The following is a 143175-nucleotide window of genomic DNA, read 5'->3' on the forward strand; positions in this document are numbered from 1 at the left end:
TGTCGACGCCCCATTCCTCACTGTATTGTCTGACCTTATCAGGGAACAACTGTGACCTGTGTGTGTGGGGGGGGGGGTCGGCAAGTGCACCAAACGCAGGTGCGAATCTGCCGTTGTCAAAAAACTCTCCACGGGAAAAAAAACAAAAAAAAACAAAATCAGCTGCTTCGTTTTGAGCGCTTTCCCGGGACGATCTCAGTTCCAGGCAAAACTCTGGACTTTGCTGCGTTTCCTGAAAAATCTAAATCACGGTTGACTCTCATTCTGCAGCTTTATTTATTCGTTTTTCTAAACTGATTAATTCTTTGGAGCGTTTTTTAAGTTGTTTGCACCTGAACTCAGTATGTGTGCGATTAGAACCCGTGTTGCATTCAGGGACATGTATCACCCACAGGCTCTCAGCCTTATCCACCTTCCTCCTCGCCGTTCGGGGCCGCCAGACGCCTCCAATTCACCAGCCGTAAACCCGGATAAAGAAGCGGCTTCGTGCCCTTTCCTTTCCCTTCCTTCCATTCCAGTCTCCGAAAAGGTTAAAACCTCGCCGCCGAGGGCCGGGGAAGGGAGGGGCGGGGGCACCTGAGGAGGGGCGAGCATTTACCGGCAAAGAAAAGAGGAGGAGAAGAAGAAGAAGACGAAAAAAAAAAGGAAAAGCGGCAGGGTCGGCGTGGAGCGGCGCTGTAGGGCCCTTGGAGAGTTTGTCTTGTAATTGAGTCAATTGTTGACCCCCTGTTCAGCCTGCCTCGGCGCATCTCGGTCAAAAGCCTGCAGAATAATTAATGTCCTCTCTCTCTCTCTCTCTCTCTCTCTCTCTCTTCATCTATCCATCTCCTCCTCCTCTTCACCCCCCCTTCCTCCTCCCTGCTCCTTCTCTCACAGGATAATTGCGCCATGAGTCAAAGGCGAACATTCGGGCGGTGGGGGTTCGAGATTTACTCTCCTTTTCGCCCCGAGTCTCTCTTACACCCCCTCCAAACTCTCTCTCTCTCTCTCTCCTGCAACCCCCCCCCCTCTTTTTCACTCCTCCTTTTGTTTGTGCCGTGGGATGAATGCTAATCACTCCACTGTCCACCTCCAATCACAGTGGACTCCCCTCGAACCCCCCCTCCTTCCCTCTTCCTGGGCTCGCGACCAAAGATTTCCACGGTCGCAGACTACAAGCCGAAAGTCGGAAGGAAGTTTTAGGGGCGCGCTCGCGCTTGACGATACCGTCAAAAGTCTTTCGGTAGTCGTCGCGTCCAGGAAGAGGACGGACGGAACGTGTCACGACCTGTTAACCCTCGTGCGATCTTAACATCGTGTTTACTTCCCTTGTCCCCATAAATGACCCATAAGAAAATCTTTGTACCCTAGTTGTGTACTGCCCACATGGAAACATAAACAAAAAAGAAGTATCACTTTTTCTAATTATGGGGTCTCTTCAGGAAAAGTCATAAAATTTCAAGTTGGAAAAAATTAGGTTAAGGTGTTTTTTTCTACAGCTAAACATGGTAGTGGGTCACTCTTGACGCGCAAGATAACACAAGGGTTAAGCTAAAGCTAGCCGAACACCCGATGACTTTTGAGAAGATTCGGAAAAGCTATCAGCTCACATCAAAACCCTAATTGTTAAGAGTTTTAAGTCTGCAGGGTTTTACGAGACGACAACTAAGCTGTTTCAGCAGTTTCCCCGCCACCATGCGATGTTTTCACTGGGTATCTGCAGAGCTTCTGCTATTTCAGCTCATCTCCTTTTGCGTTTGGTGGGGACGCGTCGGAGAGTCGACATGGTCCGAGCCGAGCCGTTACGCCATCCGCTCCTCTACCCGGACGCTCCAAAATCCACATCCGCTCATCCACACCGCCAACAAATAATGTTTTTGTAGCCAAAATTGTTCTGGAGAATGTTCGTCCGCCAGCTTTCTGGTTTTGTCGGAGCTCATCTATTGATTCTTGATTGTTACGTTACCGTAAAGACCGAAAGACTTGCTATGACGTCGAGCACGTTTGTCACTAGCCAACAAGTTCTCTCTCCAAAGCCGGCTCAGATACCAATTATCATTTTCTGATTTCTCACTTTGAACAGAAAGGTGTGGAAAATACTAACTCTTAGTTAGGTGATGTTCAGATACAGATACAGACATTGCCGTAGACGTGAGGGTCCGGGTTCGGCAAAAAATGCTTCGGTATGTGGCGCTAAGGGAATTCTTGTTGTAATCTCCCTGTCGTGGCAACTGGACTTGAATGTCTTCACTTGAAGACGTTTCACCCCTTATTGTGGGGTTGAAGAAATTCAAATCAAAATTATTCAAATAACTGGGAGTGAGAATGGGTTCGGTAAACCCGGTGACTGATCCAAAACAGCTCAGATTACCTAACGACCGGGTTAACGGGATGGGAGTACCGTAATTTCCGGACTATGAGCCTCTGCACGGTTTGAACACCGCGGCTTAGACGACAATCTGGCTAATTTATGTTTTTTTGGGGGCTAACGAGCTTCACGTCGCCAAAACATGTAGCCTCGTCACATGGGATGATGAAATTACTGTGAAATTCTGAGGCGTTTCAGTTCCGACACTGAAGACGACGACTTTAACGGTTTGAGCGGTTTTAGATAGCGATCAGCTGGAGAAAACGGATGGATTTATTCTTTTGTCAGCCGTGTTACAGGCACTGTTCGAAAAAGAGCATTTCCGGTACATATTTGTTTATGTTACCGGTATGCATTTGATTAAATATCAAATTTATATTTAATTTGATATAAATAGAAATAAAAATATTTTTCAGTGTTACAATGTGGACACCTGTGGCTTATCGACAAGCGCGGCCTATATATGCACACATATATTTATTTCGTTATTCATTTATTTTTAGCCACTGCGGTTTATATTCAGGTGCGCTCAATAGGATGGGATTCATCGTCTGGAACCCATTCTTTTCCACACGTCTTTTCCGAATCTTTTCTCATGTACGGAGACGGTACTAACCAAATCCCCCCAAAACGCCCCCAACCATCGGACTTGAGAACATAAGGCCATAGATACCTTTTGATGAGGAGGCAAGTAGGAGGAAGAAGGGTGTCGGTGTGTGTGTGTGTGTGTGGGGGGGGGTTGTCATTCCGGGGTTGGCGTAGGCCAAATGTTTGCAACGTGGTCGGGGTGGAGGTTGGGGGGGGGGCAAGAATCAGGAAGAAAACAACTTAAAGAGGGCCAGTTTAAGGAGGGGGGTGTCACATTCTGCTGGTGGCGAGCGATCATTTTTAAACGCCTGCTTCATTCAGGGACACTTTGTTTGCACAAAGGCTCTGGTGTTACGCTACCATCGTCGTGGATAATCCCCCCCCCCCGTTGTCATTTTTTGCATCTCCTTTCCTGCTTCAGGGCAGCTCTTTGCATTGGCGTGGCGGCTGAGATAGCCAGAACGGAGGATTGTTCCGGGATGTCCTTGAAGGCAACACGTGAAAGCTTTTCTTTCACTCTGAAGTAAAGAAATTAAAAAAAAAATAGCAGGCGAAGGTTTAGAGGTCAGGAGCCCCTTGACTCCGGGGCCTCGGGTACTTCATAAGGACATCGGGGTGGAAAAAAAAGACACCTGCCCGAAAGGTTTTTCCCAGATTTTCCCAGTGCTAGCATGGACGGTTAGCCGAGTGCGGTGTGAAAGGATCCCCCGTTTCCTCGACGACACGGAAATCGAGTCCAAGCTCCTCTCTCTCCCTTCTCTCTCTCTCCTCGTGGAGTGTTTGTTAGGAAATCCTGAACAAACTGTGGCTGTTTGTCCTCGCTTTGTCGGCGGCGGACGGTTATAGACTCCCGCCATTGACAGCTGTGCCGCTCACACACGCTGGATAACACTGTGCAAATAGGTATGTGTGTGTTGGGGAGTTTGTACAACACACACACACATGCGGGAACCGGCGTCCGTCCTGCGTTTTTTTTTTTTTTTTTTATGATGACTGGGAGAAAAAAAAAAAAAATCAAGATTTCTATCTTTTAACCCTCATATTATGTTAAGGGTCAATTTGACCCATTGGGTCAATGGGTCAAATTGTGTCAAATTGACCCTTAACATAGTGTGAAGGTTAATATGCAGGGATTAAAAATGTAATCTAATATGAGCACAAAGCAAAATTTCTCACACACGCGGAAACACACGGCGTAATCCTGTTCTATCGCCAAGTGTCCAGGCTCTGAGGGACTCTCCACGGATCAATAACCTCCTATTTTATATTTATTGACGATTCAGATGAGAGCTGGATTAACTGCCACAGAACAGGGTTTGTAGATTAGATTAGATTAGATTAGATTAGATTAGATTAGATAGACATGGGTTAAAATAATATTAAAAGACAGACAGTCGGTAACTAGTAGCTCCTCCTAGTGTGTCAAAGTGTTGTTGAGTGAAACAGTTCATCCATGATGGGTTAATTGCAGAGAACGAAATTCCCCACGGGGATTAATAAAGGATAAATTATGATTAAAATACAATTAAAACATAATTGCGTTTAATCCCTCCTCAAACACTCTCCATCTGCGCCCCTTAATCTCAGCCGCGTTGAGCCTAAATTCTGTCAAACGAATCTCGGGTGTCGGGGTTGACCGTCTCCATGGCGATTAATCGGACGGGGTTTTTTGGCACGTAACTGCAATCTCGGCGAACGACCGGGTCTCTGCTGGCAGCGACGTAGATTAACACGAGTAAGGACGAGCACCCACCCACACACACAAAAACACACACACACACACGCCAGGTAACTTGTTGAAATCCAGTTAACTCAACCAGGGGTGTGTGTGTGTGTGTGTGTGTGTGGGGAAGGGGGTTCAACGGATTCCTTGGCGGTGAGTCAGAGAAGAGTGGGCCCTGGAGAACGGAGGGGAAGGGGACGCCTAGCGGGGGGGAGGGGGGGTAAAAGAAGTTGACAAAAACACACACACACACACACACACTGGTGGGGAGTGTGTGTCAATGGAGGAGATCATGGATGCCAGTAGGGGGCTCAGCCTTTACACACAATGGACCCCCAACTGAGCCAAGACCCTTAATACCCATACTCCTATTTCACACATCTTTTAAAAGAACCCCCCTCACACACACACACACACACACACACACACACACCAGCCTTGATACTCTGCAGTCGCAGGCCAATTGACAATGGCGAGAAAGGCCGCGTGTTGCAACCCGGGGGCGGGAGGCTCATACGGGGGTCCATCGCGGGCCATCAGGACACCTTGTCTTTGCGTATTGAGGGACAATGGCGACGACCTCATGGGCGGCTGTAAAAAGGGGCTTCCTGTGTCCCGACGGCGGCGGCGGTGGCGGGCGGGGGGGGGCTGTAAAGGGTGACAGTGGCGCCCGGGCTCGGTGATAAGTGGGTCATTATCATCCTGTGGGGAGGTGTGTGTGTGGGGGTGATAACGAGCCAGTGTGATCGAACCCCGGCGACCTGTCGGAGAACAATCGGGTGTCATCTCCCACCCACGGCGATGGCCACCATTTTGGTGGCCACGTCTCCACCCCCCCAAAAAACCCTGCAGAGATACACCTCGGCATCCCTCTTATGCAGAAGTATCTCCACAGCACCGGCGGGTTAGCAAACTCAGTCGTGACCTAGCTTAGCTCCGCTAGCCTCTCAAACTCGGCTACTGGCCTCCACTCAAGCGGACCCCCCTCCTCCGTTTGCAAGGCCCTTCAGTGGCCGGCTGGTTGCTAGACAATGTGCCTGGTTATGTGGGTTATGTAAAGACCCTCCTGCACACAAAAGCCAATGTGGGCGCCTGTTATGTGCAGCCCTTCAGAGCGGCGGGTCAGTTAGCAGAGGAGCCGCGGCGCTAGCACTCCAAAGTTAAAAACGTTTGCTCTTCAGCGTGTTTACTAAGAGACTCAGGGGCGGGGAGATGGTCCTCCTCGGTGAATTATCTCCCCCCTCCGTTTGCCAATTTTCACTTCCCTCTCGACTTCGGGACCCACTTCAGCTGAGGTTAAGACAACTCCCTCGTTGACCCGCCGGCATGCTTGGCGGTCGCGTCGCCTCGCGGCCCCGCTCGCACACGCCAAGACAAAACCGTGTTTGCGCTCCCCTCGGGTTTTTTTAGCTTTTCAAAGAGCCGCTGCTGCTATTATCTGCTAGCTTTCAGGAGCAGGAATGTTGAGGAGCTTGTTGGTACGGGGAGGGGTCGCGGGATGGGGTGTACAATTTAGTTTTAGGTAATGTGGCTATGCTACGCTAGATAGCGTTCACCCATTCGCTCACAGATGGCGGCAGAGATCTGTGTGCGAGGCATTAACCAGGCCTTCGGGAGGTTCGGCGTCTTGCCCGAGAACACTTCGGCGTGCGGACGGAAGGAGCAGGGAATCAAACCGCCAACTCTTGACTGAACCACGGTAGACTACACCATTTACTTTCACTCATTCATTCAATAATTTATTCAGTATCTACACCACTACTGGGGTGCTCATTCACATCTCTGGACAATTTAGAGTCTCCAGTGAACCTCTTGCATGCTTTCGGATTGTGGTAGGAACCCACGAAGACACGGCGAGAACATGGAGACTCCACCAACCATAGACCTTCTCGCAGTGAGGTGGAAGTGCTAACCTCTGTGCCCCCGGCAGTTTTACGTAACTTAAATTTGCATAAACCAATCAATCCTGCTGGGATTTACGTGAACCGGATCCAAAGCTAGCCTAGTCGGTGATAACACCACTGCCGCCTCCCCTCTCAAGTGGACATACTGTGGGCTCGACGCCATCGGCCCTCCCTGCATCGATGAAAATGTCTGTCCAACTTCCGAAACACGTTAAGACATCATCACATGCTCGGTTAGATACAGGACGGTACATGAGGCAACACCGCTGTGTTTGTAACCATTGTTGTACAAAAATGTGTGCACCTGCAGTCGGATAAATCAGGTGTGTGTGTGTGTGTGTGTGTGTGTGTGTGTGTGTGTGTGTGCGTGCGCAAGGCAGCAGGTGACAAAAGCAAGGGGCCTCCAGGCCATGACAAGGCGGTAAGCCTCACATCACAGAGTCACAGCCGCTGCACTCTGATAGGGAAGACCGACCATCGATGAAAACTAGGGAGTACATGCAAGAGTACAAACCAGAGTAAACACAACTGTACACATAAGAGTACAGACCAGGTTACACACAAGGGTACACATAGTACACATAGGAGTAGACACCATTATACACACTATAGTACACAAAAGAGTACACATCGGAGTACACACAAGAGTACATACAGGGTTACACACAAGAGTACACATAGGAGTACACTCCAGAGTACAAACCAGAGTACACATAGGAGTACACATAGGAGTACACACCAGAGTACACACAAGAGTACACACAAGAGTACACACAAGAGTACACATAGGAGTACACTCTAGAGTACACACCAGAGTATACATAGGAGTACACATAGGAGTACACCTAGGAGTACACATCAGAGTACACATCGGAGTACAGGCCAGAGTACACACAAGAGTACACACAGGGTGCCACACCAGAGTACATATAGGAGTACACTCAAAAGTACACACGGGTCTTGTTGATGTTTGTACACTGTGGACGTTCTCCTGAAACACTGCGTGTGAAAGTTCAGGCGCCAGGAGGGGGCAAGAGTTCTGCCCAAGTGACTCAGGGATATTTGACGGCGTGGTGTTTTTCCGCAGCATCGCTTAATTTGATTGGTTTGTTTTCCGTCGCAACAGGAGATGAGCGATTGTTTTAGTGCTTCTACCCAAAGACAACAATCAGAGAGTCGTCGGCGAACAACGCCAAAAAAAAAAAAAAAAAAAAAAAAGCTGCCTACGGGAAAGGAAAAACTGTATTTCTGAGCGCACACGGTGGCCGCCGAGTGGGAACGCCGCCGACAAGGGCGCACGCGGGCGTCCCGTGCGCGCCCAGACGCCGAAGCACCCTCCCTCCAGCCAGCCCGCAACTCCGCGCCGACAAGCTGCAGCATGCGGGACGGAGCTGGTTGGTCTCAAACAGATATCCTTTTACCCCGAGGCTTGTCTCGATCCCACAGGAAGCAGGAGTGTGAGTGAGGACACACAAGATGAAGGAGGGGTGTTGGAGGACGGGGGTGGGGTGAGGGGATGTGGGGCATGAGGTCTCCGTCAACTGGAACAATCAGAAGACCCCCGACCCCCTCCACTTGTGTTTGTTAGCAGTCATACCGCGCTAACACGTTAGCTGCCGTGGCTCGGGTCGACGTGAATGTTGGACCCAAAACGGCGGGTTTTCCGAATCTCTGACTGGAACGTCTCGTGATCAGACCGCCGCCGGCTCCTTCCCGCTGGAAAGAACGCGCACTGTGAGTCTTTTCGGATGGTAGAACTACATTCCTGCCACTTGCTGAAGATATTTCCACCAATCAAATAATGTCACCAGACGACGGTTCCGGGGAAGCCCCCTTCGACGGCGCTTCGCCGAGTGTCTCTGCTCCGCAGCTGTGCGAGGGGAGTCCATTAATCACCTCTTTGAGAGGGAACCTGCGGGGGTCTTTTTTTCGGGGGCGTGTCGAACCTTTGAACATGTACCGACGCTGCTTTGCAGATATGCTGAGTGGTATCTTCCCGTCACCGCCATTGGAACCGCCTGTCTATCTGTCTGACAGTAGTCCTAATGGACTACAGGTGGCGACTAATGGGGGCCAATAAAGGTTTTGCAGCACAACAACTGCCTGTCTCTTCTAGACCAGGGGGAACGGAAACACCACGGTCGACGCGGCGGTTCCAACTGCCGGGGAAGCGATCAGAGACAACTTGCTGCAGAGTCATCCGGTTTGGCGCCAGGAGATAAACAGATACCTTAGCTTCTTTTGTTTGTAGCCTTAGTCGACTTTGAATCCAAGTACTAGCAGCCGGGGTTTAGGAGACTGTGAGAGTATTCTTCTCTGTTGTTTCTTAGATAGCATCAAATCGCTTGCAAGAAATGAACGGCGTGTACGGGCGGATGGCTCCGCCCCTTAACCTTCGTCAAGGCCGGCATTAGTATTTGAGCGGTGCCAACATCTGCGTACTTCTATGTCCTGCTCACTTCGTCCGTTTTCTGTGCTAGCATTATACGCGTCCTTCTGTACGTTAGAGCTCAGGAATATGTAGTCTAACGCAGAATACACAACCAAAAAGGCAACATGGCGTCGGTATGACCAGGGAGAAGAATTCTCTGACCGCCAGAGGTGACCTCTGAACTCAGCACTGCCCGCTAGTACAGGTATTGCCGAACAGCCACGGAGCCACGGGGACGTAAACCACGTGCGCGAGGTATGTGGGCAGTGGCATTTGACCACGTCTGAAAGAAGCGTACCTATTTACGTACGTAACGTGAGCATGAATGAGCCTTAAAGGACTCATTCACACATGGAGCGACACGGCTGATACTTGTTTACGGTCACGGAATGGTAGCATTAGCCTTACGGAGCTGGGATGGCGTTAGCCTCTCGCAGCAATGAAAAGTAACACGTGCAGCTGTAGCGGGAGAGGTCAAAGGTCAAAGATGGTGGACGGAGTTGCTTTTGGACGCGTTGGCGTCGGATCGGTACCTGGAACTGGCTTAACCTCGAGCCCGAGAATTAGAAGCAGCATTGGGGAAGCAAAGTAAACCGGTTAGCATTTATTGTTTAATTAGCCTCTGAATGGGAGTTTTAATTGCGCGAGAGGAAGTTTAGTGTTCCGTCAGTCGCTCCCCGGGTGAGGAGGCAGGAAAACTACCCTGGCGCAGGTTCCCAGTCCGTCACGCCGCTCTGCTCCGTGAGAAAAGAAAGGCCCGGCATAAATGCCCAGCATGGAACCCCAATCCCCTCCGCGGTCCAAAGACCGAGGAACACTCTCACAGTCCCTTCCTTTCACTGTACCCTGCCCTCGCTCCATCCTCCTCCTCCGCCGCCCCCCCCCCAACCCGCCGCTGGCTGCTCTGTTGTCTCACGCTCCCTTCAGTCTTTTTAGCTAGCAGGTGCACTGCTGCGCCAGCTCCCGTCCCGTCGGGGCTAACCTCGCTCTGCACCCGCAAAGACGGTGGCGAGGAGAGGGGCGGGTGGAGGCGTAGGGGGTCGGTGCCGGGGGGGGGGGGGGGGGGGGGGGGGGGGGGTGACGGCCACCGACCTGAGAAAACAACAGCTGCGACAGTAGCGTCGTCATTCCAGCATTTGCTTCACGCCGGGGTGCGACGGTGGGTCGGCGGCAGTTGCGCTTTGGTCGGATCTGACCGGGGGTCGATTCGACTGAAAATATGCACATGACCCCGAGGGAGGAGGGTGGCTACATGCTAACCGCCACCCCACCAACACAAGGAGCTAAAGCGCGAAAAAAATACATGATTTATTAATTTTCCAGATATTATACCCACGGAACGCTCAATTTCAGGGGAGCCCGTCGATCGCAGAAAGTCACCCTTTCACCCGCGCCTACGTAGGAATCTTTCCTGGACCAGATTTTGGACAGCGGGTGGTAGACGAAGACTTCGGACCCTTTGGGCTCTGCACAAGAACCCGGCTTCCTGCCCCCGACTGAGCTGATGAGTGAGCCAGGCGTCGAAATGACTCCAAAGCGGCGCGTTCGACGTAAAGGAGCATGTACGTCTGCGCCGGATGGCTCCTGGTAACAATCGGCCGTCGGGAAGTGAAAGCGCACCTCGACTTATTAACAATACATGCAACAAGAAGGGGCCGGTCCAGATGCCCCCCCCTCATGGAGCGTGCACGCCGAGGAATCCATTTATTCCAATCACTTACAGAGGGGTCAGCGCCGGTGCCAGGTCCCAGCCCCCGCAGCACCGCCACCACCAGTCCACCATTTTTCTCTCCCTTGTAAATAAGGACTTAATGGTTTACAAGCCTCCCAATAACCATAATACCTTCAGAGTGAATTAGCCCGCCGAGCAGCCAGACGCAGCAGCTGGAGCGGAGCTGGGCGAGGTGGCTGGAAAAGGGAGAACCGAGCGCGTGTGTGGCTCTCCCCGAAAGCCAAGACTGATTTTAAAAAAAAAAAAAAAAGAGAAAATAGTAATAACACAGTTGTTCATTGTAATTACTCAAGGGTGTTTTTTTTTTTTTTTTCTTTCTTTTTGGTTTAAGTTAGCATCTTATGGCTAACGCTCAGGGGAAAATCCCGCTAACGCACTAGTGGGCTACTCACGTCCGGAGTGTGTTTTTGTGATGTCATTCCTCACTGTGCATTCAGGCCGCTGAAGCAGCTTTGCAAAGCTTTTCATTTAAAGTGGGACATGACGTGAGGAAGGACACGGACAGGAAGCGAGGCGTCCCTCCCCTCTGGCGCTTTTCGTTTCTATCCCGAACGCACCTTGGGGTCAGGCCTTCGGGTTGTGGATCGGCCGCCCGAACAAACGCTGGCGGCTGCGCCGAGGAGGGGGCGGGGGGGAACACAAACAGCCATCAGAATGGCATGGAATACGGAGTCCGGCCTTATCTGATTCGGCCCCTGGAGGCTGAGACGCAAACCGCCCACTGCTGTTATGTGGGTGGGGGGGGGGGGGTGAGAGCGAAACTTTGACGCTCGCGGTCTTCAACAGCTTAAAGCAACTTTTTTTTTATGGGCTCCTGCTAACATGTAGCATTGCGAGAAGCGTCATCGAAGACGCCGCCGCCGCCGCCGCCAGCATGGACGGGACCCGGGGGCCTGCAAATGTGTTCCAGCAGGAAAAGAGAGGAGCTGCAGAGCGAGGCCAAGCAGTCTGGAGTCGGCAACTTTCCCCTGCTCCGGCTCGTGCACCGCCCTCCCTGCAGCCCACCCAAGAAGAAGCCCATGGGCATAAATTTGAGAGGCTGACTCGCTGCAGATTTAAAACAATGTGCATCTCTCTCTCTCTCTCTCTCTCTCTCTCTCTCTCTCTCTCTCTCTCCTCCTCTCTCGTCTCACTTGCAGCCGCTATGAAATGTTTCTCCTGTCCACCTTTCGCTCTCTCTCGCCCTTCTTTCCTTTCCAGCAAATTCCACCGCTGATGAAGGAAGAGAGCTAGCGCTCCCCCCCCCCTCTCTCTCTCTATTTTGCTTCATAAATATTGTTTATAAAAAGGGTGGCGTAAAATGTGCTGCGAATGCAAAAAACCCTACGTTTCATCGTGATTCTGAACTACACGCAAGACCGTTTCGTCGTTTTCAAGGGAACATCTTCGACACGTAAATAAACATGGCCGCTGTTCTCATGGCGCCGCTACAGCAGCCGCCGACAATATTAGAATCCACGTCCGTTTGCGCCAGACCAGCTAAGCTAGCTGAGCGACTTAGCACCAGCTCAGGTGGTGATGGTTAGCGGGCGCCTTCGTCGTCACGGCGCCGTTTCCGAGAACGCTCGGCGGATATCGCCGTCTGTGAACGTGTGCCGAGCGCACACTGACGCGCATGCCCGCAAAGCTAGCGTGCTACTTAGCACCGGATCGCGCGGCGTTCGTTAGCCGTCGTCGTCGTAGCGCCGCTTCCGAGAACACTGCGGACGTCGCTGTCCATCGACGTGCACCGACGTGCACATCGGACCCGTTGCGATAAATACAAAGCCGCGTGTCACATGGATGTGGAAGGAAATAAAAATGATAGAAGAAGAACCTTGGCGCTCAGGACTGACCGCGCGACTCTGATTTGATTTAGCTCTGCTGCTCAGTAATCTTGACACATCTGTAATCCAGAAACATCTGTCGTCCTGACGAACGTGCGCTGTGTTCCATCCGCGAGCCGGAAAATCTCGTTCTCTGCGAGGAGCTTACCGAGGAGCGGCGAGGTGCTCAGGAAGCCTACCAACCCTCACCTTATCTCATCTCAGATAAGGCCGTTGTTGTCCCGGAGGTTCATCTCACACACACACACACACACACACACACACACACACACACATACATACGCATATACGCACGCGATGTGCATTTCCCTTAACCTCCCTCCAAATACATTCCGGTTCGGGTTCGTACGCAGGGAAAGAGAGGAGAGAGGATTTCTGCCGTGAGAGGATTCGTTCGTCTGATATTTACCCTGCGTGATGACATCAGAGAAGACGCCGCACAGTGCATGGGTGTGTGTGTGTGTGTGTGTGTGTGTGTGTGTGTGTGAGCCCCCCCCTGTGTCCCAACCACGCTGCTGATGGCAGCAGGTAAATGTACCATGTCTATGGCAACCTGGGGGAAATAATAAACACCGCCTCTGCTTTAACCCTCTGCCTACTTCGGCGGAGTGAGTCATCCACACACACACACACACACACACCGACACCATAGAATGGGTTCACACATGTGTAAGGAAGTGAAGCTACAGGAGAGACTCCTTGCCAGTTTCACACCTTCTATAATTTATCCTTCATTAATCCCCGTGGGGATCTCAGCAATGAACCCATCATGGATGAACCGTGAGCAGGAGGCTGCCGTCCAGCGGCGCCAGGGGAGCAGTTAGGGGTTCGGTGTCTTGCTCAACAACACTTCGACGCACTAGAAGGAACCGGGAATCGAACTGATTCGTCCGCCATCGGCGCGCCGGCTCGTTCCATTTCGCATTCCCCTGTTTCCCGTCACTCGGGGGCGTCTAACGCCTCTGCCCTTTGGTGTCAGCCCACAACTCAGCCCCTTCAATCCTCCACCTCCATTCAAAATGGTGTATTGGGACAGGCGCCGGCGACGGAAGGGCCGGGGTGTGTGTGTGTGTGTGTGTGTGTGGGGGGGGGGGGTATCCTATGGCGACCTCGCAGGGAGGTCATTATCTGCCGGCCATGTTTAAGCACCCCTGCCAGGCCCCTCCCTCTCGGATAGATCACGTGATCGCGTTTGGTTCGGCGGTTAAAAGGCCCTGACGCAACAAAGACCGTGCCGGTGAAAGGAGGGGCGAAGACGAAGAAGAGCACGGAAAAGAAGAAGAAGAAGAAGAAGAAGAAAGCATCCGTCGGGTCGGCTGTTCGCCCCCCCCCGCTCCCTCGCGCTCCGTGGTTCGGTCCAGCACCGGCGCAGACAGACAGCTGCTATTAAACCCTGATTGTTTCAGGTTCACGGGGTGTGAAAGGGTCTGATTGAGGGGCTGTGATCCCAGTGAGGGTGGTCTCCACCCCGCACCCCCTCCCTGGAAGGTGGGAGGTATATGGGAAGAGTTGGAGGAGGTGTGTGTGTGTGTGTGTGTCACGTGATGTATGTTTCTTGCTGAGCGGCCCAAAATGGAATCTGGACAAAAACACTTGTTGCACCCTGAGAGGGAGGGGGGTTGGGGTTTCCCGAGTCATGTGACCGGCGGGCCTGCACAAAAAAAAAAAAATGGACCGAAACAAAACAAGGCACCTTGGCGCCATGGCAACCGAGTCAGACCCTCCTCCTTGGGAAAAGGGGGGGGGGGGGGCTTAAACCGACTTGTGACCTTCTCGCCACCGCCGCCGTTGCACGCCAGTTCGCTCCAGAACCCGCCAACGCGGAGACATCGCCGTCCTCTATTTGTGTAAGAACGTCCCGCCCCGTCCCGCCGCCGCCACCATCACGGGGGCCCTTTGGCCTCCGCACAGCCGGGGGGGGGGGGGGGGGGGCAACTGCCCCTCAGCCTTGGCAGGGACCCCCAGCGTCGAGGAATTCCCACGTATTGCCGCCGCTGCCACTCCAATATCACTATTTGTCAGATTTCAAATCAAATGAATCAATTAATGAATCAATCAAACGAATCAATTAATGAATCAATCAACGAGTTAATGAAGTTCTTCCGAGCCTGTCCCGCACAACCGATGTGTCTGACAGTGAATCCCTGTGTGAAGTGCCTCTGATAAATGTGCTTGTGTGTGTGTGTGTGTGTGTGTGTGTGTGTGCCCGGCAACTCGTCACCGTCACTTTTCTATGTAAACAAGTGTCCGGCCGCTTCTCACCGCTGACGTTTTCCAGGCTGCTGGAGGTAGCTAGGTGAGGATCTGGACGTGCGTGTGTGTGTGTGTGTGTGTGTGTGTGTGTTGATGGGGGTTAACAGATAGATCAATACCAAGCTGACAGTGTGTGTGTGTGGGGGTGGGGGTGTTGTTTTTCTGGTGGGTGTCCTGATGGAAACCCACAGTTGGAGAAGATATTTCAGGTTACAAGGAAACAGCTGTTGCCCCCCCCCACCTCCACGTGACCCCATGCAGGACCCCCAAAGTGCCATAACACCCCCCCCCCCCCAAAAAAAATGACTTAGAAGCAAACCGAGCACCACATCAGCACCAGCGAAGGGAAGGTGGGCGGGAGGAAGTGGATGGATCCCTCCAAAATAAAAGATTTTAAAAGTCATAAAGAGGTAGTGGGGGGGCAGAGGACGCACTTCCTGCCAAATAAAGCCCCTCGCCATCATCATGGGGAGGAAGATGAAAAGGAGGAGGAGGGGAGGGGGGGGGGTGAAGAGTAAAAAAAAAAAAAAAAAAAAAAAAAAAAAAACTTTCCTGCAACTTTTTTTTTTTTTTTTTTTTTAAACGGGAGCGGAACGTACCTCAGGTTATCGCGAGAGTGGCGGGCATGAACGTCGGTTCGGTTCGGGGTCCCAGGTGAGCCCGGCGGGGTCCGGATTGGAGAAAGCGCACGGAGGAGAAGCTTTTTGTGTGTATATGTGTGTGTGTGTGTGTGTGTGTGTGTGTGTGTGTGTCCAGAAGAAGAAGAAAAAAAAAAAGAAGTCCTTCTTCTCTCAAGTTTTTCTTCTCTTTCTCCCTGTGGGATGGAGGAGAGGGGGATTCACGGACGCTCAGGCTTCATCCTGCCTTTCCATTCCTCTCTCTCTCTCTCTTTCTCTCTTTCTCTCTTTCTCTCTCTCTCTCTCTCTCTCTTCCTCACTTTGCGCGCACGGTTGCAGAACTGAACCCCATGTTCGGACGTCGCAGTCCCGCACGGCGCCCCGGAGTTTGGCTGCGCCTCCAATGCGGTGACGCTTCCACCCCCCACCCCCCCCACGCACACACACACACACACACACACACCCCTTCTCCACCACCATCCCTCCTCTTCCTCTCCCTCCTCCCTCTCTCCACAGTCTGTGGACCACCCCGAAACAGGAAGTTCATTTTTTTTTTTGTTTTTCTTGAAAAAAAAAAAAAAAAAAAGACCACGTTGCTGCGCGCAGACTCCGCGCCTCATCCCCCGCTCCAAATGAACGATTCGTTTATTAATTCTTAATTGAGACGCACGCATGCACACGCACGCGTGTTTATTTAACGGGAGAAAAGGTCGTGCACGCCACTACCGGTTGTGAAAGTGTAATAAACCGTTTATTATTGCTGTTTTGTTTTTCTTTACTTGAGGAGTGTAACTTCATCGCGGCGTGTGTGGCTGCGCGTACTCGTGCATGCGTGTATGTGCGTGTGTGTGAGTGTGTGTGTGGATGCTTGCCGATCGCAGGGAGAAAATCTGCCGCAAAACCCGGAGCGGATTTTCTTTTTTTTCTTTTTTTTTTAAATGCGGGCTCCTCGGTGGTGCGTTCAGGGTCACCGTGTAAATCCGACATACTCGAATCCGCAATGAAGAGGGGTCCGATCGGGAATCGATAACTGTATTGATTAAGGATTGGAAATACCGGTTTTGTCAGTTTCCGGTTTAATAGGTCCTGCAAACACACACGGCCCCGCGGACGTGCGGGCGTGTCGTTCGTTTTTCCATGTAGGGCGGCCACTCGGAACGACTGGGTGATTCGTTTGATGAGTCATTGGGCGATTCGTTACCGAGTGATTCGTTCATTTAGTTACCGAATGATTCATTCATTGAGTTAACGAGTGATTCATTCATTGAGTTACCGAGTGATTCGTTCATTTAGTTTCCAAGTGATTCGTTCATTTAGTTACCGAGTGATTCATTCATTGAGTTACCGAGTGATTCGTTCCTTGAGTTACTGAATGAGTCGTTCATTTTGTGATTGCGGAGCACTTCTTTTAGCTGCTGAATGATTTGTTCATTGAGTTACTGATTGAGTCGTTCGTTATCCGAGTGTAAAGGGATTCCCTGAGATACCTACTGAGTCGTTCATTGAGTCAGTGAGTTTTATGAACAGATAGGGTGATTTTTAGCTCTTTTGTGGTCCATTCATTGAATTATTGACTGAGCCGTGGGTTATGCGAGTGGGACGAGATACCGATGAGTTACTGAGTGAGTCATTGGTATTATGAGTGGGAAGGGCGTCCGTGATTCAGTCATTGAGGTACTGACTGAGTCGTTTGTTTTGTGAGTGGGGGACACAACTGTAGTAAGAATAGCAATCACACGATTCGTCCATGACTTGCACATCACTACTCTGACTACTCTATTGCAGGTTTTCGAATATTCCGAGTCAAATAATAATGCGAATAACAATAATAATGATAATAAATAGAAAATCAACTGAATGACGTGTGACGTGTGAAATGTTAAACTCACTTATCCATTGGCTGTCTTCAGGCCGGTTAGCTCAGTTGGTTAGAGCGTGGTGCTAATAACGCCAAGGTCGCGGGTTCGATCCCCGTACGGGCCATCATTCGTTTTCACAAAAAATGTTTTTCTGCATGGAAAAACTACATCTCCAATACTAAGGAGGTGAATTAGGACTTTTTGGAAAATCGGAGAAGACATATACCAACCACCACCCAGGGTGAGGAGTTGGAGATAGTGGACTCCTATAAGTACCTTTGGGTCCACATGATCAATAAACTGGACTGGACACAGAACTCCGATGCTTTCTACAGGCTGGAGGGTTCGACCGGGATGTTTTTCCAGAGGAGAGTGAAGTTGTTTGGCGTCTGTAGCGGCTCATGGAGACCTTCTACCAGTCTATGGTAGACTAACGCACTCCTCGACCACAACCTCACTGCCTCACTCCTTCACATTTCAAGCCCACATCTTGTCATCAATTTCTATCCTTCTTGTTGTTTTCAGCTTTTAGATCCCCTGTTTTATCTCTATTTGTATTCATGTTTCTTATGGTATTATGTTATACAGTGGTCCCTCAAGGTACGAATTTAACCAGTTCCTGAAGAGGGTTCTTATGTTGATTTCTTTCATATCTTAAATTAATTTTCCTCATTCAGAGTTTCTGGACTGCACTTGTCTATAAACCACAGGTGTCACAGAAACTTTTTTTTAAATTTTCTCTTTTAATTAAATTCATACAGGCGGCATCCAGAAATAAGAAGAGATATGCATACTGTACCAACTACCCAAATTTAGAAGATGAAGCGGCGTTTCGGGAGCTTGCTTCGTGCGCACCGAATTTTGATTTTCTCGCTCTTGTATTCATATCGTGAATTTTTTTTTGTATTTCAAGGATGATATTTGCTTCGTATCTTAAAAGATATCGTACATAAAGTGATCCGTATCTTAAGGGGACGCTGGAATCGCTTCATATTTGGTGTTTCGAGGCTACTTGTGAAATTCCACTCTGATTTTGGATGCAACTTTTTTTGACATGAAGTACTTACGTACCGTCCCTGCCTGGAAAGCCTCCGATCGGCTGGGATTATCTGTAAAATTAGGCTTTATAATGGGCAAATTAGCTGATTGGACGATAATGTATCAGAGACGCGACGACAAACCAGCTTTATTTCGCCCGGCTGTCCATCGGGTCCTCAGGCTCCGTTGAGAACGTCCGGATTTTGTCAATGGGCGTCCCGGGCGCATCAGCCGCGGTTTAGCCGCCGCGGCGTCGGGAATGGCGGCGGGCCCGCAGATGCCGGGCCCATATGCTTCGCCCCGGGGCTGTAAGTGGAAGGGATTAAAGGGCGAGGAAGCAAATCCGCCAAGTCACGGCAGCAATCTGGCCCGGCGTCCCCGGACCCCGCGGGACCTGGATCCTCTGCCTGTCTGTGAATCATTTATTTGGTGTTCGGTGGCGAACGAAGATCCCGCAACGAGCGGCGTCCGCTAATTCCCGCTATCCAGTGACAGGATGGGATTGAGTGTTTCTAGAAGTTCTTTGAGTTTTTTTCGCCACAAGGGGGCAGCGGACTGAACCGCACCAGACTCACGAACTAAAATGATAAAGAAATTAGTTTTAAACGTCACCGAGACAGACGTGAAGCGCATTAGCGTGATGCTAATTAACACAGACATCTATGCAGTTAGATTGGTATTACGATAGGTAATGTTAGCGTGAATGGCGGTTAGTTTATTTGGATTTCTGGGGCTGGGGGGATAAGTTTTACATGAAAACGATGTTAATTGCATAGTAACACACAAGTTGTGTAGAACATTATGTGATAGTTGCGTGACCGGTGGCTGGTTTGATCGGATTTTTGGAGGAATAAGAGGAAGGTTGCGGAAAACCGACATGAAAGTGTAAAGTCCATTAATATGACGCTTACTGATGCAGACACCAAAGTTAATTACACAGTAATACATAAGATGTGTAGGACATTTCTGCATGATTGGGGGTTGGTTTATTTGGGTTTATGTTTTTGGATGGAAAAGAAGGTCACATAAAATGGGCATTAAAATGTAAAGCATGCTAGCGTGATGCATGCTAATGTGGCCACCAAGGTTAATGACACCGTAATATCTGAGTTGTATTGGACATTATGTCATTTCTGCATGACGGGCGGTTGGTTTATTTGGATATTTGGAGGAATAAGAAGAAGGTTACATGAAACATAAATGAAGATATAAAACACGCTAATCACATCCTTATGAAAATAACCAGTGATGTAAACTACACGATGATAAAACAAGTTGTAATTTTCAGTCATTTTGTACCATTATAATTTTTCTTTTTTAGCACACGTGCTGCTATGTTGGATTCTCCGCGGACCGAAATCGAAACGTGCAGATATCGCCTCTCTAAACCCCTTAAAGCTGTGAATGAAACCCAGGCCTAAGAGCATTAACGCCAACATTACCTAATCCGTCGCAGCCATCAGATGGCGGCTGGCTTACGTCTATATTTATCAGTCCGATCGATACGAAGGAGTGAAATGATCAATCGATTGGGGTGGGAGTGGGGGGTGGGTCATCCACCTGTCAAGGTGGTGGAGGTCCTCCCGCTCCTCCGGCTGGTCCCGGCAAGTCAGCAGAAGGTCCATCCAGGTGCAGATCGTGCTTCTCTGGCCTCTGAAGGGCGGAGAAGGTGCATGTGAGATGGAAAGGGAGCATCTGTCGCCGCGGCTCAGGGCAGCTGGACGCCGTGATCTTTCACGGGATTTGTTTTTCCGTTGCAGATGGTCCCCCGCACATGCTCCCCTCCCGTTGGGCCAGGGTCCCGGCCCACTGAGAGGCGCGGCGACACATATAAGGCCGCCGCCATGCCGCCGCCAGATCTCACCGCGAGGCCAACAGAAAAGGAGAGTCGGACAGAAATGACGAGAGCCGTCGGCTCCCCAGGTGAGACGCCTGCAAAATAGTGCTCCGTTAGCACTGGGGCTAAAGGTTAGCCGAGAGCTACACGGGTGAATAATAGGATGAGATGTCAGTGAGAGGGTGAATGGTTGAATGTTTTATTTTTTATGTGCAAATGGGAGTGAAATATTGTGGCTCTCGAAGTGACTAGAATGCTTGGACGTTTCTAGATGACTGAGAATGAGTGAGAGACTTAATGGTTGTGTGTTTCGATATGTAGCGCAAATGACAGAGTGAATGATTTTATGAGAGGGCGAATGGTGTGATGTCTCTGAATGACATGTGAATGAAAGGGTGAATGCATGTCTCCATGTGACGTGCAAATGAGAAGTTCTTTGTCTACGTGAATGACAGAGTGAATAGTTTAATGTCTTTATATCTATATGAATGAGAGGGTGAATGACTGTATGTCTATATGTGGCTCTGATTGTTCTTAGAAGGGATCGCCCTGGACATACATCGTCTCCTCAGCTACAGCGGTTTGCCACGGTCCTGCTTCTGCACGCCGCATGTAATAGTGTCCACTCACAATATTTATGGTCGAATTAACTGATTATTATCCACAGGAAACGTGTTTAAAGTAAACTCTTTCTGCTTTTTCTGCTTCTGCCTCTCAACTTCAGACTAGTTTTTATTCCACCTTTGGCCACTAGAGGGCGCCATCGCACAACCTTAGACCGCTCAGTGAAAGTTCTCCGTAGTCCTATTTGTCACCGTTCGTACTTTAAATACCCTCATGTGTTTGTAAATATCTTTACGCTGTTTTCTGTGAGCATTTTGTTCAATAGATTTATAGGTAGATCGATGAAGGCAGCACGGTGGTGCGATAATTAGTGTGAATGAAAGGGTGACTGGCTGAACCGAGTGCAGGATAAAAGCGGTACAGATGCTGAATGAAAGAAGGAATAAATATATATAGAGTTGAAATTCAGAATTGCTGTTAATTAAAATGGCCTAAAATGTCTGTGAGTGCGATGCATCCATTTACATAGCTTTAGCTGTGCAGCAACGACCTCTAACGGCGGCAAGCGGTACAAGGGCCTTTCCAGGCTATATAACGCGAAACTGGAATATAATGTCAAGAAACTTGTAACTCAGGATATATAAAGTCCTCCTCCTTCTTCTCCACCCCCTGCAGCCTCGCCCCTCCACTTCGGTCCCCCTCATCCTCACACAGGTCTTACGTATTTGCACGACAACGGGCGAACGGATGTCTGGCTTCGTGGAGCTGGCGTGCAAAATGACGAGCAGTTTGCCGATGCTGCGCAGTAAAAATAGTATTTGAAGGAAGAGGTTGGCGTTCGGAATCGGCGTCGGACTCGGAAAGGAAAAAAAAAAAAAAAAAAAGAAAGTTAGGCGGTGCCGGCGCAGCTCACGCAGCCTCAGAGTTATTCAAATAAACCGATTATGGCAAGCTCCCATGAAACCTTCTCAGCGGCGTGGATGCCGCTGGCTGCATTTTTTTGCATTTTGTTCTGTTCATTAAAGAGGGGATGTCGGAATCCTAATGAAGCCACGCTTTTTAAGTGTGTGTGTGTGTGTGTGCGTGCGTGTGTGTGTGTGTGCGGTTTGATGGAGGCCGGCCCCGGGGTCGGACCTGGAGTCGGTTCAGGTTATTTTCAACGCTTGCTGTGTGACGGGAGCCGCTGCGCTTCCTCCCGCCTTAACTGGAAACACGCGGTATCCCAGAATGCACCGGGTCACGTGCGAGCGTCGACACGCTCATATGATTTGACTTTATTTTCCTATTTTTTTCACCATCCACAGCCGGCGCCGCCCGCCTGCCTGTCGCCTAGGAGAGTCAGGGTCCATGTGTGACGTGGCACACGGCGACAGGAAGTGAAACACAAAAAAACAACTCCAGGGGAAACAGGAAGTTAACAACCACAACAACAACAATAATTCCAGGGGTTACAGGAAGTAAATCACAATAACAGAATCAAATCCAGGGGCAACAGGAAGTGATTGCAAGCACTTCCAGGGTAACAGGAAGTGAGCAACAGCCACACCAGGAGTACCAGGAAACAAACAACTACAACTGAAGTGGTAACAGGAAGTAAACAACAGCAACAATAACAACAACAACTCCAAGGGTAACAAGAAATGAACAACAATATTAAGCCCAAGACTAACAGGAAATAAGCAACAACTACTACAACTCAAGTGGTAACAGGAAGTAAACAACAGCAAATCCAGGAGTGACAGGAAGTAAACAATAACAACTGAAGTGATGAAAGGAAGTGAACAACAACAATAACAACAATAACAACAACAACAACTCCTCCAGGGGTAACAGAAAGCAAACAACAACTACAACTCAAGAGGTAGTAGGAAGTACACAACAAAATCAACTCAAGGGGTAACAGGAAGTAAACAACAGATACAATTCTAAGGAGACTGGAAGTAAACATCAACAACAAAATCAACAAGCCCAGAGGTAACAGGAAGTAAACAGGAACAACAAATCACGGGTAACAGGAAGTGAATGACAACAAACATTTCTGGGGTAACAGGAAGTGAAGAACAAAAAGACTAGGAGTAAACAATGAGTAAACCACAACAACAACTCCAAGGGTATGGAGTAGGAGGAGGAAGCTTTCTGTCCAGGCCTCAGAAACAGACAAACAAACAAAGAAAAAAGAGAAACTAAAATAGTTAATGCAAGTGGCTGTTGGGTGGCTGTTTTTAACAAGCGGGAACCGTGATGATCGGTGCAAAACAACAAAAAAATACTATCGACTCAGTGGAAACGAGACGTCACAGGGACTACATGCAGAATATTGAGAAGTGGAGCTGCCATATAAGCGCCTGATTAGTCCTCCTGCACGGAATTAGGTCCGTGTGCCGTAAGACCTGGGTGAAGGTGGAACAGCAAAAGAGCGTGACATTAATTCCCTGAGCCGCACTGATGCAAGCTCTCCCTGGATCCCGAAGCCTTTAAATCCAACACCCGCCCCCGCTGGATTCGCGCCGACTCGGTCTTTGGCCATGGCATCCGCCAGGAGAACTTTGGATCCAGGAGGAGGACACGCAAAGATGATGCAGCTCCCGAACGAGTGCTTTCGACAATCTAAAGACGCCTTGGTGGATTTAAAGCAGCTTTTGTTGATTTTTTTTTTTTGGTCGAATAAAACAAACCAATAAAATCCCATCTTGAGACATCCAACCGTTCTCCGGTTCCCTGTCAACGTCCGAAAACATGTAGGAGGTCCATTGGAGACGCTACACTGTCCAGACGTGTGAATGGTTGCATGTCTCTGTAGGTGGCCGTGTAATCTACCGGTCCAGGGTGAACCCCGGCCTTTGCACATTGACTGTGGTTCCAGTTCCCTTTCGACCCTAAGTGTAGGATAAGTGGTACGGACCATGAATGAATGAATGAAAACAATTGGTTTAGTCCCTTTCAGCACTAGCTTGTCTCCTGGCTGTACCTTCCAATACAGTAATATTGTTTAACAACCCAAAAAAACAACAACAAGCAAGGAATTAGTGTTCTGCAATGGTGTTATGGAGCTGACAGCATGATTGTTTGTCCTCCATTTCTGTCAGCGTGGAGAAGCGAAAGCAACCCGGATGTTCTTGCCGCTTTGGACCTCTCCTCTTGTTCAGTCAAAGAAATGTTTGAATGGGATGTGGAGTTTCAGAGTAAACCCACCAGGTGATGACCCAGCTGTTCACTGCTGACATCTAACCAGTGTGTTTTCATTATGGGAACTCTTGTCAGGAACAGTTCTGAGCTTTGATGCCAGAGCGCACAGAAGGACAGTAGATCGTAGAAGCCAACTCGGAACAATGTGGTCTTCCCTTAAGGGTTCACGATGATCTTCCTCCAGTTTTGGCTACGTAGAGTCAGACTTAAGTCTTCAAGGGACAATTCGTCACTGTCTGGGGTTTTGAAGCTGCTTTACCTTCTGTGTCCCTGAATGTTGCAGAGCCAAGAATCTTGAGGGAGGTGCCTGGATTCGCCGTCTGTGGTTCCATCGAACCCAAAACTTCAATTGCCATTTCGGACTTGTTGGAATTCGTCGAGGGTACGTATATTCTAGGGTCAATCGGTCGATGGTTGAAAACCCTGTAAATCATCCCGCTAGCCTCCCTGGTTGACCGATCCTCTTCTGCTGTGTTTTGCCGTACCTTGCCGACACCTTGGGTGTCGTTTGTATCTTTCACCTTCCGATCAACCAAAATGCTGCATTAGCTTAGCAGCTAGCTATCCACAATAACTCTATCCAAGGGCTTTAGTTCCTGTCCTTCAGGCATCCGTATCCTCCGATGCCAGTTGATTAATTGATCTCTCGGGGCACCAAAGTCAGAGTCTCTTCTGGTTTCATCTGGTTTGTAGCCATTGCCAGAGTTGCTAGAGACCTCCTCCAGTTCGTTGCTGTCCTTTTAACCCTGCGGTCTTTGAGTTCTGAGGTCAGAACCACCCATCTGGAGGTTGCACAGTCGTATGAGTCAACACCTTCAAAACAAAATATCACGGTGTCCCGTTCCCATTTGGCATCCACAATGGGCATGTTCTGATAAGTTCACGCATCCCGCCTCTGGCTCAGGGCTCGTCATATTGGTTTTCGGCCTCACAAAGAGATCTGCCACACCGCAGGTACAACGTTACATCGACGACGCCTGTGCGGCGGCCCGACTTCAAAGAGCCCCGAGCTTCGCTTGAACTGGTTGCTTTTCTTAGAAGTGTGCGTGTGTGCGTGTGTGAGACGCACTGTCAAGGCTGCTCCGCAAGGTTGCCCTTTGTTTGTAACTATCTCCATATCTCGGTTACCATCAAGTGCCGCTCCCCCTTTTTTTTGAACGGAATTAAACCTCGTTCTCCAATATCCCTCTGAGGCGACAAGCAGAGACTTGGACACCTGACACTGTGACGCGTGTTGCGTCTTCTCTTTTGCAAACTTTGGCGTGCGTTGCACTTTCCCACCGATATTCCTGTAACTGCTTCTGTTGGTGAACCACAATGGAGCGGAGAGAGCCTGACGTCATGTTCCCCACCCTTCTACGGAAAACAAATACGGGTGGGGACACGTTATTAGGAGCGGAGGGCAAATTTGTCCTGTTCGGGATCCAGTTTCAGAACTTGCTTTGACACCCCCTGGAGTTAAGTCATCTTCGGCTGCTCCAGGTCGCCAGCCACGCGTGGCAGGGGCCAGTTGCCTAATGGGGTTCAAAAGTCCCAACAAAACGCAACTTCAGGCACTGCGAATCAACACGCGAAGTGTGAAGCACAGCAAAGATCTAAAGCCCTTTGCTGTCCAAACTGTGAATAAATGTGGCAGGACTTGGGTGTTGCTAAATTTTTAACATTGATTCATTTATTAACTATACCGCCTGTTCCGCACGCAGGGTCAACGGAGTGCTGTAGCCTATCACGGGTGTGATTGGGCAAGAGGCGGGGTTCACCCTGGCTCAATCTCACATATGGAGACATTCAACTTTTCACCCTCTCATTCACCTGCCTGGGCAATTCAGGGTCTCCGATAAACCTCCTACATGTTTTTTGGACCCCTTTTTTTGGACACAAGGAGAACATGTAATCTCCTCACATGAAGACCGTCTGGCGCAATCCAACCGGGGACTTTCTTGCCTTGACGTGGACGCGCCCACCGCTGTGCCAGTGATACCGCCCTGCGTTTTGAGCATCGAATTTTAATTAGCAATTAGCGTCCTAACCGAGTTGGACCCACGGCCGCCCTCCTCCGAAGGGATTTCTGGCGACCTACGTGGCGAACACAACGCGGTGGACTTAGAACGCGATAAACGTGAGTGAGTTAACTATGGCACTGGAATTAATTTAATTGGATTTTGCTGTGTAGTAACGCAGAGTGTCCACCACCCCGCCCTCACTCCCTCAGAGCGCCGCTATGTGGTCAAACAGTGAAAAGTAAGATGTTGCATAACTTTGGCAGCTAACGTACCCCTTTGCTAGGCCAGGTGACCTGCTCGGGCAAGTCAAAGGTAATATTTTTTCCGATGTTTATATGGTATCGGGCGAGCTCTGACCCACTTGTGCCCGAGTGGACGCCTAGGAGCAGTTGAAGTTCACGTCAAGGATGGAGGACACCGTGCTCCTCTTTCTCCCTGGGCGGCTCTGATGTAACGCATCAGGGTATAAAAAGGAACTGGGTCTGGCGTAATGGGATCATCCCATGGACTTAAAAAGTTACCTCAAGTACTGCATACAGCGGAACATGCAGCCAAGGTGCAGATCCAGGCGAGAGGCGAGGGGCGAAAGGGCTTACGTTCGCACTGTCAGGTCGTGTTGTGACGCAGCGGATCCATGTTGGCGGCAAGGGGAGGACGGGGGGGTTCAGCAATGAAACTTTCAGTATTTGAAAACCATCCGCTTTCAGGAAGGTCGTGACTTACATAACAGGACGCCAAATTGCTCGTGTTCAGGTGTGAAGGTCTGCTGAAGATAGCGAAGGACAAGACCACTGGGGTTTTAGTTCCCTTCCGGAAGCCGGTGGCTGAAATGAAAAGAAAAAAAAAAACATTCCCAGACACATATAAGAAATTTTTGTGCTAATTTCCAGGGGAAAGTCTGTCAATTTTATTTATTTTTTTGTTTTTGCTCCCTTTAAGACGTGATTCATACACTTTGTTCGATTGGTCTTTTGTTATGACTGAACCGGACACTATTCGCCCGTTATACAGTGCCTACCTGGCAAATGTAGCACTTATTTGTTTACTTGGTTTAAGTCTGAACTTGCATACTCAGTATTTGTGCCGAGGGGGATTTAGACAACGTGATAATTGTCTCTGCGTACGTTCCGGTGTTGACAACTCTTGGAGAAAGGGGATCTTGCGATCTAGCGAGGTTGTTCTTGACATCGCGCCACGGGTGTCGGATCTGACCGTTACCTTCACCCTCCCCGGGGGGGATTTGCGGGATTGTGTGGAGTGAAGGATTAGGGCTTTAGATGGCAGCCAGTAAACAGTGGGTCTGTGGGTCAGTGTGTCAGTGTATCAGTGAGTCAGTAGGCTTTTGATTTTTCCCAGAGTAGGTCAGGCTATTTGCTTTCCATCGGCGTGGCCAAAGCTGCGACTTCCTGATTGCGTTCACCTCCTCGCAGGTCGTGCTCACTTGTCCTCCTCCAGGGCTCGGCCTCCTGTGCATTTTGCTCAGGCCATGTAGAGGGCAACAGCACTGAAAACATGTATGCTCCTCTGGTCCCGGCTTGTTGCGCAATGGTGGTGCTTTTGGATTATTTCGTAAGGTGCTTCTTGTTCCCTCAAAGTTTCTAGACCAGATAATAGAGTGCTGACAACTTCTTCCATTCCTGTGAACTGTTTTTTCATGTCGGCATCTCTGATATAAGAGGGGTGAGTTCAAGAGCAAATGAGCACTCTGTATCCCATAATGCTTGGTAGAAGGAACAACAAGTTGGTTGCGGACGGAAACTTGAGAGAATAGAAGGGAAGCACTCCTACATTTATAGGTGAGGAGCAATATTTTGTAGACGATCCCCGCGGGGTGTCTGATTCATGATCCAAGCTGCAGAATTTGGGAGGTACTAGATTTTGTGGCGGGGTTCCTGGGGAGACCAAAAAGAACAGAGCTGCAGTGATCTATCCAGGAGGTGACAAGGCTACGGACAAGAATGGCTGAAGCAGGTGGATTGACAAAGGGGCAGGGTCTATTGATGTGATGCCTGGGGTGATATTAATTAGAAGGTGCTGGAAGAACATGTACCATCTAAGAAGACAGGCAGACTCCCTACCTGAATGAAGGGAAGGATGGAGGAGTTGTCAATTTTGACTGAGAAACAATGAGATTTGTTGACGGTGGAGGCCGTGCCCCCAAGACGAACTTCTGGTTTTGTCGATGTAAAGTTTGAGAGTTGTGAGAGAACCGTTGTCCCTTTTGCACTGTAGGAACTTTTTGAAGTTCCGAGAACCTTTTCAGGAAGTTGGTCATTTTTTGTGCACTGGGACAGTAGAGGAACAAGGGATGGTGGACCTCAGTCCCAGAACCATTTTAGCTCCTACTCGAAGGCAGTCCTCTTACCATTCCATAGGAACTCATATGACTTAAGTACTCGGTAGAAGTCATAAGCTACATGTATTACTTTTTGGGGTTGATAGCCTTTGTCACTCGTCAGCTGTTTTTTTTTTCGCTACTTGCCTAATAATGGACAGTAGCATTGAGAAATGGGGCGATGAAGATGTCCAAGCTCTTCTGGGCTGCTGTGCCTCAGAGAGGGCTCACAAAAGAACACCAAGATTTTGGCCCAAATAAGTGCGAAGTTAGCCAATGGGGTTCTTCACACAGCGAATCACTGCAAGGAGAAGATAAAAATACTTCAACCTATCCTGTAGTCCCTGGTTGGCAGCTTCCACCTCCATGTTGTCTTCCTGTTCTTCTTCTTGCGTTTGAGTGCAGAGTTTAAGGTGCACATCGCAGATGCTTGAAGGACGCCGCTCCTACCGTGGTCCCTTACTGCCTGTGAGAACAAGAAAATGAAAAGTTTCTCTGGAGGAGGCCACTTCCTGGAACCACATTTGAGCCATACAACTTTTGTAACTTTTCTGTCCCAAAGCGGCTCGTGATTTGATCTGAGAAAAGGGGGGAAGATGGAAGAGCAGAATCAAGTTGGAAGGAGATATAGTGCAGGGTGTCGTCCACGTAACAATGAAATGTGGTCTTTTTATGGAATATGTAGCAGAGAGGGGGCATGTGGATGATAAACAGAAGGGGCTCTGGGGCCGAGCCCTGGGGCACGCCGGCATGGGTGGGAAGAGCAGAATTAGAGCTGGATGAGCTGAGGTGATTCTTCAGTTTTATTCCATCTGTTTTTTGGCTCAGGAGATGTCATTCCCCACCGTTGGCTATTCGCACTCAGACGGACTCCAGATGGCCCCGGAGCTCCGGACAAAGTCCAGACCACCTTCAGAAAAACCTTGCAATCACTCAGGGCTGACTTGTTAGTTCTCTCGCCCGTCGGACGGAATTTGGTTCCGTGGCGCGTCATGGAGGAAAGAACTTCCCGTCGGCCGGGAAGCGGTTCTGGACTCACTTCATTGAAGATGCGAAAACATTGTGTTCGTTTCTGTTCTCTGGCTGGAAACGGAGAGTTTAATGCAAATCTGCGGTTCTTCAGTCCAGCGGGTTTCCGAAGAGCGTTTGTGGTTCGAGGCGGGTCTCCAAGATTTCCTGTTTCGGAGATTAATGCACCAATAACAACGGGAGAGGCTGGGATTCCACCGCGCACCTGTTTCCACTTACCAGGAGCCACGGGGGGAACGCTGGCGAAGACCGGAGCTCTCACTGCTCACTTCGGCTTCCAGGTAGAACAAGTTGGTCTTCCAGTATGGAGCTTCCAGGATCTTCAGCCTGGGTTCTCTCTATGTTCTCCAACACAGTACATCTCCATGTTCTCCCCATGGGGTTCCTTCTCTATGTTCTCTCCATGTTCTCTTCCTTGAGTAGATGAGTTGGTGAGCAGGTTGCTTATCTTATCTTATCTTATCTTATCTTATCTTATCTTATCTTATCTCATCTCATCTCATCTCATCTCATCTCATCTCATCTCATCTTATCTTATCTTATCTTATCTCTGTTTTTGGCCCCTGTGATTGACAGGCGACCTGTCCATGTTAAGCCCCGCCCCCTGCCCCTACACCGCACTGGATTGGCTTTGAGGTCGGGAATCGAGGCCCTTTTAAAAGAAAATGGTGAGTTTTAGGAGATAAACCGCACGAGAACTCGACTCAGAACACCAACGGGTAATCAATTGTCACCATTGGAGAACCCGAAAACCGAAGCCTGGTCTCGAAGGCTGATTATAGTCCACTCTGTGTGGTGTAACACCGGCGCTATTTGCCGTGCCGAGCCATCCGGCGTGTTTTGGCAGGAGCTCGGAAAAAAAACCGACATGAAAAAAAAAAAAGATTTTGACCCCAATGGCTATGAAAGTGCAACTCGGGGCTTTTTATCCTTGGAACATTAACCGTGTTGCGGTTTCAAAACACGTCCTGCTTGTTATTTGTCTTACTTAACGTGTCAAAATCCACTGATACAGGGAGGTGCTGCGGTCACGTGGCTCAGCGCAGGTGCAATATTGCTGTAATAACAGTGTAACAGCAGTGTAATAATAGAGTAATAACAGCTAACACGACAGTTTCCACAAAAGCCCAACTTTCGCGCCTCAACGTTTTTCCGTGAGAATTCGCCCCCGCCCCCCCCATCGGGTTTTTTTTGTTTTATTTCGCATTCTGATGACATCCAGACACAAGCGGATGACTCGAAAGTGATCGCGATGCCAAGGGAATGTGACAGCTGTTTACACGTCAAATACAGACGCTCTATAAAGTCACCTCCACTGTTTGTATGAGCAAACTCGCCCTTTGCCTTAGAGACTGAACCAATATGAACAGGACTGTACCAACACACGCGTCCGTCTGTGATGATTTATTTTTAAATCTGCGTTTCATTGGAAAATTGATTTATTCCCCCAAACGCCGCTGAATTTCCCTTTTTCCCTGAATTTCCCAGACGGACGACCAACAAAACCAATCAGCACACTGATTCAAAATATGTATTTATTTAAAAATATACTTTATTCTTATCTTTTTTACGATGACAATTCAATTTCAACACATAAACAAGAGAAATGTTGCGCCACAGGATTTCAGTTAAGAGCTCTGCGTGATACAAAAAAAAAAAAAAAAAAGAAGATAAAGACGCGGTTGCTGCGAATTTCCGGAGGAATTAAAACAGGATTCCAATCCACCGGAAACCTAGAATGGGATATACAAATATACTATTAAAAAAAGAAAGAACTGAAAGACGGACATTACACCACTATTCACCCATTCATTCATATGTTCTATAGAGACACACCATTCACTCCTTCATTTACAAATAATTTCGAGACAAACAACCATTCACCATCTCATTCATGTGCCATATAGAAATGCACTACCATTCACTTGCTCATTTACATGTCATATAGAGATATACAACCATTCACTCATTCATCCATATGTTATATAGACAACCATTCATCCTCTCATTCACGTGACACGAAGACATACAGCTTTTCACTCTTGTATTCACACATCATGTTGACACGCAACCGTTCACCCTCTCGTTCATGTCATATAGAGACAAATTCACTCATTCATACGTACGTAATATAGAGACGTACAATATCACACCCTCATATAGAGCCCAGAGAACGTTCATTCGTTCACTCACACGTTAGGACAACTTAGAGTCACCGGGTTTTTGGACCCGAGCAGAGAACATGGAGGCTCCACGCTGAAAGGTAGGAATCCAACCGGGGACCTTCCGGCTGCGAGGCGGCGGCGCTAACAGCTGTGCCGCCATTGGAAATTAATTGCTTATTTAACAACAAAAAAAAAACAAAAAAAAAGAAGCAAAGTGATAAAGTGCTTATTCAGTTAATGTCACATGACTGCGGCCAGATGAACGCAGACGTTGCTGGACGCTGACATGAGAACTTCGTAGAGGAGACGGACGTCCGGGTGACGGGATCTCCTCGGGGTAATCGACGGGCAGAAGATCCCCTGAACCTTCACCCGCACACCCGATTGCGTTCGGCCGGGAACCTTTTACATCATTCCAGTTTCGACTTTTGCACACCAACGTGCGGCGGCGCACTGCCTGTTGACCCGCCCCCGTCGGAGTGAACCCTCACATCGCCCGGCGCTGAGGCAATAACTAAATGTTTGCTCGGGTCCGCAGGGGGAAGGCGGCTAGGGTTCACGTTCTCCGGCACGTCTGGCACTTTGCGGTTTGGGGAGGGGGGCGGCGGAGAGATTTTAAAACGAAAAAGCGAAAAAATAAACCAAAACGAGTCGAGCTAATGCACTTGGGAGGGGGTGAGGATTTTAAAAAAAATAAAGCGACTGCATGTTAGAACTGAAAATCGTGGAAAAAGACGTCCCGTGTCCTGTCACCTCGGAAGCGGCGATACCACGCCGAATGTAGCCGAAGCTCCGCGCGGAAATCCGGCGTCTATGTGCACCCGCAGGACTCCACGATCATGTCGGGGACGTCGGTCTTGACGATGCTGTGCTGCGAGTTGAAGTACACCATGGAGAGGGGCCGGCGCTCGGTGGGAACGCAGCAGGAGGACGCCGCCGTGTTGATGCCGTTGACCTTCAGCTGGCTGAGCACGGTGGCGTGGAAGGAGGACGCGATGCCCGGCGAGCCGGCCAGGTGGTGCGGACACTGGCCCATGCAGTAGTTCATGTGGTAGCCCTCGGGCGCGATGATCCAGTCGTGCCATTGGATGTCCTTAAACTTGATGTAGAAGTCCCTCTTGCAGCACACCGTCACATCGGCGCCGCAGCGCAGCGAGCGTTTCCGCAGCGCGTGCTTGGACGGGTTGTCGCGGAGACGCACCTGGGCCACCAGGAAGGGCTGGTAGGGGGTGTCCGGCGAGCTGTCCGGCGCACACAGGTTGACCCCGCGCTCGTCGCAGCTGACCTCCAGGCGCAGACGGTGACGCCCGCCGTCCAGGAAGGCCTGCAGGGTGCGCGTGATGGGGAACGTGTGCCAGTTGCTCTCCTGGACCTCCAGCATCTTCTCGATCACCAGGGTGCGGTTGGAGGACGGCCCCGCCGCCGTGAGGAAGACCCGGGCGGGGAGGCGCGGCCCGCCGGGAGGCGACGAGCGCACGTAGATCCAGAGGGCGGACTGCAACACCTGGATGCTCTGGCCGTGCTCCTTCAGGAACTGGAAGGTGAGACCCAGGTCAGCCTTGCCGCTGCTCCAGGTGTCATCTGCAGATGGGGGAAGCGGGGTGGGTTAGAAGACGTAAAGACACTTTTTTTGGCGCGCTTTGCGCACAGATTTGCAAGCCTGTGAAGGGTGGAAGCGGACTCACTGGTGTCAGCGAAGCTCACTATCTCGTAGCCCTGGTCCTTGGCCGGAGGGCTGCTCTCCAGCTCCAGGGTTCCGTCCTGCCGGACGCGGCCGGAGTGCAGTTTGCGCAGCGCGGTGAGGAGCGCGGCCCGCGGCACCGCCTGCGGGATGCTCGGTCTCTCCTTCAGCCGCAGCTTGTCCAGGATCTGCCGCTTGGCGATCTCCACCATCAGGCGCTCCTCCGCGTCCGGGTCCGCCGGCGGTGACGAGCCGCCGCAGGATGCGCAACCCGCGGCGGCGAGACCCCAAAAGAGGAGGAGGAGGAGGACGGGAGCCGGGAGCGGAGCGGGAGATGTCATCCTCGGCGTGCGTAAAAGCGCGGATTCCTGTTTGCGTTCTCGGGTGCGGGTGAGTCGGGGTCGGCTGGTCGTCTCTCCGGAGGTTCCTGCGCGCTGTGCGGGGGGAGCGGAGTGATGCTTCGCTCTCCGAGCCGCGCAGGATATCTGTGGTAATCCACCAAAATTGGTGACACGTCGGAGGGACGCACCAATGAGCGCATCGAGGCGCGGGATGGGGTGGGGTGGGGTGGGGGGAATTAAAGCGCACACACGCACGCACACACGCACACGCTTAAGTGACTCAAGCAAGTGTCACCGAGTGACGCACAAACGCACTCTTCTCCCCCTTTCTCTTTCTCCTGCGTTTCCCCGTTTTCTCCAAGGCGCCGTGAACGCAACATGAGCCTTCCACTCCGGCGCCCTTTGACCCACATTCCGCAACCTGTTGGGGCGTCCACGTGCACGCGCCGTGTCCGCAAGACGCGCCCCTCCGTGTCCGCCAGCGCGTCTCCAGCCTGAACCCGGAAAAAACAAAACAAAACAAATGGGAATCTATAGCATGACGTACCATTTCGGCCATTCGTGGATTTTGTCATGAGCTTTCTAAACAATGAAAATTTCATTTTTATTTATATACATGTTATTGCTTGCAAATCATCCCAACCCTCACTACACTTCCCTTAAGTTGAGTGTGAAGCGTCCTGCTCCAGCTCCAGCAGCGGCATTGCGGTCCTTGGCCGCCTGCATGCGGCCAGTTGCGGGAACTACAACAGACTCGGGAGGCCGGAGGCGGGGCTTAAAGCTGTCAATCACAGGCTCGTCCAATCAGTAACGCTCTTATTCAGTCCTACGGACACCCGCAGGTCTTGGGTGAACCTGGCGAGTGCATCGAACGCTCCATAAGAAACATGATAAACACTTGAGTTGATTTTAATGAAATCAATCATAAGACCTAGGCTTAAAAACGCCCCAAGTTGCAAACAAATCAGCAAGTGAACAGTTTTCCATCAAATTTTGAATCTTCTTCATGCTTCTCCGTGTTCTTTACATCGTCCATCGTTGTGTTCTCCTCTTCTAAGGCTTTTCTCAGTAAGCTAGCCGTCATTGTGGCTCCCAAAAAGTTAACTGTGCGAGTGCTGGTGGTGTTAGGAAGAAGCAAAGAATTCCAGTGGATCTAAAGAAGCATTTAATAGCTACAGCCGAGAGCGGTGTTGGTGTTACAGATCTCGCCGAGCACTACGACACGGCAAAGTCTACCATCTGTACCATCCTGAGGAACAAAGATGCGCTAAAGTTGGCTGATGTGGCTTGAGGGGCAGCAACGCTAACAAAGCAAAGGTCTCAGGTCTGAGAAGAATTAGGAAAGTTATTGTTAGCTTGGATTGATGAAAGACAACCAGCCGGAGATAGTGTTAATGTCAGCGAGAGTCTCATATCCGAGAAGGCTTTACTTTTGCTGATTAAGCGAAGGAAACAGCGAGTACAAGTACTTGGCAAGAAGAGAAAGAACAGCAGAAACACAGCAATATTGAAGGTTAGTTTTAATTCCTTTCTGGAGTAGCTCATCCGAGCTATCTCAGTCTTGACCTCAGCTTGAGGAAATTCTTTTTCACTGCTTATTAAAACCAGATATGGGTTTTTTCGTTTCAAATGCAGTGTCGAGGGGGGGGGGGGGGGGGCACGGGACAACGTCTCCCTGAGCCGGTCTCAAGCCCGGATAAAAGTTGAGGGTTGCGCCAGGAAGGGCATCCAGTGTGAAACTTTTGCCAAAAACCAAACATGCGAATCAAACCGAGTAATCTCATACCGGATGGGTCGAGGCCCGGGTTAACAACAACCGCCATTGGTACCGATGACCTACAGGGTACCAATGGAAACTGGGCTACTGTGGGACAAAGATGGAGAGAGGAGGAAGGTGTGTTCGGAAGCAGAGAGAGAAGAGGAAAGGCAAGAGTCTGGGACTGAGAGTAGGGACTTTGAATATTGGGACTACGACAGGAAAAGGTAGAGAGTTGGTCGACATCAGAGACAGAAGAGAAGGAGGTAGAAAGGTAGTAAGGCTAGGAGCCTAGGAGCAGGCTTTAAGTTGTCCTATCATGGTACTGACAGGAAGAGAAATGGAGTAGGAGTTACCTTGAAGGAGGAGTTTATTATGAATGTTCTGGAGGGGAAAAAAAAAGTCAGATAGACTTATGAGTCTGAAACTGGAAATTGAAGGTGTGATGCTCAATGTTGTTTGTGGTTATGTCCCGCAGGTGGGATGTGACTTTGAGGAGAAGGACAAGTTCCGGAATGAGTTAGATGAAGTGATGCAGAATATCCCCAGAGGTGAGAAAGTAGTAATTGGCGCAGACTTCAATGGGCATGTTGGTGCAGGCAATAGAGGGGATGAAGAAGTGACGGGCAGATTCGGTATATAGGATAGGAGCACACAGAGGGACAGATGGTGGAAGACTTTGCAAAAAGGATGGAAATGGCAAAATGGCAAAACAAAGGGCGTACAATGACTTGTATGCTCAGTTGGACAGTAAGGAGGGAGAGAATGATCTATATAGGTTGGTGAAACAGAGAGCTGAAGACGGAAAGGATGTACAATAGGTCTTGGTGATTAAGAGGAAAGTACAGATGCTAGAAAAGTGATGGAAAGAGTGCTTTGTAGAGCTGATGAATGAGGAAAACGAAAGAGAGGCAAGGGTAGAAAAGGTGACTATCGTTGACCAAAAAATAGCACAGATTACTAACAGGGATGTGAGGAAGGCATTGAAGAGGATGAAGAGTGGAGAGGCAGTTGGTCCTGATGATATGTGTCTAGGAAGTGTCTAGGAAAGGCCGCGGTAGAGCTTCTGACTAGATTATTCAACAGGATCTTAGAGAGTGAGAAGATGCCTGAAGAAGGAATGAATGTTAGTTGCAGCAAGACAGAGTTCATGTGTGGGAATGACAGGAACCCAGGTGGAACGGTGAGGCTACAGGGAGTGGAGATCAAGAAGTTGGAGGATTTCAAGTACTTGGGGTCAACAGTCCAGAGCAGCGGAGAGTGTGGCAAAGAGGTGAAGAGACGGGTTCAAGCAGGTTGGAATGAGTGGAGAAAAGTGATAGGGGCACTATGTGATAGAAGACGATCAGCGAGAATGAAAGGAAAGGTGTGCAAGACAGCGGGATTCTGTATGGCCTAGAAACAGCTACAATGACTAAAGGACAGGAGGCAGAGATAGAAGTTGCAGACATAAAGATGCTGAGGTTCTCTTTGGGAGTGACCAGGATGGATAGGAGTGGGAATGAGTCTATCAGAGGACCAGCACATGCTAGATGTTTTGGAGAAGAGGTCAGAAAAGCCAGACTGAGATGGTTGAGTCATGTATAGAGGAGGGATAGTGAATATATTGGTAGACGGATGTTGGAATTGGAATTGCCAGGCAGGGGGTCGAGAGGAACAGTGAGTCAACTTTCTCCATCTAACTCTATTCTCTGTATCCTCCTCTCTCACACCGACTACCTTCATATCCTCTCTCGTCCATAAATCTTCTCTTTGGTCTTCCTCTAGACCTCCTGCCTGGCAGCTCCGGTTCCAGCATCCGTCTACCAATATATTCACCATCCCTCCTCTGTACATGACCCATCATCTCAGTCTGGCTTCTCTGACCTTCTCTCCAAAACATCTGACATGTGCTTTTCCTTCGATAGACTCATTCCTGATCCTATCCATCCTGGTCCCTCCCAAAGAGAACTTCAACATCTTCATCTGTGCGACCTTCCGCTCTGCTTCCTGTCTTTTCGTCATTGTAACTGTTTCTAGACCATGCAGCATCACTGGTCTCACCACTGTCTTGTCCACCTTTCTTTTCATTCTGGCTGATAGTCTTCTATCTCATTCTACTCCATACTACTCCATAGTACTCCTCCACCCATCCCAACCTACTTGGACCTGTTTCTTTATCTCTTTTCCACACTCTCTGTTTCTCTGGACTGTTGACACCTAACTCCTTGAAATCCTTCAACTTCTTGATCTCCACTCCCTGTAGCCTCACCGTTCCGTCTGGGTTCCTCTCATTCACACACATACACTCTGTCTTGCTGCGACTAACCTTCATTCCTCTCCTTTCCAGAGCATACCTCCACCTCTCTAGCTTTTCCTCAACCTTTTTCTTTTTTTTATTTACATTTTTTTATTTTTGTGTATCCATTCTACATAGCCTTGATACCATACACTGTCTCTGTTTATGTGTATATATACCTTTTATTTGCCTTTTTCTTCCTCTTTTCACCACTTGCATGCTTTTATACCCCGCAATGCTGCCGTGACAATCGAATTTAAGTCTATCTCATCTCATATAAAAACAAACAGCCGCCCTGAAATCAGTATTTACATTACAATTATTGATTAATCATGCAATTACTTGTATTACATTGGGATTCATATACTGAGTGGGCCCAGCCTTTCATCACTTCTATATTCATGTATTGATTACCCAGGTGGATGTGCACCAGCTGAACCTACAATCTAAAAGTCGTCGGTTCGATTCCCGGCTCACATGAGTGGACACCATCTATTTTTGTGTATGATTCTTTCTATATAAATTCCATATATATGTGATTTAATTTTGAGAATAGTCCTCTGCTTTTTCATCGGCGAGTAGGAAAGAAAAAAATTGTGCGTGTGAAATATTACGGAAACTAATAAATATTTATTTCTTCAAAATGTGTGTGTGTGTGTTTGTGAAGAAGCGAGAAAATTGGATGCTTGTCTGCATACAAGGAGAGTTATAAGAAGTAATGTGACGCATTAACGTCACCGGGAAGGCAAAGTACATAAGTCATGGTGCAGTTATACAAGAAAGAGCTATTTGTTTGGAGTACATTTTCAAGTAACAGACCAGCACAACAAGTATTATTTATTGGTGCTTAACATATGGAAAGCAGGGGCAGCTCGGTAGCGCAATGGTTAGCATTTCCACCCAACGGCCAGAAGGTCCCTGCTTGGATTCCCACAGGGGGCATGGTTATCTTTATGATGTGTCAGTGAGAGGGTGAACGGTTATATGCTCACAATCACTTGATACTTCCATACCTCATTGTTTAATGTAACAGTGCACTATACTGTTAATTTTTACTCCGTCCATCCATCCATTTTCTACCGCTTATCCTGCACTCAGGGTCATGGGAGATGCTGGAGCCCATCCCAGCTGTTATTGGGCGAGAGGTGAGGTACACCCTGGACTGGTGGCCAGTAAATTGCAGGGCCACATAAAAAAAATCCAATTTTTTTCCAATTAGCCCGCTGCATGTTTTTGGACTGTGGGAAGAAAACCAGAGAACAACCACGCAGACGCCATGCAAACTCCACATGGAAAGAACCCCTTGTCGGATTCGAACCAATGTCCTTCCTGCCGCGAGGCCGAAGCGTCATCCATTGCGCCATTATAATGATTTCATTAAGCTGAGTTGTGATGTTTTATGTGATGTGAGAATGGCTTAATGTCTTTATATGACGGGTAAATAAGAGAGTGATTGGTGTCAACATGGTGGTGATCAATGAGAGGGTGAACGGCTGTTTGTCTCTGTATGGTGCGTGAATGACGGAGTGAAGGATCGCATGATGTGTACGAGATGTATGAAGTGTGCGACCCGGCAGCCCAGGGGATGAATGAATGAAGGGGTGGAGAAGAGTCTCAGGTGTGGCAAAAGAGTCAGCAAGGGTGAAAGGAAAGGCGACAGAGATGATCCGGGCTGAAGGATGCTGAGGATGCAGGAGGCCTGGAGGAAGAAGAGCGGAGAGGAGATCCATGGACGGGGAGGGGGAGAAGGTGGTGTGAAAGGAGGAGAAGATGCAGAAGAGCAGAGTCTTTTACATGGAGGAAGGTGGTGGTTCTCCTGCAAAGATCTGAATCCCCCCCCACCATACTCATGCACGCGCACACCGGAAGTGAGAAGTAGCGCGCGTTCTTGCACGCGGGGAAGAGTCAGAGAGAGAGAGAGAGAGAGAGAGAGAGAGAGAGAGAGAGAGAGAGAGAGAGAGAGAGAGAGAGAGAGAGAGAGAGCGTTTTGCTTCTTTCCGGGGGCGAGGGAGGGGGGCGTTCTCCTATCATTTCCCCGTCGAGCCGCCGCGGTCCGGCCGGTCACCGCGCCGCCGAACCCCCGCCCCCCTCGCCGAACCCCCGCCTCCTCCTCCGCCTCCTCCCGCCCCCCTCCACCTCCAGCGCGACGCCCCGCCAGGCGCCGTTAGCGCTCGCACCCTCTCGTCCCTCACGCGGCGCTATTTTGACAGTCCCGGGGTCGCCGCCAGCCGCCGCTACCAAGCTAGCGGCTAGCATTAGCACTGGTAAGTCATTCGCGGCGCTAGCTTACCGCACCGGCCAGCGGCGGCTATTTTGAGAGCTGACAGCGCCGGCACGGCGCTCCGAGGAGAGTCGGCCCTCCGCGAAGCCACATCGCGGCCGCGGCGAAGCGACTGCGGGGTGTCGCGCCGGCGTGTCGCTCACGCCGGGTAGCTAATGTACACTGAAAGAAAAGGCTAGCTAGCTGGCTAACGTTAGCTACGCGGCTAGTTGCCGTGTGTGGCTAATTATACGCACCGGAGGAAGCGAGGCTAATGCTCGCAGCTAGCTATTGTTAGCGTGTAAGCAAGCTAATATTTTCAGTGATCCGCACTGCCTCGGCTCTGACTCCACTGCCATCTGTTCTCTCCAGACGCAACTTGACCGGGGTGGGGGGGATTCTCCGCGGAGACTTTCCACATTCAGCGGCTACACGGTGAGCTGAACGCCCGACGTGACTTTTTATTGTCAAATTCAAGTTATCAGTGATCCGTGGTCGGACTTGCAACGTTCTCCACGCGATGGCCATGTTAACATCTAATCTTAGTTAACAGCCGACTGTTCCAATCGGATGAATACGTATATTCTCGTTGTAAAAAAAAAAAAAAAACAGAAACATTGAAGTTTCATTCTCTGGCTGGATGTAAAGAGAAGTCTGATAGGAATCGTGATCGGAGCCTTCCTCGGCTGCTGACAACAATGTGTTATTTTTATCACCGAACCCCTGACATGTGGAATCTAGAGGAAATAAGGTGTTGTAGCAAATGGAGGAAACGACAGAGCCAGGAATTAGTCGGTGTTCAGTGGGTGTCAGGACCGTCTGCAGACTGATCTCAGGGGTGCAGGTTTTCCAGTTTGTGTCCCCAAATTGTCACAACACTCTTTTATGAGTTTGTGGTCATAGCCCTACAGCATGAATGTTCATTTTGTTATCAAGGCATTCACTCATTTTTTCTGCTTTTCTCTTATTTTGAAATCACAAAGCCTATTCTCAGGTCCGTTCCCCAGAATCCCAAGACCTCGGTCTTGGACGGAAGCCCCTTGTCAGCGGTCTTGTCCCCCTAGCAAGGACGATCCTGATAAGAAATGCAGATTATTGTCGAGAAATCTCCTCAGACCGCGCGGCTTCGGTCTGCCCGAGCAAACAACTCTGCGTTTTGACACTCAGGCTGAAAATAGATGGCGAGGCTGTTGTGTCAAACAGAGGTGTGATCACCGGAGCTGTGATTCAAACATCCGCTCTAAGGAAAACGGAGGCAAAAGGAAAAACATAACCGCGAAATTACAAAGATGTTCAATCTAAACGGTACCCAACGGTCATGTGATATTGAGAATTGTCAAACGGACGGCACGGACTTCCAAAATAGCCACATCCAACAGTCTTGAATATGACCAGAGTTGGTCGCTCACTTTATGGCATTTTCTAAATGTGTCCAGGAGTATCCTCATGATTAATCCCAGTATTAACAGACGCCTGCTATGCTGTTTGTCCCTCAGCTGTATGTGGCCCGTCTTGAGCATGACTGCTGGTCTTAAGGCCGGCAGGGTTGAGATTGGCTTTAGCCATAGAAGGATTTGAGTCATTGAATCAACAGTGTGCTGTTGCTAAGGCCAACTTTGAGGAAGATGGAGTGCGTATCTTCCCGGCCGTCGACGCGCTCGAGCGAGTTTCACGTATCACAATTGTGTTTGTTATCATATTGTCAACAGTTGATTCATTGTGCGGTAGTGTGGGGGAGTGTGGGAACTGAGATGAAGGATGAGGAGTTTTCTCAGGTCTGCCTATTCATTTTTTTTCTTGTTTGCTGAATCCATGCCTGCAGTCCTTTTTCACCCCAACAAATGTCAAACATGTGATGTTATCGGTTCCAGTGTCTCCTCGCAGATATTGCAACCGCCTAGATACAAAAGCGTTTTATTTCTTTTTTTTTTTTTCCGCATCGCATCTGACAGATGGACTGTCATGGCAGGACATGATCTGTCTTGGTGTCCGTCAGCCCTGGTATCCATATCTGCTTCAGTTTCTGAGTCTCTTGTTTGCAGCAGAAGCAGAAGAGCTGCTTTTTCTAGAGAGATTTGAAGAGCTATTTATAGCCGAAGCACCATGCGTGGTGCTGTTGCTGCTGCTCTCTCTCTCTCTCTCTCTTACTCTCTCTCTATCTCTATCTCTCTCTCTCTTGCTTCTCTTAACCACTCCTGCTCCTGGTTCTCTGTCGCGCTCCATCTTTATTTGTTCCCTCTCATTTTTTCCCTTCTCTTTCATTTTCATTTTCAACACGCCCTTCCCCTCTGAGGCTATTCCTAAACGGAAGTTTCCGCACCTCGTCTTTCATGGCTCGCTCTGATGTGAATTATTGATCGGAGCAGGAGGGACATAACTGGTTGCCTGGCTTCGAATCTTGCCCCGGATTGGCCAAAGCCTCCCATCTAATTGTAAATGCATTGTTTTTTTTTATTTTTTATTTTTTTATTAGTCATCCCACATGAAAATAGAACTGTCATCAGACTTTGAAGACTAATCTTGAGTAGGTATCTCTCTTTCTTCCGCCTTTTCTTCCATGCAGGTCTTTCGCTCACATTCAGAATCAAGGTCTAACGAGTCAGTATTTTTAGCCTCCGGGTGATTATCGCCAATTAGAAAAGCAACCAGTTGCGTGAAGCCATGGATGTCTTTGCCGGCTGATTCAATGGCAATTTTCTCAGTCTCCTAATGGCTTTACCGCAGGAATATGTGGCGTGTTGTCCGTTCTGAACGGTTTATCTGCGGTATCTTTGGTCACTGATCCTCGCTCAGCTCCTCCCTCCTCCCTAAGCCTTTCACTGCTTCCTTATAGCCTCCTGTGAAACAGCTTACCTGGCTATTCGTGCACCGGAGAAAACTGTCAGACTTTCTCAGAGGCTTACAGATGGCAGACTCTCAGCCAGCATGTTGCACGCTGGAGCCTCTTCAGGCCTTAACTGATTTTTTTTAAAATTTATTTATTTTAATGTCTAATTAATCGAGCAAAGGCCTTTTAGGAAGTAGCTCTGCACAGAGACCGTGAGTGCATTGTTAGTGGCATGCAGTCAACAGAAAATCATGTGTGTGTTGGTGAGTATGGGGCTGGTAATATACAGTAGCTGTGTGTGTCCACTTGTTATTAAGATTGAGTGAATAGTCATTTAAGTGAAACTTAATCCCGCAGTGTGACCTCTACAAGCCATGTCAGGGCAGACAGAATATAACTAGCCACTGCTCAAAAAGGCCACAAAAAGGCAAGCCACCTGTAGAGCCCTCTTAAAATCCAGAGGTTAAAAGGATCTTTGCCAATAAGTGGAGACATGTATTTTTTCATGTTATGCGGGTCAGGATGATCCAGTTCTGTTGTCGCGTTGTCACGAATTAGCCAGCAAATGTCTGTATTCATGTCGTGGGTCACATTGTTAGCATGTAAGCACAAGTGGCGGCTTATTTAAGCCAGTTGGCGCTCTTATCGCCAACTCCAGCCAATGACAGTCTGCAGTCGGTGCAGGGACCGAGCCAGTTTCCACAGATTGCGTCGGTGACAGAGGCTTGCTTCGAGCAATAGAGTCCTGAAAATTATTGCATGTCACGCAAGTGTGCGTGTGCACAATTAGTGCATGACTCCGGTGAAATGGATTCTTCACTTTTCTTAAATGCCCCCATAAATAAACAACTGGACCTCACTGAGGAGCGTTTGTGTGCAGCGGAGTTACAGCCAGCTCCCTCTGTTCGTTTTCACTTTTTGCCAAAGCTCCTTTTATTGACCGGTGACTGAAGCTCCTGGATAGATTACCAGTCGTGTGTTTTGCAAAAAGACTGGATCAAACATTGCACACTTTCAACGCAAAGCAGTCTTCAGATGGATCTTCTTTGTGTTTGGGTATTGCTTAACAGGCCAGGCAAATAGAGGTTTGAGGACGCATTGGAGTTGTTGTCTGTTTGGGACTGGCTGATGGCGGTGAGGTCCGCCGCTCTTGATAGATGAAGGGGTGCGGGATTGTTGGGATGCGGTGAGAGATGAGCATGTGCGGCGAGTGCTTTGCATATCCTAAAAATAAACATCCGCGAGCTCCTTACGACTACCCCGCTTTACCACGGAGAATTGTAAGGCTCGCCAGGGTGTCAATCATATGCAACCATGCGTTGCATCACCCCCCCCCTGCCTAAACAATAAAAATGCTGAACAAGAAAATAAAAATCCAACCTTTTTTTTTTACATTTCCTTATGACCTCTCCGTTAGAATTATCCAATCCAAGAGCTCTGAATCTGTAGACTCCACTGGATGTTGATGTGATTCGGGGCAGGAGAAGGGCTACTCTGAATAATTTAGGGACGGTAACTGACGAGATGAGCTGCCCGGCAACACGTATAAAACGTTACCACAGTGAAACTGACACCCAAGATTTTGGGGTTTGATAAGATAGGTGTGTGTGTGTGTGTGTGTGTGTGTGTGTGTGTGTGTTCTGTGTGAGGGAAGTAAATACTTCAAATTAGCAGTAAGGCTTTTTTCAAAACCAGGAAGTCATCTGCATTTAAAATGGACTGATCTTTGCATCTGTTTACGTGAAAACCTCATTGCGATAGCGAGATCCGACCATGGGTGACGTTCACATCCTGAATTTGCCGAAGAAGCCTTGTCACTAAAATAATTAAATGTAATATTGTGGAGCCTCTTACCACAGGGCATACTTCATTTTGTATCTTTGTTACAGCTTGTATTGTACTATTACTAAAATTGTACTAATAAGTGGAAACTGTCCTCACAAAATATGTCCGCTACCTAATACAAATATAAGGCAATATAACACTGGCTTTTTAAACGTATGGCAGCTCTCTGGAAATAATCTCCTCCCATGGTGTGTATTGTCGTACCGCTCTGCACTGCAGCCCCCTGTGTGCAGAACTTCGTCATGGGCTGAAACCCACCTCGCTTTAATTATAATGTTGTAAGCAAGCAAGACCTAGGAATTTGGTTTAAGGCTTTGCAGCCCGCGTTCACTGTACCAACACAGTTTGGGATTTGGTCATGGGTCGCTCAGCCATCATTGCATGTTTGGTGGTCAGTTGAACAGTACACATCTGTCAATTGGGATGCTTTATTAGAACTACTGAAAAATCAAGGAAACTGGCTCTAATAGATATAAGCCAAAGGACTTCCTGGTTGTAGAATTTGGATTTTGAGGAAAAATGTGGGTATCCAGCTTTCCGAAAGAACGATTACAGGGTTTAACGAGTGTTTCCAGGTTGCTGCGTTTCTACCATCAGCTCGTCTTCCATTCCCTGACGCTGACGTTCACACATCCTTGGCTTGAGCTTGTCCTCGTCCTGTTGAATTGTTCGATCACGATGCCCGCTCACGTGCCGGCAACTGAAACATCTTCATCTGCGACGCAGGCATCCCTGGATAGTTGCCACCTGACTGGGAGTTCCCTGCAGATATTTCCTTTGCTTCCTTTTGATGCTGAACTTTTGACTTCCATTTTTTTTTTCTTTTTTTGTTCACTGGGTCTTTTTAGCCATTGCTTGCAGGGAGGAGGGGCTGGCAGAGGGGCTGTGGGGCTGCAGGGTGAAGATGCAAATATGTCGTCTTTGGGGGATCAAAGAATTTCCCTGCTAATGAGGTGTTTTCATTATTTTTGCCTCACGTCTTACCCCTTCAAAGTGTTTTTCGCCCCTTGCAGCAGTGCTCTCTTCCCGCCAGTAGCTGTCAGTGCTCAATGCTGGTTTGCTTAATCTTGATACGGACGTTCCGATAGCATCCTCACATTTTCAAATTGGAAAGTGACAGACGGTGACTCTTCCGGTTTTCCTCCTTGGAATTTAAAAAAAAATCTTAGCGCAGTCTTGTCTGGTTGTTGTTATGTGGATTAAAATAAAACAAGCGAGGATCTCCTTAAAAAGGAGGCTGGTGGAGGAGAGAGAGAATGATATCAAAAGGGGGGGGGGGGAGTGAGTGAGAGGGAGAGAGAGAGCGAGTGAGAGAGAGAGAGAGAGAACCAGGCAACCAACAATACTTTCTGCTTCCCCGTAGTGCTTGTGCTTCATTCAGAAAAAGACAGGGGGCAGTCATAGTAGCAGTCTTTTTTTTGTGTGTCAATTGTCATAAAAGCCATTAGCATCACGGAGGTGTCGGTACCTGCAGAGAGGAAGGGAGCACAGCTGTGTGGAGGAGGAGGGAAGAATGAGCCGAGGACCGCGACGGAGCTGAACCCGAACTGCGGCGGACTCGAACACCGCAGGAAATGGAAAATATCCAGCTCCGTCGCTTGTCAAGAGTTTGGCCGTCGCTGTTCCCCCTCCCCCCTTCCTCCCCCAACCTCCGCGATAACGTGCTCGTATCTTGGAGGCGCCTGATCTGATTTGGCCGGAGGTTTCGCCGAGCTCAACTCTTTCAACACAGTAAGCACGGGCTTTGTGCAGCGGCAGAATGTCTTTGCGCACTTTGACATACCCATTCCATGTGTTTTGTTTTGAAGGTAAACAAAACGGATCCACCTGTTTTGTTTACCTTCGTAGCAGCAGCGATGCTACGTTATGGAAGCTTGCCGGAAGTTTCTGAAAGCGCACACGTGTTCCAGTGCAGGTGTTGTCACCATCAGAAGAAAAAGCTGTTTCAGCATATTTAGGGCATTGCAGGGTACGAGACTATAATTTGTAGTTACTTGAATGGCATTCATGTGTGTGTGTATGTGCGTGTGCCTGTGCCTGTGCCAAGTGACCAGTGTATGCATATGTATTACGCTGATGTAACAAGGAATTCCCTTCCCCCGTGTCCCTGTTTGGGAGGATAGCGGGGGTGGTCTGGTGGGGGTGGAGAGTCACAAGCGTCACCGCAACGCAGTCGTACTGAAGCGAGAGGAAGACAGGAGGGGGGGACACACGACAACCTGAGCTTACGTAAGGCAGCATATTGGTAGTCGTGGGTTTAATGGACCTTGAAGTTTATCTTCAGTTATCACTGTGGCTTGAAGGTGCTGTCGGCTGCAGTCGCGCTATTTATTTTTCTTGGCGTGTTTTCTAAATGCATCTGTAATAGGAAACACTCTTCTGATCTCTAACGGCGTGCATTTATGCATGTACATGTCAGTGTTTTCTCCATTATATGAGGAGGGAGGGTGGTTTGCAGAAGCAGCAGCATTGAGGGGAATAGAGGAGGTGATAGATAGAGAGAGGTAGCAACACTCTGAGAAAGCACAACAGCAGAGCCCTCTTGAATAAAAAATCTGTTGCTATAAATGGCAGAGCGTCCTCATGGACCGCTTCAGGTTCAGAAGACCTGGCTTTCCCTTCACCGCTCTGATGTTCTCACTCCGTTATGGATTTGGCCGCATATTCTTCACCGAGACTTCTTCCTTTTTATAACATTTTTCAAATTCTCCCAGGCTGGAGAAGATGGCTGTTTATGTAAAGGTGTGTGTGTGTGTGCGCGTGTGTGCATGTGCGTGTGTGTGTGTGCATGTGTGTGTGTGTGTGTGTGTGTGTGTGTGTGTGTGTGTGTGTGTGTGTGTGTGCGTGTGTGTGTGTGTGAAAGCGTGTGCGCGCACGCCCTCTCATATTAAAGCAAATCAAGATGCAGCACAATCTGGAGTGTGGCACTCCCAAGTCAACAGGCTTGATATGAGTTCATAAAATGACAATAAATACCACCCTCTTGTCAACTGGAGATTAAAATGAAAGATAATCCAGAGAAGCTGCTTGCTTTCTGTCCTCTCCCCCGTGTTTTCTTTTCTTGTGCCCGCCGGTTTACCAATTGGCACCCCATCCCAGTGTAAGCCGCAGCCTCACATTGCAAAATGGCACGCATAGAGACTAGTCAATATGTATGGACATGGTTTCGGTCCATTGTTTGAGTTTCACTTAGCACGGACTCCCGTGCAGCCGCTCCTCCGGCATACTGATTGCCTGCGCGTGGGAAAAAAGGCCGACTTGAGGGTGAGGGGGCTCCAGTTAGAGGGGAATGGTGGAAGATTTAATCGTCAGCTCAGGTATTTAACGTCTACTGTAATGGCCTTTACATCAGAGGGTAGAAAAAGACACTTACATCCTTTGCTCGGGCTACTTTTCCTGTTCGTTTTGCCCCAGTCTGGAGGTAAAGGTTCATTTATCGCCTGTATCTGGGTCAGAGTGAAATATTGTGCTTTACCTTTTTGATCAGGCGAGGGAGCAGAATTGTGCTCATGATACGCTTTTCACCCGTGATGTACTTTGACCGGAGACCGGCTAGTGTCGGTTTATCTTGATTCTTTATTAGCACAAAGATCGTAACTGTTGACATGCAAACCCGCCAAAATCACAATATTCTACCCACAGCCCGTCCGGTGGAGTTCTCCCGTCCGATCTGTTACCTGCATCTCCATGCATGGACAAGGAACCTTGATGTTGCCTGTATGCCCAAGAGCTTTCAAAATAGACCTTTCTGTTTTATATCTCAGCCCGAAGCCGGTAAACTGAGTAAAAGTACTACCAAAATGGAATTTGGATTCACAAGTGTTTTTTTGTTGTTTTTTTTGTTTTGTTTGATAATGACTGTGATTGGTGTCGATGGCAACGTATTCACGCTTAAGAGCACACATACACATTTTGCCAAAATACAAAGTTTGCATGTCATCACACAAACCCAGACAAGGAGGGTCCTCGGGTTCGAGCTCTTCCTTTGTGGGCAGCTGTTGGGGAACAATTGTCCCCTTGAGATGCAAATGTGGTAACCTTGGAGTCAGTTGTCCCACACTGGCACTTAAAATAAATGCTATGAAAGAAAAGTTACTTTCATATGCTTAACTTGAGTTCTCTGATGAGCACGAGCTAACTCTCTTAGCAGATGTAGGTTAGCCTATCATACAGTTGAGGGGTCATCCAGACCTCCTGGACTCTTTAGACCTCATTTGTTCAGTGATATGCTGTCATCAGTTCATGCCGCCAAATGGTTGGAATTCATTCTGACACAGCCTCTGTTTCCCTGTGGTTTACACTTGTGTGTTTGTACATAATTTAGAGGAAAAACACAGCTCATTTGACAGAGACTGGTGAGAGGAATTATGCAACCGCGAGAAGACTTTGACTGCAGGGATCCAAAACATCAGACGTTGAGCAGACAGTTGTCATCTCCCAAGTTCTGTTGAATGACAGTGAAGTCAAAGGGCTACATGGCACACGCTCATTTCCCAACACCCCAGATCCGCAGGAAAGCCAACTACTGTCTCCTCGTCCTCAAACGTCAAGTCAGCTGTCAGACAGCGAGGCCTGGGGGGTCGCTGTAAGTCAGGTTTACATTGCTAATTTCGTCATCCAGACCCAAAGCTCTATACATCGGCCAGAGTTTATATTTGACAGGATGTCCAGAGTGCGGGCTCCCAGTCCCGGTCTGATGTCCAAAGTGTGATGTAATGCAAGCTTCTGAAACGGAGTTTGACAAACAAGTTCAATTAGGAGGCCAGTAAAAATCTCTGGCTAATATTTTCAGAGATACTTGTTCCTTAGCTTATGTGGTCACATTGATTTCCATCCTGGCATACTGCAAACTGCTAAACCGTTGCAAAAGCTGTAACTCTTGTCGAATCTGTCTGTCTGTGCAACGTCTCCTATCCGCGTTTGCTTTACCAAGGGTGGAGTTCAGCTCCTTCACGGATACACACCTGGGCTGGCTAACAGGTGACAGCCCAGCAGGTGACGTGAAAAGACTGTCGGGTCAGAGGCAACTCCCCATACCTTAGACTTTGAAAAGGGACTCGTCTGTGCGGACTGACAGCCTAGCAAGACTTCACCGTCATGCTGCTTTAGCTAAACAAACACCGGAGTGTACCTGACTGTATCTCTGCTCTTTGCATACTTTGCCCGAGCGTGTTGATGTCAAAAGTATCCCTCAAAAAGTAGCAGGATATTTGGGAAAAAGAAAGAGAACCACTCAGAGGTGCCAGTGGAACCTGTCTGGGCCCGTTGCAGTTTCCATCGGCTGATTACGTGGGAGAAATTATCCGCCGCTCCCATACCCCTTTTGTGGCTTTTGCTGGCAACCCTGCTGTACCTGCACCTTTAACTTGGAACTTTAAAGGGACAACACCTCGCCCTCCACATTATTGTGGGTCATAACAACTGCAGGCCCTGTGTGCGGGTCACATAGCTTTCTTTAAAATCTTTAACAAGGCTAACATTGGGAGCACATCCAACTGTCATTTCCACTGTTGCTTCATCAACTGGGCATCAGTACCCCCCGAATACCCTACTATATCCGAGTAAAGTTTTGAAAGAAGGTAAAACGGGAGAAAGCACTTGCATCAGGTGTTAGGTCACTCACACTAATCAAGCCTGAATTTAGTCTCTGCAGTTTTGGGAGAAAACAGCTGCAGATGAGACAGGCGGAAACATCCTCTCTGACTTTTACTCCCATCTGAAGGCGCCGTCTCGTAACCCAGTTCTCCGTCGCCACCACGCAGCCTCTTTGCTGTCAGAGAGATTTAGTCTTTCTACCGCTTTGAGTCCTCTCTTTCGTTTGGCCAACAGCCCGGTTCCATGCCTCGGTTTTGCACAACTGGGGGCATCCGGAGGGCATTTTCGCTTCAATATTGGGCTCCATCAGACCTCTTTTTTTTTTTTTTTTTAAACTGCTCTTTATTGTCATCATCCCGAGCAGCTACGCAACTGTCTGGGACCAGACACAGTGAGGGAAGAAGGGCGGTTGGGGAGCAACCAATCTGCACCTCCGATCACTTCGGGTGTCTGATCGTATCTGCACACCGGTGCGCCGATGATCAAACCATCTTGGGTTTCACATGGGTTTTGTTGTGTCTGTGCTGTGAAGCGTTGATCTCCACGCTGAAAGAAGCTCCTGACGCTGCGGGGGTGTTTCCTTTTTTTTTTCATTTAATTCTTTTTTATGGTTACAGTACCCAGTGATGGATACGCTTAGCTTTTTTTTAATTGGGGAAAGGTGGCGCTGGTGCTTGTGGTGGTGGGGAGGGGGGTTACAAGAGAGAGAAATATGGGGGTGTAGAGGAATATGGCTGCTTTTCTCTTGGTGACAGTGCCTGTTGCCATGGATGTGGTTCTCCCATTGGCGGAGGTCTGGTCCAATCACTTAACAGTACAGATTGTTTCATCATTGAGAAGTTTTTCCCCTCTTCCATCCTACTAGCCAGTCATTTCTTCTCTTTCTGTCTCACTTCCTTTTTTTTTCCCTCAAATCTTTCTTAACACCCCCCCCCCCTTTTCCAAGTACAAAGTTGAATCATAGCCTGAGGTTTACAAAGGATGCCGGGGCGGCCCCGTCCCTCCTTTTATTTATTTATCTATTTATTTTTTAAATTTCTTATTTATTTTTTTTTTTTTTTATGAATTACATTTTGCAGCCTAAGTTGAACACCTGCAGAATGAATGATGCTTAGTAGCAGCTACATCATCATCAAGATGTCATTAAAAATTTGCATTCAAATGTTTTAAAAAGCTGGGAGCTTGTCAACATCAGCATTGTAATCACCTAAAAAGGTGATTATTGACTCTTTGCACCCCGGGGTTGTTTAATGCCCGAATTACCTAATTTTGACGGACGGACGGTCGTGGAGTGCCCCTGAAATACAAGGGAACCTTACTGATTGCACGAATTATCGCGGCGGTGAGATGGGCTGAGCCAGGAGACCTGGAGGAACTTCCACCTCCTGGTTTCATCGGAGAACGTTGGTTCACTACTGCCAAATGATGCATATACTACAATTCTGTGAAACATGCAATTCCCATATCATTTTAAAACAGGAAATAACACATCGATATCTCCACACGTCATTCGTGGCGTCCGTAAAATGTCAGGAAATTGATCTAAAAGTAAATTGATCATTGCATCGTTCCCATTTGAATTGAGATTTTTAAGTCACACAGATAGCTTCTTTTTTTGAAAGCTTCTAAGTGTTCATTGAACAAGGTAATTGAAAGGGCAATGCAGCAGTATGACTTAAGGGCACCTCCCAGGAAATTTAAGCAAACATAGAATTATGGTCGTAGATAAGCTTATTTTTGCCGGGCCTTCACTGGATATATCCATGCCGGATCAGTTCATATGTCTGGTGCTTCTAGAGGAGGCAGTTCGGTAATGATGTCGCTCGCCGTTTGCACGGTTCATAGCTCCTAACCACAATTGTCATATTTTATGGTATTTACTTGTTATCTTTGATGCGCAGGCCATTGTTCCCCCTCCCTCACCGCCCTGTAGCACTTAGAACTTCATCAATAATCCATACGGCACCAGGATTCCCCTCCTCTCCGCCAGCCCTTCTTCATTATGCAAAGAGGAAATTTTAGTTTACACGGCTAAACATGTCCGTCGCCGGCCGCGGTTAAGTAGTTTTGTTTCTTCCATACGGGGTCTTTACATGCAGCAGAGCTGCACATACTGTGGACGGCGAGCGGTGAGCGCAGCGGAGGGAGGGCGACTCGAAGAGATCTGCTGAAAGGTGGGTAGGCAGGTAGGAAGGTAAATAGGGAGCGAGGAAAGGAGGGAGAGAATGAGTCATAGCTCGTCCCACAGGACTGAGTGGGCCGGCTGAGTGGAGGAGGATGGCGTCAGCAGCGGGCCTGACAATTTAAGAAGACACGTTAAAGGGAGGAAGGAAAAGAGAGGAAGAGACAGAGAGCAAACACTTAGGTGTGGGCGGACGGCAAGAGCGACGCGAGAGGTGGACGGCGGGGGGGGGGGGGGGGGGGGGGGGGGGGCAGGCTGGGGTATCCTCCACGCACCGGGAGAGCAAGGACAGAGGGGGTGGTAGATGGAAGGACGGAGAGAGAGAGACATAGATGGTAAAAGAGAAATCCTGTCTTCCGTTGCCCCCCCCTCCCTCTCATGGCTTGTCGTATCAGAGCTTTCATTCTGAGGGTCAGTCGGAGTTTAGAAAATCTATATTCTGTTTTGCTGTGGTGTGAATGATCCGGGCTGCAGGGGAACCTGCCCCCCCCCCCCGGTCCGATGCAGAGGGGGGAATCCTCTCTGACATGGTCGAACAGTTGTACACTCACACTGCAAACACTGCTGATATGTGATATGCGCTGGCACTGCGCTCAAACTGCCATTACAACACACGCGCACATCCACACACGCGCATGTCAGCCTCCGCGCTGTAAAGACACAACCTCGACGCCTTTTGTGAAATGGGTTCTCTCTGACGTCAAACGGGTGAGCTGAGCAGCAGAATGCAGATGAGGCAAATCGGGCTGAGCTGCCCGCGTTCCCCCCCTCCTCCCCGCTACCGCTGCCGCCGCCGCCGCCGCCCGTGGGTTTGCACAGGCTCGCTCACGTCTTTTTTTTTTTTTTTTTTTTTTATTTCGCAGCGCTTCCATTCACCTCCCATCTTTTCATTCAGCGTCTGCAGAGACGGGCGGCGAGGCATAACCGGCTGCACACGATCCTCCATATTGAAATACAAACTGCTGTATTGAATGAAAACCAGGGCTGCCCCCTAATGGTCGACAGTGGATCATAAGATTATTTTGTTGTAAAAGTCTGTCCTTTGCTTGAATGCTTCCAGAGACTAATTACTGATAATCACACGGACGGACGATGGGTGTTGCAGTCGTGTGATTATCTGTCCCCAAGTAATGGAGGGGTCCAGATGGAAAGGGTGCGCCAATGGAAAGGCGCCGAGCTTTTGCGACTCAAGGACTTCCGTGCACGAGTGCGGCGGGAGCATTTGCAAATATGAATGGGGGGTTTCCGATGGAGTGCTCACAAGCGCAGATTTTTTTCTTCAAAAGCTGAGAATATCAGGGTTTGTGTGTCATTTCAGATCCTACCACACTCTGGTGGATGGGTTTTGTGCTATCTGATAAGTTGCAACCCCGATGTGGACTATGTCTGCTGCTCTGTTGTAAGGCAGTACCCCCACTCACTTCTCTGCCTTGCTGCTCACCATTGCTCAGACCCTGACCTAGCTTGGCCCGAGGTGGCTAAATCAGACTGTGAGCTCATACCTGCACTAAATATGCAGTTTTTGTGATTGTGTCTGAGGGCACTTCAGAAATGTGGTCTTGCTAAAATCAGCGCGAACCGATCAGTGCTTTCCTTCTTTCGATCTTTCCCCTATCAAACTCTCAATCTTTCAGTTGTCTCTGGCTACCCCTGCATTGCTTTTGCAGACATTCAGCCTGGTAACTCGAACCAGTGGGCAGTGCAGCGTTTGACCTGCCGGTGTCAGCTGGTGGGCTGTCGTCAGGAGGGCCACGTCCAGTAATGTTTATTGAGGGGGCTCATCATTTCCTTCACTGAACCGTGATCGGTGACGGAGACGCCGGTGATTTTCGTTTGTGGGGGGATGGTTGGTCAGGCTTCCCATCTATTCAGGGCTTGGCGGACGTTTTAAAGTTTCCTCAAGAACAGAAAGTTAAGGGGGGGTTTTTCCCAGGGGCGTTTAGTCCGGTGTGCCCTTCCGGGTCCACTCTGATCCCCGACTACTCATTTCGCACCCTGTTCTCAATCCACAGTCTTAGGCGTAAGACACAGCGCATTTTGAAATTCACCGCTGACTTGGATTGAAAGTGTCTTTTGTTCCCCTTTGACTGACACAACATGGAATTTCAGGACTTCTTTTTCGCAGCGTAATCCCTTTCAGCGAGTGAAATTCAAAGGTTCTCTTTGAAACTACCAACTCCATTGTGCCCTCCTCTGTGCCACAATTGCTTGTCATTATGACCAAGTGTAACAACTTCCTCAAATGAGCAAATATCCCTAATCTCAGAAACCAACAGCATTCCCGGCCTGTGTTTTTTTTTTTTACTCACCCTCCTTGTGCAAAATTGAGCCTCCATCTAGCTTGTTTCAAAATCCTGTCTGCATCCTCTTTATTTATTTTATTTCATTTTATTTTTTAAAAGCCGCCCATAACCAGACAGAATGCGCGATGTAGCAGTTGCGGGCAGCGGTGACGCTGTTGGAGATTTGACGGCAATGAATCTGGGAGCAGCAGTTCTGCCTGGTTGTAGGCTTTATTTTATTTATTTTTTTTAAATACCTACAACTCAGCTGGGGGCTCCATTTAAGACATGATCAATATTTTCCTTTAAACTGTCTCTGTCTCTTTGCATTAAAATATACTGTGTTTTGTCTGCTATCAGGAAGGTGAACCATTGCCGAATCCTCCCTGCCAATTAATTTCAGCCCTATTGCCACACTAGCGGGAAAATGCTTTGCTAAGCAGCTCTTACGGATGCTCTATTTTCTGTTAATAGGGGGTTTGCAAGTTACCTTGTGGTCAAAGTACAAACTCAGTTGCAATATCTTATTCAAAGAATAACCAAATGTAGAAAGGCATCGATTGACTGGTGGAGACTTTCTCGACGATAGTTCGCAATGTCTCAGAGTCAATAATTCAATGTACTTGCCAAACGTAAGTAACACCGGAGGTCCCTGCGCTCATGCGAAGTGATAATCACACGGACGGACCTGCGCTCTGGTTTCACCTGCGCTCTTTTTCCCTCTACACTCACTGGTCGTTTTCAGTGTTACCTTCGCCGATGACACTGTGATTGTTTGTTCAAAAGCTGTGAGGAGGAAGTTGTGTATTGGCGCCATGCTAGCAGGTGATCAACAAGAGAATAAAGCATGTGCTATTTGATCTCCAACAACCACCTATTGGTTTTGACCCTGTCGAAGTTATATATGAATAATATAATGTTCTTTGAGAGTACTGATTGGGACTTGGCACCAGACTGTTTAAAAAAAAACAACGACCTCCCAACCATTTCCTTTGTTTTCTCCTGTATGTTTTGTCACTGACTCACCTCCGAATCCTCACGCAAACGTCTCGGATTGCTTTGTCCCCCCCCCCCCCCCCCCCTTTTTTTTTTCCCCTGACAAAAATCCCATGCATGAATGTGGGTCACTTTGCATGTTGCGTCTCATTCGTGTTTTCATTACTAAACATAGTGAGGAGACCAGGCGGACTTGTAGGAGACCTTGAAATGTTTGGTGGAGAGAAATTCCAACATATTAGACCCTTACTTTTTACTGGTAACATAACAACACTGGTACCTTGACCAAAAGCTGTGAAAAAAATAAAAAAGTGAATAATTACCTCGACCATGTGCCAAGTGTGAGCTGAGGCAGCGGTGAGGCTTCTACTTCGGAAACAGCCAACAGGTCAGCCCGAGCTCAAGTTTTATTAGCGTTGATGACTGCTGAATGGATGGCGGCATCTGTGAATCTGCACTGAATGCGACAGTGGCGGAGCGACTGGTCCACGGAGATTTCCAGATTTGATCAAGTTTTGTGCTTCAGTCACCGATAAGTAGTTCAGCTGTCTCTCTTTTGGAATATGTCTGACGTTGCCTGCATTATTCAAAATGAACACGGCTTGGCTCACTCTGTGTTGTCATCTCCTAGACTGGAGCGATTTAATCATGCAGGCCTACAGCGCCCCATCTATTGGATTTCCGACCTGCAGTCTTGTAGATTCTTCTTAACCACAGATGCAAGGGTGCGTTGAATAACGTGGCATCTGGTTATTTTTTAAGACGGACCCGGACGCTGAGCTTTTCTCTCTGCATCAGTTAAAACCAGACCGGCCATGTACTTCTAGCAAAGCGGTCAGACCCTTTCGCGACAACACCGCCACTTTAACGAGCGCTGTTGGTGGGGTCTAGCTACCTAAGCAAAAGGCGAGCATGTGTGGAGCCACTGGAATGAAAGGAACATCAAATCCGAAAGACTGCGCATTGAACAGGGCATTTATTTTTAGCCCAGAACATTTGTCCAAAAACACATTCAGCCTGTCACCCCCAAGCAGCTCCAGAACATGTTGGTGTAACATCCCCATTTTTGAGCCCTGCACTGCCATGTTTTATGTATATTAGTCCATTATAGTTCACGGATATCTGGAGAAGGCCACCGTTCCACGTTGTTTGCTATCACCCACGAGCTGACTTGCATTATAAATTTCAGGAAAATGTTCTCTTTGAGCTTTGCTTGCCACGCTCGTTGTCGTCGTCTTCTGGCTCTCTGCAACGTGGTCGGTGCGGTGAAGACACCCGAGAACATCATTGTTGTTTTTGAAGGCGCTTCACTACTCACCGGATTCATTCAGGCAGATTTAACTTTGTGTGACGAAGAGCCAAACCAAAGTGAACGCCACTTTTTCCGCCCACGCTCATATCTTTGGACCAGTCTTGTTATCTCCGCCTCTACTGCGTGTTTATTTTCATACGCCCCCCCCCCCCTTCCCTTCTCACTAATAGTCGTGCAAGACAAATGGCAGCAGCACTCAAAAGTGCTGTAGCCATCTCCTAGCAACCCCCGTTGGCAAGTTGGCGTGGCTGTTAAGGGAAGGTATGGGGGAGTGTTGAGGAGAAAACGGAGGCCACATGAAAAGGCGGTGGGTTTAAGCAGGTTTTCTGCCCCTGACTGATACGATCTGCATTCGAATTATCCATCCATCCATTTTCTGCTGTTTAACTTGGGGGCAGCAGCCTGGAAACCCAGGCTTGGTTCGCCCTGGTCACTTGGTCCAGCTCTTCCGGGAGACGGTCCCAGACCAGCTGAGAGACACAGTCCTTCCAGCTCGTCCTGAGTCTTCTGACGGGGGACATGCCTGGGGCACCCCACCAGGGAGGTGTCCTGACCGGAGCCATCTCATCTGGCGCCTCTGGTTGTGGAGGAGCAGCGGGTCTGCTCTGACCACCTCCCAGATGGCCGAGCTCCTCACCCTATCTCCAGGGGGAGAGCCCGGACACCCTGCAGAAGGGATACTGATTTTGGCCTCCTGTATGGGTGATCTGGTTCTTTTGGGTCACCACCTGCTGCTCGTGACCGCAGTTGAGGGTTGGGACTCGGATCGAGCGGTAAACCAAGAACTTTGCCCCTCTGCTTAGCTCCTTCTTCAACACGACTGAGCACCGCAGAGTCTTTCCCACCTTCCGCTCCAGTCTCCCCTCACTTGTGAACAAAACCCCGAGATACTCAAACTCCGCTCGGGGCAGGCTGACATCCACCTTTTCCAGGCTGAGGGCCTCGGATTCCGAGGATCTGCGTCCTGGCCACTTCGCATCCGAGAACAAGGTGGAATGGAGCCAACGGGACCACATCATCTGCAATGAGCAGATTCTGTTCCAAGGATATGTGGCATTATAATGTACTCCTTTCTGGTAATCTACACCCAAACACCATCAGTGGGTCAAAGGCCGATGGACCGACGGAGACATCGGCAAAGCGGTGAACGCCGCAGACACAGAGCCATTCTAATGAGCTTATCTCAGTCGGTTGACTTGAATCAGCCGGGACGCCTCGATTGCAGCGAGGGTTACCATGGTGATGACCACTCTGTTTCCATTGAATGAGGTGAAGGTCCCCCTCTCGAGATCTGGCTTGTTGCTAAAAGAAGCTCGACTGCTTTTTACCTCGAGGGGAGACAAGAAACTGTGAGAGACGGTCCTTCTCGGAGGCCCCCTCCTGAAAAACCCAGTGTTGGGTTTGGAGGTTACGCCTCTCTCTCGGATGTGTGTGTGTGTGTGTGTGTCTGTGTGTGAGGAGTGGAAACGGCTGCAGCAAAGGAAGAGCGCTGAAGAACACCTCCACAAGCCGGCCGCTGGATTGAGAAGCACCCCAAACGCTGCATCCCCGCTCCGAGCCGCCCACTCATGACTGAATCACCCAGACCGGATGGGGAGGAGGAGACCGGGTCTGAAGTAGAGCCTGTCCGGGCCTGCGCCGCTCGGGCCCGACAGGCTGCGGGAGAACGCAGGAATATCGTCTCTGACTAGACATACTGTCCAGCGTGAGCCTGGCGTGCACGCCGGCTCTGAGTGGGGAGAAGGTGTCAGTGCCTGCGCGTCATTTCTGGAATCAGCAGCAGCAGTGATGAGTCACCCGGCGTGTGTGTGTGTGTGTGTGTGTGTATAGCATGACGTCATGCGTGTCTTCCTCCTCTGTCTCTGCTGCCCAGGGCTCCCAAGTGGAGGACCGACCATGCTGCTGCACTGAGCCAGGGAGGAGAGAGGAGAGGCGCCCAAGGACCGCCGAAGTGGTGGCCGCCGCCCCCACCCTCACCCCCTCCCTCCCCCCGTCCGGGTGGGTGAGCCGCTGTCCCTCACCCCCCGCCCCCACCCACCGCTGACCTTCTGTAAACACCTCTTCCTCACCCGCCGAGCGGACTCGAAGGTGGCTCCCATGATAAAGCGCGTTTCGTGACCCAGGTAGGTTTGATTTGTGTTTTTTGTTTGCTTGGTGCTCGGCGGCGTGATGGAGGAGAAATGCTTTTCTGAACTTTTCAACCACTTAAAAAAATCGGCTCCCTGTTAATGAAGGAATGGATTAAAGATAATTTGAAATGGTTTATTTAAGTGCGTCCTTACGTGGCATCGCAGTACTTTTTGGGATTAGCATCTTAACTGTCGGGCCATGCGGTTGTTAGCCGCTGTGTTTGCTCAGTCTCTCCCCCCCTCCCCTTCCTCCAGGCTAAGTCTTGCTATGGATCGTGCTTCTCCTCCTGCCGCAGACCAGCCCAGGACACTGCCTTAGCGGCCAGCCTCGTTCCCTGTGTGCCGTCCGCAGTCACCCGCCTTAAAGTCCAGCACAGACCCAACACCAATTCGAGGTAGATCAGAGCGCTCCACGCACACATCCACACCTTGGCTAGTTTACCGCCAGAAAGGTGCACATTGTAGTTGCCACGAGTTTCACCTTTCCCCCTCCCCACCGCCGCCGCCTGGTCTGTCGACACTTGTCTTCTCAGTGGCGCCCAGGTTCCCCGCCGCCCGACCCTTCTCGTGGATTCCCCTGCCCTCTCCCCCTCCCCGGAAAAGATGTCCGTGAGCCTGACGACGCACATCCAGAAGGAGGGAGAGAGTGGCCCACTCATTGAGCCCTGCGGCCGAGGCAAGACCTCCCCTCAGCCACAGGGCACCAAGGAGGGCATGGGGGAGGGCCCGGAGCCGGAGGACAGCACCCCCCAGGATGTGCAGGTGGACAAGAGGAGACAAGATCTATAGCATTGAGTTGTTCAGCCCCTATATTGTTATTTTAAACAGAGGATAAATGCAGCCCTGTATGGACACTGTATATATGTATATATGTATACACAGGGGAACCTTGACTTATGAGTGACTGGTTTTCTGAGATCCGAGCAGTAGCACAGTGGATTTTTTTAGCTTTGTGATTCGCGCCCAGATCTGAGTTAGAAGCAAGCGGGATGAGAGTTTAAGACAGTTAGACCTGCCTCTCGGTAGCACAGAGAAAATCATGGAAAAACACAAGCGTGTTGTGGACTCGTCCTTGAGGAGATGGAGAAGTTCTGTGAGATACGGTGATGAAGACCATTGTCTGTGAGAAGTAGGGAGATATTTGTGAGGATTTGGTGCAGTGGATGCCAGGAATGCAATGGACAAGCCTCGGAAGAGTTGTTCAAAGCTGGTCGGGGACCGTTTGAGGGTTTTGAATAGAGGAGCATATTCACTCTGTCCATAAATGAAGTTTAGACATAAAGTGTAGCAAAGTGTGCACGTTACATTTAGCAACACATTGTAACATTAAGTGTGAAGCCAGTATGTTAAGTTAATCAATAGAGCAACAAATGAAAAACTCCTCAGCTCATCTTTGCAGCCGGCATCTTTATCCGATCTTCAAGGTAAACACACTTGAGAAAACCACTTTATTTCTTTGCAGTCTCTTTTTTTATACATTATTTATAAAGTACATTTTTCTTATTTTAAAATGTGTAAGGAAACTGGGGTTCTGGAACAGATTCATAGCATTTAAATTCATTTCAATGGAGAAATGGAATTTAATACACGAGTTAATTGAGTGATGAGCTCGGTCACCGTAAGTCAAGATTCCACTGTATATCCAACATTTATAAACCAGGTGATAGTTTCATGGGTTAGCAAGCTAGATTGTCTGAATTAATTAATTAGTTTGTGATTTGAATCCATATAAGGAAGTCAATGACAACAACAGTCCAGGATTTGGAAGGGCAGAGCTGCTTGATTTCATTTATGTTCTGCTAAATTACTCAGAAAATATACTGATATGTGATGAGCCCATTTTGCCAATCTCTTCTACAGAAACGAGTGCCCAACCATAGCCATGGCAGGAAAAGGGCCAAAGTAAGTGTTCTCTCGCACACACACACACACACACACACACACGCACACACACACACACACACACACACACTCAAAGAAATTCAAAAGTCTGCCGCCCCCCTTTTCATCGTCACTCCACCCAAGTAACTGTAAGCTGCCTCTTGAAATAACCCACGCTCCCGGGTTGCGTAAGGCGACCTGCCGTTATTAGCGTCCTAATCCTTTGGACTAGCAACTCAAGACGCCCCTCCTTATTCTCATTGGCTTAGTCTTTGTCGCTGTAAAAGAAGGCAAAGTCGGCGTCACAATGCGCCAAAGACAATCTATTGGCGATAATCTCTCGGGATTCCCTCACATCTGGGAATCATTCTTAAAGATCTCTGCTGCGAGCAGACGATGGGCATAGCCGACGTGCTGCATCAGAGCTCGGCGCGAAGGAGACAGTCGTTATTGTACCCTTTGTTCATCTGTTATTTACCGTCCAGAGCGGGTTCATTGTGAATTGCCATTGGCAGCCTATCTGTCCTCAACTCACGGGCCTGCCTTCCTCTGTTTCAGTCGAACGCCAAACTGAAGCTGGTGAGAAGTCTGGCAGTGTGCGAGGAGTCCTCCGGCCCATTCTCCAATGACGGGCCACCAGAATCGGTACTCCTCCTTGACCTAACCTTCTCCAATCTTGAAAAACATTAACCTCTGACCAGCCCTTCCAAACTAAATGTGACTCGAAATACCTTTTTTTGGTTGTCTCGGCTCAGGATATCATCCAGCTTCACATCAGCTGTCCCTCAGACAAGGAGGAGGAGAAGTCCTCCAAGGATGAGTACGAGAACGAGGAGAAGGAGAAGAAGGATAAGGCCCCTCGGAAGATGTTGTCGCGCGGTAAGTTGCCAGGCCGGCGCTGCGTCCCCACATGGCTTCGCCGCTTATAGACAGGAGGTTTCACGTGATACCAGGAGGGGTATTAATATCCAGACGGCTGAGGTGCGGATCTCATGTCTTTAAAGATAATGGGATTCCTTCCTGGACTTCCTCTTTTATTTAAAAAAAAAACAAACAAAACAAAACCAAACAACAATTGTTTATTTATTTTTTATCACCCGCCGCAGTCATCCTTTTAGTGTCAGCCCTCGGGGTGTCCTTGCAGCGATAGCGGCAGAGAGGAGACGGCCGTCCCGCCGGTCCAGTGTAGCGGGAAATAGTGGGAAATGATCCCCTGAAGAGCGTGTGCATGTGTGTGTGGATGCCTACACTGGACCTGAGTGGCCACCTCTGCCACTCAGGTCCAGCGTCCCAGAATAACCCTGAATGCTGCCAGCGTGGAGGAGTAATAATTTAAGCAGTATCCTGACATTATTCTTGATTTTTTTTTTTTTTTTTTTTTTTTTTTTTTTTTTTTTTTTTTTAATACATCAATGATGCATCGTGCTCTTGAACCTCACACTGTCTGGGCCCGTTGTATATTAATCCTCCTCCTTTCCCCGGCAGACTCCAGTCAGGAATACACGGACTCCACTGGCATCGACGTGCACGAGTTTCTGGTCAACACACTGAAAAACAATCCCAGGTATGAGACCGCTTTCGTACGGCTGTACAATTTCTCTCCCGCAAATCAATGCGTAAACAAATACGTCGACGGGGCAACTGGGACCGCCCTGAAATCAAATGAAGAAGAACAGCCCTGTTTTTGTTTTTCTTCTCTGAACCTTCTGGCTCAGCCGGCAGCTGAAATACATCGACATCTTTCCAAAGAGTCCCCTTGCGCCGTATGATGAAGGAAAAGCGTGGGGTGCTTCATGGGATGTCTCTATCTGTTGTCAAAATCATTTCCCCAGTGAAGCACCTCATTGGTGCGTCACAATGTTTGCCTGCCTTAGCTGCTATGCTAGGAGTCCAGCGTGGCTAAGTGTACTGTGCTGGATAAAAACCCTGCAGCTGTTAACCACTTATCTGAATAAGATAAAATTAGATAGACTTTATTGATCCCACAATGGGAAAATTCAATTGTCACAGCGGCATTGCAGGGTAGAAAAGTGTGCATACATTAACTGTAGAAGAATATGCAAAGAAAGGATATAGATATAAATAAACAGAATGTATAATATTTACAACACAATACAAAATATAAAGAGAAATAAAAGAAATGCCTTGCGCAGGGAATGATAATAGAAACAACAGGCGAACAGTGGGAGATGTTGGTTGTAAGAATGAAACAATAAGTACAGTGTCCTGGAGAATGTATAAATATTGTACTGATGAGAGTGGTAGGGAGAGATGGAGGCTGTGGAGTAGAGCAAAAAAAACAACTACAAGAATTTGCGTCGGAAAAATTGTAACTCAGGCCGAGCCAGTGGGATAAGTGGATTCATTAAACTTTTTTTTTTTTTTTTTTTTAAATCACACTCAATGGCGAGACACTGAGGCCGAGCCAGATGTGTAGTCGCGTGACATCTCAAGGGTTTGACGTTTGTTTAAACTTCACTTCCCACTTTTGTTGAAGTTGTTGCCTCGGCCAACCTTAATATTCCGAAGCCCGGCTTGCATGGAGTCGATTAGTTTCGCCGCAACAGAAATATCTAGTGGCGACGTCGGGTGCTGATATCCCGCTCTGATCTTGTCTTCGGTGTGCTTGTTGTACTCTTACCGTTCTGTCCTGTGATCTCCAACCCTCCACCCAAATCCTTCTTGGACCCGCAGGGATCGAATGATGCTGCTTAAACTAGAACAAGATATCCTGGAGTTCATTAATGACGACAAGTAAGCCACGCTCCGCACCCGTTCCCTCTTTATTTATAGAGTGCTGAGATAATAAGACCAGTTTGGCTGCTCGCGGTCGATTATTTTTGGGGGCCGAGTCGAGGCTGGGAGTATTTGTGATTAAGACGTATGTTTCCCTGAAGGGGAGCACTGTTAGCCTGGGGTTTTAATAATCTTGCCCGGTAAATAACTGATTTCTTTTTATACAACCACTAGTTTAAATGCTAACTTCCAGTAAAGTAACACACACTATATTGGTCTCACAAAAAAGCATGCTAGTACTACAAATACTGTGTAGAAAATACCTCGAGTATGCAACTGCTAAGGGGTAACGCTACATCTGGCCAAACAACTTTTCATTAAGCTAAAAACGCAAACCTGTTTGTTGCAAGTTTTTGCAAAATGTGCACATCGGCTCCGCAATCTGCTGTCTTGATGCCCCATGTGCTGCTCCCATAGCAACCAGTACAAGAAGTTCCCTCAGATGACTTCTTATCACCGTATGCTGCTGCACCGCGTGGCCGCCTACTTCGGCATGGACCACAACGTGGACCAGACGGGGAAGGCCGTCATCATCAACAAGACGGGCAACACGCGCATGTGAGTGTGCACGGCGGCGCTCTAAGGTAATGCGTTCCTGTCGGAGTATTTACAGAGACCGTTTCATCCGCCTGCAGCCCCGAGCAAAGATTCTCAGAGCACATCAAGGATGAGCGCAACGTGGACTTCCAGAAGAAGTTCATCCTGAAGAGAGACGACGCCAGCATGGACAAGGACGATAATCAGGTACCTCCTGATGCATGGGTCGATCTTTTTCTTTTATTGCTGTAGCAAACGCAAGGCATTTATAGCTTGATGAAAAACGGTAAGACATCAAGGAACTTCCCTCATCCTTCTTTGTTTTCTGTTGAAGTTGTGTGTTGTATTATATACACAGGAACCTTGACTTCTGAGTGCATCAACTTCTGGGTTTTCTGAGATACGAGCTGTCGCTTCATAGATATTTATTTAGTTTATTTTGCCTTGTGATTCGAGCCAAGATCTGAGTTTGGAGTGAGCGGGATGAGCTCTTGACACCGACGTGGTTGCCGCTCTCTGTGAAGTGGCGTTTAAATACAGTGGGACGTTCCCCTGCCACTGGGTAGCCCAGGGAAAATCATGGAATAACTTGAGTGAGGTGTGCATGTTGTTGACCTGCCCATGAGGAGGTGGAGAAGTTGTTGTTGGTGAGAAACCATGACGGAGAGCATCATCTGTGAAGAGGCAGGAGACTTTGATGGGGATTTGCGGAGGATGGCGGGAACGTCAACAGACAAGCTTCGGAAGACTCGCTCAAAGCCGGTCGGGGACAGTTTGACGGTTTCGAAAAGAGGAGTGGCTTCACTCCATAAGTGGCTTCACATGTCTATAAATGAAGTTTAGACATAAATTGTAGCAAAGTGTGCATGTTACATTTAGCAACACATTGTAACATTGTGTGTAACAAGCGTGTAGTCAATAAGTGATTTTATACATGATCTGTTATTTAGAGTGTATATTTTCTAATTTAAAAACACAAAACAATATCAGGGGCTGGAATGGATTGATAGCATTTCAGTTCATTTCATCTGGGAAATTTTATTTGATATAAATCAAGGTATTACTATATATGTGTGTATACATGTCTATAAAACTTTTTCAAGCTGTGTAAGGGACTTGTGTTCAGCGTGGTTCTCCAGGGAAGGCCTCTGCAGCAATGATGGCTGCCATTCACTGTGTCGGGGCCAATCACCTAGATTGGATTATGTGCCATGACATCCTGTTGGTTTTCATTCCCAGCCTGGCCTGCAAGGCGTTTGCCCCGATAACTGACCCTTGATGCCCCTCTCCTTTCTGAAAACTCTGCAGGGCTGTTTAACTTTTAAGCTCTGCAAACAGTGGAAGTGAATGGGCATCCGCACTCACTTCCTGTAGCACCTGAGCACATCAGTTGCAGAACACACTCCATCCGTCTATATTTGGACAGCTTAACTTCTGGCACATCTTGGCAATGTTTAGTTTGTTTGCTAAACGTCCCTTTAGCGGACAGAGGAGACCGTGCAGGCTGCATTTACCCTTTCCTGACCTGAGGAGGAAGCACACTACAGGGTTTGGTCAACACCTTGAGAACGTCTCTGAACGCCTCCAGTGTGATGTCAACCCTTCAGCGCAGCAGCTGATGACACACTCCTCTGAGGGCTTACACTTTCAAACGCAGATTTTTGCTGCTGGATCTCCGAAACCCTGTTCCTCCAGGCCATCCTTAAAGTCAGAGCGACTTTTCATTCACCACTTTAACACCTTTTGTCAAACTCTTAATTGCGAGTTTGCATCGGGACCCCTCAGCAGATATTCAATGTGAAGCATGCTTAAATGCTAACCGCTCCCCGACGTGTGTTTTGTCAGATCCGCGTGCCGCTGCAGGACGGGCGGCGCAGCAAGTCCATCGAGGAACGGGAGGAAGAATACCAGCGGGTACGAGACCGGATCTTTGCCCGAGAAGTAAGTTTGGGACCTGCGCCGCTGCAGGGGCAGGTGTTCCCCCTCCGTTGCTTATCAGTGCCACGGCCCCAAGAAGAATGATGCTTTTCATAATGTGCAGGTGTCCTTTTTTTTACAGTCCTCTCAGAACGGATACATCAACGACAACAGGTAAGAGGACCGACTCCAGCACACTCTCCAAATGAACTCATACGACCATCCATCGCTGCCGCTAACCCCCCACTCCTCCCCTCCTTCCCCCGTGGGACCAAACCTTCTGACCGCCATTCACCCGGTTCTCAGAACCAGGCGACCGTCGGTTGCCGCGTGAAGTCTCCGAATTGCCCAGCGACTTCACACAAATTGATTTTCATCACCTCGCTGCTAATTTCCCCCCCCCTTTTTTTTTTTTTTTTAGCAATATACTGTCTCTGAGGGGAGGGGAGGGTTGGAGGTGGGCGTAGAAGTAAGACCGCTCACACAGCAGTTGCTGTCAGCTTATATCCCAAAGCATCCCGGTCATTACGGGGTGAGGATTACATCGTAATATGCTGAGGAAGACGAAGTGCGTCTGTGGGGGGGGGCTTTCCGCCAATCTAGAGTTTTTGCCTTGTGTGCGCTTTTTTTTTTTTCCCCCCTTTTCTCTTCTTCTTTGTCCCCCCCCCCCCCTTCCCTCCCCTCGTGCTCACCTCTAACACACACCTCTCCCATCGCCCGCCTCCTCCCTCAGTTCTTCTCCGCTCAAACGCAGCCTTGTAACTTCAGCATTTTCTCCCGATGTTAACCCCAACAGACTCTCCACTGAGGGCTACTGCTCTAGCTCTCAAAAGCGGAGGCAGATTTTTAGGTATTGGGGCGCTGTTGCCTTTGACTTGTGTGTTGCCATGCCCATTTTTTTTTTTTTTTCTAAAAGTGGTCGAGTCATGATAGTTTGGTGACGTGTGATGACTTCTATATCCTTGCTTGGCGTCAGCGGCTGATTGATGGCTTTCTCCCCAGTACTGCACCTTGGGGCTTCCCATGACCCCTGCATGGCTGCTTTGTGGTTTCACCGGGGGAGGGGCATGTTCACCCGCCATCTTTTTCTCTCGCCAAGTTTTGCCACCATCGTATCGCATTAATTGTTTTACCTGTACGAAAGATGGCTGTCAGGAAGTCCAGGTTTGGAGCCATTTAAAAACGCAAGAGGTCTGTGGAACGGAAAGATAAGAAATATCACAGGATGTCCCTGACTTGCATGGGAATTCTGTTCTTACAGTAGCATGATTTGCGTCACAAGTTGGAACTCACATACTGTACATAAGTCCCTTTGCTAACTCAGTGAGGTCCGGAGAGGCATATGAGGGTACCGGATCTGAGACAGTGGTGCGACTTGGACCAAACAACCGGCCGATGTTTCGCCCTTTTCCGAGTTTTTATCATATCTAATATCCCTTCCGCGGAGGTGGCTTTCCCTTTTTTCGAGGCACAAAAGTACAACTGGCGAATGTGAACAGGGCCGTCTTTCTCAAAGCTCCGTTTGCCGACTAGTTCTTATCTTGATACAAAAATCGGAGATGCCTACGTGACCATGTAACACTGAAGGTTGAGAACGTCGCAAACCGAGGACTTCCTGTGTTGGCATTTGTGAAAAGAATAATTACAAATGACTCAAAAATGAGTTAGACGCATTCGGCGTTCTTCGTTGTACGAAAAGGTCTAGTATCTGAGTAAATCCCACCAAATAAAATCTGCCTACGGACAGAACAGTTTCATGAGCTGTCTAGCTCCAATTGCGCAGAAGAAGACGACATGGAGGTGGAAGCTGGCATAGCGCTATGTTCAGGGAATAATAACCGTGGCCTATCAGATGGGTTGAAGGGTTCTTATCTTCTTACTGCACTGCTTCACCTCGTGAAAAACCCTGATAACTAGCTTCTTACTTGTTTAGGTCCGAAATGTTAATGTTCCTCTGTGAGGTCCAAAACCCCTCTGAGGCGCAGCAGTGTGCCGGAAGACCTTGGACCTCTTCGTCGCTCCATTTCTTATTGCTTCTGTCCATTTTGCTGAAAAACACCTGACCAGTGATGGCAGTAGTTTTTAAAAATAACGCTCCGCAGTCCACAAGAAGTATCTTATGAAACTGTAAAAAGACCCTGCCTCGCTAAAAGGTCCCTCAAAGCTGAGGTCCATGGTTCCTGAATGCACCGAGATGCGTTGTAGGTCCCAGAAAACTTTTAGATGTTCTAGAGATAAAAAGTCAGACTGCAGCGTTGAGCAACTTCCCTTTTTAAGAAAATGGAAACATGAGACATTTGACGGTCTTAAGAGACATCATTTCTGGTTTTAGATTATAATCCAATGATCTTGGTTCTAATTCAAAACGTTGAATGTATGAGCTCCGTCTCTAGCACCGGCGTTTGCTGAAACCGCCGTCTCGGGGGGGTGGGCAGTCACATGCGCGCTCAGCCCGCTCTGATCTGTGTCGGCATGGCCCCGTAAACAAGTTCGGGTCTGCTTTTGCGGCAGAGCACCCAATGTTCCTTAAAATAGGCCGTGGAGAGCGAGAGAGAGAGAGCTCAAAATAGATCCTGCAATAATTACAGTCTCTGAAAAATTTATCAGCCACAGCCTTCAAACAGCAGCGGCTCGGCTTTCACAGCCCTTACCGCGGGAATCTCCACGCCCCAGACGGGTTTCCCTCCCCTTCGCTCTCCGCGGCCGTCCCCCTGCCTCCTGTATCTTGGAGGAAGGGGTCAGTTGATGTTTTCGATTCCGTCGCTGTCCTTGGCAGCCGGCCTCATTATCATGACAGCCGCGGCAGCGGCGACCTTGTCCGCAGCATCATAGTCTAGGAACCCATGGTGGTGAACCAGTGGTGGAAGTTTTTGTTTTTTTAATGGTGTGTACGTATGTGTGTGCACCCTCAAGTTAGTGCGCATCTTTTCCAAAGTGTGTTTATGGTCCTCAGCTCAAGGTGTATCTGTGCGTTTGTGTGTTTATTACCGCTAATAACACTAATAAATGCATGTGTTCTGTGTGTGTGTGTGTGTGTGTGTGTGTGTGTGTGTGTGTGTGTGTGTGTGTGTGTGTGTGTGTGTGTGTGTGTGTGTGTGTGTGTGTGTGTGTGTGTGGTTTCTGCACAAGCATCTGATATTCTCTCTCTCTCACTCACACACACACACACACACACACACGCACACACCCTCTCTCTCCATTGATGTGACACCTGCAGCATCGTTTCCCATTGCATGTTCTGGACGAGTGAGTGTGTGTGTGTGTGTGCGTATTAAACTGAATACTACTGTTTGGTGGCTTGTTGCCTGACCCCCCCCCCCATGGTCTGACCGGACCCACCCCCAGGATGCATCTGTGTTGAATGCCCCCTCCTGTTACCTGTCAAAATGGCGGTTCTCATCGTCTCTCTGCATCGTACCTGAATGCCACCCTGTTTTGCCTCCTGCTCTTTTCTGTGTTCACTTCCTCCTCTTTTTCCCCATCATCTGTTTCATATATTCTTCCCCTCCAGCCATTTTCTCTCCTCTGACCTCCCCCAACTCTGTAATTCACACTCTTGTTAACACTCCTCTCTTTAACTACTTTCCTTTAGCGATGTTTATTGTCCCTATTATCTAATCACGGCGTCTCTTCTTCTTCTTCCTCCTCGTCTTTTTTTCCCATCAGAGGGAACCGCGAGAGCTCAAGCCGGGCGTCAAGCAGCCGCCAGAGCAGCACGGATAGTGACATGAAATGCCTGGAGCCTCGGCCGTGGAGCAGCACCGACTCGGACAGCTCGAACCGCACCCTCCGGCCGCCTGTCACCAAGGCCAGCAGCTTCTCCGGCATCTCCATCCTGACCCGAGGGGACAGCCTGGGCAGCAGCAAGGGCTCGCAGGGTAGCTGCAAAGGCTCCCGCTCCGGTGAGAGGGCCGAGCACCTAGCTAAACGTTAGTGATCTAGCAGGACGGTGTCGGGTCTCCGAGGCCGCTGCCACAATAGGAGGCTCGGAAACAAGTGAACTACAGGACAGCCAGGAGTACATAAAAACCAAATAAGCGTGCTAACAGAGAGGCTTAACACCCAGGAAACTGACATACAAACATCCATTCATTCATTATCTATACTGCTTATTCTGCAGTTGTGGTTGGGGGTTCAGCCTATCCCAGCTGTCTGTGGGGGAAGGCAGGCTCACCTTGGACCAATAGAAAGGCTGCATATAGAGACAAACAACTATTCACCCTCGCATTCAAGATAAGATAATACTAATACTTTAATGATCCCCATTGTGTAAATTCAAGTGTCACAGCAGCAAACATCATAGAGACATACAGTCACCCTGTCATTTACATGTCATACAGAGACAACCATTTATTCCTTCAGGAATCTGGTGAACCTGGTGAGAACATTAAAACTCCGCAGAGAACGGCCCCACTGTCGGGACCTTTCTGTGAGGCTGAAGCGTTAACTGCTGCGCCACCTCAAACTGTTATTCGGATGCAAACGAGAGGGTATATGCCAAATGTAGCGAGGACTTCCTCCCCCTCCTTATTTATTAATCAATTGTTTCCATGGAAATTGCGGGCTCATCGTTTTTCCCCCTGCAGAAATGAACGCCGCGCACTTTTCTGTATGTGTGATGTATTCTCTACGTCAGTGGGCCGTCCTTCAGTCAGTCCTGACGTGTGTGTGTGTGTGTGTGTGTGTGTGTGTGTGTGTGTGTGTGTGTGTGTGTGTGTGTGTGTGTGTGTGTGTGTGTGTCCACAGCCTCCCAGTCCAGCCGTAGCCTGCTTCCCTGCCCATCGCAACCGCCGCAGCCCCAGCCCCAAGCGCCGCCTCAGACCGCCCTGCTGCCGACCCCTCAGCAGCACCCCTTGGGCAACCACATCATCGCCCAGGTAAGCGCCCCGGGGGAGGGGGCCAGCTCTGTTTCCTCACCGGTAGCGCAACGGTGATGCCGACTCAGACATGATTGGAAGCCATCCTCCCCGCCCCCCGTTAGTTTCTCCCCCCGCGTAGCAGAACGAAATTATATTTGAGTTTTTGCCTTTGCATTGTTTTTTCCTGCATCTTTATGGTCTGGATACTTAATGCAATTTCCAATTGCTGTCCATCTGCTCATTAACAGCCTCTCCTCTGTAATCTAACCCACATCCTTCCTATGTCTTCATTTATCTTCATCTCCTGGTGCGTGCCTGCCTCTGGCACCCTCCTCCTCCTCACTGACTCCCTCGTCTCTCTCTCCTCCTCCTTCTCTTCTCCACCCTCTCCTGTCTTGTTTTCCTTCCCTCTTCCGGTAGCCGGTAGCATCACTGCAGCCCTCTCAGCCCGTCTCCTACTCCAGCCCCTCCTGCCCCCAGGTCCTCCTGCCAGTTTCTCCTCCCCAGCAGTACACAATGGTACTGACCCCTTTTCCTAGACTTGCACGTAAAGTATTTCCCACCACACCTTTCTATTAACTGAATTTTGCCACCGCACATACACACCCGCGGTCATTTGAGCGGCTTACCTGTTTTGGAACCGCGCACGACGCTCGGTGGAGCTGAACACCGGTCATACGGGTCACTTTCGTCCCCCAGGGAGAAGAGCTGGCGCCCCAGTTCAGCCAGATGACCCTGAGCCGGCAGGGCTCCAGCGAGAACCCTGAGCCTCCGCCCATCTACCAGGCCCCCCCGGCGGTCATGTCTCAGCACCCCCCTCCGCAGGCGGGCTACATCATGGCCACCACGGGTCAGCCCATCGCGCCCCCGTCCGGCTACCAGCCGGCCACCGCGCATCCCCATCCTCCGCCTCCGCCCCCGCCTCCATCCCAGCCCGTCATGCAGGCGGCACCGCCGCCGCAAGGCTACATGCAGCCCCCGCCACCTCAGCAGGTTAGTGACTCAGATGCACACAGCTTTGCATGAGTGCGAAAGTAAAAACCTCCACCCCTCACAGAAGAAAAAACACGCTGGGAGGACTTTGTTTACGCACACGGGTCCCTCAAGGTAGTTGGTCACCTGTCGTGTTCTGGCTTCCTGAAGGGCGTAGCCGAAACCCAGAAGCTGGTGTGCGTAAGTCCAGCGCGGGCCTGAAGGGACCGGATGTGCTAATATGGCTCACACAGTGGACTTTAAAAAGCATTAGTCACGCATTTGAGGGGAGGGGGTGTAGCATTAGCGCTGCTAACTGCTAACAGGCCAACAGTGTCTCCAGGCTATAGAATTATTTAAATGAGGTCGAAAAAGCTTTTTTTTTTGGCGACCTGTCTTGCAGTGTCGTGCCGCCCTAACTGACCGAACACCACCTCCATCCCGAAGTGACATGTTTCCTTTTTATGTTCTCCAGATACAGGTGTCTTACTACCCCCCCGGTCAGTACCCCAGCTCAGGCCAGCAGTACCGCGTGGCCCAGCCCCTGTCCCACCAGGTGTCTTATCCCGCCCAGCGCACACAACCCATGCCTCAGCCCACGCAGCAGTCAGGTGTGTATACCCTTGTGTGTAGCTGCAGGAGCCTGCAGATGCATGCTGTGGCCAGATTTCTGCCGGGTCGCGTGAGGTGAGGGCGTGGCGTTCGAAGCAAAGTCACACTTTGGATTTCTTTTTTGATTGTTTTTTTTTTTTTTTTTTTCTTTGGGACAACCTTGGCCCCACTTCTCTGCAAAGTAGCCCAGATAACACAGGGCTGCGTATGTGTGCGCGCGTGTCTGAAATGACCTGCCCGCCGTGTCCTTCATTCCTGGAGGTTTCCACTTTGATTGTGTTTGTACAGTAAGAGTCAGCCAGCGGGCCGTTTGCCAGCTGGACCGCGCTCTTGTTTGACCCGCGGCGGTGGGCCAAGCTCACATGGGCCCGTCGATCCGTGACTGTTAGCCTGGTTTCTCGATGTGTTCGCGTCAACATGGAGGTTTAACAGTATCAAAGATTTCCTGTTGTTTCCATGTTTCACCGCACGTTTGCCTGAGACTCCACTCCTCGCCGACCGTCTGACTCCTGTCCGTCTCCAAACAGGTCTCCAGACCATGATGCCCAGCCAGCAGCCGAGTTATCAGGGCATGATGGGGGTCCAGCAGCCCCAGAATCCCGGTTTGCTCAATTCCCAGAGGGCGGGCATGGGAGGACAAATGCAGAGCATCATGGTCCAGTACCCACAGATGCCGTCGTATCAGGTACACCGGTTTGTCACTCTTTTTGCAAACATTTTGATGCCATTTCCTGGCCACACACATCTACACACACAAGCTCACAGGTTAAACAGCGCTATCTGCTGGCAGCCGCCATCTTGGTTCCTGCTAGTAAAAGGTGGGTCAACAAATAGACTGGAGCGGTGAGAAGTTGCAGATGGTGATCCTGTGACGCTTTTGAACGCAGAGCTGCGAAGGCTGTCGTGTGTGTCGTGTGTGTGTGTGTGAGAGGAGAGGCGGGTGTTTCAAAGTGAAAGGACAGTGGTCTGCATTCACTCCTCCTGGGGCCCTTCGTGTCGAAGAGATACAAAGCCGCCGCTGTACTGCCACAGATCTTAAAACGCCAGTGGCTCTTTCGGGGAGCTCTTGAAGTCAAGCTAAAGTGGCTGGGCTCTGTCTGACTCCATGTTGTGAAGCGCTTTCTTCACCCCATCCACGGACACGCCCAGGCCTACCTCATTTGACTATTATAATTCTATTTTTTTTCCGCTCCTGCACACTCAGGTGCCAGTGGGCGGCGAAAATCAGCAGGTGGTGCAGCAGCAGTACCAGCAGCAGGTGATGGTGCCGGTCAGCCAGTCGGTCCAGGGTCCCATGCCTGTTTACTACAGTGTTATCACACCCACACAGCAGAATAGCACAAGGTATGTACGGCGCTCATCGCAACGGAGAGAGGCGTTTTACAGGACAAACTGGATTCTGTCTGACCCCGCCGTGCCCCCGCAGCCCATCGGTCGGCTACCTGCAGCCCCCCAGCTCTGAGCAGTATCAAATTACACAGTCGCCGTCCCCCTGCAACCCTCAACAGTTGCAGCAGCAATATTCAGGTGAGGCAGGAGGTCTCTGGGTCAAAAGTGACACGTGGTCCATATAAGGCACATGCTAATGACGTGTGTGTGTGTGTGTGGTGCCTCCTGCCGCCAGGAGTCCCGCCTCCTGGGCCTGGAGTGATGGTCATGCAGCTCAGCGTCCCCAACGGACCGCAGCCTTCCCAGAATCCTCCTCTGGTCCAGTGGAACCCATGCAAGTACTATAGTATAGAACAGAGGCCCAGCAAGCCGGGGGAGCTCTACAAACCTGACAACACTCCACAGGTATACACACACACACACACACACACACATACATAGCATACACCTGTTATTCACTCATCTGTCGCCTCCTGGTGGTCACAGGAAGGCACTGACACCTGAGCTGGCAGCGAGGTGTCTGACTTTGTCATGTTAAGTCCCTGGTCTTCTCATGGTTTATGCCCCACCAGGCCGGTAACCAGCTGACCAGTCCCCTGGCGTCGCCCACCCAGTCTCCGACCCCTTCGCCCTCTGGCAGCGTCAGCAGCGTCTGTCCAGGCCTGGGACCACTACCCCTTATTTCTCAGTTTCCCCGGCCCGGAGGCCCCGCTCAAGGTAGAAACAAGGACACTCGGGGAGTTGCTTGGAAACGAGCTTGTCCGGTTTTGAAACGGCACTAGAAGGGGTATCGCAGAAGTAAAGATAATTAAAACGCAATTGGGTATGACGGAAAAATATTTTGTGTGCGTGCGCGGTGCAACTGATGTCCTGTCGTGTATTATTCCATGCCTTCTGGTTGACAGTGATGTACATCGTGCAGGTTCACCAATAAACAACACAATTCCGGGTAAAATCCTGATCTTTCACCCACTTTCAGCAGCAGAACCATCATCAGGTCAACCCCCCCCCCACCTCTGCCCTTTCACATGACTGGCAAATGGCCACCCTCTCCGTGGTCTTACCTTTGACCTGCTTGTACCCCAGCACTCTGTGTTTACAGTCCCAGCTGTCTTTCAAACGTGTGTGTGTGTGTGTGTGTACAGGTGATGGCCGCTACCCCTTGGTGGGGCCAGCCTTGCAGTACAACCTGTGTCCCCCCCCCCTCATGCACGGCCAGTCTTCGTACAGCTCTCATCAGGTCAGTGCATGTTCGGTGACCTTTTATTTACAATTTCGCCACAGGGCCCTTTTTTTTTTTTTTTTTTTTTAGATACATTTAGTCTATTCCTCTCTTCTGAAAACGCCCATCGAGCTGAAACCAGAGGTCGTTCGCCTCTGCAGCACGAGCCGAAGGCCGTGTCTGTTTACATCTGAGCCGGTGCCTCCGATAACCGATTTGCCCCGACCAGCGGTGATTTGGTGTGCCTTTACTTTGTAATAAACATGTGTGTCCAACCTGCTTCAGGGCCAAGGAGTACGAGGGGCGCGGGGGAAGAAACAAACACTCAAATCTGCGTCGACGGACCTCGGCACCACGGATGTCGGTAAGTTTGCCGCCCGACTTTGAGGTGATGTTATTGTAATCCCATGTGTGCTGGTTACAAAGCTCGACACGTAACCCGCCACTGTCCAGAAACCCCGGTCCAACTTCAATGGAAATTAGTAGGACATGTTAACCTGACGCACAGTTGAGATTAGCCATTTTGGAATTTGTTTCCAATAACTGCCCTCCTCCCCTAGCGGAGCCCTTTGGTTGTGCATTCCTGCTGGCAGCGAGGGTCCGCGGTTAGGTGTGTGTAGAACCCTGTTAGCTGTTAGCTTAAAATGTAGTTGTTCCTCTGTGAGCCCCGGAAACCCCTGTGAGTCGTAACAAGCCAGAAGACCTTGGACTTCTCCCTCGCTCCTTTTCTTGCTGCTTCTGCCCATTTTGTCGCAGGAAAGCAGCTTAGCGGTGACCATCATGGTTTTTCAAAATGGGGCTCTGTGGTTCACAAGAAGTCTCTGGCGATGGGTGTAGCTTATGAGCTCCACCAATCATAGAGCACCCACGAGTTTCTATGGAACAGTAAAAAAAGGGCCTGGCTCAGAGTTGGACCTGAGAGGACTCTGGGAGCTGAGGTCCACGGTCACTGGTTCCTCTGCTGTCTGAAGGCACGAAGGAACAGACTCATTCCTGATTAAGGTTCTAGGAACTGCAAAAAGTTCTTACATGGAGAAAGAGGCTGTGGATCAGATGATAAAAGGTGAAAGATCAGATGAGGCTGCTCACCTTCTGCGAACCCTGCGACACTGGTGTTCCTGAACCATCTCACAAAGACCTCCTCCCGCTGTTTGCCAGATGAATGTCCTGTCCACTGGGAAAAACTAAATACCTTCAGATCCTAATGTTTGAGGTTAAAGATGGTTTAGATTCGGGCCGTGAAAGCAACGGGTTTGTCGGGATTCCTGTGAAAGTGTCCCGTCCCATTTCCGAGCCCGGCCGGCTGACACCGTCTCTCCTCCGCCCAGTAGTGAGTCGAGTGCTGGAGGTGACGGACCTGCCGGAAGGGATCTCCCGCCCGGAGGCGGAGAAGCTCTTCAACCAGCTGTCTTTGTGCGGTGCCAAGATCCAGTGGCTGAAGGAGCCCCAGGGGGGCCGGGGGGGCTGCGGCCCCTGTCCCACCGGGGGTGCCAAGGGGGAGGGCGGCGGTGACCCGGCGCACAGCTACACAGTGGTGGCGGTGTTCCCCAGCACCATGGCCGCCCAGAGTGCTTCCTTCAAACTAAACAACAGTGCGGCCTGCCTCTTCAAGCTGCGAGCCGCCAAAAAGAACTACGACCTGCGCGTGCTGGAGAGGGCCAGCTCTCAGTGAAAGGAGAGGGGGCAGGAAGTGGAAAGAGACTTGAGAGGCGGAGCAGGAAGTGGAGGGGGGGGGGGACTGAGGGGGACTGCTCTTTGTGTACACCTTAAAGACAAAACAGGAGGAGCGCGACGAAAAGGGAAGGAGGCGTGAGCCAGGAGGCGGCGGGGTTTGTTCCAACCGATGACTTACTTTGTCCTTTCTTTTCAAAACATTTTTTTTTTTTTTCTTTTGTATTTATATCGCCGAAGAGCACACACACACACACACACACACACATGCAGCCACACACGCAACCACACACACATACATGCACACACCAGAGGAGACAAACGAAACAGGGTCACGTAGCACATAATCAAGAACACACTGGACAGTCAACCTCAGTCAGACCTTTTCCCCTCTTCCCCCCTTTTCCCTCCTTCCCTCCCTCCCTCCAACTCTTCCTCCTTTTTCTACCAGCGCCCCCCCACCCCACCCTCCACCATCTCCTGATCACACATATTTATAAAAATGTTCATACGCACATTTGCGCGTTCTATCTCTCTCTCTCTCTCTCTCTCTTTCGCTCTCTGCTTCCCCCTTTCTAGATCATGCCATGTCCCATGCAGCCTCTCTCTCTCTCTCTCTCTCTCTCTCTCTTTCTCTCTTTCTCTCTCTCTCTCTCGCTTTCTGTTTGCCTTACTGCTGTTGTGGGTTTCTGTATTGCGCTGTTATTTTTCAGAGGTCTCTCTCTCTCTCTCTCTTTCTCTCTCTCTCTCTTTTGTGGGGGGAGTGGGGTCAATATATTTATATAAGTGATGTAAGGAATAAAAGAAATCTATATATTCAGTGATTTTTCTTTTCCCCTCCCCTCTTCTCCTCCCGAGTGAAAACGTTTAGGCCTTTTCTTTTTCCTTTGCCTCCCCCCCTTCCCCCCTGCCCACAGGTTTCCTCCTTACCCCCCTCCCCAAACCACCATTGTGTTTGCGTTTTTTGTTGACAGCTGTGCAGAAAGTATCAGAATAAGTAGTTGAAGTGCACAATGATTGCATATGTCTACTGTACATTTTATTTAATCTGTTTTGTTTTTTTTTTTTGTTTGTTTTTAAAAATATAAAAGTCGGAAAAATCTATCCAAAAAAAAAAAAAGTCCCTGTGTGTCGAGTGGGTGGCTTATTTCGGATCGGGCACAGGGCAACAGACCCTGTATTCATTCAGTCGTTCATTGTTTCCCTAAGCTTTGCCCCTTTTCTTTGACGTATCTCATCACACTGAGATGACACTTCCGTGGTCAGCAAGGAGCAGGTGGACGGACGGACAGGAAGGTGTTTACCCTTCCTTAATGTCCTCGTTTTTTTGTTTCCACATCAAGCCGCTGATGTCACGTCTCAGAAGACCTCCATCCTGACAGGAAGATAAAAAGATCTCCAACTAATCGGCTCTGCAGAAAAACAAACATCAGGGTATCTGTGGCCACTGAGGGTTTAATTGTCGGGCGAAGGCCGAAGGGTGAAGCGGTTCCAGTAAAAAGAAGCTGCAGCCCCAAAACAGAGACTCTTCTTTCCTGCTGTGGGATGGTTGGACCTTGAGTGTGCGCTTAAAGATCTAAACGTTGGGATTATTGCATCTTTTGTGTTGCCGTCTTATTCAGAGGGTCTTCCCTTGAGCCACCTCCCAGCCGCGGTCCAACCTGACCTTTACTTTGTAGATGATTTTGCTCTTGAGTTGTACAGATGCAGCACAAGAGTAGAACAAGCATGCTAAAACAGCCTCTTCCAAAGACATACATGTCAACCTCACATCTGCTGGTCATCTATCTACTTTGGACGGTTCCAGCATCGACCTTGTTGAAGACTTCATTCACCAACAGCCCAATCTAGGAGAAGCTGGCCTGGAGAAGCTGTAGAAAGCCCCATCCTACCAAAATGAAACCCTAGAGCAAAGTGATTGTGGCCACTGTACAGCACGTCCTCTTGTATGGCTCCGACTCCCAGACACTTGATGCTACCCATGCCAGAAGAGTCAACAGCACTTCCACCAGAATGACTCAAGTGGCAACATCTCTACGGTATGCTGCCAAAAAGTTCTGAAGTCATCAAATCATGCCGCCCGACTTCAAAAATTGAATTGCTGTCTGTGAGGACTGTAGAAACAAGCATACCAAGGCAATGGTCTCTTCCTAAAATAATCAAAAGACATACATATGGAACCCCACATCTGCTGGTCCTTCATCCTCTTTGGACGCTCCAGTATCAACCTTGTTGAAGACTAATAAGTACTTGGGTTCGCTCGCTGACTCTGCTCACAACATCTACTGTATGTGGAAACAGCTGCAGCTTGAAGTATTGTGGATGCCCTGGAGAACCTGTGCTAAGTATCAACAGCGCTTCCACCAAAATGTATCAAGCGACAGCATCTCTAGGAGTAGCCACACTCCAAATAGACTTGTCCACGGTATGCTGCCAGAAACCTCGAAAGCCATCAAATCACGCTGCCTTGGTTTTGCGAGTTACACGACGTGAGGAAGCTGCCCGGAAAGTTCCTTTCGTGGTTGTAGAACAGGACTTCCCATCGTCACCCCGAAGAACCTTCTGGACTGCATCTTCCAGAAACAGAAGACACCTTGCAAGAAGTTTTCGGGGAACTACACTGAATGCTTTAGACTTTTTGAAATATAATCATTTTGGTGAGATCAATGATCACTACTCAGAGGCCTTATACCAGCAATTTGATCAAAATAACAAAAGTACAGTGGACTTACTAATATTCATTAATACACACCAACATATATATATATATATGTTCATAATTCAGGGAGCCTGGTTGAGTCAACTCTGTTCCCCAAGTGACAGACGTAATCTGTAATCCCACCAATCACCATCAGAGGGAGACAAAGACCAGTTTTGCGCTGAGATAAGTTACAGTAGCAGGTAAAGAAAGGTTACTTGGCGAACACGATGCTCAGTAGGCGCTTCACCAGACAAAAGGAGGCCGGGCAGCAGCTGACTTTTTTTATTTTATTTTTATTTTTAACAGGATTAAATTAAACTTTACTTGATTGTTCTCAGAATATTAATAATAATAAAATCCAAGGTTGGGAGACGTCCAAGTGAAATCACCCAACTAGGAGTTTGCAAAAAAAATTATTCATTTGTCCGTTTGGGTTTGCACACACACACACACACACACACACACACACTCCTCCTCCCTCGGTTCAGTTCAAACCGATTCTTGCATCCCGGTTAGATACTTCAGATATTCCCAGCGTTCCATCACATCCTAACTTTACTGGGAGGCGGCTCCTGCTTTTTTGTAGCGTTCAGCTGGGGAGTTGCTGTAGCTTTTTAAGTGCTCAGCTGTCCAAAACACTCACACACACACACACACACACACTGGGCGAGGCTGGCCTGCCTGCATGTGCCATCCCAGTGTCCACCAAAACCTTTCGGTGCTTTGTTTTGGAGAAGCTGTAAAGGACGGGAGCACCGAGACGAAGCCCGGCGGAGCACCGAGGAGACCCGGACCGACCCGCAGGCTCTATGGCTCATTACGACTCGTGAGTTGAGTGTCTCGCATCTGTCCCGTTTGGATATGAGGTTCTGGGGGGGTATGATTATTCTGGGATGTTGTTTTTTGTGTTGCGCTGTTGTGTCTGCTGCCCAGACTGGACGACAAGGCCTCGGTGGACATCCACGACAACCCCCCGGCCCCCGACAACGCGGTGAGGGAGGACGGCAACACGGTAGGACAGATGAGCGCAGCACGTGAAACATCCCATAATTCGCCGCCGTGCCAATATTGTGATCGGTTGACCTCCCAGACCGAAGCTCCGATTGGTTTATCCGTCACTCAAGACCTCGGTGGGGACCAGAGACGACCGAGCTTCCTGTTTGGGGACCGGTCAAATGTCGCCATGGCAACAGCCAGGCACTGCTAAGGGAAACACACTGCTGTGAAAAAGTGTGTGACACCCGCAAACTCTGTGATTGCATGTAGAATAATAGTGTGTGTATGTGTGTTCCTGGGCGCTGCTAGAGTGGCGATCAAAAGAAATCGGATCAGCTGATAATTTAAAAAAAAAAAGCGCTGATGAAGCAGGACTTGGAAAATTGAGCATTCCAATATAAGAACTGTGTGTGTGTGTGTGTGTGTGTGTGTGTGTGTGTGTGTGTGTGTGTGTGTGTGTGTGAACGGTCCCAGGGATTATCCGTCATTGTCAGCCTGACAACCACAGGACACCTCTAATCCTGCTGGTGATGGAGAGTCGAGGACGGCTGTGTGTGTGTGTGTGTGTGTGTGTGTGTGTGTGTGTGTGTGTGTGTGCGGGTGGTTGTCTGTGTGTGTGTGTGTGTGTGTCCTGCGCCACCATGCCCTTATCAGCCAGACTGTAGTATATTTTAGGCAGGAGCAAAGTCAAGCTTTGTTGCGTCCAGTTGGGAATTCTGCCGCCTGCAGTCCATGGCTATTTTTAGCCGCTTCCCACCTGTGGTTCGGAGATTCATGTATCTTGGAGACAGTGTGTGTTTGTGTGTGTGTGTGTGTGTGTGTGCGTGTGAACTCGCACACCCACGCCTCTCATTAACATGCAGATCTGCTTTTTTATCCATGTGGACTCTTTGGGTCAAAGTAAAACAGCAAACACATGAAGGATAATCCAAAGAGATTGAAATTGTGTTATTTCAGTGTATTTACGGTGTTATTACTGTGAAATTACCAATTGCTCGGTAATAATCCAAACACGCCTCTGCTGCTCATCAGGCTTTTATTTCTAAATCCCAGAATAGTGATAACACGTGATAATCCAAGGAGGGGGGGGGGCGATTACCAGGATATTCCCTTGTTATTAGCACATCCCTGATCCAGCAAAGACCCAAACGGCAGCTCTGCTGTTCCTGGAGGAGAGAAGTTCCGCTAACCTGGAACCCGGGCCCGCAGGTCTACTTCATCTACGACGAGGAAGTCGAGGAGGAGGAGCGTGAGGAGCCGGCAGCCCCGGAGCCGGTCCGGCCCGTCAACGACAGGCCTCACAAATTCAGGGACCACTACTGCAAGAAGCCCAAGTTCTGCGACGTCTGCGCCCGCATGATCGTCTGTACGTTAGCATCGGTTCTTGAAGTTATTCATTCATTCATTATCTACATCGCTTATCCTGCACTCTGGGTCACGGAAATGCGGCGTGGACCCTAGATAGTTCACGGGGCCAAACATTCACTCATTCATTCCCCTGTAAAATAGAGACTCATTCACAAGTCATAAAGAGACAATAATTCAATCATTCATTCACACATCATATAGACAATTCCAACCATTCACTCATTCATTCACAGGTAAAACAGGCAATTGACATGCTCACAAGTAATATAGAGACAATCACCATCTCATTGGCATGTCCCATTGAGACAAACGTCATAAAAACACATGCAACCATTCGCTCATTCATTACCACATCGTATAAACATTCACTCATTCATATACATGGAATATAGAGAGTAATTCACACATTCACAAGTACTACACGGACATTCACCCTCTCATTCACACGTCAAATGGAGACAATGAAATTCACTCATTCACAAGTAATGAACCTCCGGCATGTCTTTGGACTGTGGGAGGAACCCGGAGAACCCTGAGGAACCCCACACAGAAAGTTCTTCCTGTTGGAATGCAAGCGTAGACCTTCTGGCTGTGAGGACGAGGAGTTCTGACCCTGGTTCTTGTCTTCCTCCCCAGTGAACAACAAGTTTGCTCTGCGCTGTAAAAACTGTAAAACCAGCATCCACCACCAGTGCCAGTCCTACGTGGAGTTCCAGAGGTGTTTCGGCAAAATAGTGAGTCCAGCTCAACCGTCTTGGTTCTTCTGTCGGGCCTCCTGTTCCTCAGGTTCCTTAGGTTCCTTAGGCTCCTCAGGCTCCTCAGGCTCCTCAGGCTCCGCCCCCACGGCGGCTAACCGGTGCTCTCCTCTCGCAGCCGCCGGGGTTCAGGCGGGCCTACAGCTCCCCGCTGTACAGCAGCCAGCAGAACGCCACCATCTCCCAGCTGCTGCCCTTTTGTGAGTCAAAAACAAGCTAGAAAACACACACACACACACAGACGAGGGGTGTGTCGTCACTGTTCGCACGATTCCTTTTAGATTCACTGGTCCATGATTGGATTTGATGGCAACTTTCTCACTGACTCATCCTTTGTTGGGCCGGTTTTCTTTTTGTTTTAAGTCGAGGCTAATGTTAGCTTAGCTAATGCGGCTCCTCAGATTCTGCAGCTACCGCGGGTTGTTTTTTTTTTTTGCAGGCAAATTTTACAAATGCAGTGGAACCTCAGCTCATGGATTCAGTTCATTCTTTGACTCTTGTTCGCCAACTGAATCAATGTTTCCCGCTGAAATCAGAGTAAACCCCATTGGTCCGTTGTCCAGCCCCAAAAACACACTGCACTCTTTAGGAACTTTTCATTGGTTTATTTGCAGTTTATTTCTGCAAAAAATACAGAAAGGCATTAAAGCTAACCGTCATTCTTGTTGAAATCTTCTTGTCTTGGAAATTGGACTTGAATTTCTCCACTTGAAGACGTTCCAGCCCTCATCTGAGAGGCTTCTTTTGAAGAATTCACCGTGACCTGGATGACTGAGAACCTCCAGAGACATCTCACCTTCATTAGTGCCGTTTCTGCTGTTCGTGCTCTTCTTGCCGGCACTTGCACTCGGTGTTTCCTTTGCTAAATCAGCAAAAGCAAAGCCTTCTGGCATGAGACCCTTGCTAACACGAATGCCGTCTCCAGCTAGTTGTCTTCCATTCATCCAAGCTAACAATCACTTTTCGACTTCTTCTAAGACTCGAGACCTTTGCTTCATTAGCGTAGCCGCTCCTTTAGCCACACCTGCCGCTTTTAGCGCGTCCTTTTTCTTCAGGATGGTGCAGATGGTTGACTTAGCCGTGTCGGCGAGATCCGTAACACCCAACACGCTCTTACCTTTCGCTATTATTTCCTTCTTCCGATCCACTGGAATTCTTAACTTCTTGCTAACCCCACTAGCACTTTTAGCTATTAGCCATAACAAGGGCAAGCTTCCTTAGAAAAAAAGTAAGAGAAATACAAGGATGAACGATGTAAACAACGCAGAGTAGCACGCATGACTGCCGCAACACTACAAAAGCCATGATGTGGAAAGTTTGTTTGTGTTTTGATTCAAAATGCGCTCAAAAACTCTGTCGCTAGGCCGGTTGGTTTGTGATCAGGGGTTGTTGTGAGCCCTGGTCCTTCTGCAGGGCGGGTCTAAAATGTAAAATGTCTCCAGATATTCGCCTTCAAATCGCCATTTCTCTTTATCGCGCTTCCTTCCGTGATGCATCTTTTTTTTTTTTTTTTTTTTTGTACTGTGCTCACCCGTAACGCAACTTGAATTTGGAAACTATCTTCCGAGCAGAAACGAGAAACGCGACCGTCAAATTCCGAATTTAAAAAATCGATCACGCGACTTCACAATTATTCAATTACATGAAACATCTCGACGTCCTCCTGGTAAGAACGTCTCCTCGGCGCCCGTCCGCCTTCGGGCGCCTCTGCGGGCACCGGCTTTACCCACGCTTGCACTTTTCATTATAAGTCGATGATGATTGACAGCTCAGTCCAACCGCACGGACCCCGTGTTCGAGACGCTGCGCATCGGCGTGATCATGGCCAACAAGGAGCGCAAAAAGGGGTCGGAAGACAAGAAGAACGTGAGTCCCGTCGCGTTTTTTTTTTTTCCCTTCGTCTTCACCGTCTCAATGCTCGGCTCGGCTGGAACGTCCCCGCTCGCCCCCAGGTGATGAGGATGGACGAGGAGGAGTCCCGGCCCAAGCAGGAGGACCAGGCCGGCGAGGGAGGTGAGGCCGGGCGCCGGGGAACGACCCGCCCTCCTTCTCTCGCCGCCACCTCATCCACGCCGTCCTCTCTTGTGGCTTTTCGTCGAGGCAGCGAGCGCGGAGGGGGACAAGGCGCCGGCCGACGACAAGGTCAGGGGACGGGACGAGATGAAGGTGAGGACGACGATGATGAGAACAACAATAATAGGGATGTAATAAAGGTGTAATAAAGATCCAAGAGAAGATAATAGAAAGGCTGTCGGCTTATGATGATGATGCCCGTGTGTGTGTGTGTGTGTGTGTGTGTGTCAGAGTAAAAAGCCCCAGCTGGGGAAGATCGGTGTGTTCAGCCAGTCTCATTACTACCTGGCCCTCTACCGCTTCAAGGCCATTGAGAAGGACGACCTGGATGTGCAGTAAGCAGCAAACACACACACACGCACGCACACACACACACATACACACACACAGCCTAAAACCCACTTGTCGTGTGTGTTGCCTAGCGCCGGTGACCGGATCATGGTGATCGACGACTCCAACGAAGAGTGGTGGAGGGTGAGATTTGTTTGTGTGTGTGTGTGGGTGTGTGTGAGTGTATGGAAGCAACGGTGTGTGTTTGGTGGAATGTCAGTGTAACGCGGCGGCAGTTGAACGTAGCTCCGCCCCCTCGCCAGGGGAAGATTGGCGAGCGGACCGGTTTCATCCCTGCCAGCTACATCATACGGGTGCGAGCGGGGGAGCGGGTCTACAAGGTGACGCGTTCCTTCGTCGGCAACAGGGAGATGGGCCAGATTACGCTGAAGAAAGACCAGGTCAGCTGACACACACACACACACACACACACACACACACACACACACACAAATCATATCAGTGAATCCAGTACACAACCAGCCAATCTGCTTTGCACACTTGCTACGCCCTGTTACATCTCAAGGTTTCTGCTAAAACAATGTGGAATGGCAAGCCAGGAGGTTCTAAGTTGGAGTTTGTGTGTGTGTGTGTGTGTGTGTGTGTGTGTGTGTGTGTGTGTGTCTCCTCTGTCTGCAGATCGTAGTGAAGAAGGGCGAGGAGGTTAACGGTTACCTGAAGGTCAGCACCGGAAGGAAGCTGGGTTTCTTCCCCGCCAACCTGCTGCAGGAGATCTGAGGGCTTGTGTGTGTGTGTGTGTGTGTGTGTGTGAGAGAGAGACTCTTTTTGGTGCTCAGTTTTCTTAAGCAAATTAAAAATTAAAAAAAATCTTGAAATGTTTGTGTGATGTGAAATCAAACTGTTTTTTTAAGTGTTTTCAGACACACCGGACAGACACACTCACTATGAACGACAGCTCACACACTCACACACACACACACACACACACACACGTGTTGCACCGCCGACCCGAGTGTGTGATGGTTGTTTCTCAGCACTGGATTACAGAAAAATAAATATATCTAAGAACAAAAAACAAGAAGGAAATGATGTCATAAACAGAAACAAGGATTCTGCGTCCAGCCTGCGATGCCTTCGCTGTCCTGAACCACATTTCCAATCCGTGATTCCTTCGCCGTTCTTCCCTGTGCATGCAGTTTGTGACGCCCTCGCTGTTTTTCCTGTGTGTGACGCCTTCAGAGTTCTTACCGTAACCTTGTTTCCCTTAAGTGACCTCAACATTGTTTCCAGCTTTCATTTTATTTCACCCCACTCACCTGTAACTCAACCATGTGGGGAAAAAGTGCCTTCAAGAAGAAGAAGAAGAGGAGGAGATGGATGTCCAGACGTTTAAAGTGTGTGTGCGCGTGAGTGTGTGTGTGTGTGTGTGTGTATGTTCAGCTCGCCGGCCGCCAGGCTTGGTCGCTCGTCTGATTGGACGACGGAGCGGCTCCTCGGACACGGGTCACCTCCTCTCCGGGAAACAAACCCCCCGCTCCGGATGGAACGGCGGCCATGACGCCACGGCTGCCATGTTGCCATGCCGACCTCCTGACCCTGCCACTCCAAGCAGGCGGGATGGAGAAGGTGCTGCCAAAGTGTGTGTATGTGTATGTGTGTGTGTGTGATGGGAGTGACAGCATCTTGATTTCTTTTTTTTTTACCTCTTCTTTCCATCACTGGTGTGTAAACAGGACAAACAAAAGCCAGGAATGACAGGATCAACGTCTGCTGAGTCTCAGCGAGAGGCTGAATGGTTTTATTTCTATTTGCAAATGACAGGGTGAGTGACTGGATGTCTATATTACTTATGAATGATCGGGTGAACGGTTGTACATCTATATGTAGATGAGGGTGAATGAATGTTTTTATGTTTCTATATGCAATATGAATGAGAGGAGGAATGGTTGGATGTTTCCGTGTGTGTGTGTGCGTGCGCGTGCATGTGTGTTTGTTTGTGCGCGTAGGGGTGTCTGTCGCATCTTCCTCCAGTCACAACTTGCTTCCAAATAACTTGACTTCTTCCAGGATGGAAGTGTTCCTCTCCCCTAGATTATAATAATAATAATAATATAATGATCAGAATAAGAACAACTTTATTTATCCCGAAGGAAATTGTTGTGCCAGAGTTACAAGAAAAATATAACAACAATAAATAATAGTAGATAATTGTATAAACATTAAAAAAATAAAATAAAATAATTAATACTCAATTATTACGAATAAGTAATTGTATTTCGAACACCATGAAATAGCAAACTATTTTAGTGAGACTAGCATGTAATGACCACATCCGCCGCTAGAGGTCACTGCTGCCCCACTTTCAGCTCTGAACCCGCCTGAGCGCGCACACACACACACACACACACACACGCACGCACTCCACAGGGAGCCTCGCGTGTTTATTGTGAACAATAATGGATCTGATTTACAGTTGGAGGGAAGAAATATGTTGTTTTTCGAATTTTGAAAAAAAAAAAAAAAAATTTATATTAATTGGCTCCTCAATTAGGAGGAAGCTCTCCGGTACTTTTTATTATTAGATTAAAATGTTAATGATTCACTTGCAATGTAGAGTATCTTTATCTCCCCCTCACACACAAACACACACACACACAAACACACACACACAAATCTCTCTTCCAAACTGATAATCTGTGATGCTAATCACACACACCCCACGGAGCGGGAAGTGAAGCTGCAAGCAGTCTCTGTATAACATGTGAATGAAAGGGTGAATGCTTGTATGTCAATGTGATTTGAGTGTCTATGACATGTGAATGAATGAGTGAATGTTTTTATATGTTAGAGGGTGAATGGGTTTATGTGTCTATATAATGAATAAATGAGAGGGTGTGTGTCTTCACATATGGATGCATGTTGTACGCCTCCCGTGACGTTGAGTGCAGGTTCAATAAATGAATAAATGAATGAATGTGTGGTTTTGTCCTTTTTGATTTTTTTCTTTTTTTCTCCCAGCAGACTACCGTCTCTGACGTTCGTCCCGGAGCCGCTCTACCCCCCCCCCCCCCCCCCCAGGTGACACACACTTTAAGATTATTAATCTAATCCCGTCAGATTAAAGATTAATTTCTTCTCTGTATTTGGGATGACGCTGGTTGTCCATCAGTTTGAGGTGGTGCTGGTGGTGATGGGGTTTGGGGAGAGAAGAAACGCCACTTCCTGTCCAGGAAGAGCCAACAAGCAAACAACGGCAGGGTAAGAACACACACACACACACACTCACATACATTTTCCAAGGGCCGGAGAGAAGGCTGCAGGATTGGAACCAATTAGGCCAAGAGAGGCTCCCTCCACCTGCGCCGTGAGGCCCCCGGGGGGGTGAAGGGGGGGATGTGGGGGCCCTCGGTGACAGGATGAGGGATCATCATCATTACCATTATTTATTTGCTAAGCAGAGGCTGCATGGCTTCGGGGCCGCCGCTAATAGGGATTCACGAATCACAATGAGGATCTTGCTGGTGGGGGCAGGTAGAGCGCCATGTGTGTGTGTGTGTTAATGCTCGTGTAAAAGCGTGCATGCATTTGGAAACGGTTAGACGAGGGGGGGGGTAATCAATTACACGGAGCCTCTGTTTTAAACTCCATCATGTGTAATTCTCACGGAGGTGATAAAAGCTCGGCGAGAGACAAGACTCGGATCCAGCCGTCCGGAGGAGAAACAAAATCAAAGGGTGGATATGGGAAGTTGTGACTTTTTATTTTTATCTTTTATTTGAGGTCAAAAAATACAATTTATAAATGAATGTGCTTAAAGTGTGAAAAGTAAAAAAAAAGAAAAAGGATTTTGCTGCCGGCTGTTTCTGTGCAAAGCTTTTATTATTTCATTTTGTCATTAAAATGAATACGGGACCACTTTGAAGTTCACGGACAAAGCTGTCGTAGTAGCAATAGTTGTAGTGGTGGTAAATCATATAAGTACATTTTATTTAAAGCGCCTCATTCAACACAGCCGGACACTTCTCAGACATATACACATTTATGAAAAACCTGACAAATCGAAACAATAAAAGACACTGTTAAAAAAAGGTTGAGTTTGGTTTGTTGTGCCAACATCTGAATTCTAAAAAATAAAGAATAATCTAAAACAGTTTATATTATAATATGTATATATATTTCTATATAATAATATAAACATATATTAAATGAGAATTGTATAATGTTAGCAATTATTAATGACACACAAACACCCACACACACACAAACAGGCCCCAGATGTTTTGTATGCGTCACATTTTCCAGATTTCCCTCTCGCGACCTCACTTCCTGTCCAGGCTTTTATTCTGAAAGTCCGTACTTCCTGCGGTCTGATGCGATTTTCGGTCATCTTCATTTATTTCATGTTTTGGATGCCCTGGCATGTCACCCCCCTCCGCCGCCTCCAAACGTTATTTATTTCAAACATTGCGATCGCTATAAACAAGCTGATTAATACGATGTTAAATACAGTGTAATTAAACCTGAACTCCCGCAACGGTTAAAAAGTCGACACGTTGTCGTTACAGCACTCCATATACCTACCTGTGTGTTTACAACATCAACATCTACATCCCCAAAAAAAAAAAAAAAAAAAAAAATGAATCTTCTCTGTCGGAGTGAGGAGCATCAGGAGAACTCGACGAGACATCTTTAATCCTCCGCCGGAATTAAGCTTCCTTCACGTCGAGTGTGTGTGTGTGTGAGTTTTTAAGCGATTGATGTGCGTTTCGTGTCTGCCTTCTTGCCTCTGTGTGTGTGTGTGTGTGTGTGTGTGTGTTGATTCAGGTGTTGCGGCGGAGTGACTATGGTTAGTCCATAACTCATGATGCTCTCCATTCAGGAGACACCTTAGGGCCCGCATTACGCCCAGCGAGACTCAATCACAGCCTACGCTAAATCGATAATCCTGGAGATAGTTGGTTGGGGGTGGAGGCGGAGGTGGAGGGTGGAGATAGAAAGTAGCTGCAGGAGAGAGAGGGAGGAGGGATGAAGGATGAGGCCCGTGACGGGGTGGAGGTGAATGGAGAGGTGGGATTAGATGAGGAGAAGGGAGAAGAAGCGGAGGAGACGGAGGAGTCGGTCACCCGACTCTTCGTTTTCGAAGTCTGTCTTGACTCAGCGAGTCGACGGAACCCGGGGATTACCAGACGACCCAATTATCTTAATCCTAATTTGCCGGTTTCTTTGAAGCTCCCGTCGCCGACTGCGGCGGCATCTTGGCGGGGGTTCCGGGAGATCCGAAGGGGGCGGGTTTTGTTTTCTTTATTTTATTTTTTTTACTCAACCGGGCTCCGCCGATCCTTATCGGATTGCTGGATTATCAGATTAATCAGGCGGTAAACAGCCTAATCCGGAGTCCCGTGTCGGATGAGAAGCGTTGTCGCGGAGCCGATGAGCTCACCTAGCTTTTTGACTGTGTGTGTGTGTGATTGTGTGTATCCGATTCTAGTCCCGCTATTCCCACTTAATCTGGCTAGAACTGGTCCAGAGTATTCTGGAGGTGTTTTGGGCCTCCAGGAAATAATCCGCAACGGCGCTGTGAAAACACGAGTCTGGCGTTAGCAGTGGCGTTAGCGGTAGCATAGGAAGCTGCCGTGGCTCTACATCCCTTGCTTTGATGGAGCTGGGATTAGCCGGCTAATCTGCGCTTTCCCCCTCGAACAGTGAAATGAACGTCTTTGTTAGCGACGGCTAATAGGCTTTAGCTGGACGCTAATTAATTCCCCATTAGCACAGATCGGATATCCGCTCCCAGACACTTTGACAAGCTAAAGCGAAGGATCTGCCGCACCCTCTGTTGTCCGGGAGGGCCCCGGCTCCCAACACAAATAGGGTTCCTCAGGGTTCTCCGGGTTCCTCCCACAGTGGGAAACCTGCTAGAGGTTCACCGGAAACCATCCAGACGTCTGAATGAGAGGATGAATGGTTGTGTGTCTTTGACATGTGAATGGGAGGATGAATTGTGAATATGTGAATGAATGTCTCTTTATGTTGTGTGATGAGAGGGTGAATGGTTGTATGTCTCTAAATGTCCATGAATGAAAGGGTGAATGCTTTTATCGCTTTTACATGTGAATGAGAGGGTGAATTGTTGTACGTCTCTATGACATGTGAATGAATGGGTGAATGTTTGTGATGAGAGGATGAATTGTTGTACACTATACCCTTGTTTTTTCGCGGGGGTTACGTTCCAAAAAGAACCCGTGAAGTAGAAAGCTTTACTTTTTTTTTTACAATTATTATACAATTAAATACTCTATTATACATTGCTGCTGTCGTCCTTATGTTTTTTTCTTCCTTCTTTATGGAACGAACGGAAGATTCATTAATTCCGTAATGCCGACCTACAGCCGCATAGCTTTTACCTTCCCTTAGCATGTCCAGAAGTTTAACTTTATCTGCGATAGATAGCATCTTCCGCTGCCTTTTGGGCCCTGCAAGGTGCTTTTGTCGGTCCAGAGCATTTTGTCAACATTATGGGTTTTAGAGAAACTCGAAATTGCGAGAGAATTTGCACGTACGTAATGTAAATTTGGCAAGCTGTTTTAGGTCCGTGTACATATTAAACTGCAACGTTATTGACGCACAGGTAGAGAAGAAGCGGAGTGACTTTTTAGCCAATCAGAATGCAGAACACAATGCACGATGCAAATCCGTGAAGTAGCGTAACCGTGAAAAGTAAACCGCGTTATAGCGAGGGACCACTGTATGTCTCCACGCTGTGTGAATGAAAGAGTGAATGGTTGTGTGCCTCTTTGAATCCGCTCTTATCGTGCCGGCCCGGCCCACGTGACCGCCAGTGGGCGGAGCTTAGCGACATCAGGTTGACTTTCAGATGGAGAAGGCCGCGCGTCGGCTCTTTTGTCTCGTCCTGTTTTCCCATCCCTCCATCACTCCTTCTTCTTCACTCCGCTGTTTACTTGCATTCTCGCCCTCCGCCCCCCCCGCCGTTTTTTTCCTTCTTCCCCCCTCTCGGTCTTGAGTGATGTGCGGCTGATGGCGAACGCCGGCCGATGACAGATGGATGTGACAAGCAGATGGTTTTGCCCGTCGTCTCTTTAATCACACAAATTCAGTCGGCCATGACGCCGCGGCTCCGTCTTGTCACGGCGACACGGCGGCGAGACAAATTCATCCGGCGCGCCGTGGATTCCGATACAAAAACGTAAATAAATAAAAAGCGCGGGCGTCGGTGGAGAACAGGAGGAGGCGGAGGGGGGCTAAATGGTTTCTGTGTGTTTTGATTAGCGACGACTACCCAACTCTCGACTTGACGGCGGCGGCGTGAAGTCTGAGCGCCGTCGTGTCTGGTTCGGCGGCGCCACGACTCCAGCAGATGGGAGGGCGTTTCCCCACCCACCGAAATGGATGCCGCCGGTGTCCGACGTCTTGCAAATACGGTGAACCCGACAAGCAAATCCTCTTTTTGTTAGCGTTTTGTTAGCATTTTTCTGACTAAAATCAGGATAACAGGGACGTGTGTGTGTTTGATTTTTTATTCATCAAATGATCTACTGTGGACAAAGCTGTCTTGATCGAAATTCAGTTATTCATTCTCTTATTTTCCACTCCAGAACCCATCCTGGGTGTCATCGGAAGAGACAAACAGCGATTCACCCTCTCATTCACATCTTAAATTGAGACACGTCTCCGTAGGTGATTGACAGCTGACGGGTCCGGGTTAAACCCCGCCTCTCACCAGCAGTGATTGGCTCCGCCCTTTCCAGTGGTGCAGATGAACGAACCCTCTAATTAGCGGGGATTGAACATGCGGCGGGTTGCTAATGGCTAACGCCGCCTTTGCGTTCGTTAATGAGCGAATGTTTCACTTATAGATGTAATTAAACAGGCGTCGCTCCGCCCCCGTCCAACCTGGCACCGTTCTGGGCCTCTGCTGGGCGTTCAAGGTACTGCAGGCGCCAACCTTCACGGGCGCTCTGGAAAAAAAATAAACAAAGCGCGATTGGAGTATGAACACATGTCGAGCAGCCGCTAAATAATTTACAGAGTAAGATGGAGCGACACACACCCACACACACCACGCGCACACATACTCGTACGATCCAATAAAAGCAGGCAGTTTCCTACATTCCTCAACCCGCCGCTCCGCCACCGAAACCATCACTTAGCTGTTGACGCTGTCGATACGTCGCTACCATAACAAACTGTATGTAAATGGCTAACGGCTAACAGCTAATGGAGACGTCTCTGCTACCATTTGCCCCACGTTCGCCACAAACACGGAAAGATAGAGCAACCCCACCCAAGCGGAAATGGAATAATAAGCAAGTTTTCTTGCATATCAGCTGTTACACATAAATGTACACACACACACACACACACACATACACACACAAACACAAAACCCTCGAAACAAACTGTAGCCAAGATGGTTGCCTGAGAGAACAGAAATTTGTGGATTTGCAGAGTTTCTCAAATGAGAGGCGCAATTAACACCTAAACAACAACTCAGCAGAATGAACTGGAAACAATCTGATAAGGTGCGACGTGACGCGCACGCACACACACACACACACACACACACACACACACACACACACACACACACACGGAGGAGTAGGCCATGTCACTCGGATGATCCCTCTCCTCCCTTCTTCTTCTGCTTCTTCTGCCTTCGCTCCACCTCAAGCTTGTCCCAACAAGGTCAAATTGACTTTAAGATTAATTAACTGTCAATTAAGAGAGTAATCGTTTCATAATGTGCCTTGCCCCACCTGGGACGTGTGTGTGTGTGTGTGAGGCAGCAGAGCTGTCAATGAGATGGCGAGTAGGGGGAAAGAGAGGATTACAGGTGTGTGTGTGTGTGTGTTCCTGTTTTTGGAATAAGAGAGTGACGGAAACCTACATCGCAAACCGTGTTAGATCCTCCATTATCTTGTAACATGATGCAGCTCCCCCCTGCTTCCCGCCGCCGCTGCCGCCACCATCAGGCTGCGTTGGGTCACGCCCCACATGCAACACGTGCACTGGAAAGGAATATAAAAAAAAAAAAAAAAAAAAAAAAAAAAAAAGCAACACACGCCGGCAACCCTCCTACCGACGATCAACATTCATCGGGATATCCAGAGGTTCGGGGCGGAGGGACGTCTGCACCGGCGAGAAGGAGGAGAGGTGGATGGAAGCAGAATGAAAATTAGAAAGGAGATGAGTAAAATCAAAACAAAAAGAAAAAGGATGCATGAATAAAAGAAGGTGGGAGTGGAGGGAGGGCGTTTGGAGGCTGGTGCCTCCTGCTTGCTAATGGCCGACCCGCGGGCACCTCCATTCCCTCTTTTGCGGGGAAGAGCGCCCCCTGGTGGTGGCTTCTGTTTTGCAGCTGTGTTAGCATGAAGCACTATAACATTAGCAAACTAGCCGTGTACTCTTACCATGGGTGATGCTACTTGTATGTGTTAGCGCGGGTGTTTGCGTTGCCCACCACGAGCGGTCTGTAGCCTCGCTACACGTTTAGCTAAGTGGCGTGAAGCGCTTGGCTAGCTCCGTCCTCCCCCTGGAGCTGGAGCCCCTGGATGTTTCAAGCTCCATCCTGGCTGGCTAGCGTCGTTTCTATGCAACGATCGATGGCAGATGTTTGGATTGGCAGAAGGGGCGGAGCCGATGCCCCGACTCCGTGACGCTCCAGTTGATTTCTACTTTTTTTTCCGTTTGTTTTTTAATTTTCCCCCTCACTTTGAAAAAATACATAAAAATCTGATTACCAGATCACTCTCTCTTTCTCGCTCTCTCTTTTTTTTTTTTTTTTTTTATTTTCTTTTTTTTTTTTTTACAGCTGACAACTTCCGTTAGCGGTAATTGGCAATCCACCCATATGGTGTGGAAATGAGGCCCTGGCGCCGCCCGCATTCAAAGCAAACAAAGGAAATGTCACTCACTTGCCGAGCGGCCTGTTTGTGCAAAGATCCCTCCCTGACTTTCACACACACACACACACACACACACACACACACAAATAAAAATAAAAATAACAATGAAAAACTAATAAAATTGCAAATAAGTCATCTACATGCACACAAATTCCTTCCCCCCTCCCCCTCGCCGCTACGACAGCGAAACATAACGGCCATCTGTCCTCCGCACCTCCATCCCGACGGAGGGCTTTGTGTTCTCGACGATCTCAACGGGTCTTCGGAGCCAATCCGATGCTTCCATGTCAGACGTCCCTTTGGCCGTGTCCGACATGGCTATGACTTAGCGCGGAGGCCACTTTAAGCTAACGCCACAGACCGGAGTTTGCTAGCTTGTTAGCTTCCGGGTGACTCAAAAGTGCTTCGCCGGCCGATTCGAACCCCGACGGACATTAAAAGTCTGCGATGTTGTTATGCTAATCAACGTCATCTTCGACATGAAAAACAAACAACTCTCCGTAAGAGATTCAATGACTGATTTATCACCTGAAGCTGCTGAGATTTATTACACTGTGATTACAATGTTATTAACTACTAACTACTTTATGTATATCTATCTTTATGTATAAATATAAAGACTGAGATAACAATTGAAGGAACAGGGCAGCCCGTCTCCGTCACTGATTGACACGAGACGGCGTGTAATCTCGGCTCACCGGCGCTTCGCCTTCCCCGCCATCCAGTATCGCCGTCTCCCATGTGTTCAAGGTGTCAGCCGTTATAAACGGTCTTTATCGTCACAGACTCTCTAATGGCGGCACCGATTGCCGCTGCGACTCCATACACACACACACACACACACACACACACACACACACACTCATGACACTTCAGTATTGTTATCTTGCTCGGCTCATGTTCATGTATATTTCAGCTTCTGATGTGGCCTCCTCGCGGGATAAGCAATCTCAGCAGGATCTCGGTTGGAGCTGGAATTCATCGAGCGCCCCCCCCCCCCGCCGCCCGCCAGCCCCCCGCCAGGCGGTTTTTGCAATAAATAGAAAAACTCAACGGCTCGCCCCTTGACCAGATTTTTTTTTTTTTTTTTTTTTTTTGCTCACCCTCCCCTCCGCCGACTAACCAAACACTGGGTCCCACTCAAGCCAACATCTCCCCCCGATTTCCCTGACCTTTGTGTCAGGAGTGAAGGTGTGTGTCTGTGTGTGTGTGTGTGTGTGTGTGTGTGTGTGTGGGGTGATAGAGATAGAGATATACCCTCCTACCCCGCAGAACAATCCATTCCAATTACAGGAATGGTGTTTCGGTCTGGTAATGGCGTCACGTGACCATAATCAACGCGATCAGCTGTATTTAATCCCCCTTCTTTTATTTTTTTTCGCCGTTCTTTGCACCCTCCCATCCATCCACCCAACCAGGGCTCTTTAAACGGCCGCCGCACGTGTGTGTGTGTGAGGACGGACGGACGGACGGACGGATGGATGGATGATAGACAAATAGCCGAATGATAGGGATATAAATGGGCGGGGAGATGAATTGCCGGACGGGTGCACAGATGGATGTGTTGATGGACTGATTATCCGGGAGATGGAGGGGAGGCAGACAAATGGTGGGACGGGATGGGTGGATTGTCATCAGACGGGCGGATGAATAAATGGGTCGGCGGAGGGGCGGACGGGCCGCAGCGGGCGGGGGAGGGGAGGGAAGGGGGGAGATTGATAGGTGCTTTCCTCCGGGTGGGCCACCTGCATCCTCCACGTTCAGAGGAGGCTGGAGAGCAGATACTCATCCGTAATAGGGGTAATGGGGCTCAAAATAAACTCGCAAACAACTCTATATCTGTAATTTTCCCTCCGCCCTCTCGGCATAACCTGCCGCCCACACACACACACACACACACACACACACACATGCATGCACGCCCCCCTCTCAGCGTGAACACCTCCTGCGTACCTGGCAAACCATTTGGATTTTTCTTCTTACTCTGTTTTGTGTTTTTGTTTAGTCTGAGGGAGTGGAGAGTGTTCTGGGGGGGTAAACAAAGGGTGGTTGCCATGGTTACACGGCCAATCAGGCGCCCCCCTCAGAGCGCTGGAGGTACTTGGACTTTATACTCATGCAGAGTTTGTATTGTGGTTCTAGATTATCATCATATTTATCAGTATTGTGTGTGTGTGTGTGTGTGTGTGTGTGTGCGTGTGTGTGTGTGTGTGTGTGTGTGTGTGCGCACCCTCCACCCTCCTTCCACCTTAGCTTCTGTACATGAAGGGGAAGCGTCTCTGCTCATAGCTCCGCCCCCTGTCCATCCCTCCCTGAATCTAAGCCCCGCCCCTTTTGGGGGCGTGACCCTGCAGTAGTAAAATAAGATAAAATACCTTTTACAAATACAGCCGTAATGTGTGACAGGTTGCTAAAAATTAACGCAGTACTTGGGTACATCAAAATATGCATGGGATATTTAATGTAGAGAGGGGTCAATTTTACTGCTTGGTAAATACTTAATAATACGTCATATTTATACATACACAGTTGTAACAGCTAACAAGGGGTTTTCATACTCAAATATACGCAAAATGATAATAAAACACAGAGAAGGGGGTGTTTTACTGCATGCATGTACTAGGGTATTTAAAAAAACACAAAATGACCACTTTACTGCATTTAAAATACTTGCTAATATGTAGTGTAGATGCAGTTGTACTGTGTCACAGATGTTGAAACATAAATGCAGTACTTGAGTGAATCAAAATACACAATGTGATAGTATAACCCATAAAAGGGGGCTTTTTATGGTATGAAAATACTTGAAAATATGCAGTACTTATCTTCTTCTTTTCCTCTGGGCTCAAGGGGTCTCAACAGCGAATCAACCTTCTCCATCTAACCCTATTCTCTGTATCCTCCTCTCTCACAACAACTAACTTCATATCCTCTCTTACCACGTCCATAAATATTCTCTCTCCTCTCTACTCAATATGTGGGTCTAAACTGAAACACAGGCCTAACCATAAATGCAGTACTTGAGTACATAGGAAAATTCAACGTCATAGTAAAACCCATTGAAGGGGCCTGGAAAATACGATATAATATGTAATACTTACACACAACCAGTATTAAAATATAACATGGGTTTAAACATTTTACCTCTCCTTTTTTTTTTAGGCCACGGCACATATTTTACATTAGAAAAACCACACGGCACACCATTGAATAAATACGTCAAAAACATTTTTAATGAAACCGTAATCTCAAGTCACTTACTCGGCGTGAAATCTACTATATCTAATATTCGTAGATTCGTCGAGTTGCAATGCAAATTTTCCACTGATGTGGAACTTTTCCAGAACACTCTTTTTACTGCCGGCAGACGTTTAATCAACACGTCTGGATATGGTATTATTTGAGAGCGGGACTCGGGCTATTTCTTTAACAGCCGAGCGTTTCCTCCACGACGATCTCGCAGGCTGCTCGTATTAATGTTTTGCCACGGCCTGTTTGGATTTTGCGATGAGTTCAGCAGTTTGGTAGCTAGCTTTCAGAGCTTTCTCACTGGTTTTGGTGGTTTTCTTCAGCATCGACGCTTGTTTCTCAGTCTGATTACGCAAATGAACAAAGTAGTTCGTGTTGTCCGAACACAATCTAACTTTTTTCATATTGTCTTGAGCTCATCTTTTTTATGACCTCTACTCATATGTGGGTTTCAATCTGGGTCAGAATGTTCTTCAGGACCTTTTTCTTTTAAAATATTCATCCATCGCGGATCACTACCACACAGGTTCATTCAGAAGCTGTTGGCGTTTAGCGGAAGAGCGTTTCATTGTTCTGCCCGTCACTGCATGACGTTCCAAGATGCATTATTTGCGTTGAATAAATCATTTTTGGACCAATCGGATGAAAGTGGGCTGCGGTTTGGAAACACAGGTGTACACAGTCATAAAATAATATTTGTGTGCATACAGCAGTAAGCCGAAACATGGGTTTAAATTTGATAATTTGAACCCGGTACTCGAGTACAGTGATCCCTCGCTATAACGCGGTTTACTTTTCACGGTTTCGCTACTTCACGGATTTGCATCGTGCATTGTGTTCTGCATTCTGATTGGCTAAAAAGTCACTCCGCTTCTTCTCTACCTGTGCGTCAATAACGTTGCAGTTTAATATGTACACCGAGGTAAAACAGCTTGCCAAATTTACATTATGTAAACGTGCAAATTCTCCTTCAATTTGGAGTTTCTCTAAAACCCATAATGTTGACAAAACACTCTGGACCGACAAAAGCAGATAAAGTTAAACTTCTGGACATGCTAAGGGAAGGTAAAAGCTATGCGGCTGTAGGTCGGCATTTCGGAATTAATGAATCTTCCGTTTGTTCCATAAAGAAGGAAGAAAAAAAAACATAAGGACGACAGCAGCAATGTATAATAGAGTATTTAATTTGTATAATAATTGTATAAAAAAAATAAAGGTTTCTACTTCACGGATTTTGCCCATCACGGGTTCTTTTTGGAACGTAACCCCTGCGAAAAACAATGGTATAGTGTATGTCAAAAATACACAACATGAAGGTGAAAAACAGAGAAGGGACCATAGTACCACATGATATGTAGTACATGTACAGCAGTAATATGCAACACAATCTTTCAGCTGATACCCATCTCTGGTACTACTGCAGTACTTTTACTCGCAATGCAGTATTCCTGAAGTACTTCAGCGCAGTTGTTTTCATATGTCCATATTGTGACTCCCCGCCAGGAGGTGTCATGGACGAGTAGAGCCTCTGTGACGCGTGACACACACACACACACACACACACACACACACACACACACACATTATAGCGGTACAAAAGCATGCATGAATTGAGTAGGTCTTGTCATCTAGAGGTGTAACAAAAGTACACACAGTACCCCCACCTCACACACACACACACACACACACACACACACACACATACAGACACACACCAGCGGTCCTGCATGTTCTCCTCAGCAGATGGGCCTGACACACACTGGTGGCTCGGAGTGTAAAATAAATGTTAGTGAGCCGTGCGCTGTGTGTGTGTGTGTGTGTGTGTGTGCATGCATATACATTTCCCGCACAAGTGTGATTTTTGAGTGTGTGCGTGGTGGACAGCAGACAGGTGGCAGTGGGGAGGGGGGTGTTTTCCTTCAGTCACAGACACACACACACACACACACACACACACAGGGCTTTGTTTTAGCTGCGCAGGCTAATGTTGCTAAACCGTATTTATTTATTTTTATTAGCTTTATTGATTATTGCTTGGCTGGAAAGGGAGAATTTTGCAGATAAGTACTATCTGCTGGCGAGGGAGGCGGGAAAAATGGCGCGAGGGGCGGGGCGGCGGGGGTGGGGGGGTGGGGGGGGCAGAAGTGACAAGCTTGCAGAATGCTAAAGGCGAATAAAAAAATAAAAAAGGGGAGGAATCGATAGAACGTAAGCAGTTTTTTCGTCAGCGTGTCGCCCGGCGTGTAGGACGCCTGCCTCGAACCTGCGAAAAGAGTCGGGACAGCTGGAAAGCGCGCACACACACACACACACATGTGCGTACACACACACAAGCGTGCAGAAATCAGGGCCATCTGTTATCACTTTTTTGCTTTGGCGTGTCAAACTCCACAGCGTGGCTATTTATAGCCCAGTTTTGTTTGTGGGGGGCGGGGGGGTAAGCAGCCCAGTCAATCACGCCGCGGCCGTTTGACGCCCGCTGCTCGTCTTATCTTCTCCAGAAACCTCTGCTATATTTAAATATTCACCCGGCACGTCCTTTATTTATCGATTTATTTCCTGCAGGATACCTGCAGGATGAGCTTCAGCGCCTGAGCGTCTCCTTCCGGAGGACCGATGGGCGCGGCAGCGGGTTTCAAAGTCTTCAGGTGAGTCGGCAGTGACAGAATGGTACTGCTGATCAACAAATAACACACACACACACACGATCTGGGGGGAGTTTACCTGCTCTCTTGAGAAAACGACAGAATTGTATTTATTCATTCATTGATTCTTGTCTGTGGAGGTTCTCGGTCCTCCGGCTCGTGGGGAATTCTTGTCCAAATCTTCTTGTCGTGGCAACCGGACTTGAATTTTGGTCCCTCATCCCAGAGGCTTCTTCAGTTCTGATAAGTTTGGGGAGTTTCCCGACAGAACTGTCAGTGTTTTGTGCGGGTACCAGTCAGTTGTATTGAAAAAAATACCAAGACCGGGACCTCCTGCACCCTTCAAACAACCAGGTTACTTCAGTTCAACAGGTTTCACTCCTTTGTTTACCTTTACCTTTTCACATTCCCATCCAGGTAATCCCCAAAAAATGGCTCCTCTGCCTCCGATGAACGACGACTCCATTAGCATAACAACCTCCTCAGATCTAGTTTTTTTAGATTAACTCTTCCATTTACACAACAAGCCACCATAACCTAGATGGCGGTTCTTAACCCGGGCTCAGTCGAACCCCAAGGGTTCAGCGAGTCAGTGTCGGGGGTTCGGCGGAGGTCAAAACACCCGACTCGTATGATTCGTGATGCCGTCATTGGCTGCAGGTGATCGCGCTACATAGCTTGTCCTCGCTATGCTCAGTAATCAACTTGTAACTGATGGTACGTCGTGTGATTCCTTAATATTTTAATCCCTTCATACTGATTATGTCAAGCAAAAGTGGTCGGACAAATATCTACAACATGGATTCATGTATAATGTTCTATTATACATGTGAAGAAACATGCTATACATGCTAGGAAAGGCATGGAGATTTTCATACCGTTTGTTCCAACATATCTTTTCGAGCAATTCTTTTTCGACGTTTTGCCGGACAGAAAAACGAAGAAAAGGGACAGACTTTGTTACGAAAATGTTTCGAGAGTGGCGCTCGCCAAGGTGAAGCCGTGCATTTCTGAACCGGTCTCTCAAAGGCAACACTGATTTGTATTGACATTGATGCACCGTCCATTCTTTGCACCACCAAAACACATACCAATGTCTTGATTTGGACAAAATAATTTCATTTTTCCAATAAAGAAGGGTTCGGTGAAGGCGCGGATGAAACTGGCGGGGTTCAGTTCCCCCGGCAAGGTTAAGAACCACTGCGCTGGGATGAGGTTGAAATGTCTTCAAGTGAAGAAAAAAAGAAATCCGGCCGTGGATTTGAAGAAGATTTCCACACGCATTCACTCGCACAACCGTTCACCATCTCATTCACACTTCTTAAAGAAACATACGACCATTCGGTATGCTAATATGGGCTAACAAAGCTAAGCTAATTAGTAATTGATAATAAGATCTCCATATTTGCTAACAAGTCGAACCTCCCGACGCTCAGAGGATGAGCAGCCTTTTTAATTAAAAGGCAGCATTGTTGGGAACATCAACGTCTTCTTTTATTGTTACTTTGGTTATAAGTATTATTATTATTTTTAGAATCCTTCTTTTTGCCTGTAGGTGTTTCTGTCTGCTCAGAGAAAATTAATGTCATCTATTGATCTATCTATAAATCTATTGGTCTCACAGTTGAACACACACACACACACACACACACACACACACACTTCATTCATCATTTAGATGTGTATACATATGAATGACATGGTGAATGGTTGAATATCTCTATATATTAATAAGAGGGTGAATGTTTATGTGTCTACGTGTGAATGACAGGGTGAATGGTGGGATTTCTCTATATTTGAAAGTTGAATGACTTAGTTAATAGTTGGAAGTTGATGTGAATTATGAGATGAATAGTTATATGTCTATATAAGTGAATGACAAGTTGAATAGTTAGATGAGTATATATGAATGACAGGGTGAATGATGGGGTTTCTCTGTTATCTTTTACCTTCATCTGTAGCCGGAGCGAGAACGTTCCCTCCCAGATCGAGGTAACGACTATAATAATGGTGTAATTACAGGTAGAAATTGGATGAGGCTCCACAGGTGGCGCTTCCTGCCTGACGATCTTTTTTTTTTTTTTTTCCTCTCCAATTAATGGCCGCACTCCTCGGCGCCGCGTTAAATCCGGAAGCTCTCCGACTGAAAACATCGGGGTGTTGGTGTTTGACCTTTGCTCGACCCCAGCCATTTCAAATTATCCGTTTTCAGGCGACGCGATTGGCCGACGCCCTCCGTCCCACCGTCTCATTTCCCCGGACTCCTTCGCCGGATCATTATGCGTTGCCGTTAACGATGGAGGCACCCGTTGGCGGGATATCTGATTGCGATCTGTGCCGATAATTGAATCGGCGGGATTTAATCCCGGCATGGCGTGAAAACGAAATTGACGGGCAGGAAGGTCGGATCCTACGTCGCCGCGTTAATCGCCCCCCATCGCCGTCTCTACGTCACTTCCAGAAGAACACGGGCCCGACGGCGAGGTCCCAGGTCAGATGATGAGATGGTGACCGCGACAACCCCGCGATCTGATTGCTTCGCGAGCGGCCATAACTCATGGGAGACTTAAACGCCCGGGCGCGGCGAGGCGTACGGAAGGAGATGTTCATCATTTATTCCGCTGGAGAGTCTGCGCTGAGAAAGGCGGGGCCAGAATTGAACTGGCGACTCGTCATGTCAGCATTTATACAGCATTGACCTTCACCCTTCTGACCTTCTGAGCCCCTAAACATGTATGCTTCGTGGTCCGAACGGCTGGTTATCCATCATCGGGCAAATCCCGATTGATGTTAATGTGTCTTCGCCCCCCACATCCCCCCCTCAAGGTACTGAGCATGCTCAGACCGCCTGAGTCGACGGAAATGTTGGAAGGGAGCTTGATGGGACCCTCCTACCAGCAGGGTGCAAAGAAGTAGATGCAGAGTAAGGGATTAGTATGTGTGCATCTTTTGTTTAAACAACAGCATACAGGCATCTTGTAATGTATTCTGGATTATCTGACGGGATTAAACATGTTCACGTTGACCCGATGGGGGGGTTCTTGGAGGTGGGTGGAGGTCACAGCGCCGTCGTTGCCCTTCCGTGAGATGAGTGGCTGCTAATCAAGACAAATGGCGAATGGGGTGGAAATGATTTCCATTTCACCGTAGTGAAAAGATCTTGGATATCGCTGGTGGATGCTGTAAGTTCTCTGCCCCGGGCGACCTTCACCCGAAGCCATTGTGTTCCTCTGACTGAAAATAGCTTTTCCATATCACCCTTCCGCCGTCGCCAGTTGGGAGAGGTGGAGGTAAGGAGATCTGGGGCAGCGACGGGATTTATGGCTCTTCCTCCGCTGATGTCTTGATATTTTATTTTCCCTCCTGGCGGGGTCGAGGTCGCTCTGCTCCACTTTGCCACAGTCCACCCGGTCGTCGTTGTTGTCGTCGCCCCGTCAGATTGAAGTCGCCGGCTGGATTTGCGCAATCGGCGGACCTCGCGGGAGGGCAAGGGGAGTTGGGCAACAATCTGACACGTTGCCCTCAAGATGAGATGGAACCTGTTTGTGAACGCGACGTTAGCAGCTTTCAAAACAGAGAAAAAGTTTCAAGAACTTACCGGCTCCAGGTTTTTAGGAAGTAGCCCCCATCCAAGGGAGCTTTTAGTTTTGCATCTGCACGGGCAGGAAGGAACCACAGTAAGTACCATGCTAAAACATCAACCACCAAAGAAGACGATGACATGGAGTTAACCATGGGCAATCAGATGTGCCTTGTGAGGAACTCGACCGTCAGCTAACTCTGGACTTATTCTGTTCCGAAATGTAGATGTTCCCCTGCAAGCCCTTGAAACCCCTCCGTGGTCAGAAGAGCTCAGACCTCATCGTCACTCCATTTCTTGTTGCTTCTGTCCACTTTGTCCTAAGAAAACAGCCGACCGGTGACGAGGATGATTCGAAAAAATTGAGCTCAGGAAGTATCTGGCAATGGGCGTGGCTTATGAGTTCAACCAATCACCAGTAGTTCCCGTGGAACCGTAAAAAGACCCTGCTTTGGAGTAGGAACAAGCTTGGTTCTCGCAGCTGAAGGTTCCTCTGCTGTCTGAAAGCACCGAGAAATAGACCAGTTCCTGGAGAGGTTTGAGGAACTGCAGAAAGTTCCTATAGTGAGAACGGGACGTGAAGCAGAGTCCGGATTGGTGGCACCTTCAGGTTCCATCTGAATTAAGAGGACGGGCTGGGATTTGTCCTTCGTCACCACGGCAACCTCTGCTGCCGACCTGAGCCAGGCTGCAGTTTGTCGTGACGTGCGTTGACAGGAAGTCATGAGACCCTCAGGAGGTTCAGGAGATGATAGAGGAGGTGGGAAGGTGCTGGAGGACGGAGGGGCAGGACGTGCTTCGATGGCTGTTTGGATTAAAAAACATACATATTTGCGTGTCTGTGTGTGTTAAAGTAGCTCGGTGTATATGATCAAATGAAGAGCAAGCCTCCTTTGTTGCCATGGAGAACATGAGACAGAGAGTGTGACCTCCTCCACTCATTATCTCCATGTTGTGTTTTGCAATTCCGGGAGGATTTATTTTGGTCAGAAGAGACGGTCCTCGGAAACATCAACAGATAATGTCGAAGCATCCAGGAGGCTGCTGGAAGTTCGATGGATCCGCCAGAGTTGCTCATTTTGAACCATCTGAGATGGAGTCAAAGGGAAAGTTGGGGATGGAAGATGAAGGGAAGGACACGTGGAGAGGCAGGACACCTTGACAAGGAGGAGGAGGTACGTTGTTCCTCCTCACAGCCAGGAGTTTCCCGGTTGGATTCCCGCAGGGGGCGGGAGTCTCGGCCAGAATGACGAGAGGTCCCTCAGAAAGGGCCAATGTGGTTCGGTGCAGTGTGAGCGGGCCGGTAGCCGATCCCCAGCTGCAGAAGCTGGCTCTTGGAACATGGTATGTCGCCTCTCTGGCGGGGAAGGCAAGCGAGCTGGTGCGCAAGGCTGAGAGATTCTGATCAGATATAGTACGACTCACCACGACGCACAGCGTGGGGTCTGGAACCAGGCCTCTCGAGAGGTGCTGGACTCTTTTTTTTTTTACTCTGAAGTTGCCCCCGGTGAGAGGCAGCCTTGCACCCCTCTCTCAGCATCTGTACATTGGGGTTAAACCCTTTGGATGAGAGGGTAGCCTCCTTGGATGAAGGTAGCCTACCTTCAGGTGGGGGGACGGGTTCTGACTGTTGTTTGTGGCGATGCACCCAACGACAGTTCAGTTTACCCACCCTTCTTGGGGTTCCGAGAGGGGCTGCTAAAGAGCGACCCTACCTGGGACTCCCTCATTCCACTTGGACACTTCAACGACAGTGCCAGATGGAAGGGCGTGATCGGGAGGAACGGCCCCCCTGATCTGAACCCGAGCGGTGGTTTGTTCTTGGACTTCTGTGCTCGTCATGGATTGTCCGGATAATACACCCATGTTCAGGTGTAAAGGTGTCCATACGTGCATGTGATACCAACGCACCTTACGCCAGAGTTCTTTGATTGACCTTTTGGTCGTTTCGTTGGACTTGTCGCCGCTTGTCGTGGATACTCGAGTGAAGATAGGGGCGGAGGTGAGTTTGCTCAGATGGAGGGGGAGGATGCCGGTCAGACCTGGCAGATCCAAACCACTCCGGGTCGGGGAAGAGGTCCTGCCCAGAAAGTCAGATGAGGAGGCTCGGCCACCTGGTCAGGATGCCTCTTGGACGACTCGCGGGGGAGTTATTCCAAGCAAGTCCATCTGGGTGGAGACCACAGGGAAGACCCAGGACACACTGGAGAGACTATGTCTCCAGGCTGGTCTGGGAACACCTCGGGGTCCCGCCAGAGGAGCTGAACCATGTGGCAGAGGAAAGGGGGGGTCTGGGTCTGACTGTTAGCGGGGGAAGACAGATAGATGGATGGATGGTCTCCCCGACTCTGGCTTGGGTTCCTCAGGGTTCTCCGGGTTCCTCTCAAAGTTCAAACACATGCAGGAGGTTCACTTGAGACCCACTTGATAAGCTAGATAAGCGGTATTCTTGATGAATCAATCAATAAATAAATGAACATATATCTCAGACATGATGGTGTGGGAGCATCACTTGCACAGCGACGGCACGCTAACACTCATGAAATTAGCACTTAGCTTCTGACTAGAACCCCCTTCTTTTGTTGTTTCTTTATTGATTATACACAGTTAATTATTATTATCCAAACATTTAATGTGTCATGGCTCATCAGGCTCCCTGACGACCGTCCTCGGCAACAGTCACCGTGAATGATGGTTTATCTCGTAAACACAAGACGCAGAGACGCTGATATCAGACAACATGCTGCACTTGGATGAATCACACACACACACACACACACACACACACACACACACACACACATACTTGTGACACGATTTGATGAATTAGTGCGACTGAAAACAAAGTGCATGTTGTAATACACCCTGACAGGGATAACAAATATGGCCACTAGTCTAATAGGAAGTTGCGCAAGCGGTGCAACCTTGTCGCGTTTCAACGCTGCCAACACTCCTCCTCCTTCTCTTCCTCCTCTTCCTCCTTCTCCTCCTCCCTCCGTAGTGGAGCCAACTTTCTCCAGACGGATCCAATCCCGCCACCGGGCCTGAGTGGCTTCCGTTCCCACGTAATCCTGGATTTCCTCGCCCTGTGGAGATGTTCCTCCAAACTCCCTTCGAGTCCTGTCACGCGACTCAGCTACAGCTTAAACCGCGATAGGGAATGTCATGACCTGATGATGAACGTCAGGAGGCCGCTGCCCGTCCCTCCACCTGGAGTTTGAGCTTAGCATCCAGCGGCCGTGGGTTAGCTAAGTGACAGTTTCCCGGTTGTAGCGTTTTAGCCGTAGCAGTCAGCAGAGGTTTCCGTTAGCCGCTTCCAGAAGTAGCCTCCTGCTACTCCTTGCGAACCTTTTGGTTCTTCAGTCCCACAGGCACAAAGGGACCACGGAATGGATCGATGTGATGCTAGCTTCTGCGAGAAACAAACCACCAAAGAAGAAGAAGATGTGGACAACAGGAAGGTGGATGCTGCCACCTTAGTCATGGAATGGATGATCAGATGGTTAAGATGTTTTTATCTTCTCCCCACGCTGCTTCGCTGTGTGAAGGACCCTGTTAGCTGTTAGCTAACTCGTAATTGTTTTGGCTAAAGCGTTGATGTTCGTCTGCAGACCCCTCTGCGTCGTACCAGGTCGGAAGAGCGTGTACCTCTTCTCCATTTCCCGCAGATCCATTTTATTGTAAGAAAACAGTTGACAGGCAACCGGAGTAGATTATAAAAATGGTGCCCTGTAATTTGCAACAAGTATCTGGTAATGGATGTATCTTGTGAGTCCCACCAATCACCTACGTGATATGAGTTCCTATGGAACCTGAATAAAATCTTCCCCAGAATATGAGCCAAGGTGGTTCTAGGAGCTGAAGCTCTTACGGTACCTGGTTCTTCTGCTGGCCCAATGCACCAAATCCAGAGCACTTCCCGGAAAGGTCTAGGACAGAGGTCAGCAACCTTTAACACCCAAAGAGCCATTTGGACCCGGTTTCCATGGAAAAGAAAACACTGGGAGCCGCGGTTATTTTTTGACGTCTAAAATAAAGGTACCGCTGTATATATTGCTTTTTCATGTTTTCCCTACCTGTGGTTGAAAGTCTCGACAAATTGACGGCGTCTTGGCGGGTATACCGGCTTCCGCGAGTGTGACGTAAATTTCGAGCGTCAAAAAATAATAATATAATTTTATTTTAATATTTCAAGATCCCAACAACCATCCAACATTTAGAACTAAAATTAAAAAAAATGGGACTAAGACAAATAAAATACACTTCAATTAAATACTTATAATTTATTTTCCCAAGCCACTCGGCGCCGCAGTGCAAGGATGAAAGAGCAGCGGGTTGCCGACCCCTGGTCCAGGAGCTGCAGAGAGTTCCTTCAGTGTGAAAGGAGCTTTTGCTTCAGGCCGCGAACAAGAGTTGGGATTGGTGGCACCTTCAGATTCAATCCGCAGGAAGAGGTCGGGTCACCGGAGATTTGTGCTGCGGTTCCACGTAACCGCTGCCTCCCACCTGAGATGGTCCACAGTTGATCCATCGGGATAGGAATCGTCTTCGCTTGGACTCGCTTCGAGCAGCTGAAGGTCCACGGTCCCTGGTTCCTATGCGGTCCTGATGCACCGTCCTGAAGGAACCGACTACCTCCCGAGAACGTTCTAGGAACAGCAGAAAGTTCCTGTGGTGAGAAAGCGGGGAGGTGGCGGGGGATTTAGCAGAAGTCATCACGCTAAGCTAGCTATCTAGAGGCAGGTCTGGAGCTCGCGCGCACACACACAGCGAGGAGGAGAAGAACATCTATGTGCAAGTCTTAATTGATGGATCATGACGTGAACATCTAACCCCCTCGACCCCCCCCCCCCCCCGACCCCCTGAATAAAAATGGGCATGTTCCTTTTAAGTCTGTACACAGGAAGAATTAAACTAGGCGATTAAACCGTCCGTCGACATCACCTCTAATAAGAGAACAGCCGCGGCACGGTGACACTCTGTGTGTGTGTGTGTGTGTGTGTGTGTACGCACGTGTGTGTGTGTGTGTGTGTGATTGTTAATCTAAATTCCCTTATTCCATCTGCTACAGTGCTTCTCTCCAGGGGTCCGGCCCCACCGCCGCGCTAGCTGTCACCGCGCTGCCCCCCGCCTGTCTAAATGAACAACCCTGCCCGTATCTCAGGGTCACCTTCCCCCCCGCTACAAGCATCTACTACTACCCCCCCGTGCCCCCCCCCCCTTACCTCCTACCCCTGTCACCGCGCCTGATTTACTGCCTACATGAAATAATCTGGTTAGCGGACGTGGTATTTTTTTTATAAAGAGGCTAAAGGCGGAGGGAGGGAAGGGGGGGGGGTAATTACGCTGCATGTATTAGCTCTGCAGCTACGCTAGCGGTTGGTTTTATTTTCCTTCCGTCTTTTATGCTCACACACAAACACACACGCGGCAAATTAAGCGGGGGGCGGAGTGGGAGGGGATTCTCCATCGAGGCCGATCCACTTAAGAAACACTTTCCCCTCGCAGTAATTATACCAAGATGAAGATTCCCCATTTCCACCAACGGGTCCCTGTTTTTGATTGATCGGCGGATCGATCCGGCAATTAATCACCTCATTAATTACATTGGGTCCCGTTCGAGGGGGTGGAGGGTTTGGAGGTCGAAGGTCAAATGACAACAAAGGGAGCAATAGAGACGAGGGAGTTTTCCCGGTTTCTCTGAGTTATTGTTGGACGCTTCTTCGCCTGCTAGCAGATGCTGCTAACGGGGAGCTAGCGGAGCATGAGATGATAGCATCAACGCAGGTTGCTTCAACAAGCATGTTCTCCTACCTCAGTTCTCTCTGTTCCACCACCATCTGTCCATCACCATAGCAAACATCTCCTAATCATGCTAAAATGTAGCGAGAACATCGTACCAACTAGTGGCGGGAGGAAGGCAGAGATGAAGCTAGGCGTTATATCAATTTGGGCCACGTCGGTTTTTGAACGCCGGCAGAAGGAACAGGGTTTTCTCGTGATTTGCTCGCAGGTACGAGAAGATTAGAGGGAATATCATCTTTATTTCCCGCTGGCAGCAGCGGTGGCGCGCGCATTGAGGCAATTCCGTTGTGTCGCGAGGTTGTCTCTTGTTGGTCACGGAGAGTTAATGAGGCGAGGCCCCGCACTCTAAGTCATCCTGCCAGCGCTGCCGATCCCGGGGCCTGATTACGGTTAATGAAATGGTCAGGAGATTATTAACCAAACGCCGCCATGTTCTCCAGAACACACAAGGACACACACACACACACACACACACACGGTCTTCCCTTAGATAGAATCTGGGAAATGCGCAAACAGAAAAAAAAGAGCAACGCCTGCGAAGCAAAGCGGAGGTAAACAAATGACACTAGAGTGATCTGGTTAATAAACAGCGCAGGAGTAGCATCAGCGCTAATCCAGGAAAATCCCTGGGAATTGGCAGGGAGTCGGAAACTGGAGCTAAGCTTACTTTTTTGCTTCCCTTTGGAATCTTTGTTAGGATTCCTTAGCTGTTTTCGGATACAAAAAAGTTCCAAGAAATTTGCTTCCAGGAACTAGCCTCATTTTAGACTCATTTTGGTCCAAAATGTTGAACCTCTTTGTCAGTCCATTTCTTGCTGCTTCTGTCTATTTTGTCTCCAAAAAACATCTGGCCAGTGAGCACAGTGGTTTTTAAAAGTGGCGCTCCGCGGTCTGGAAGAAATATCTGGCAATGGGAGTTGTGCTCCACCAATCACCAAGCATCAATGAGTTCCTATGGAACCGTAAAAAGACCCTGACTCAGTGTAGGAGCTGATATATTTCCAGGAGCTGTGAACTCAATGAACCCAATAGGTGAGTTCTTACCGTGTTCCTAAAATCACCGTCTGAGCCAATTCCTCGGTTGTCTGTTGTCGTTACAGCTCAAGATGTGTCTCCACATCTGGTGCTCCCCCCTCATCCTCGAAGAGGTCCTGGTCCAGTGTTGACCCACCACCCTGGATAGGGCTTCTTCTGCTGCCCCCTGTTGTTCATTAGCAAATTGTAACCGCCAGCAAAGCATACAAGGTTGGGGGTGTGTCTTTGCTCCACAATTGCCATTGGAGGAGGTTCAACGCAAGTTTGCGAAATTCACCTTGCAGAAGTTTAGGAGCTTTAAGAACCACCATCACACACACCCCCTCCCCCACACACACACACACAAATGCACACACACGTACACACACAACACTCAAAAGTACAGTACTATGCGTTGCTCCATGGAGGCTTCACTAGGAGGATGCCTGGCAGCCGGAAGAATCAACTGAGCTCAAGTTGATCCTGTCTGGGGACCCCCCCCCCTTCAAACACACACACACACACACACACACCCAATCATACCATGTCACCGGCGGTGGATTTAATTTTAAATGTGAACAAAAACTCGTCCCTTAAGGCCTCCAGGGAGAATGTGTTTGCTGAACTTCAAGGGGGGTAGTTCTAGAATCGGCGAGGGGGGCGGCGACCGTCCGAAACCCCGTCCCCCTCCGCAATCTTTAGTTTAGAGGTTGGGCGTCTTCGTAAAACGCACACAAAGCCAAAAACATTTCTCAACATCTGCTGATGCCCCCCCCCCCCAACGCCATCCCTGCAACACTCTCGGCGCGGAGGAGGGGAAATTGGCCGGCGCACAAAGCGGTCCATTCGCCGTCTGCTGCCTTCCCGGCTCCCGCGGAGAGCCGAGGTATTTTTCTCTGAATTATCTCCTCCTAATGACCAAGGGATTCTAATTAAAGGCGTGATTAGGGATCGCTCTTAAGCACCTTATTGGAAATTAAGAGCAATCTATTCTGCCCGACAGCAACTTTCGGGAGATGCACTTCTGCTGATCGCCAGGTGAACGGTGCGCGAAGGGGCGGAAGGGGGGCCAAGTCTTGCCTTTTTATTGATTTTGTTTATTTAATCATCTATTTCTGCACAGCGTGCCGCGCCATTTGCCCGGAGTCGCCGGCTTTGACGCCAAAAAGAGAGAACAATGGATGACGATAGGAAAAGAAAACAAAACTGAGATTGGGTTTTAACCAGTAGGGTACTGGAGTTGGGAAAATTAATTTTAATAGTTTCTCTCGTCTCAGGTGGTGAAAAAGGTTAACGCTCCAAATCCCGTGAAAGTGCAGGCTGCCCAGGGAGCCGAGTTCCAAGGGCTAAAACAAAAAACAAAATCTGACTCTGAGTTGGAATGATCGGTTATGTCTGGCAGGGAAAAGACTTCATATTTAGGTTTCTTAAAAAAATTTGTTGGGTCCGTTTCCACCAGTTGATGGGGGCTGGGGTTGATTTATTTATTCATCGAAGTCGGGACCCGGCCAGAGGACATTCGTCCTTGTTCGGGCTCAGAAAATAAAACAGAATACGTTCTGTTAAAATTAAATTTGCATTGAATCTAAAAAATGATTCATTTTTAAAAATTCAACTGATTAAATGTGCGAAACTGGATTAAGTGAAGTAAATACGACGGGCAGTTTGACGCTCCGGAGTGATATATCGCCTAGTTCCGAGATGCAACACAGAGAAGCTCAAAATACTCCAAAGAGTATTTTAGGAGTGTATAAGGCGAGTAACTGTAATGAGTAAGGAGTATATGCCGTAGGAGTACAAATACTGCATACTGTGGTCCTGAGAAATACCTATTAGATGGTTTCTAATACAGGACAGAAAATTAGTATATTGTGAATAAATTTCTTTATCTTCTGTAATGCAATTAAAAAAACAAAAAATTACTTTTTCATGATATTCTAATATTTTCAGATAGGATTTTTCAGTTTTCTTAAGATGTAAGCCATAATCAACAATATTAAAATAATAAAAGGCTTTCAGTTGATTTGTAATGAATCCAGAATGTATGACATTTTTGTTTTTGTAATTGCATTACAGAAGATAAAGAACTTTATCACAATATTCTAATTTACTTCTCCTCTTACTACTGCTGTCTGGTTCGGAGCTGGAAGCTGCTTTTGTCTGGTTTGGTCAAAGTTCATGTTCCTGTAAGAGTTGCAGGAGAAGACACTGGAGACATTACAGCAGTGTTGTTACTGTGTAATAGGACTTGTATATTGAAACATTGCGTCGACCCACCCTTAATCATGATTTTAGTACAAGTCGTATAGATAATGAATGAATAGAACTGCCATTAAGAGGCTCAATGAATCTGACTATTGATTATTTGTGCTCGTACCTCTGCCAAGTATCACCCCAGAGCATTAAACCACCTGCATTATTTATTTCATGTAGTCCAGTTTCCCATATTCAATCTGTTTGTTTGATTTTTAAGTCTATTTGATTGAAATCGAATGTGTTCAACTCTATTTCCACTTATAAAGTAACTGTTATTTGACCAAGTCGCGACTCCCGAAACAATCAACCGCTAAATTTTCTTTTTTAACAATTCGAAATATGAAGTTTTTTCTCCTTTGGACGAAATCAATATTTCTTTTGGATACTCTGGATGAATGGCACGATCCAAAATGGCGATTCACCAGTGATAGGCTAACTTTTTGGCTGTCCACATGTTGTTTTTCCTGCAACACTTCTCACTTTTAGTTCCCGCTTCACAAAACGCAGAGGATCCGGACACTAGCTCCGCCTCCCCACCCACCTCGCCATCCTGACAAGCCCCCCCCCTCTTCTCCACTGTTGGAAAGGTCACTGCCATCCTGCAAGAAATGAAAATCCGTTAGGGGAAGATTTTTCTACCCTTTCGCAACCTTTACGCGAGGAATTCCACCGGGTGGAGCGGCGGCGGCGGCGGCGAGGCTCATAAATCCATATCCCGTGGAATGGATGACGCTAATCAATTGCTTTGGGTGCTTGTCTTGTCTAATCACCCGGTCACGCCCATTGATCATGACAACTCGCTCGGAATTACGGCAGCAATTACCAACCGCAGAGTGCGTGTGTGTGTGTGTGTGTGTGTGAGTGTGTGTGTGTGTCGCAGGTGTGTAATTATGTGCATACTTGAATACCTTTCAGAAGCGGCTCTCCCGGCTGCACGTGTTGATTGAGCGTATGTGGGAGTTAAATGGATTCACCCGTGGCGGGAGGGGGGGGGTTCAGCCGTAGCGTGTGCACGTGTGGTTGTGCATGTGTGCGTGTGCGTGTGCCGGCCCTCGAGGGCCGCCGGCGCTCCTGACCTTCCTACAACACCAATTTGAGCATCGCTTAGATGTTGTGGTGGCGCAGGGTTAGCTGTCGCGGCGTCCGGGGGTTAGCGGATGTGTCCAGGTGACATCTTAACGAAGTCCTGTTCCTATCAATTAGGCCTTAGAGGCGAGAGGCGGCGGCGGGGGGGGGAGGCGAGGGAGAGGGGCGGGGCTACCGGAGGGCGGTGGGCATCCAGGAAACTCTGTGGACGCGGAGCTTCATCCGAGTGGATTCTTTCTGCTCAAGTATCTATACTTTGATTTTGTTGTAAGAGACTCTTTATTTATTCATTCATTCATTGGTAAGTTCACTAATTTGTTCTTTCCCTCATTTTTGCCCCCCTTCGTTTGCTTGTTTGCTCGTTTGTGCGTTTGGTTGTTTGTTCGTTGGTTCTGTTGGTTGATTCGGTTCGTTCGTTCATTGATTCGTTCATTGTTTGTCGGTTTCTTTGGTTCGTTCGCTCATTGGTTTGTTTGTTCTTCTATTCTGTCATTGGGTCGTTCATTCGTTCGAATGTTGGTTCACTCGTTCCTTCACTTGTTCATGAGTTTGTATGTTTGTTCATTGGTTGATTTGGTTCGTTTGTTTGTTTGTTCATTGGTTTGTTCATTTGGTTGTTAATTTCTCTGGCTCATTTGTTTGTTTGTTCTTTTATTCCGTCATTGGGTTTTTCCATTCATCCGTTCATTGGTTCACTCATTCGTTCACTTGTTCATGAGTTTGTTTGTTTGCTCATTGGTTCTGTTGGCTCATTTAGTTTGTTTGTTTGTTCATTCATTTGTTTGTTTGTTCCGAGGGTTCGTTCACTCATTTGTTTGTTTGTTCTTTCATTCTTTCATTGGGTCGTTCATTCATTCATCAGTCGGTTGGTTTGTCGGTTCACTCGTTCATGAGTTTGTTCAGATGTTTATTTGTCGGCTTGGTCCGTGTTTCACCAATTCATTTTTTAAATCATTTTGTAACTTCTTTCCTTCATTCATTCACTGGTTCATTTGGTCCTTGATTCATTTGTTGGTTGGTTTGCTGGTTTGTTCTTCCCCTCATTTGTGCGTTCCCTTGTCGCTTGTTTGCTCGTTTATGCCTTAACTCATTCATTCTTTGGTTCTGTAAGTTGATTTGGAAAGTTTGTTCATTCATTCATTCATATTGTTTTTTTATTTGTTCGATCATTGGTTCGCTCATCATCTTGCATTCGTTGGTCTGTTGGGTCGCTTGACTGTTCACTGGTTTCCTCGTTCGTGAGTTTGTTTAGTTGTTTGTTGGTTTCCTCATTCATTCAGCCGTTTGTTGACTCATTTGTTCGCTCATTCATTTGATCCTTCTTTCCTTCATTCATTCACTGACTTTGTCGTTGATTAATTTGTTAGTTGGTTTGCTCGTTTGTTCATGCCCTCATTTGTGCACTCCCTCGTTCACTTGTTCACTTGTTCACTCCGTTGGTTTCTTTGGTTCATTTTCTCATTTGTTTGTTCTTTCATTCTTTCATTGGGTCATTCTTGCGTTCGTCAGTCGGTTGGTTCGCTCGTTCGTTCACTTGTTCACTCATTCATTCGTTCACTCATTTATTTCTTCACTCATTCGTTTATTCCTTCTGTCCTTCATTTGTTAATTGGTTCGCTCCTTTGTTCGTTTTGTTTTGTTCACATCATTCGTCCGTTTGTTGATTCGTTTGTTCGTTGGTTGGTTGATTCGGTTCATTCCTCCATTTATCCGTTCGTTCATTGATTCGTGCATTCAGAGTGGAGAACATGGAGAACCTGAGGGAAAACCAGGCAGGAAAACACAGAACCATCCGGCCCTGAGACGACGTGAGCTTGTAGCAAACAAATAGCATATTAGCATATTAGCATTTGCTACAGAATGTACCTCCTCTCGTGCTGCATTCAGGGACCAAGCTCGGTATTGTCTAAAAGATCACGTGCCTGGTTTTCTGAAGGTTCTCCATGTGGAATCCATACGGTTACTGGCGATGATGTTAGAACCCGGGGGTTTTTAAGACGTCCCTCGTCACGACCGCCGCTCTGCTCGACGGGACGTGACTTGTTCGGGCGCTAAAAAGAAAAAATGGATAAACAAAAATAAATGAATAATCACAACCGCTACGCTTGTGATACAAAAACCTGACATCTTAATACACGCCGGCCGTTTATTGGCCGCTTCATCATGCCCGTCCCCACGGATGTAGATGTGGTGGGTTCCTCGCGTCTCCGGACGCCGCCTCATCAATCTCCACACCGTGACAAAAAAAAAAAAAAAAATCGGAGGTGGGAAGCAAATTGCTGCCGTTTTAATTAATGCACTGCCTCCCTCGTTACACCGCCGCTCAGCATCTTTTCAGTCGGAGAGGTGGGACGAGGGTGGGGGCGTAGAGGAGGGGGTGGTGCTCAAAGAAAAGTAAAGAGATGCAGATGGAAAGAAGGAATGGGGGCGGAGGAAGAGGGGAAGGGACGGGCGGAGGTTCTGAAAATGAATGGCCGCGCAGAACGGGGCTGCATCCGTCGGCAAACTTTGTAATGAATGTCTAAGTTTGGCGAGCGTGATGGATGAGAGCGGGACGGTGTTTGTCACAAACGCAACCCCATCCCCCACGAGACGCACCCCCATCCCCCCGGTCGCCGTGGCGGGCCTCCAGCGCCGCCGTGAACGTTAGCATTTCAGCGATCCGACAATTAACCTGACGGCTAATACCCCGATGGCTAACACGTGTCTCGTGTCGGTTTTGATTCGCTCATCTACCATTCCTCCTGTACTCCGGAACCTCTCGCAGTCACGCTTTTCCTGGGTTCAGATCCACTGTGGGCCGTCCAGACATCGAAAGAATTCGAAAAGATTCGGAAAAGACTCGTGGAGGAGGTTCTTTCAGCTATTTTTTTTTTCCCACCACGCAATGTTTGGTATCTGCAGAGCCTCTGCTATTTCACTCCACTCCTCTCCTTCTCCACTTGGTGGTGACACTTTGGAGGGTCGTCATGGTCCGAGCCCAGCTCTGCCTTCCGGACGCTCTACACTGATCACGACGTCCTTCGCCCGTTCTTGTTCATCCACAACACCGGCGAATACCGTCTCTGCCGTCAATACCGCTCTGGGGATTGTTTGTCCACCTGGTTTCCTGTTTGATTCCGGAGCTCATCTATTGGTTGGTGATTGTGTTACTTCACTGTAAGACTGAAAAACGCGAGAAAATCAAACACGAGCCCAAGATTAGGAAAAGACTGCGCTACGACTGCTGACTGTATGACTACTAGCTTACGCTAAATGACCAATATGACAAGAGCGATTCTTTCTCTCTGACTTTCAGTTTTAAGTCTGCGATCTAAAGCCCTGGGTAACTTGACTTAAAATGGTCTCGAAGGCAGAAGAAGCCGAAATACGATCCGATGGTCCAAACACCTCCTCCACAAGAGGAGTTGAAACTGAAATGGTTGCACCTTCGGATGTGCCTCCTAGCACCGCCCCCTCATCGCGGCATTAGCATTTGAGCGATCCGCTAATGGCTAACCCAATGGCTAATACGCATATCGCATTAAACTTGGCGGCGCCGCGCTGATCGCCACGGAAATCACGCGATCACAGACAACGTCGGTGTTCGCTGGCTTGTTTTGGTCCGTATCCCCCTTCGGGGCTCCGCCTTGGACGGCGGCCACGGCGGGTGCAGATGGCGCGTCCTTCTTCTTGTACTTACCCGGCAAAATCCTTTTCTTTCTTTCTCTCTCTCTGACAAACATGGCTCTTCTGTCGCACGAGGCGACCGTTCACCGGCTCCCCCTGCGCCGCTGCCGACGTGATTTATTCAAATTAAACCGGCATGATTCGTCTTACCTTTCTCGGCTACTTCGCTTTTTGCGGTCCGTCTCTGGAACCCGGTGAATAATTCCACCCCGTGATATTTGGTCACGTTCTTGTCAGCGTGAAGAATCTGAAAAAGGATTCATTCATTCATTCGTTTAACCCTATTCACCCTCTCACTCACACGTTATATAGAGATTAAAACTTTCATTCATCATATAGAGATATTGAGTAGATCCTCGGCTCACAAAATCAATTTGTTCTTGTAAACCCCATTGACCCCAAAACATCCTGCACTCTTTATAAACTTTTTATGGGTTTTATGTTTTTTTTATGGGCAAAAATACAGAAAGGAATTAAAGCTAAAATCATTATTGCTGTGTTTCTGCTGTTCTTTCTCTTCTTGCGGGCACTCGTACCCCGGGTTTCCTCGGCTAAATCAGCAAAAGTAAAGCTTTCTCACATATGAGGCCCTCGCTAACACTAACTCCAGCTAGTTGTCTTACATTCATCCAAGCTAATAATCACTTTTCTACTTCTTCTAAGACTTGAGACCTTTGCTTCATTAGCGAAGTCGCCCTTTTAGCCACATCAGCCGTCTTTAGCCCATCTTCGTTCTTCAGGATCATATAGGCGGTTGACTTAGCCGCGTCGTAGCGTTCTGCGAGATCTGTAACGCCAACACGTTCTCACCTTTAGCTATTATTTCCTTCTTCAGATCCACTGGATCCACTGGACTTCTTCTGATCACAACTAGCACTAGCTCTTTTAACTTTTCTTGGAGCCATAATGAGGGCTAGCTTACTGAAAAAAACACACAAATAACCGTTATAACGGTGGAACACAACAAGGAACGATATAAATAATGAGGAGTAGCACGCACGACTGCTGCTACGCTACAGTACCGCAACGTGGAAAGCCTGAGTTTGTTTGTTTGTGAGTTTTCGCACCGAGGCTTGTTAACAGCTTGATTCAAAATTTGATACAATTCTTCTGATTTGTTGGTTATTAGTGGCGTTGGTAAGCCGAGGTTCTACCGTACAACCATTCACCCTCTCATTCACACGTCTGGGCAATTTTGGTTCTCCGACGAACCTCATGCATGTGTTTGGACTGTTGGAGGAACCCCGGACATGGAAACTCCACCCATGGGAATCCAATCAGTGCCCTCCTTGCTGCGAGGTGGATGCTCTAAACGCTTCACCTCCACAGATCGCCAAATATATCGAAAAAATCTAATTTCGCCATGAGAAAAGGATTTCTTCTTTTCCATCCGAGCCCCGACACCCACAGGAGTCTGCGCCTCGCCGGGGTTTCCCGTGGCGCTCGCCGCCCAAATGGTCACGCCCGACCGCCCGGCTCACCTCCGCGCTCGCAGGACGGCGGGAAGCAGCCGGGCTCTACCATCTCCCAGGAACGCGGGTGGTCAACCTCATCAATACGGCGCAGGCATGTCGCCGCGACCCGCCATGCGTGTCCCCGCGGGCCTCCGATCGATAACGCCGGCAGATTGCACCCCCGGCTTTCCTTCTCCCCGTCCTCCTCCTCACCTCCACTCTCTGAGGGATTAGTGTTTGCCTTTTCAGCATCATTATCATACATCCCCTTTTTGAAAGGGCAGTGTCAGCTGGGCTGCTGTAACTTTGCAGAAATCCAATCGACGGGACGAGTCCAATAAGACAGAGCGTGACGGCGAAGCGAGACTGATAATGAAGCGATCACTCCGCTCCTTTTTTTTTTTTTTTTTCCGCCCCTCCTTTGCTGTCTAATGGGTACTTTCCGTCGCGCATTACCGCATTACCTACCCGCTTCTTTATAAAATCACCTGAATTTTTTTTTTTTTTTTGTATTCCCCTCTCTTCGGCTGCTCCGAGCATCACTTCGCATCTCTTCATCCTTTATATTTGCGTTGAAAACACATGGGAAAGAGGCGTAGGTGTGTGTTTGTGGGGGAGGGGTTCACCTTGAGAGTGCCCATCCATTACTAAAAAGGGTACGGCCCGCTCTGTCACGCTGTCACCGAGACGCCACCCCTGCACCTCCCGAAAGGTCACCTAGCGCTTTCATGGTACTGTGCAGGAACACACACTCTCACACACACACACACACACACTCGTGGGCGTGCTCATCTGCGCGTTTACAGTAGAGGCGATGGACAAACTCCCATCTGTCGTCAAATCGCCGGTGTTTACTTCGTCGCCGATGCAGCCGAGGAATGAAACGCTAGGTACGCTCGCGCAGAGGCTCACGGAGGTTTGGGCTTCCGGGAAACTAGAGAAGGCCAAAACGCTGGGATCCGCAGGTTCCGGCGAATCAGGGACCGGAGCTGAAAGCCAGCCTGGCCTCTTCGGCCCTTGCCTCCATTTCCCAACGGGTGCTCCGACATAAACGTTGTGTTTTCAGAAACCGTCGGCAAGCCGGCGCATTGAGGCTGCCTCCAACCCCGAGCAAAGATGGAATGTATTTCCCAGAGCGCAACTGTTCATTTCCATAGCAACAGGTCTTCATAATAGGCTCGCCGGGCTCTCATTGTCGGTGAAAGTTATGGAAACAAGCGGCGGACCTCTAAAATTGTCTGACGATGAGTCACGGGGCAGGCGGCGGCTCTGGCCTCCGGTCCAACCGCTGATTATCTGGGTTGAATCCGCGCAAGGGTGCGAGGCTAATTCATGAAGGTCCAAGGATATCGGTCACAATCTCTAGCTGAATCATGACGTGACACCGACAACGTAGAAACAAGGGAAACCGTGCCCGGCCTTTCTCTGGGAGATGGAACCAGACAGTATTCCGAAACAAAAAAGCAGCCAGCCCTTTCTGGTAGCTAGCGTGGCGTGTCCTTCAGGCCTCCAGCCACGTAGCGCTTCTGTGGAGTAGAAGAATAGCGGCAGAACCCATGATGCTTTACCAAATGCCGACTATCGCTTCTATGCAGATGACATCGTCATCTACCGTTCAGACCGTAAAGCAACTTTGGAACACCTGCGGTTCGCTTTCAGCTTCGCCCAGACCCACTTCCCTCTACTTAAACTGGAAGAGTCCAAACACCATCTAATGGTCCAAAGATCTCCACTGCATGAGGGGTTGAAAGTGAAATGGTCACGTCCTTGGGTTTTATTGTTGATCGGCATTGAAAATATAGCCTCAGATTCTCCCTGAAAATATGGAACTTGACATCGGTGTTTGTACCCCTGCTGGATTATGGAGATCTGCTGTGTCTGAGAGCTCCTGGTTGACACCTGTAGAAACTACAGGACTGTCTCAGAAAATTAGAATATTGTGATAAAGTTCTTTATCTTCTGTAATGCAATCAAAAAACAAAAATTACTTTTCATGATATTCTAATATTTTAAGATAGGATTTTTGAGTTTTCTTTAGATGTAAGCCATAATCAGCAATATCAAAATAATAAAAGGCTTGCAATATTTCAGTTGATTTGTAACGAATCCAGAATGTATGACATTTTTGTTTATGTAATTGCATTACAGAAGATAAAGAACTTCATCACAATATTATAATTTTCTGAGACAGTCCTGTAGATCGTGCTGCGGTGCTTTGCCATTCATCTCCGCTTGTGGAAATCTCATGTATCATATAAGCTACTGCAAAATGACCCTCTCGCGGTGTTCATGGACTTCCCCATCGGCTGATTTCTGTATAAAAAAAACTATTCTCAACTTAGTTCCTCCTTCTTCTCTCTTTACTTTCATGTGTAGAAGTCAAAATCAATATGGCCTCTGCTCTGGGTCCACTCAGAGGTCTTGGGAGCCAGAACAGAACTTGGGGCGAATGAAGCTTTTTAATTCTGCTGCCCCTCCCCAAGGAATAACTTCCCTGGAATGGTCAGACCTGGTCTCTCCTGGAGACCTCAGATCATTTCTATGCAGACGATATCGTCATCTCCTGTTCCTGGGGGGGGGGGAGATCGATCATCATATGTTCTTTGTTATTATTCATTTCATTATTTGGTATTTTCCATATTTGTGCATTAATCATCTTTCTGATCAAATGCTGCCTATCATTTCTATGCAGATGACACCGTTATCTACTGCTTATCTACCTGTAATCTGCTTTATTATATATGTCGTCAAATATATATACACACACACATACAGTAGTTCCTTATTTAGTGCGGTGGTTACGTTACAGAACCAGCTGTGATGAACGATAATCAAAAAGGGTCATTGTCAGACACCTTCAAAGTTGCAGAACATTTTTGGGGGTCATTGTAGTCCAGTATTTAATTTCTTGTAATATTTTGAATTTTTTTTGTACCATTTTTTTAAATTGTTTTTGCTATTTTTTTGGCTAGAAATGCTAAAAAAAAAATTGAAATAACAAATATGTAAAAATACACTTATGCCACAAAAACCTGTGGTATAAGGAAAAATCTGCTAAATAAAATTAGATATAAAAATTTAAAATCTGCGATACACCAAGAACGTGAAAGGTGAATGGCAAAGGACTACTGTATACAGTTAGTCACTCTTTCTGAGAAACAGAATGCTGTTGACTTTCTGGCGCCCTGGCAATGTGGCAGCTCGGGATAGCATACTGTTACTCTCTAATGAACAAGCTTTGTCGGACTAACTTTACGAAACCGACACTTCTGCGGCGCCGTCGCAGAGCGGAAGCCTGGGGTGTGTGTTGCCAAGGCTAATTAGCCTCTCACCCGTTGCGATGGCTTCGCACTTAGATCTCACACCAGCCCAGAGCAGATATGCGAGGTAAACTCTCCGTCAATTAGCACGTTAGCCAGCAAAAACACAGTCTTTACACTTCTCAAAGTAAGATGTGTAAATTAGTTTCGAGGCGTTTAAGGAACCTTTAGATGTTCCGGAAATTTTTGTCTCAGACCGACCAAATATAAAACAAGACTCTGCCGAGCCTTGCAAAACAAACCACTCGACAGCGAATCGACCTGATGATTCTGGCTCGACGGAAATCCGCGCGTGTGAAAATATAAACCTGAATGTTTTTACTTCGGAGCGAGGAGACGCCTCTCCCTCGAGTCGGATTTTAATTTATGTGGCATCGAATCACATGGCAGCCGTCTTCTGATGGCGCTCTCCGTTTGGACCAGGGATGTATTCTTTGTTATTTCTTAGACTCCCAATTTGCCGCCACTGACACTGTAAGTTGCTGCCGCAAAGCATTTTCCAACCGCTGAAAAATGCTGAAAAGATCAGATAATGCTTTCGTGGTCGTGGGAAAAAATGAGCCGCTGTCTCGACCGCTTTCTCTTTTCTCGCCTGCCTTTTTCAAAGGGCAAACCCACGTCGCAGTTTTTATTAGGAGTCTGACAACTCCACATTTCCCTTCTCGGGAAACAAACTCCTCCTCCCGCTCTGTCTGGAAGGGGGAGGTTTTTGGTTTCTTTCTCAGCCCTTTCTTGCGTTTGGCACAAATGAACGGGAGGCTAACCCGGCGACTCGCTAGCTTTGTATACATCAACGGATGTCAATCAAGGTGATGGCATGGATGGATGTCAATCATCTTCCATATTCTATCTCCCAGTTTAACACATTTAGAGTCAAACTAAGGGGGAACCGCGATCTGCAGAAACCCCAACTCAGCTCAATGTGGGCGGCCTTCTGCCTCGACCGGTTGAAATGGAAAGACATGGAAAGCAGGAGTGGTATAGAGGGAGGAACAGGTACTTGTGGTCTGCTACTAATAATAACATTAGCGCTAGCATGCTAATAGCTAACATGCTAATAGCTAACATGCCACAATTATAGATTTAATAGTCATAGACGGAATAAGAATGGTGCCTGGTGGATCTTGCCACGCCGACGGAGAACCTGTGAAACGGGTGAAGGGAGGTATTTCTGTCTAAATGCCTCCTTTATTATCCTGGCCTGCGGTCAGGTTCATTGACACAGCGTAAACCCCGATGCCATCCAACAGGGTGCCGCGTTACGCTTCTCCGCGCTTCCCCCGACGCCAAGGCTTGTATATGAATTCTTCAACTTAAAAAAAACACACACTAGAGCAATTATATGGTAAAATCAGCCACTGTTAACTACGTCTGGAACATATTCCCTGCGAGTGATAACTGCGGCGAGGGGGAAATTGCATTTCTCTTTTTCTCGGCTTGAACCCTTCAGGAGGTCTGTCTAGAATGAGGGTGAAACGCCGCCAAAAAAGAAAAGGAACAGAATAACCAAAGCTGGGGAAGAGGTGTGCGAGAATAAAACAACCCGTAAATTAATAGCCGTTCAGATCCCGGATGTGTGTTTTCACGGACGTCTGATTATTTGAGAGCTCGGCATCCCGCACCTCCGTGTCCACGGAAACGCTCCGACAGCCTCTCAACACCTACGGTTTTTACCGTACAAGTCCTTGTCAGAGACGTGTGATTCCTCAATTTTTTTTTTTTTTAAGTGGGAAGATTCTAGCCCCCCCCCACCCCCACACACGCTAAAATTCATCTCAGAGGCATTTACCGTGGCGCCCGTCGGGGTCACGACACGAGGCCGCCGACTCCTCTGTCTTCTCGTGCAATTGTGGAGAGCGGTGATCAATAAAAACAAAAAAAAAAAAACTGTCACCCCTTTCCAGAGATCATTTTCGGTGGGGGGGATATGATCTCTTCATCGATGAGGCGTCCTTATTTGTTGGCTAAAGTCGGTGGAAAATACCAAGGGCCGAAATAACGGAGGGCTGAAGACTGAGTCAGTTGGGTTAGCGGCTGTTTGACACACACACACACACATACACACACACACACACAAGTGCATCGCCTTTCCAGGAGAGAACAGGTGGTGTTATGATATCAGCGCTGTGCTTTAGCGGCCGCCCAGCACAAATGTTCATCCAAGCAGGCCAGTTAGCGGTTACCGCAGCATCTGCTCGCCGGGAGGAATCCTCGCAGCGCCGCGTTCGAGGCCATCAATAACCCGGGTGAGTTTTCGGGGGAGAGGTCAGGGGGGTTGGGGGGTGCACCCACGCTGTCAGGCCGTTGTGTAAACTCCACCCTCGGGCCGGGGTAGCGCAAGAAGATTTCTTTTTCTGCCCCATTTTACCCACGATTCCCCATCACCAGCGAGACAGCCAATGGGAAAGAGGGGGCGGGGCTCAGGAGGTGGCGTAGGAAGACGAGGGGAGTGAGCAAGGGACGACGAAGCCGGGCTGGACTACAGTAATGGAGGACGGAGCGGATAGCTGCGCTAATGCTAACTGGTGATGCGCTCAGGCGTCTTCATTTGGTTTTAGGCGGGTCGCTGTGAATCATCGGTTACCACGGTAATGCTCGTCAGGCTTTTTCTCGCCGCTCCCGGTGAATCCCTGAGCTAACAGCGGCGACAGCTAGCTGCCCGTCCTCCCTGTTTGTTTACCCTCAAAACCGGGTCTAGCGTAAACGCGGTCGCTCTCGTGATGCGTTCAGGTGTCTTCAGACAATGGGAGATGGGCGTACAGATTACAATGTTAATTATAATAAAGACTCGGACAGAGAACGTTCTAGCTTTTTCGTCTCCTTTCGCTTTGACGCTTTGATTTATGATCAAAAACCGATTCAGGGTTTTTGTTCCGGTGAGCACGGTGACGGGTTTGACGGGCCGTTCACGCGTTGGTCCGCGGGGACAACGGGATTGATTGACACGCACGCCGGCTCGCTATTAACCACGGGACGTAATATGACTCGCGTCTGGTTAGCACTGGGGGGTGGCATATGTTGTTATTATTCCAAAGCAGCTGGTAGCTGGTTAGCATGACGCTGGACTGCTCAGAGAAGCTATGGATGGCTAAATCATCTGTGTCTGTTTGTGTGTGTGTGTGTGTGTGTGTGTGTGGTGGGGTTGGAGGTCAGACATCCCATAATCCACAATAAAACATCGAGGAAGTTAAGGTACCATCATCACATGATCGGCGAGTCTCAATGTGGACAAACCCCCCCCCCCCCACTAACTGCCCTGCATTTTTATTTATCGACACCTGAGGTGATCAATATGTAATCTTAGAAAGTGTGTGTGCTGGTGTGTTAGTGCGTGCGCGCGCAAAACATCCAACGGCGTGTAGGAGGTTCACTGGAAACCCCGAATTTGCTCAGAAGTGTGAATGAGAGAGTGAAAAGTTGTACATGACGTGAATGAATGGGTGAATGGCTTCAAGTCTCTCTTTGAATTGTTGTAAAAGTAACAATAATAATATTAATAATAATGGCGGTTGGCTTGTGGGTGTGGCCCCGCCTCTCGTCCAATGACAGCATAGAAATCCCCCCCCCCCCAACCCATTATTAAACCATGACAGACTTTTTCCTTCGCATCTCAAAACTCAAGCTTTAGCAAATTAGCGCGACGGAGGATGTCAGAGAATAAGAATAAGAAAACAAGCGGCGAAATGTAGCGCTGCATTTCCTTCGAGTGGCGCCGGGGGAAAAATAGAAGCAGCTGCCGACGGCGAAAGCCGGGGCGAGAGCTTCGGCGTCCGGACGAGAGAAAGGTGGCGGGAAAGAGAGCGAGAGAGTGAGCGGAGAGCACTTAGAGAGGGAAAAGGTTAATTGTATCTAAGAATACTTAGGACTGTTTGCATTTTCCATCTCTCACCAAGGCCCACCTCAAGGTTCCCTGACCTTTTGTTTGCTGCCTAATGAAACCAATGTAATAAATCACACCTCTTCCCTCTCCCTCGACTTGTGTATTTACCGCCGGCTGGAGTCGATGTGCCAGCTCTCCGTCTCCACCTCCTCCCCCCACCATTCCCTGCCTCCCTCCTTCTCGCTCTCTTCGGCGGACCCTCGGCCGGCATTAATAAAGCTGACACTCCAAACGGGGGAGATAAAGGGAAATGAAGATGGGAACCAGAGTCTCTCAATATGTGCACTTCATCATATGTCAGACGGCCCCTGAAACAAGGGTGGAGGGGTGGGTGGGGGTGTCGAAAGAAAGCGGAGGATGAAACGAGGGAGGGGTAAGGTCAGGGCGCTGGTGGGTTTGCTGGAAGAAGAGGCCCGGCAGAGTTATTGGAAATAGTAAGCTAGTCAGAAACGTCCGCTGGACTGCCACAATGGAGTACAGCTTCTTGGCATACCAAGCAAGAGAAGACTACATGCTAACATGTAGCGCTCTAGCATGTTTGTTTTTTTTTAAGTGCATGTTTCATTCTCTTGTTGAGTGACATGATGTTCTCAGCAGTCTGTTGATGTCACATTTGGGACCTCACCAGGGCAGGGGCGAAAAAAAAGTATAGGGTACCGGGTACTGTCCCTGATGGACGCCCCAAAAAAATACCCGTTTGAGTCGGGCTGGACCTTTGTCACGCCATTAGAGCTGTTAGAAGAGCATGGTGGAGGGAGGTGAAGTACTCATAGGGTCCGCCTACTGCTGCAAGCCTTATGTGCGCCAAGCATCGAAAGAATCTAATAGAAACAAACACGACGCCAGGGACAGACGCTTATTTCTGACTGAACTGTTGAGCTCAAATTTGTAACTAACCCCCTTTCAGGAGAACCTTCTTAGTTGTGCGTTCCTACAGGCAGTGGGGGACCATGGTAGGGACCTGTGTGATGCTAGCATCTGCCACATGCACCTTAAGCGCTACGCTCTAAAACAAACCCCTGAAGAAGAAGCAGAACAAGAAGACAACATGGACAACATGGAGGTGGAAGCTGCAACCTCAAGATCCGTCCAGATGTGTTTGTATCTTCTCCCCGTGCTTCTTCGCAGAAGAACCCGTTAGCTGTTCGCTAACGCCGGACCATTTTGGTCCAAATGTTGATATTCCTCTGCGAGCCCTGGAAACCCCTCTGAGGCGTTGCAGGCCAAAAGCACTTGGACCTCTTGGTCACTCCATTTCTTGCTGGTTTTGTCCATTTTGTTGCCAGAAAACAAACAAAATGATGTATTTGGTGATTTTCATGGCTTATGAGTTCCACCAATCACTTTTGCCGCACGAGTTCCTATAGAATCGTAAAAAAAAGCTTTGGAGTAGGTGGTCCAAGATCCCTGGCCCCTGATTCCTGTGGCGTCCAACTGCAGTAAGAAAAGGCCCAGTTACTGAAAAGGTTCTTAATTTTGCAAAGAGTTCCTGCAGTGAAAGCGCGGCGAGAGAGCAAAAAAAGTCACGTTTGAGGGGGTCGCAGCGAGGCGGAGATTGCAGGGATCCACTTCTTCCTGCCACTGCTCTTCATGCGGAAAGCCATTTGGTGTTTGAGTATATATGGACAAGGTATGGCCATCTTTTGCAACAAACCTTCTCCTCCATGCACAACACTTGGGAACCGAGAATACCTAGCCATTAGCGCATCTTTGTACTAGTTCAGCTACATGGAGTTCCATAGGTCCCCAAAACTGGACACTTGTCTGTTCTAGACCACGTCCACTTCCCGTTTTTGACCAGACAAGAGAACGTCAACATTTTGTTGGACATAAATGCTTCTAGCCTCGTTATATTGTCTACCAGCTAGCATGAGTTGCATCGCGGCTATGTCGTGCTATGTTGGGGAGGAGGGGGGCAAAACAAAAACAGTTCTTCGTCATAAATAATAACAATGGAAATTGAGTTACTTGAATGATTTTTAGCTCAACAGCTTTGGCTTTAGTTTGATTTTTTTTTTTTTCTTCTTCTTTTTCTTTTGCGCCCCGCGATCCATCGGGCTAATTAACACGCTCAGATATGAAATTACATTTCAAACCCGGAGAAAGGGACGAAGCGCGGCGGCTATTTTAGAACATAATTACAGTTTCCGGGGGTCGCCTTTTTTTTTTTTTTTTCACTCTTCTCCTTTTCACTATTTTTGCATGAATGGTGATTAGTCTGATCCCTCCACCTTTCACGCCCTCTAGTCAGGAAGCGGGTGCATGGCACCTGATTATCGCGCTCCTCATCTTCTGCAAGTTCCTCTTGCCGTCAGGGCCCGGCGCCGTCTCACCGCTTCTCCTCTATAGGAAGCATTCAGCAAACATCTGCGCATCCTCCACCGCTGCCAGCCCACAGAGGAAAACATATCTTTAATAAATCCGCCGTGTTTTCACAAAAGGAAAAAGGAAGGCAGACAGTTTGTTTGCTGCAGCAGATTTTACAAAACTGCCCACCAGTAATTAACAAGTGGGTGAGAAGCCGACGGGGAAGACAGATCCTCAGTAGCTTTAATTGGAACAACATCTCACACCGTGAAGAAGTGTTGTACTGCTCCATTCGGCGGTGGCGGCCCTCCGCTCGCCCTTCAAGCCTCCCCATGTTTGGCATTTCCCCGCTTCGCCGGCGAATCGGAAGCTCAATTACATTTTTTTTCCCTTACACTTCTCGCCTCTCTGCCCTCTCCGAATTAGAGTGGTATTAATTAGGGGTTAACGGACGTGGGGGAGGGAGGTCAGGGGTCGCTCACAGCGGTCGCATCGACACCATACAGGCGGCGGGCCTGGGATCTGGGATCTTAGTTTGGGGTTCGGAGCGAGGGGCGGACATTTTTCTCGGACGCTCTGAAGCAGGGGAGGTATCTTAAACTTGTATGCTCGAGATGGAACAGTGACGGACTGATGCCTTTCTGTTCTGAATGTCCCTATATGTTAACCCTCATATTATGTTAAGGGTCAATTTGACCCATTTTACCCATTGACCCAATGGGTCAAATTGACCCTTAACATAATGAGGGTTAAAGAGAGGATTAATGTTTCTATGTCGACAAAAGACCTATGAATGAGAGGGTGAATGTTCCTACACCACCTTTTGACATGTGAATGAGAAGGTGAACGGTTGTGTGTCTCTTGATGTGGCCCTGGTATCGATCTAGGATGAACTCCACCTCTGGCCGATGAGGCTCAAGCCCCACTGCGAGCCCGACCGCAGAAAGAATGAATGAAAGAATGAACACCACGTGTTCAACTGGCGCTCAGTCGCAGTTATTAAGTACCTGGATTAGCAGTCAACCCACAGAGACTTCCTGTTAAACAGGAAGTCACGCTTCTTCTGTGTGACACGGCTCGATTCGCGTATCGGACTGAACACCGCCGTCCGGGTGGCCATTTTGAGCGGGCTAGGAGCGTAGCGCTGCAGCTCGGAGTCGGTCTCCCTCCCCTATGACATAACGGATGCTTCAGCCAAAAAGCTGCTCCCCTCAGCTCGTACATCACCGGGGAAAAGGTCAGGGAACGGCGCCCTCCTCAGACAATGGAGCCCCGAAAGGGCACACATAAGAAATTGTGAATTGTCTCTTGTTACCCCCCCCCTCCCTTGCACACACACACACACACACACACTATGATGTGCATTCTGCATCTGCAAAACAGGCCAATGCGTCAGACATTTGTATCATATCTTAGGCTCCGCCCCTTTGCCATTCTAGCAAGGACAGCCCCGTGGGAATTTGGGTGACGGGAGCCAATCACCTTCTCTCCACCAAATCACTTCCTGTCCTCTTTCCATCCATCCATAAAACCTCCTCTCTGGTCTTCCTCCAGACCTCCACCACCTCCATCCTTCCACCCAGATCTTCTCCACCCCTCCAAACCATCTCAGCCTGACTTTTATATCAAGAACTTCTGCCGCCTCTGATGGACTCCTTCCTGGTTCCCTCCGTCCTCCTCGCTTCCAACATCTTCATTTCTGCCTACTATCTTCTCCTCAGCGTCTCCTCCGTTATATTATGAATGAGACAGGGTGAATGTTAGATTATCTCTACATGACAGAATATGAGAGACTGAAAGTTTGCAATTCTTTCTATGACGAATGAATGAGTGAGTGAATGTAGCTTGTCCATATATGATGTGAATGACTGAGTGGAAGGTTGTGTCTTTAAATGATGCGTGATGAGAGAGTAAATTAATTTTATGTTTCTATATTTGGTGAATGAGAGTGAATGGTTGTGTGTGCATGATGAGTGAATGAATTTTAAATTTCTACACGTTTCTATATGGCTGATGAATAAATGAGTGAGTGAATTGTATGTCTCTGTATGACATGATATGACACACTGCTGTGCGTCACTATAACATGAGGGAGTGAGTGAGTGAGTGGTTGTGTTTAAATGATGCGTGATGAGAGATTGAATGAGTTTTAAATTTCTATTTGTTTCTATATGGCTGGCAAATGAAGGAGTGAATGGTTGTTTGTGAGAGAATAGTTTTATCTCATTATATGACGTGTAAATGAGAGGGTGTGTGTTTGTCTCCATAGACATATGAATGAATGAGTGGTTGTGTGTCTCTACCTTGTGATTGACAGGTGACCAGTCCAGAGTGAACCCAGCCTCTCGCCCAATCGCAGCTTAGATAATAAATGAATGAATGAATCAATCAATCATTGAATGAATGATCTGCAATCGCTCTAACCAGATCTTATAACCACAAATCAAACGCAGTCATGTCGAAAATGCGTCCTGATGGCCTTTGAGCCGACGGCCCTGCTGCCAGATGTTCGGTCCCACCTTCGATTGATTTCCGCTAACAGCTATTATCGATCCGTGATTGGAAAAAAAAAAAAAAAAAAAGGATTCTGGTGGACTGTAGAAGCGTTATTCCTGGCATGGAAGTTGTTTCTCCACGGATCGTCATCGGCCGCTCTCCCACCCCCATCTATGGACGACTTTATCCGGAACAAAAGCTACGGCGCTAAGAATGTAGCGGCGGCGGTGCAGGTATGATGTTTAAATCCCGGCCCTGCTGAACTCAGCAGACCTCACCGCTGGTGTTTTTCCTCAAGCAGGTTCCTGACAATGAAAAATGGATGCTCTCTCATGTGCGGACTGTGTAAGGGGGGGGGGGGGGGGGGGGGGTTGCCGGGGACGATTGCCGGTTGCCGTGGCATCGGATGTAGAGCATCAGGAGCGTAGCTGGGTAAACCGCCTGCTCTGGAAGTTAACTTAGAGCTCCCCTGCCTGCTATTCCTGATCAATAGCATGACCACCACCTGCCCCCACCCTAACCCGGCTTCACACACACGTGTGTGACCGCCCACCTGCGCTTCACATAATCGCCACGCCGCCTAACAGATGGGCAGGAAGTGTTGAAGCCCTTTGCAGCCATTCCACCGCCGACGCCGGCGCCTGGAGGCGTCGTAAGATTTATGGCTGATGGACATTTTTCTTTTCTTTTCCGCGCGCGCTTTTCCGTGTTCGTGCTGATGTCAGCCGGAATTAAAAAAAAAAAAAAAAAAAAACACAACTTCATCCCTGCGTTACGCTCCCTCTCTCGCCGTGATTAAACTCCTCTCGTGAGGACCTCCCGACCTCATCAGCAACCGACGGGGAAGACAATTGCGTTTCGGCAATGCACGAATTGAATGCATTCACGGCGGCTCTTCAGGAATGGATAAAAAAGGGAGGTAGGAGACGAGGTGGATTAGAAAATATGATAAACAACCGTTTTCATTCGCTGCTCAGCGTTTTCCAGGTGCAGGAGCTCCGGTTAGCGCTTCGGCCTCGTGACAAGAGAGTCCACGGTTGGTTTCGCAGGAGGTTCATCGGAGACTTTGTGAATGAGAGAGCCAATAGTTGTATGCCTCTGTATCAGACGTTCCGAAATTTAGGGTCCGACACCGCAGGATGTTTTTCTAGAACTCTCCTGAGGTGATTACGATAGTTGCCGTCTGACACGGAGGACCTGCTGGATGAAGTACCAACTGAGTGCACCTTAAAGATGGCTTTTCATTCAAGGACGTTTGCTGAGACTCTTGCTAGCCCTGATGGACGTGCCAATGCCGCGCGCGACACACCTATGCAAGCAGACTTTCTCCGCACTGACATACAGGAGAACTTCGGCTTACGAACACCCGTTATCGTCGACGAAGCGGCAGAGGTTTTGATCAAATTGAAACAAACTCAATTTTCAAACAAAGTCAAAGGCTTTTCTGGGTTCTGGCGTTGTAGCATAGCGACGGTCATGCGTGCTACTCCGCATTAGTCACATCGTTCCTTGTTGTGTTCTACTGTTATTACACATTGTGCTTTTTTCAGGAAGTTAGCCCTCATTGTGGGTCCCAAAAAGTGCTAGTGCTAGCGGTGTTGAGAAGATGTTAAGAATTAGGGATCCAAAGAAGGAAAAAAATAGCTTGTGGCGGACGCTAAAGGGTGTTGCCTCCCACCCATGAAGGGCTGGGAGGCGTGTTTAGTGTTGTTTGTTTGTGTTTCTTTATTAGAATATTAACCCTTGTGTTGTCTTGCGGGTCAAAAGTGACCCACTACCATGTTTAGCTGTCAAAAAAACACCTTAACCTATTTTTTTTTCAACTTGAAATTTTATGATTTTTCCTAAAGAGACCCCATAATTAGAAAAAGTGATACTTCTTTTTTGTTTATGTTTCCATGTGGGCTGTACACCACTACGGTACAAAGATTGTCTTACGGGTCGTTTTTGACCCGTAGGACAAGGGGAGTAAACACAATGTTAAGATCGCACGAGGGTTAAACTCCTCCACGCCTCCCCCATCTTTTCTCAGCGAAACACGACATTGTTGACCCCGAGCATTTCCAACTCAGAGGACATGTGCGACGCTACCTCGGCTACGTCGCCCCAACTCGCTCAACCGGCCCTGCTTGTCACGGCCGTCCGGCTGCCGGAGTTTTGGCAGAGCGACCCGGTCGCTTGGTTCCAGCACGCGGAGGCAATTTTCCACCTGCGTGGAATTTTATCAGAGGATGACAGATACTTCTTGGTCGTCGTGGCTCTGGACCAGCAGACCACAAGGCGGGCCGTGGAGTTGTTGCGCGACCCTCCGCAGCGTGGTAGATATGCTGTGTTAAGGGATTTCCTGCTTTGGAGGTACAGCCTGTCCGCCAAGGAGCAGGCGGACAGGCTGCTTTTAATGTTTCCATCTGGGAGAGGGGTCTGCCGCGGATCTTATGGAGAGCATGTTGTCGGTGCTCGGGTCCGATGATGGAGGGTTCCTTTGAAAACATGTTTTTCTGCGTCAGCTTCCGGCCACGGTACATGCAATCCCGGTGAACTCCCGACTACAGCGGCCTACACCTACACTGATATGGCACCGGCAATGATGGTGCACCGTACAACGGCATACCGCCCTCAGGTTAACGGCTTGTGCGAGCAGTTTCACCTGCACCTCAAGGTGGCGCTATGGCCCACGCTTGGTTGACAACTGGGTCGACTGTTTGCTGTGGGTCATGCTGGGGCTGCGTTCCGCCCTTACGGACAACCGCGACTTTTGTACGATGGACCCTTCCTGGTGCCAGAGGCATGCCCTAAGAGTGGGAGAGGAAGTTGTGTCTCCTTTCCAGGTTCCTCGCCGGGGTCGTCCTTCGTCCCTTCGAGGGACATCAGCGAGTACAAGTGCTGGCAAGAAGAGAAAGAACAACAGAAACAGAACAATTCTGAAGGTTAGCTTTAATTCCTTTCTCTAGTTTTCCCAGAAATAAACCCATAAAAAGTTTCTAAAGAACACGGGATGATTTGAGGTCCGGAGAACGGATCAATCAAGTTTGATTTCAACGGGAAACAGTGATTCGGTTGGCGAGACCTAGTCAACGAAAGGATTGAAGTTGCGAGCCTGACAGATCGCTTCTAAACGTGGAGTATAATCTCCAAAATTAAAGCCAGAATTGACTGGCTGTGCTGCCAGCGTGTCGCCATCCCATCTCATTAGGTGAGATAAACGCCAAAACGCAGCGGCAGCCAAAACATACATTTGCACTCCAGCAGTGTTCACATGTTTAGGTGGTGCCGCGGTTTACGGCTGTTACTCCGACGGATTGTTCTGCTAACGTGCAAAAAAACATCATATCACGGTCGTCAGGCTGTTCTTTTGTGCTGGCGCACGTGTTGCATGCTTTATTAGTGCACGAGTCCTCTGCGCACGTTTTCTAATGTTTGGGGTCACCAGTCTTTGTCATCCATGACAGGTGAATAAGAGGGTGAATGGTTGCTTGTTTTTAGATGATGTGAATGAGTGAATCATCTATATAATGTATGTTGTATTTCCCCAGTATAAGCAGCTCAGATAATAAATGAATGAACCGCTATCAAAGACAGTGAATGAAAGAGTGAATGTCTCAATATCACATGTGAATCAGAGGGTGAACGGTTGTATGTCTTTCTATGACGTGTGAATGAAAGGGTGAATGTATAAGCTCCAGCAACCTGATTGTAGGAGAAGCAGTTTTGGGAATGAATGAATGAATGAATGAATGAATGAATGAATGAATGTGTTCTCCTCATAAGCGAGACTGGCTTTCCATTGATTTTGCTTTTCAAGCGACCGATCGCCCGGAATCCATAAACCAAGCCATGCCTCCCGAGCAGGCATGTCGGTCGCGTTTGCGTCCGATAACCGCGGCCTGCTCCCCCGCCATGGATCACCAAGGTGACACTTTAGCACGGGATTCCACAAAATAATGGCGCTCGTCGGGCGCTACTGTCACCGAAGCCTTAATCAATAGGTGTGAGAATTGCTTATAGATTTTGGAAGCAGAGGACCCGAAGGTGTCATAGAGGACCGCGGTGAATGGGGTGGGGGGGGGTGTCACATTTTCAGACCCGACAGTTAGCATAATTACACACACGCAGGCTAGCACGTATAGCTCTGGGTCCTGATTACTTGCTGGAATGCAGCGATAGCATCTCAAGGACAGTTTAGAAAAAGAGAGAGAGAGAGCGAGGAATGATGATGATGAGATAATCACGGGTTGGAATACCGGGCCCATCTCTCTATCCGCAAATGAGACGGAGGAATGTGGCGTGGGTGGAGGGAAGGGGGGTGGGGGGTGGGGGGTGGGGTGGGGCGCTGAAAGGCGAAGCGATGACCGTCCACCCGTTGTCTATCAGTGTCTGGCAGCCGCCGCTTTCACTCATTCACCTCCCAGAACTTTCCCTCCGCCTCGACTCCCGGGGTTTAATTATGCCCGGGGCTCTGCTCGCCGGCTCCTCTTCCGGCATAAATACATAAATACGTGAGAAACGGCAACATACCGACAGGCAGGTGGACGGCGGAGCCGCACACGTCCGGGGCCGGGGGCGCGAAGCGTAGCGCATTAACGCGAGTCATTTGAATGGAGCGCAGGAGCCGGCGGCTGAAGGTCCCGAGGTTTTTCCGATTCCGGCCGGTCGGTTTCGTTGTCGCCCGGGTTCCGACGACCCCGGAATACAAAGCATCGCGGCGGCGTTCTATTAGGAGCCATGCATCATGCAAAGCATACATATCCGGGGCTGGGTTGTACACCGTGGGTATAGACCATTAACCAGGGGCAGGGATGAGACTGTGATTTGATGGTCACGGCGTGGGAAACACGACTCCGACAGCGGCATGCGGCATTATACAATAAATTTTAAATAGCAGGTATTGTGTTGGCACAACTCTGCCTGACAGGCTGAGAGAAGAATGCCGCGGGACTACATTATAACCCCCCCCACCCTCCAACCCGCCGCCCAATCAGACACAACCAGAATCTCCAACACCTTCAGACTCCATCATTACCTATTCAGAGCCCATTCTGGCGGGATTGTCATGGGACTCATTACTCCATTGCTTTGTGAGGCTGCAGACAGTAGCCGCCGCTGCTGCGTGTTGGGTAAAAGAGAGGAGGCGCGCGCTGACCCGGGGTTGCGGACGCTAACACGCGGGGCAGCTGTCAACACACACACACACACACACGTGTGTGTTGGCTCGTTTCCGAGGCCCCCCGGCGGAAATGCGGAGTGGCCGCCAGGTTCGTGATGAAAGGAAAGGTTAGCGGAGAACACAACGGATCCGGTCCTTGGCCCCGCGCCCATGTATTCTTAATGCTGAGGTTGCACCTGACAGGATAGTCCGGCCGGTTTTGGGTCAGGCGGCTCTGCTTTCGCACACACGAGGAATGCGTATGTATTTATAAACGCACGGTCCGCCTCGAGACGCATCGCTTTTTGTCGACGTCCACCGTTTTCCTGTCCGTTCCGGGGTTAAAAAAGCCCGCCCGATTTACGTCCAGAGCGACCATCTTTCAAGAGCGAGCAGATGTCAATTAATCCATGCGCTTTGTTTCTATGTCTTTCTTATTATTCTCCTAGGACTCCATTCGCGAAACCCTGCAAGAATTAGCATTGTTTCAAAGGGCAAGGGTCTCCGAGTCCAAATAAAATGTTCTCGCTATCCATCTAAAGAAGAGTATCGGTGCTTTTGGGAGGGGCGCGTTAACACAGCTTGTACTTTCAACTGTGAAATATTCGTTGTGTCCGTCGCTCGTGTGCTTTTACTCCAGAGAGGAGCCGCCGGATGATACAGGGGCGTGAAAACTTCCTTCTTCCAGCTTCTCCAATGTGAACCTTTTTGGTTTTTTTGATGCCAACCTGAAGAGGAAGAAGCTAATGTCGCTGCTAATGTTAGCATGTTGGTAAAAATCCAGCTACTTGAAGAAGCACCATGAAAGTTTGTGTACCGCCTGGCAGAGGCGGCTGTGTCGGACATACCGGCGGTATGTTAGCATCCTGACTACAGTGTCTTGTCAACAGGATCCTGGTATCGAGGTGGTTGGCGCTTCCCAAGTCCCAAGTTTGAATCCGACAGGGAGGCCGGCCTTTCCTTGTGGGGACCCCATGTTCCCCCCCGGTGCCTGCATGGGGTTTCTCCAGGTTCCTCTCGCAGTCCAAAAAGAAGCAGGAGGTCCACAGGAGACCCGACATTGTACAGACTTTGAACGTGAGGGTCGTATGTCTCGGACTTCTGAATGAGAGAGTGAACGGTTAGTTGTCGTCGAAAACTTCTTGTCGTGGCAACTGGTCTTGAATCTCTCGCCATGACGAGAAGATTCGACAAGAGTTCGCCATGACCTGGATGACTGAGAACCTCCACAGACAGGGTGGCTTGTTGGATGTCCCTTAATGGTGCGTGAATAAGTGAATGAATGGTTGTTTCTCGATATGTGAATGACAGGGTGAATGGTTGTATGTCTCCATGTGTGATGGATCCAAGAGCGAACCACGCCTCTCGCCTAACGACAGCAGGGATAGCAGAGGATGAGCGGGATGTACGAATGAAAAACCCCGTCTTCAAAACCAGCTTTAGTTTGAAAGTTCGAACTTGAAAAGGATCGGGTCACAAAACAATCTGTAAAATCGATCGCATTTCTTCGGGATCTTAAATGAACGTCGGCCCTCTCCGGTCCTCGGGAATCAAATACATGTACGGAGTCGGGCTCGGTTCCAGCTCCAGCCAGCCTGACGGGTGCTTTTCACGTACTCCATCACAATGACCATTAGAGCCAATTTCACACTACACGGTTTCCAGAGTCTCCGGGCCGACCGGAACGGAAGCGGCGCTCCGTCACTCGGCGAGGAGCCGTCGGCGGATCTCGGGCACGTGACGGCAAGAGTTTAGCGAGTGAGAACGACCGAATGGAGGCGAGAGCGGGGGATTAAGCCGTCTAATCAATAGATGAGAGGGCGGGCTGAAGCCAAGAACCACTTTAGGGGGGAAGTTTTCGGATCGGACAAAGGAATGAAAGTCGCAATCGCGCATGTCGGACAGAACCGTTACCCCTTAGCATCTCCACATGGCGGAACGAGACCCTCATTTATTTTCATCCCCGCATTCCTGCAGGGTTCCGTCTGCTTTAAATGACGACGCCGTGTTTGCGGGCGCCCGTCTTACCTCGTGGCTCGAACCCGAGCGCGAGGTCCTTTCCGTGGAGAGAGCCGAATTGTATGCTTTCACCGCGGCTATCGTTGACGACGCGTCGCTTTTTAAAAATTTGCCGATTTAAAGGAATCGGACATCGGTTTCCCCGCGGAAGAAGCGAAAGCACCGAATCCGAAGAATCTCCCCTTCCCAAAGTTGTGCGGGGAACCCGGGGCGGCGCGCAAATGACTGTCAAACATCTGCCTGTCTTTTGGCAACATTTGGCAGAGCCCATATTTAGCTGTAATAAAAGAAAGCTGAAAGGGAAGCGGCGCGGGATGAAAGATAAGAGAAGCAGAGGGTTCGAGCAGAGAATGATCAGGAACCGGCGAAGATGGATGGCCTCGCCGTATGATCCAGAAGGAGCAGGATAATGGAAAAGCCTCCGGGGTGAGAAGATTGTGTCTTCTCCTTAACTACAACTCTCAGCTGTCCGCTGCCTCACAATCCATCATACCGCCAGTGTTTCTGCAACAACAACAAAAAATAAAGAAAGAAATAAATAAAACAAAAGCAAACATCTGGAGGAAGGGAGTCGCCTCAGGTCCTCAGGTGTTTTTTGTTTGCAGGAGCAGCTCTTATGTGTTTTCTCTTTTGCCCTCTCGCATCGGCTGCCCTCCGTCTCCATACAAGCGCAACCGCGGTTTCTCTTGTTTTACTGCAACTCTTTCAGCTGGATGCGTCAGGCAGCGGGAATACTGTAGCTACCGCTGGCCGTGTTAGCCTCTTTTATGCTAACTTCAAGCTAAAGTACAGGGTTCCTCCAGTCCAGTATGTTACCGTGTTTTCATTCATTCATTTGCTCCTCATCTAAACCACTCATCCTTCCTGCAAGATCACTTTGGTTGCCGCGGTCCATACCAGGCGTCATTGGCCCCAGGCCCCCGGGTTAACCCTGCACAGGTTGACCGGTTCACTTGCGCACTTGTACATCTGGACAATTTGGGGTTTCCTCTTGCATGTCTTTGGAGCCGTGAAGGAAACCGTAGAACCCGTAGGAAAGCCATTTAGACACAGGGAGAACATGGACCGGGTACCTTCTTGCAGTGATGCAGAAGTGCTAACCACTTTGACTTTCAGTTGTGTCCCAGTCCAGGATCTCTCCACCTATTGTTTACCAATGAAGTGGCTATCTCTTGTTGTCAAGAGAGCCCAAAACCATCCTCTCTGTCTTTTTCCATCAGCTATGAGTCGATACTCTCCGGATGTCCGTAACGGCCGAGAGTGGCCTCAGTTTTCTTCATCAGTTGTTTGTTTATTTTTCCTTCTCTGGCCTTCTGACACCTTCAGTCCTCAGACACCTTGAGTTTATATCAAATAATATTATAACTCAGTCCGTATCTGTCCCGGAAAAAAATTCGAGACTTACGGCCGCTTCTTTTCGACGGACAATAAAAAAAAAACCTTGCCCTGTGATTGATGGTTGGCGGGTCGAGGCTTAACCCTGCCCCCGGTCCGGTGTCAGCTGGAATCGGCTCCAGCTTCCCCCCGCAGGTTGCTTCGGTCTAGACAACAAAAGGACGTTCCAATATACCTCCGTGACTGCAGATGAGCCATCCCATAATGCAAGCGATGCAACTGCGCGCCACGCCCCCCGCCCCCTTTCTGCTTCGCCGGTCCGCAGAGCGACACGTCCTCGCTCGGGTGCCATCACTTGTGACATGGGGGGGGGGGGCGGCCATGTTTATCATCTCTGACAGCATTTACGATATTTGGGTCTACTTTCACCGAGATTTATTTCGCATAATTACATGTATGATTAAAACTTGAATATTTGTGGCGCCCGAAATAGCCCCCTCACGTTTGAGGGTCCACCGTTCTGTCCCGGCTCACGACGCCTCCGGCTGACCTCCTCCGTTGCATTTAAGCAATCAAGGCGCTCCCCGAGATCGATTTACTCGCGGCGAGCGGGAGAAGAGAGTGAAGGAGGAAGCGGAGAGAGTCGAGCCCGCGGCCCGGTGATGAGGCCGGAGCTGAAGGTGCATCCTGATGAAGCCGTTATTCGTTCGTCGCCGCTTCAGGCTCAGAGAAGCTTCCGTGATTGCTTGTGGACGGGACGGAACCGGACCGGCCTCGGCTCGCAGCCGGCCGTCACCGTCGCCAAATTTGTCCCGCTTCCTCGGGTACGACTGCATGGGACGAGTTTGTGATGACATGAAATTATCCCGCTTCAATTAGTCCCGCCATTAGTGGCTCATTAAGCAGGTGTGCCATCCTGACACCGGAGGCTATTTGGAAAAGTCACGCTGTGAACACGCAGAGCAGCTCGGAGCCCCCCCGCCCTTGTTCCGGATTCCTGGCTTTAAGTTTGAACCGTCAAACCCGAAAACAAATGGCCGAAAAAGAACACCGAACCCTTTGTCCAGGATGCCGAGCGTGACAGGCGTTTCTCAGCGAACGGCCAGTAGCCTGTTTGTTGCGTTTTTTGTAAAAATCCCGGAGAAGCTAAAGGCAGCTAGCTTTCATGCTCGGGGGAGGAACGTGTTTGGTTTCAAACCTCAAGGAACTTCCGTGCTAGCAAGCATCTTCGCTTCTTCTAAGCTGTCGTCATCTGGACACGTGTATGCTGCGTTCGTATGGCGGTACCTCCGTTATAACCGCCATCTTCCCGACGATTTTGGTCGACGCTCAAACTAGCCCCTGACAAGTGGCTAACCCAGGGGCGGGCAATTATTTGCGGCCACATTTCTTACTTAATTTTTATGCACGGCCCAACTAGGTGAACAAAATGAAAATTGCAATTTAAAAGTTAAAATTTTGGGGCATTTTATTTCAATTTTAAAATCATTAATGACAATATGAATATACTGATCGACATAATATTGGAAAAAAAAGTTAAAGGAAAAAACATTAAAAAGGGAAAAAATATGTTTCCAAATTCAATATCGATTGAAAATACTTATTAAATTAATCAAAGAAAATAGTGTGGCGGGCCGTATAAAAATGCAAAACGGGCCGGATGTGGCCCGCGGACCATAAAATGCCCAGGTCTGGGCTAACTGTTAGCTGAGCCAGGTCAGTCATGCCGTAGCATCCGTTGCTCTTGAGCCGTGAGTTGTTTTGTAGCACAGTATTGCTCTGTTCCATCCAGAAGGACAAAGAGGCAATAGCGGATTCTCGAATTAGACGCGCTGTCATCAGCACATAGAGGACATTTTCTAGACTATCCTGAGCAGGGAGTGACTTTTACTCCAGCGTCCATTTTCAGTGACGTCTTATCGGAACACTTGTTTTCCAAACATTTTGGTTGAAGTCACTACTTCGCTAAGGGAGCTACGGCTCCCGTCACCTCGGTCTGCTGCAGGGGAATATCCGGTGCTCAAGTAGAGGGGAATGAGGTGCGCATGTGGAAGGCGCAAGGTACAAGGGAAACAAATCAAAAAGGAGAACGGAGGTGTGGCTCGTAACGTCTTTGGAAAGCACGAAAAAAAACAAAGGGAGGCCTGATCGCTGTCAGGTGACGCTTTAAAGGGGGAAGGCCTGCGCTGCTAACAAGCTCCCAGGATGCAATGCAAGGGGAGCGTGTCGTGCGCAGGTGAGGAGGCTCAGAGGAGCTCATTAGAATCTGGCGGCCATGGGCGTTAACCCGCCGCCTCCTGCACCGCCTGCTCGGCCTGCGCAGCAGAATTAAGCGCCGGACCTGAGCGTTGAATGCTAATCAGGCACATATACGCCGCCGCTAAATGTTGACGTTGCCACACCGTTTCATGGCGAAATACTTACCATTTGGGGCTGTATTCAAGTCGTGCACGTGCACAAAACCACATACAGCCCGCATATTTATTCTGCTCTGTGCGCACTCCTGTCCGAACAGCCGCCAGGATGTGTTCGTCGCCACGAATATCAAACATCTTGATTTCTTTCTCCTTTGTTCATTATGATGTAAATTTCACGCGGCGATTGAAAGGAAGCGGCTTCGCACCAAGAAACGGACATGGCCCTTCCCGAAACTGCCCCACGGGAGGGTACGGGGGGGGGGGGGGGGGGGGGGGGGCAAAGTTAACCCCAAACGAAAACGAATTTCCTTTTTTGCCGTTCCCACCTCGGCGCTCGGCGGCGTATCGCTCGATGCGACTTTGACACAGGTATGCAGAGGGAGGGTTTTAAAAATGAGAAAATCAGAAAATAATAATAAAAATCCACCAATTCCAATTTTTTTTTTCCACATGCCAAAGCGGACGGCGAAAGAACGGAGAGGAGCGCTCACCTTCCCTTCTTTTGTCACCATCTTGGTATGTGCGTAGCTTACACTTCTCCCGTCAGGTGTCTTTTCCGCCGGCGGCCGCTGAACACGTTTAATTGCTCGTTATTTAAAAAGCCTTGGTCACGGCT

The 143175-nt window shown here is 48.7% G+C and overlaps 4 protein-coding genes and 1 non-coding gene across 9 annotated transcripts in view; 3 read left to right on the forward strand and 2 right to left on the reverse strand.

Annotated features, from left to right (window-relative positions):
* The window catches only part of gli1 (GLI family zinc finger 1), a 35245-nt gene extending 19485 nt beyond the window's left edge, over positions 1 to 15760 (reverse strand). For both annotated transcript variants that reach the window (XM_086149690.1, XM_086149689.1), the window contains exon 1: positions 15404 to 15760. The gene's annotated coding sequence lies outside the window, so the exon portion shown is untranslated. The remainder of the gene's footprint in view (positions 1 to 15403) is intronic.
* A 1570-nt stretch (positions 15761 to 17330) lies between these two features.
* On the forward strand, positions 17331 to 17404 carry trnai-aau (transfer RNA isoleucine (anticodon AAU)). Its single transcript has one exon. It is a non-coding gene; the product is annotated as a tRNA-Ile (tRNA).
* A 13398-nt stretch (positions 17405 to 30802) lies between these two features.
* LOC147232710 (inhibin beta B chain) lies at positions 30803 to 33574 on the reverse strand. The gene is made up of 2 exons (XM_086148826.1): positions 33123 to 33574; positions 30803 to 33018 (listed from the first exon to the last, which is right to left on the reverse strand). The coding sequence occupies exons 1-2, from the start codon at positions 33457 to 33459 to the stop codon at positions 32249 to 32251; spliced, it is 1107 nt and encodes a 368-aa protein (XP_086004952.1). The 5' UTR covers positions 33460 to 33574; the 3' UTR covers positions 30803 to 32248.
* A 5916-nt stretch (positions 33575 to 39490) lies between these two features.
* r3hdm2 (R3H domain containing 2) lies at positions 39491 to 77666 on the forward strand. Of its 4 annotated transcripts, none has more exons than XM_086149728.1 (27): positions 39493 to 39757; positions 58666 to 58915; positions 59177 to 59316; positions 59455 to 59683; positions 60782 to 60823; positions 61361 to 61447; positions 61558 to 61681; positions 62288 to 62366; positions 63497 to 63556; positions 64016 to 64156; positions 64234 to 64342; positions 65981 to 66076; positions 66177 to 66226; positions 66849 to 66902; positions 69719 to 69954; positions 70799 to 70929; positions 71332 to 71430; positions 71611 to 71904; positions 72359 to 72494; positions 73023 to 73180; positions 73700 to 73839; positions 73922 to 74022; positions 74120 to 74289; positions 74457 to 74601; positions 75030 to 75124; positions 75392 to 75470; positions 76435 to 77666. In XM_086149728.1, the coding sequence occupies exons 4-27, from the start codon at positions 59525 to 59527 to the stop codon at positions 76776 to 76778; spliced, it is 3129 nt and encodes a 1042-aa protein (XP_086005854.1). In that variant the 5' UTR covers positions 39493 to 39757; positions 58666 to 58915; positions 59177 to 59316; positions 59455 to 59524; the 3' UTR covers positions 76779 to 77666. The 4 variants fall into 4 exon arrangements, with proteins under 4 accessions (XP_086005856.1, XP_086005854.1, XP_086005857.1 ...); XM_086149729.1 differs by lacking the exon at positions 39493 to 39757 and adding an exon at positions 40125 to 40188 and having other exon boundaries at positions 66195 to 66226; XM_086149730.1 differs by lacking the exon at positions 66849 to 66902 and having other exon boundaries at positions 39491 to 39757.
* A 2503-nt stretch (positions 77667 to 80169) lies between these two features.
* On the forward strand, positions 80170 to 85799 carry LOC147232712 (SH3 and cysteine-rich domain-containing protein 3-like). Its single transcript, XM_086148827.1, has 12 exons — positions 80170 to 80304; positions 80412 to 80490; positions 81684 to 81840; positions 82479 to 82576; positions 82716 to 82797; positions 84366 to 84463; positions 84550 to 84610; positions 84702 to 84763; positions 84902 to 85005; positions 85093 to 85144; positions 85264 to 85401; positions 85640 to 85799. The coding sequence occupies exons 1-12, from the start codon at positions 80288 to 80290 to the stop codon at positions 85736 to 85738; spliced, it is 1047 nt and encodes a 348-aa protein (XP_086004953.1). The 5' UTR covers positions 80170 to 80287; the 3' UTR covers positions 85739 to 85799.
* The last annotated feature ends 57376 nt before the right edge of the window (positions 85800 to 143175 follow it).

This window comes from Fistularia commersonii, chromosome 7 (assembly GCF_037954325.1).
Source record: "Fistularia commersonii isolate RoL2024-O1a breed Wild chromosome 7, RoL_Fcom_v1.0, whole genome shotgun sequence".
NCBI lineage: Eukaryota > Metazoa > Chordata > Actinopteri > Syngnathiformes > Fistulariidae > Fistularia > Fistularia commersonii.

Coding starts and splice junctions, on each gene's coding strand:
- LOC147232710 (XM_086148826.1), bottom strand. CDS start 33,459: ATGACATCTCCCGCTCCGCTCCCGGCTCCCGTCCTCCTCCTCCTCCTC. Junction 33,019..33,122: donor AGTGAGCTTCGCTGACACCA/GTGAGTCCGCTT, acceptor CCCCATCTGCAG/ATGACACCTGGAGCAGCGGC.
- LOC147232712 (XM_086148827.1), top strand. Junction 84,764..84,901: donor GGGGACGGGACGAGATGAAG/GTGAGGACGACG, acceptor TGTGTGTGTCAG/AGTAAAAAGCCCCAGCTGGG. Junction 85,145..85,263: donor CCAACGAAGAGTGGTGGAGG/GTGAGATTTGTT, acceptor CCCCCTCGCCAG/GGGAAGATTGGCGAGCGGAC.
- r3hdm2 (XM_086149728.1), top strand. CDS start 59,525: ATGTCCGTGAGCCTGACGACGCACATCCAGAAGGAGGGAGAGAGTGGC. Junction 73,181..73,699: donor CACAGATGCCGTCGTATCAG/GTACACCGGTTT, acceptor CTGCACACTCAG/GTGCCAGTGGGCGGCGAAAA. Junction 74,602..75,029: donor GCCCGGAGGCCCCGCTCAAG/GTAGAAACAAGG, acceptor GTGTGTGTACAG/GTGATGGCCGCTACCCCTTG.